General features: G+C 44.2%; 2 protein-coding genes and 1 long non-coding RNA gene across 5 annotated transcripts in view; 2 read left to right on the top strand and 1 right to left on the bottom strand.

Annotated features, from left to right (window-relative positions):
• The first annotated feature begins 23,476 nt into the window (after positions 1–23,476).
• Positions 23,477–84,508, top strand: LOC146074288 (sodium-coupled monocarboxylate transporter 1-like). The gene is made up of 15 exons (XM_083182217.1): positions 23,477–23,827; positions 26,162–26,227; positions 28,578–28,629; positions 33,252–33,319; positions 34,724–34,878; positions 36,328–36,468; positions 42,336–42,465; positions 51,684–51,772; positions 53,113–53,222; positions 62,275–62,342; positions 64,671–64,757; positions 70,607–70,815; positions 78,496–78,599; positions 81,772–81,860; positions 84,394–84,508. The coding sequence occupies exons 1-15, from the start codon at positions 23,477–23,479 to the stop codon at positions 84,499–84,501; spliced, it is 1,827 nt and encodes a 608-aa protein (XP_083038343.1). The 3' UTR covers positions 84,502–84,508.
• An 11,223-nt stretch (positions 84,509–95,731) lies between these two features.
• LOC146074287 (uncharacterized) overlaps positions 95,732–126,914 on the top strand; it is a 133,264-nt gene continuing 102,081 nt past the window's right edge. Inside the window, exon 1 of the long non-coding RNA XR_014473401.1 lies at positions 95,732–96,035. This is a non-coding gene — a long non-coding RNA (uncharacterized LOC146074287). The remainder of the gene's footprint in view (positions 96,036–126,914) is intronic.
• The window catches only part of ANO4 (anoctamin 4), a 231,490-nt gene continuing 204,854 nt past the window's right edge, over positions 100,279–126,914 (bottom strand). For all 3 annotated transcript variants that reach the window (XM_083182214.1, XM_083182215.1, XM_083182216.1), the window contains 6 exons: positions 119,972–120,124; positions 117,576–117,723; positions 111,176–111,295; positions 105,711–105,816; positions 102,704–102,926; positions 100,279–100,827 (listed from right to left, as the gene is read on the bottom strand). In XM_083182214.1, the coding sequence (XP_083038340.1) occupies positions 102,735–102,926; positions 105,711–105,816; positions 111,176–111,295; positions 117,576–117,723; positions 119,972–120,124 (719 nt within the window). In that variant the 3' untranslated portion in view covers positions 100,279–100,827; positions 102,704–102,734. The remainder of the gene's footprint in view (positions 100,828–102,703; positions 102,927–105,710; positions 105,817–111,175; positions 111,296–117,575; positions 117,724–119,971; positions 120,125–126,914) is intronic.

The raw sequence follows: 126,914 nt of genomic DNA, 5'->3' as shown, positions 1-126,914 counted from the left end.
TCTAAGCGATCTAATCAGATCGCTTAGAAAATGGCTAAAAATCACTATGTGTGTAGGCCCCATTACCCCAGCTTTATTATTTACAGAAATCTGATGCTCTTTTACAGAGGGAATATTCCAGATGCCCGGATGAATATATTGCATCATTTTTGGGTGATGAGGCTGTAATTATACTGCCAGCAGCGCTGAATACATGTTCAGTTTATACATTAGAAATCAGAACATGAACAGGAAAGAGTTTTAAGAGCAAATCTGGATATTTCTGGCTACTGCTTATTGTGCGTGTATTCCAGCAGATCACAGACAGGTCATATACTGCAGAACAATTATATACACTTACATCCTTGTGTATAAAGGATTCACTAGTGCTATTGGGCCCTTTTCAAATGATTTTAACTGGTCGGGACAATAAATCGTGTGAAATGTGTCAAATCATATGTCTTTTACTTCTGATCCAATGAGCAGCCCCATGCACATTGGATCGATTTGTATAATGTCATAGCTGCCACAAGGATTTGTCGTATCCTATAGCAATGAATGGGAAGGCATGCTATTACAGCTGCCGGTGAGCTTCCAGGGCATTGGATGCAATACCTTGCGCTAGTGTATGGGGGCGTTAACACTGCACGGGGGGGGGGCAGCAGAACATTTGGAAAATGGAAAGTTGATGGGGTTCCTACAGCGCAAGCCGCTCTAATGTATGGTGAATGTGGACCAAGAGGGAACACCTACCCTCTGAAAAGTGAATATAGGAAAGAACAAAGTGGCCCTTCACCAATCATACAGCGCTATAAATGGATATTACTTCCCTGGTTAAATTTAAAGACGCCAAATGTGGTCCTTTTGCAAGTATCTGTAAGAGAGAAAGAGCTTCCCCCTAGTGTGATATTGATATATCAATTGGAAGTTTTGTCATACGTATTGGGCTATGACAACAGAGAATTGGTAATATTAATGCATATATTCGGGGGGGGGGGGGGGGGTACCCCCTTTCTGGGCACTCACACTAATGGTGTGGAAATAGGCATATCACAGATCCTTTCATCTCCCCGAATACTTTTTCTTAAGACAATTTAGGTCTCCACTACAATTGAATTAAAAATTTATCATTTTTACAATGGGGTATATGTGCATAATAAAAAGGCAATTTAAGTACTCATCTCATAGGGTCAGGAAGTCCAGCAGTCAAGATGTTTATAGACAAAAATGGGGCCCTGTTTGAACGTCCCTGTGGTCTTCCTTCCCTCCTACTTGATGAGGTAAAAAACTGCTGTGAGCCGAGTCCACCAACGCGTTTCAATCATAACATGATCTTTTTCAAGGTGCCTCAATACAGCTTTCAATAGGGTTTATATAGCCCTCCTAATAGGTTGATTCAATACCTGTGAGTATAATTAAGTTCCCTGTATAACCAATACAATCTGCCTCCTTCGATATGTGTTAGTATATAATATCCAGGTTCCCCGCCGGTTTCTCTGTGTATTCAATTTCGGCAGTGCGGCCATATTGTTTCCACCTCACTTCTGGCAGAAACAATATGGCCGTACCGCCGCAGTAGAACATTTCCATGATCTGCTGCATTGAGGCCTACTCTCTGTAAAGCCTGACAGTAAAGCCCGGGTGCTTCCAATATTTCTTGTCTATAGATTGCAGAATTGGGATTTTGTTTTTTATTCCTATGTGTACAGGTTTTCACCCAGGTCTTTGTGTTACATATTACAGGGAGTTCTTAAAGCGGTGGTGTGGACAGATGTATTCCAGGTTGGGATCATGGTTGCTGGATTTTCTTCTGTAATTATTCAAGCTGTGGTGGTCCAAGGCGGCATTGCCCCCATCTTGAATGACTCTTACTATGGAGATAAGCTGAATATTTAGGAGAAAGTAGGTTTTATGGGTTACTCTTTAAAGCCGTCATGTATTTGAATGTTTTAAAGTTGTTTCCACATACATGTCACTCATTTTGCAAATAATTACTTACTGTGACTGCAGTGACATTGTGGCGCATGCACAGTGCAACTTATGTCAGGGGGGGATCCTGGTGGGGGCAGAGGGGCCCGTGCCCGTGTCATTGCTGACACTTTTTTTTTCTAACACAGCAGCCGCTGTTACTGAAGGTTTGGCGGTGCAGCCAGTGCCCTGCTTTGGAGCCCACCATGATAAAGCAAGTACTAGCGCAGCAGCAGTTGTTATTACTGTACGCTGCTGTAAGGAAGCCATCAACCACCAATGTTTCACAATCATCGATGGTTTATAGCTGGTGTTGAATACTTTTGACATTAGTGGGGGAGAACCAGATGGTTTCCCTCCATTGATGGCACAGCAAAACCAATGTTTTTTTTTTTCAAAGTGCCAAGAAAAGGAGCATAGCCCCACCCCCATGTTTTCATTGGCCCACAGGCTGACCATTGATAGGTAAAAATATCAATGATCATCCATTGCAGAGTTTAACACTATCGATGGCCTGTTGCACTATTGCCATCGATGGTAACCATTGATGGCAATAGCAAAGATGGCCATCCCTACAGTGTGGCTGGCCAGGTGGCAGCAGCAAAGCAGGAAAACTTGGAGGAGAAGAGAGGCTCTAACCTCTCCTCCCTGGTACCGCACCTAAAATGGCCCATGCGATGCGATGCGATTTCACTACGCAGAATAGCCCACTAAGCAAATTGTTTAGTGGGTGCCCAACTAACATATAAGTACCAAAATATAAAATTTGATAAATACTGGCCTGGCTTCAGTTGTCTCCTACCCCTTGATGAAGTCACATTGACGAAACGCGTTGGGTGATCTTTCCTCCTACCATTATCTAAGATAAGCACCTTTATTGATTTTATCTAGTCTTTTATTATAAGTTTATTTTATACAAAATTGTTTTTATCTTATGTTCTCATAACTTTATGTTCTTTTAATACCAATTTGTCATCCAATAAACTTATATTTTTTATATATATATATTTTATATATTTTATATATATAGTCGCATTTTACAATAATTAGTTGCCGACATCTTTATACATCGCTTTTTATGTTTGTTTAAGTAACATACCATTACTTTTATTTAAAGATTGGCTGACACCCTATACAACTAAGGGAATATTATTGTTTATAATACTATTTAAGCACAAGTGGTGCCGTTCATCCAAAATATATAGTATATATTTATCTTTTTACATAGGCATTCCCTTTGAGGCCATGGCCCTTGTTCTAAACCCCACCAACTTTTCAGGAAGCACACACGCCAAGATACCCCCAGCGCCTCTTCTGCTGTCATTGTGCCCCCCCTGTCATTTTTTTCTGACTTATATACACACACAGTGGCAAAAATTTGCTTTACCGTGTACAACAGTGACATTGGGTGACATTCTATGGGATGAGATAAATGCGCATGTTTTTTAGCGCACCACATCGCCGCAATTCGCCATTTTTGAAATCGCATTTTTCAGTCATAATTCGCATATTTAATGTGATGCGATTTGGAGGCTGAAAAGTGCGAAGTGGTGCGATTTGCGGCGAAGTGGTGCGATGTCTTTAGTCCTGAAAATGTGCGATTTTCATGTCTGAAAATCGCACGTTTGCAGGAAAGCGCAAATTAAAAAAAAAAAACGAGCGCGGGGTCCCCCGCCAGAGCATAACCAGCCCCGGGCTCATTGAGCCGGTTTCTGGTGACATAAAATCAGGGTCCCCGACAAATAGGGGTCCCCTTGATTTAATGAAACCAGCACCAGGCTCAAGGTCCGGCGCTGGTTCCCAAAATACGGGGGACAAAATGACTAGGGGTCCCCCGTATTTTAAGAACCAGCACCGGACCCAACCAGCCAGCAGGGTAATGCCACAGCCGGGGGACACTTATTATATAAGATCCCGCGGCCAAAGCATTAACCCCCTGGCTGGTCAGCATGGGTAGGGGTCCTGGGGAAGTGGGGACCCCCCCAATGAAGGGGTCCCCCCCCTCCAGGACTTACCAGCCCATGCTGATAGTCCGGGGCTGTCCCCGATGCCCCTGGTCGGTGGGCATCGGGCTGATGGATTGTGTAAAAAAAAGAAGAAAAACTATTGTTTTCTACTGGCGAACTATGAGTCCCAGCAAGCCTACCCCGCATGCTGGGACTTGGAGAACCACAAGTCCCAGCATGCGGGGCATTAAAGGGCCCGCTGGCACTTGTAGTTCTACAGTACAAAAAATAGTTAAAGAAAACACACTGACACCCTGAAAAATAAAAGTTTAATACACATATAACACACACACACTGATCACACACACACCTACCTTCAGCCCGTAGGTCGGTCCCTGGATCCTGGGTCCAGGCTCCGGGGCTCCAGGGCAGAAGAGTCCGGTTCCGGGGCCTTGGTCCTGGTTCCGGGGCTGGTCCGGGGTTCCGGAGCTCCTGGGCTGAAGAATCCGGGGTCCAGGATCCGAGGTAGTCCCCAGGGGTACCTAAGGAAGGAAATCCTACTCACCTGGTCCCCGGCGACGACCTCGGCATCCTCTCCGGCAGAAGCGCTGCTCCCATCTGGTACCCGGCTCACAGGACTTTCACAGGCGCAGAGATGTTTCTTCCTCGGCGTCTCTAGTCAGAATGATTTCTGGCCAATCAGGAGCCGAGGGGGATGCTTTGTCCGCGGGACCTTATATAATAAGTGTCCCCCGGCTGTGGCATTACCCTGCTGGCTGGTTGGGTCCGGTGCTGGTTCTTAAAATATGGGGGACCCCTAGTCATTTTGTCCCCCGTATTTTGGGAACCAGCGCCGGACCTTGAGCCTGGTGCTGGTTTCATTAAATCAAGGGGACCCCTATTTGTCGGGGACCCTGATTTTATGTCACCAGCCCGGGGCTGGTTATGCTCTGGCGGGGGACCCCGCGCTCGTTTTTTTTTATTTTAACCGTTTTTTGTTTTTTTTACACCAGAACCCTGCACAGAACATTGCGATCTGTGCAGGGTTCTGGCTAATTCGCCAAACAGAACCTGGTCTGAAATAAGTGCGAATATTAGTCACCTTAAAAGTGCGATTTGCGAAAACGCATTGCATTAAATAAGCGATTTGTATACTTTTCTTTACGAAAACATCTGGATGCCATAAAAATGCGAATTTATCTCGCACTTTTGGTCAGCATGCATTAACGCACATAATATGCGATTTCTGTCCCTTAGCGCATCCTATTAAATATGCGATTTGAAGGAAAAATGCGATATCGCCATTTTTTTTTACTAATTAACGCCAAAAAACGCAAATCGCATCCCATAGAATGTCACCCTTAGTATCCATTCTGAATCAGGCTCTAGATCAGGGCTGGGCAACACCGGCCCTCCAGATGTTAATGAACTACACATCCCAGGATGCTTTGCATTAGTTTTGCTATGTGGCCATGCTGAAACTGATGCAAGGCATGCTGGGATGTGTAGTTCATTAACATCTGGAGGGCCGGTGTTGCCCAGCCCTGCTCTAGATTGAGGCACAAGTGTCAGGAAAATGTAGCAGCAGGTACTGTAAATCACACCAGGCTTCTTGTGCCTCATGGCAGACAAGCGAAGGGTGAATGAGGACTCATCTGTACTGTGCCTGCAAGTCTCTTCACAAATGTATTAGGTAAAACTTAGTATGGCCAAAGTAACCTTGTAGGAGCTGACACAGAGTGGATTGCATACATTACTATAGAAATGGGGATAACCAGCATTCCCGAAAATGGGGTCATGGTGCCCTCTTTTTCTGTCTTGAATTGTCCCTTCTGGTGCAGGTTTCCTGGTACTACTAAGTACAGAGCTGTGACAGGAAATCTGAGTAGGCTCAGACTTATGGTGTGTACACACGGCAGGATATGCCGTGAGATGCGAGTCCCGATACGATCAGATTGTATTGGGACTCGCATCTCACGGCATGCAGAGGGACAATTTGGACTATATAGAGCAGATCTGCACTATAGAGTCTTGGCTGCCCTCTCTATTTCACTGCCGATTTGCGCTCACACGGGAGCGTGCATCGGCAGCGCATCGGGCTCGCAAGCCCTAAAAAAGCATGTGATATGGCTTCCGATGTTCACTATATCGGCGACATCGGAAGCCATATCGCCCCGTGTGTACACACTGTTTGTTTTTTCATAGAGGGATCCTATGCTGCATCTAAGCCTGTAGGAGGCGTCTTTTAACACAAGTGGCATCCTGAAGTATTAGTATTTATTTTTACATGGCTGCATCCACCTCTGAATCAGATCTTATGTTTCCAGCTTCTTATTACTCACAAAATGCATGAGTGTTATAGAATGGTTGGTTTACATTTTCAGAGCAGCAGGAGTCATGCCAACAAACCAAGATAGAATGGGTTTGTGAAACTGCGCACTAGATACAAATGTGCGGGGTTAGCTGCTGGAAAGATGCAGATGATCAGTCTGCAGAGGTTAAGAATAAATACAGAAATTTCGGCGCTCTACCCCTAAATGAAGGATGAAACGAGATCTGGGCTTAATCTCAAAAGTGATTTTTATTGTGCAAAACACAGGTATAGTGGCGGTGAAATACACTGATAAATATCAGATGTATATGTGCATACAAGGTTAGCACGTTTTGAGATGAAAAAAGTGGGTGCTTGACAGTCTGTGTCAATGTGCTGTACCACTTGAGTCGGGTTCTGCACTGTCAGGGCTGGACTGTCCCGGTCTCCTGCTGAAAAATATCCCCTAGGGTTCTCCAGCTATGTCGCTAACGATGTTATGCTGATGGGGACAGTAGCTGGTCTACCTAATAGGGGTTAGGTCAGTAGGTCAGGGCGGTCAGAGCGTTCTGAACAGTGGGGGGGAATGAAAAACCAATACAGTTCCTGGAGAAGGCGGCTGAGATTGGTAAAAGTTAACCAGAGGCAAGTGTCACGGGAGAAACTGCAGTACGTTGGTGGGTGGTGAGCGTCTGTGCAAGGTGGCACCGGAGGACAGCGTCCCATACTTCGGGTGGTGCACCCGCACTGTCTGCGTCTCGATCCTCGTCGGCGGCTTGCTTCTGCTGCTGGGCGCTGTCGGTGCCGGGCTGCTCCTGCAGCTCCGGTTCCACGGTGCTTCAACGCCGGCTGGTATGACTTCCGGGTCGGGCGATCTCGCGAGATCTCGTCCGCCGGGAGCGTACCTGGCCAGACGGAGCTCCGTGTGCTCTACTCCGGGCTGTGGAGGAGACTTAGATGTAGGAGAGTGTCAAATGTGCTGTGCCTCCAACGCGTTTCGGCCCGGGGGCCTTCTTCTAGGGAGTTAATGCATGTAGTTGAATGCTGGCAGTAGTTAAGGATGGAGGGCGGGACAAGGCCCGGTGTAGGTCCTCCTGATTGGTTGATTTCTGGCACACTGATTGGGTCAGGTGTCAGTCAGTCTCTGTCATGTAAGCTGACGGTGGAATTAGCTAAATGACATGCTGGGAGTGAAATGGTTACGCTTGTAGTTATGATTATATTGGAGCAGTACAGTGGTCCCTTAGTGAGCTGATAGTACGCTCGATATTGTAGAGGGGTGCTGGGTTTGGGATTCCGTAAATGATAAACGGATTGCGTGGTAAAGTAGGAGTGCTAGAGTAAAGGGAAAAATAGAGGGAAAAAATAGTAAAAAATAGAGGGAAAAATAATGGAGGATATCTATTTTTTACCCACTATGGATTTGATCTCGTTGTCTATATTAAGGCCCCGAGGAGAAAAGGTTTTTATGGTATAAATCCATCTTAATTCTATTTTAATGATGCAGTGAATATAGTCTCCTCCCCTCCAGTTTTGCGGGACTTCTTGTATTCCTATGAAATTTAGGCCAGCTGGGTTGCTGTCATGGTGTTCTTGAAAGTGTTTGGATAAGTTATGGTCATCTGACCCAGTTTTTATTTTGCAGATGTGCTCTCCTATACGTATTCTGAGTTGTCTAATGGTGCGACCGATGTATTGCTTGTGGCATGGACATTCTAGTAGATAAATTATTCCTTTGCTGTTGCAAGTGATTTGGGTTTTTATTTTATAGCTGGTTTGTGTGCTTGTGGATGTAAACTCGGTGATGGGTTTGGTACTTCTTTTTTTCGCGTTAATGCAGCCTATGCATGTGCCGCAGTAGAAGGGGCCTCCTGTTTCGTTGTGTTTGTCAATTGTGGTTTGTATTGTACGTTGTGGGGGGATATGGTTGTTTATTAGTTTGCTTCTGATGTCTGGTGCTTTTCTGAATGTAATTCTGGGGTGTGTTGGGAGAAGGTCTGCTATTTGGTCGTCTTCTTTGAGTAGTGGCCAATGTTTGCGTAGTATATGCTGGAGTGCTTTGGAGTGTTGGGAATATTCTGTTATGAATCGTATTTCTTGGGGTTTGTCTTGTTTTTCTTTATATTTTAACAGGTCTTCCCTATTGTATTGGTGTACTTCTTGGTAGGCTGATTCTACTGAGTCTGGGTTGTACTTTTTGTCCGTAAATTGTGTAGTGAGTTGTGCGCTTTGTGTCTGGAAGTCTTTGATTTTTGAGCAGTTGCGTCTCAGTCTGATAAATTGTCCCTTGGGTATTGCCATCAGCCAGTTTGGGTGATGCCAGCTGGTGGAGTGTATAAAACTATTAACATCTACTGATTTCTTGTAGGTTTTTGTATGCAGTTGTTGGTTTTCTATGAATATGTTTAGATCAAGGAATTCTACCTCAGTTTTGCTGTACTTGTTGGTGAATTTTAAGTTGTTGTCATTTTTGTCCATGTTCGTCAGGAATTGCTGTAAAGTGTGTTCTGGACCGCGCCATATGAAAAAAACGTCATCTATATACCGCGACCAGAGCACGAGATTCGCCCCAATGTGTTCGCCCTGCCAGATGTGATTATCCTCCCACCAACTCATGAACAGATTGGCGTAACTTGGGGCGAATCTCGTGCCCATCACGGTCCCTGTGTGTTGGATGTAGAATTGATCCTCAAACCAGAGGTAGTTGTGTCTTAGGATGAATAATATGCTGTCAGTAATGAATTTGCGTTGTTCTGGTGTCATATTGGGGTCGTTCCTGAGGTGGTAGTCAATGCTATCTGTTCCCTGTTGGTGATCTATTACGGTGTATAATGAGGTGACGTCTGATGTTACCAACCACATGTCTTCCTCCCACTTGATGTCTTTTAGTTTGTTAAGGATTTGTGTGCTGTCTTTCAGGTGAGATTGTTGTGTTTGTACGTAGGGCTGCAGTAGTGTGTCTATGTATTCTGACAGATTAGTGGTGAGTGAATTAATGCCCGATATTATTGGTCTGCCTGGTGGGTGTATGGGGTCTTTATGGATTTTTGGCAAGTAATAGAATACTGGGATTACCGGGTGCTGTTTCTGGATGAATTTGTACTCCTGTTGGTTTAGAATTCCTGTGTGTAGTCCTGATCGTATGTGTTTTTCTAACTCTCTTTGAAATTGTTCTGTGGGGTCTCTTGTTAGTTTACTGTATGTCTGTTCGTCATTGAGGAGTCTGTGTGCTTCTGTGAGATAATCCTCTTTGTTCAGAACAACAATACCTCCGCCCTTACCTGCAGGTTTGATTATGATGGAATGTAAGTCTTGTAGATCTTTCAGGGCGGAGCATTCCTTATTGGTTAGGTTGTTCCTGGTATTATGGAGGTGTAATTGTTCTAGGTCTTTTTCGACCATTTTTGTGAATGCATTGATTTGTGGACCGTTCATGTGGCTAGGGTAGAAGGTGGATGGTGGTTTTAAGTTGGTGTGTTTGTATGTGTCTATTTCATTTCTTACTTGTGTCGGTATTGTTGAGGAAAAGTACTTTTTGAGAGCTAATTTGCGGGTGAAGTTGTGTAGGTCTAAGTAGGTTTGGAATTTATCTAGTTTGTTCGTGGGTGCAAATTTTAACCCTTTGTCCAATAAACGTAAATGATCAGATGTCAGTGTATGGTTACTGAGGTTGAAAATTCCTTTACCTAGTTGTGTCTCTGTGTCCTGACTCTGTTTCTTTTTGTTTTTTTCTCCTCCCCTGCACCCCCTCCTTGTTTTTTTGAAGCTGTTGTACGTTTCCCGGTCTTCCTTTGTGTTTGTGTTGCCCTGGGTGGCGGGTTTCCTAAAAAAACTGGGTGGTATTTTGCACATGTTTGTGGTGTAGTTTCTTTCCCAGGTGTGGTCGCTGCGGTGGTCTCAACTGGATGTCCAGTGGATGTTATCGTGGGGATATCAGTGTTTTCAGTCTCTAGACTATGATGTATTAAGAAACTTGTCAGTGAGTCTTGTTCTTTGTCTATGTCGGAGTCCCCTGTGTTTGTCCTGTCAGGTAATTGTGTTTGTGTGAGTATTTGTATGGACGGGCTGGTGGGGTTCTGTGTTTCTACTATGTGAGTTGAGATGTTTGAGATGTCACTGGTGTTCCACCCTAGGCCTAGAGAGAGTCTGGCTAATCTAGGGTAGTTGGGAATTTCTTCTGTCTCGTGGGTGGAGAAGGAGGTGTCTGAGTCTGTAGTGGTGTCTTCGTCATTAATTTCTGGGTTTTCAGTTGGATTAGGTGGGTCTTGGCTTGTTTCTATGTGTTTGTGAATTTTGGACATATATTGTTGGTAGGTCAAAGTCTTTTTATTGGTAAGTTTTTGAGGGTCTGTCTGTACTGGCAGAGGCAGTAGGTGTTTATGTTTCAAGGTGGTGTGTGGTCTTTTCTTGTTGTTTCTATCAATTGGTTTTTTATGTTAAATTTATCCCTGAGTATTTTGTTTCTCTTGCTCTCTATAATTGTGGTTTCGGTCTTTCTTAATTTTGAACTAGTGAGTTCTGCTAGATTTATAAAGTGTTCCTCTTTTTTGTAGGGATCTAAGGTCTTGTCTAGAGTCCAAACCACTGTGCACACACCTTCCTAGCTGCCAGCTATCTGGCATGTGTGTACGAAACTCCATAGCCAGATTTTATCACTAAGCAATGTTTAGTCATTTGACACAAGGGCACAGAAGTAGAAGAAATGTAATTGGTTGATGCTTAGACCAAGATTCATATGTTCTATCCTATTTTTTAATCCCTTCCCATTACTCTCAAAATTATAATGACCTTTTATGTTTTATGTACCAGGGAATAACATAGTTAATTTTTAATGGAACTAAAATGACCCAATCTGGGTGTTAGTACCTAAAATGATCTATTTGGAATGTTAGAACCTAAAAATACCTAATTCTTTTAATTAAGTTTAAACTACTGTATATACATTTACTGTGGAAATGTGTAGAATGAGTAGTTTTTATATGTAATTCATATATACAGATGTGTCCTGTTATAGCCTTGCTGTGTAGCGTACGCGGTAGGACTGCCAGCTCCTAATATTTGCTGGTGCGCGTGTATACTTGCTTCTATGGGAAGTCATGGCTGCCAATGGATCGCAGCTTTATGCACCATAGGAGCAAACGCTGCAAGGCAGTTGTAGGACCTATCTGCAGTGGCATCACAAGGGGGGTGGGGGCCATGCCTGGGTTGGTGACAGCAAAGTGGCTACTCCTGCTCAGTGACAGGAGACAGGTGCTGCACAGTAGCATTGTAACACTGAGTGCAGCACCCGGCTCCTGTAACAGTGTAGGAAGCCAACACTGCAGACAAGGCAGTCTCTGGGGGCAGCTCACATCTTCTGGACCCCTGGTGTGATGGAAATGGGAATCCAGCCACTTAGCCATGCCACCTTCCACAAAGCCATTTCCCCAACCCATAAAGCCATGGACCGTTTTTTGCGGGCCTCCAGTACGTCTTCATACGATGACTCATTATCTCTTCTAATCTAAAGTCAACAGCATTATAAGTTATATTACTTCTGAAGGTGTACATCAGGGGTCTGTTTGCAGTGGGGTAGATGTACTAAGATTTGGAGAGAGATAAAGTGATCAGCTCCTAACTGCCATGTTACAGACTGTCTAAAAAATCAGAGATAGTAGCTGATTGGCTTGTACTTTATTTCTCTTTACTTTATCTCTCCCTTAGTCTTAGTAAATAGACTCCTAAGTTTTGTGAATTTGAGCCTGGGGTCCTAAAAAATTCTAGTTATGTTACTGTTGTTGAACATAAATCGTCAATTTCCATAATTTCATCAATATTATCTACTGCAATAATGTGTGTAACATGGTTTATTATTTCTAATTATCACATTCCTTTTTTTCCTCTATTTGACTCTTCTGCACTCTTATTATTTGTATTTAGTTTTAATCCCAACCCACTCCAACGACACTCCTTTTGGACCATTCTCATTGGAGGAACCTTTACTTGGACTGGAATCTATGGTGTCAATCAGTCACAAGTGCAGCGATATATTGCTTGCAAAACCATATTTCAAGCTAAAATGTAAGTATGAAATGATGTACTATTATCAGTACCCCAATAATAAGGCAGCACTGTCACATCATTATGCTGTGAGGATAATGAGAAATAGCACAAGATGTAATAGAACATATGATACAACTACTGCCCCAAGTCTAACTGAGAGTAGCTCTTGAGACATCTCACTTGTGATTCATTTAATTAGTCTGCACCTGTAATAAGAGAAGGGAGATTTTGCAACAGAATACAAGATATGCCAAGGATAAGCAATTAAAGAGTCTTATGTTTACGTTATATATATGCACCTCAGTGACCTTTACATTAATATCTTACATAGATAAAGATACATGAATATTATTTCTCAATGATGTGTCCATTAAATTAGAACACATTGAACTACACACCTCTGTATTACTACATATCAGACTTGCTTTGTCATGTCTATATTATTGGAAAATATTGCTAAGAACTGGGTACTAATGGAATTAAGGGAGGAATTAGCTTCCCCTATACATTATATCTTCAATAATTCACTATCATCAGGAAAGGTACCAAAAGACTGGAGAATAGCAGAGGTAGTGCCATTATTCAAAAAAGGAAAAAAGTAGGATCCCGCTAATTACAGACCTGTTAGTTTAACATCAATAGTTGGTAAACTATTTGAAGGATTTTTAAGAGATGGGATCCAGGAATATTTAGACCTTCATAGTTTACTCAGTTATAACCAGCATGGGTTCGTGAAAAATCGTTCATGCCAAACTAATCGACTTGGTTTCTATGAAGAGGTTAGCAAAAACCTTGATAATGGAAATGCTGTAGATGTGATTTTCCTAGATTTTGCTAAAGCCTTCGACACCGTACCACACAAGAGGTTGATAAATAAAATGGAGGACATGGGATTATGGGAAAATATCTGCAGATGGGTAGGGAACTGGTTGTGTAATAGAGAACAAAGAGTGGTTGTGAACAGTGCAGTTTCAAATATGATACCAGTACTAAGTGGAGTGCCACAGGGTTCGGTTCTAGGGACCATTTTGTTTAACATTTTTATTAACGATATTGGGATAGGGTTACCCAGCAATGTATCCATCTTTGCGGACGATACAAAACTGAGCAGAGTTATTAAATCATCAGAAGATGTCACCACGCTTCAAAATGATCTCAACAATCTAGATGAGTGGGCAAAAAAGTGGAAGATGAGGTTCAATGTGGACAAATGCAAGGTCATGCACCTTGGGAGACATAACCAGTGTGCTAGTTATAACCTAAGTGGGAAAGAATTGGGTAATTCAGTACTTGAAAAGGATCTAGGAGTCCAAATAGACAACAAACTAGGGTGTAGTGCTCAATGTAATATAGCAACTAAAAAGGCCAATAAAACTCTAGCATGTATTAAAAGGGGCATGGAAACTAGGGATTCAAAAGTAATTATGCCTCTGTACAAATCATTGGTTAGACCGCACCTCGAATACGGAGTACAATTCTGGGCCCCACACTATAAAAAGGACATCATAGAATTAGAAAAAATCCAAAGAAGAGCAACTAAGCTTATTAGGGGAATGGAGACTTTAAGCTACAAAGAAAGATTAAGTAAGCTGAGACTATTTACACTAGAGAAGAGACGTTTAAGGGGGGACATGCTCAATATGTACAAATATATCAGGGGCCAAAATAAGGAACTGTCAAACACCCTTTTTTCTGCTAGACAGGAATCTAGGATGAGAGGGCATGAGTTTAGATTAGAAGAAAAAGATTTTGTTCATCTAGAAGAAAAAAATTTCTGTACAGTCAGAACAGTCAAACTTTGGAACTCTCTTCCTGAAGAAGTGGTGTCAGCAGACACTATAAATACGTTTAAAATAAGGCTGGATAAACATTTATTGGTTAAAAACATCCACGGGTATGAATAAGGAACAATCTGTCTTTAAAATATCAGAACATGCTATACAACAAGGGATTAGCTACTATAAACATAAGTTGAACTAGATAAACGCAAGTCTTTATTGAGCCTCACCTACTATGTAACTGAGAAGTTTGTGAAAAGTACCATTGTAAATAATAGAAAATATTAAGGGTGAAATGTAATAGGATGAGAGATTAAGAAAGTGAGAGATTTGATAAGAAATTTCCAGGTTTTTTTTAAAGCGGCAATCATTTACACTAAAATCAAACTGGTTTTGCAGTGTAAATGATTGCTGCTTTAAAAAAACTGGAGATTTCTTACCAAATCTCTCACTTTCTGATTCTCTCACCCTATTACATTTCCCCCTGGGTGTTTACCTAATATGCTAATGATAAATATTAAGCAAATGTTACCATCTATTTGCTAGCATACCGCTAATCCAGAATTTTTGACATCACATGTGACTTGAAGTCCAGTGTCACTGCTTTATCATTATAAGACCGTGAGTGCTGCCCACCTACCCGTTGCTACATTTATCTGGGAAGGCACCTGGCAAATACCACTACAAGATCACGAGTGCCGAGTGAAAAATCACTTCTAGTTATATATATATATATATATATATATATATATATATATATATATATATATATATATATATATTATTCAGTCGAGCAACCTCCAGATTGTCATTGGGAGCAGCCACCTCTCATTCAAATTGATCCAATGGGGGAAATTTACTAAAGGAAATTTGTAAAAAATAGGTGTATTTGTATCCAGAAATACACTTATTTTTGACATTTACTATCCCGAAAATACGGCAATTCGTATTCGTATTGATGTGCTATCAATACGAATACGAATTGCCGTATTTTCGGGATAGTAAATGTCAAAAATAAGTGTATTTCTGGATACAAATACACCTTTTTTTTTACAAATTACCTTTAGTAAATTTTCCCCAATCTGTCCAGTTAGAATAATTACTAGTTTACATAACATTGGTATTATATTGTTTAGTGTTGCGCCCGATTGTTTTGTGTGTATATAAATTCTTAAATGAGCAGCTAGCCCATAATGGAACTCATTTTGAGTAATACTTTTTTTTTTTTTTTTTAAATATGTATATTTTTCTAACACTTCATGTGTATCAAAAAGGCATGCACCCAGATATAAATATATATATAAATGTTTCCGTATTGCTGACTTTTTTCTCAGAGGCTGAATAGTGCAATTACAGCACAATTAGATTGCCCATAAAACATACATTTTCTAATGAAAACACATTGCTTCATATAAACCTGTGTGTTGTTGCCTTTGGGCTGCTCTTGGGGATTTGGTTTTGCCTGCTGGAGGCAGGTGAAACAAAATCTCTGATAAACCACAGCACGGCTTATTAGGGCTAATTGGATAGCACCCAGCAAGACAATTACTCGTGGCGTCATTGGATACCCCCTCTTAAGCTAAAGTAAATGGTAATTATGCACAGTGCACACTTGATATGCCTGATGTATGACTCGTAGCAATGCAACTGTTTTTAAGCTGTTTTTTATTTTGGCACAACTGCATTTCTCTCAAACCAGGTTTGCAAGGTGACCTTGCAAATGGCTAATGAATTAATTTTGCTACTTTTTTCCTTAGCTTGCTGACACGCATGTGCATTGCGGCCCATACGCATGCGCAGTTCATAGATAATCGGGCACTGTGCAAATTCGCTCAGCAGCAATCAGGTCTGAATCAGGCACATTGTTAATAGATAGTCAGAACATAAGTTATCAATATATGTACTCTGATAGACTTGGTAGGTTCAAACTAGTGATATAGAATTATTTAAACTATATAATAAATATAATGCAAAATTTGATACAGCAGAACTGACAATGTCTCTGATTACATATATCTTTATTCGAACCTGAAACCTTGTGCACTTTATATAATCTTTTTTAAATGATCCTACATGGGGTATGCACGCATGATTAACTCCATGGGTTGCAATTTATGTTTTATTAATAATACTTAGGAGGAAATGTAATAGGATGAGTGTTTTAGAAAGCTAGAGCTTTGGTAAGAAATCTCCATTTTTCTTAAAAGCGGCAATCATTTATACTGCAAAACCAGTTTGATTTTGCAGTGTAAATGAATGCCGCTTAAAAAAAAAAAAATTCTTATCAAATCTCTGACTTTCTAAATCTTTCATCCTATTACATTTTACCCTTGATTTCATATTTTAGCAGAAAGAGAAAGTTAAAGTATTGATATTGAATTTCAAGACGAAGGATCCTGATTTGGCTTCAGAACAAGGAACAGACAACCCGACTTTTAGTAATATGAAAATGTACAGCACACATAAGAAGATGAATGGGATTAATGTCTAATATTTCATGGAGCTCTGATGTACTGTAAAGTGTGTTTAATATGAACAAAAGGAATCAAAAACTGACTGATTGTTTATAACAGTGGTTGTCAACGTCAGTCCTCAAGGACCCCCAACATTGCACATTTTCCAGGTCTCCACACAGAATCGCAGTTGTAATAATTAGCTCCACATGTGATCTTTTAATATGTGTTAGTGAATAATAAGTGCACCTGTGCACCTGCCAGGTGACCTGGAAAACGTGCACTGTTGGGGGTCCTTGAGGACCGAGGTTGAGAACCGCTGGTCTATACCACAGCAGGTTCTCAAAGTCGGTCCTCAGGACCCCAAACAGTGCATGTTTTGCAGGTGTCCTCACAGAAGTGAAATAATTAGCTCCACCTGTGAATCTTTTCAAATGTGTCTGTGAGTAATGAGTGCACCTGATGGGTGACCTGGAAATGTGACCTGTGTGGGGTCCTGTGGACCGACTTTGATAACCCCTGGTCTATAATGATTGTTTTGGAAACAAGTTTGGGAAATCAACATGGTGCACTCTATAAACTCACCATCAGGTATCTTTCATGCATGACACTTCAAAATAACTTAACACTTTTAACCCTTAACCACTAAAAGAAGACACAGACACAAGTGCTGGCGTTTCAGTAATGTCAAATTTATTGATTGACAAATTGACTATTAGATCTGACTATGGGGGAGATTCTCTAAACTAAAAATGCAGTAAAAACCCTGTTATCTGAGTTGTTACTGCATTTTAAGATGCTCTAAACATCCCCCGCTGGGTAACCGCGATGGGGGGCATCGCCAGCATCTGTGTCCGGGCAGCACAGCGCTGTGCTGCCTGGACCTGTGATATCCTCCTCTCTGCACTGTAATCCTCTTCCGGGTGCAGGGAGGAGGAGGAGAGCCAGCCCCCGGCAGCAGCAGCGCCAGGTAAGGGAGGGAGAGGGGAGCCGCCAGGACCCGCTAGGACCCGCTGACTCACCACAAAGGACAGCTTTTAACGCAAGAGCTGTCCTTTGCCATAATTATAGCATATGTTAGAGCATATGCAATAATTATGTTGGCGAAGGGTGGCGGAGGGGGACTGCGGATGTTAGAACATCCCGCCCTATAAGTGGTGGAGGCACTAAAGAATGGTCATGGGTAACATTAACACACACATACCAAACAGCCACTGGTGAACAACTCTCCCACTGGCAACCCACCTATGCAGGTGGTCTAACCCATCTCCTGTTCAGAACGATTGTTTTAATGACATATAGCAATGTCTTGAGAGCGCACCCACTAGCTATTTAAAATGAATATATATAACAAGCGACCGTTCTTTACCGCCGCCCAACATAAAACATAGGGATATCCTATGTCAAGTTACAAGTGCCATCATAATATGTATAGATAAAAAATTCACAGTGTATTGACTTCTTGTGGGGAAAATGTAAAACAAAAGTCCTGATGTCACTGCTCAGGGAACTTGCTTACATATATCTCTCTCTCTCTCTCTCTCTCTCTCTCTCTCTCTCTCTCTCTCTCTCACTCATTTACTCTCTCTTTCCCTGACACCTCTCACTCCCTGTCTCCACCCTTTCTCTCCCTGACACCCTCTCACATTCCCCGTCTGTCCCACTTTATCTCCCTGAAATCTTCTCTTTCTCTCTCTCTCTCTCTCTCTTGTTCTCTCTCACTTTTTTCCTGACACCCCCTCTCTTCCAGTCTCCTTCTTTCTTTCCCTGATACCCTCTCTCCTTCTCTATCTACCCTGACACCTCTCACTCCGTCTCTCCCCCTTCCTCTCCCTGACACCTCTCACTACCTGTCTCTCTCCTTGACACCTTCTCTCATTCCCTGTATCTCCCCCTTTCTCTCATAGACACCCTCTCTCTGTCATTCTATCTCTTTTTTCCCATATAGCCCCTCTCCTTGCCTCTCCACCTTTCTCTCCCTGACACCCTCTCTCCTCTCTCCCTGACACCTTCACCCTCTTTTTTACTCTTCTCTGACATCTCTCACTGCCAGTCCACCCATCTTTCACTACCTGACACCTCTCACTCCCTATCTCTTACCCTTTCTCTCCCTGACACCCTCTCTCATTCCCTGTCTCTCCCCGTTTCTGACACCTTCTCTATATCTCTTGTTCTGTTTCTCCCCCTGTCTCTCCCTGCTTAATGGTAGAGTCGGCCCTGACTTTACTATATTGTTTGTATGCACCACATGCAGCATTAGTAACAAATATTTAGTGCTATTTCTACATTGATTGATTGTGACATTGAATGATATGCTTCCAATGAGCCTGATCCATAGCACACTTAACTACTTTCAAAAAGCATTTCAGGGAGATTGTGAAATCACTGCCTACAGGCAGTGATGTGTAATAAAGATGTGAGAGTTGTGTCACAAAAATATCTTACATTCAAATGTAGATTAGCCCAAAAGCAGCTAGTATGATCCACTGTTGATTTAAAGACAAGTTTCGCTACACCAGGTAGCTTTATCAAAGGAGTTCCTTTGATAAAGCTACCTGGTGTAGCAAAACGCATTAAGTGACTGGTGCCACAACGTTTATTCTCCCAACAACATGTACCTGACTATATACCTGGAGACCTTCATTGGGACATTTATTACATCTTCCCAACTTGGATACAATTCATACTATTGCAACACCAGGAGGTTGAGGACATCACTTTCCTTTGCCTTCAATAGCGGTGCGGAGGGAGCTGGTAATTTGAGCCAATTTGGGCCACTACTACAAGAACATCTGCATCAAAGTGGTTCTCCCCCTGGAATGTTGTTTGGGAAATAAGCTTTTCCCTATGGACTAAGTATCACGGGACTTGCCAGGACACTTGAATTACTGTTGGTGGGAGTTTCTGCTCCAATTTTATTGGCCGATATTGTTTTTACAACTTACAAGTTTTATATATATGCTGCTGGTTCAATTCCAGCCTCTTTAGTACTCACCTATTATTAAATACAGATGGGGCAGGCTTCTTCTTTGCTGGCGAATCGCCAGAACGTCAGCGATGGCGATCCGCCAGCAGCCTCGCGAACCATCTGACTGAGACGCGCGTGCGTCTCACGCGCACGTGCGTCTCACGCGCACGTGTGTCTCAATCTCCGTCGGCGGGGCGACGGGAACCCTGTCCGTCTCCGCTTCAGGGAGACGGACAGGGTTAAGGGGGGGGGTGCAGGCAGGCGGCGGGGACCCCGGGTGTCCGTCGAAAAGCCGGCGGTGACCCGGGGGAAGTGCTGGAAGCGCCGTCGTAAGGGGACGCGCGCGCCTCTCGTGCGCACGCGTTCCCTTCTCGCTATAGATATGGCGCTGGCAGGGGATGGCGGCTGGCGTCGCCATCGCCATCCCCTGCAAAGATGGGACCTGCCCCATCTGTATTGTGATAGACTCTTTTTTCACCACAGTGGGAGATGACCATTGAGGAGACAGTAATGAATGTAACACAGAAATATTGACAGCTGAGAGGACAGTAATGTATGTAACACAGGCGCCCAGATGTACTAAGGTTGAAAAGTGATAAAATGGAGTGAAAAACAAACAGCCAATCAGCTTCTAACTGTCATATTTTTCATACATACAAGGTGGAGCGCAGTTATTTTTCCCCACATATTTGGGAAACTAGGCCCGACTCATAAGTGCCCGGGGCTGGCTATGCTAGGGGGCTGGGATACTAACAAATCATTAAAAATCACAAGTGACTTCTGGCTTGTTTTAAAAAATCGCATCCTATTACATATTCAATTTTCGTCTAAAAATGCAATATGGTGCGTTTTTTTATGCTACAGTACTATAAAATCACACCTTATTAAGTTTCGCCTATGGGCTCTTTAAAACTTATTTGAACAGTACTAGCACTAGCATAGGCAGAGGTGTAACTAGATATCCCCCCCCCCATTGTCTTTTTTTATACTTATAGTAAATGCCCTTTACACAATATGCCACACACCGTAATGCTTATTTCACTTTATGCCTCACACCATCATGCCCATTACACCTTTATGCCTATTATATGTTATGCCAAACACAGTTATGCTGCTGACACCATTTTTTGTCCCACACACAAAAATGCCCTTTACAAATTATGCCCCACAGTAAGGCTTCTAATTACACATAATGCCCCACCTAGTGCCACTTACATATAATGCCCCCTGTAGTTTTTCACCTACATGCTCATTGCCAGAGGTTCTTTGCTCATTAACAAGGATTACATGCTTATTGCCAAGTATTACACCGTGTTGTATGCTCATTGCCACGGGGTAACATAATTGAAGCCAGCAGTAAGTGCACACAGAGTTACTGCATTCCTGGGGTCTGGCACTACCAGGTATCGCCGTACGTGCTGCACTCCTCTTACAATAGGACCTCTAGCATCTGTATCCTGCAAGGCAGCGGACCTTTTTGGACGGGTGCAAGGTCTCCCTCTGTGGCACCCCCTCTAACCTCCTTTGCTCCTAGAGTTCACGCTCCACCAGAGACGCCCTCCCTTCACCCCTAAGTATAGTCCACTACCTGACTGGTCTAGAAAAGAAAAGCATAATATAAAACTACTAACAAAACATGCTACCTGCAGGCAGGGCCGGTGCACCCTAGGCAAAACATCAACCTTCACCCGCATCCACCACAATGCCACCAATCCCCACTATGCTGCCCCTTAAGTGAAATTGTGGAGGTGGCATCTAAGTTCAACAGCCGCTAATTGCATTGAGCACATAGACGGCCTTCATTTTGTGATAAGCAGACCCCCCCCCCCACCCCCAGATCCCAGTACCCTAGGCAGCTACCTAATGCAGCATAATACTACCCTAGAGGGATTTAAATACACATTTGCTTTGATTTATTAATCAAACATACTAAGGATTAGTTATTATGAAAACTATACAACTGAATAAACGCAGCCACTCTTATAGGAAGCTATAAGATTATCAGACAGTAATCAATAAAAAGATGACAAATACAATTTTAAAAGTTTACATTAATGCAAACATGATTGTAATCTAATGTAGCTTTCACATCACACTTTTAAAACGGTATATTGCCGTTTTTTTGCCTTTTAAAACGTTTAAGGCTGCAGTGTGAACGTGTCTTAGTTGAAATAACATTTAAAGTTAACTGGTATTTCAACACGTTTAAAAAGCAGAGTCCTACCCGTTTTAAAGCCAATTCAGAGCCGTTTTTTGTGCTGTCTGAATGGCACTGAAATGGTATTTAGTAAAAAATAAAGGTTAGAGCACTGTGATAGGCTGTCCCTTGTCTTGTGTCCCTTCCCTGAACCAGGAAATAATGCTGCTTTCAGACCGCATATCTGGCTTTGACCCTGTATTTGGAAACGTTTCCAAAAACGGGTCTGCCAGATAAAACCCCTTTCACACCGCAGCACTTAAACGGTATATTACCGTTTAAGTGCCGATTTTTTGACACTGGCAGACCCATTTTTGGAAACTTTCCAAATACAGGGTCAAAGCCAGTGCAGCCTTCAGCCCTCCCCTCCGTGCAGCTCCCCCCCCCCTCGCGCGTGTCGACGCCCCCCGCGCATGTCGACGCCCCCCGCGCGTGTTGACGCCCCCCGCGCGTGTCGACGCCCCCGCGCATGTCGACCCCTACGCGTGTCGGCGCCCCCCCCCCCGTGTCGACTTACCCCGTGCCGGTACCTCCGTTGTGGATCCCGGCACTGCAGCTCAGTATGCTCGGAAAGCACTTATGAAAAAAGTGTCTTCCAGAAAATGGCTGCCCCATAGGAAACCCTGTTTAAAAAAACTGTCTTTCGTATGGGGGCAGCCATTTTCTGAAAGACACTTTTTTCATAAGTGCTTTCCGAGCATACTGAGCTGCAGTGCCGGGAACCACAACGGAGATACCGGCACGGGGTAAGTCGACACGGGGGGGCGCCGACACGCGCGGGGGGGGGGCTTCGACACGCGCGGGGGGGCATCGACACGCGCGCGGGGGGTGTCGACACGCGCGAGGGGGGGGGCTAAAGTGCTGTGAATACTTAATGAGCGCTCATTAAGTATTCACTGTGCTGAATTTAGGACCCAGCTCATTGGCTGGGTCCTAAATACCGTTTCAGAACCGATTTTGAGCCTAAAATACCGGTTCTGAAACGGGTAGGACCCTGCATTTTAACCGGTTAGAAAAAACTTTTTTTCTAACCGGTTAAGTGGTCCTGCACCTTTCAGACCGCACACATTACCGTTTTAAAACGGTAAAAAAACGGCAATATACCGTTTTTAAAGTGCGGTCTGAAAGGGGCATAAGCTGTGGGTAGAATCGTGTTCAGAGGTTAAACGGCTTGACTGGTGATGTGAATTGTACTTAAACGGTATTTTTAAATGGTAATCTGCTGCAATATGAACACTAGACCCGTTTAAAATACCATTTAAAATTACAGTTTTTCAAAACGTTTCAAAATGTTTTATGTGATGTGAAAGCTACATAATATACTAGTACTACTCCCAATCTAATTGCTACTACCAATTCAGGGTTTGACGTATTTCCACACCTTGCAGAGCAGTGCAGGTGCATTTAGTGAAGCAATAGCTGAATCATGTACAAAGTAATCTGGGCCAAGAATATTAGCCCCTGTTTAAGATATATAAGTACATTTTCAAGGATAAATTATAAGCCTGAAATCTGGCAGTTTCTCCGGAGCTTTGGCTGATCACAGTTAGAAGAAGTAGGAGTAGTAGAAGTATGAGTAGGAGGCGAATTACAAAGATTTGTTTATTTTAGAGCATAGAAATCATTGTTCCCTTATGCAAATATTTTTCACACCTCATAACAGTTAATAGGCAGAAGTTGATGGCAAATTCCCTCTGGCTATTGCGTCACAGTTGGCACCAGCAGAGATGTGACCCAGCCTACTCTCTCTACTGTGATTTATAAACCTGTTCTCCAGTATAGTTAAATCATACAGATTTAGGAAACCGTGCTAAGAAGTGCACCTGCAAAAGCTATGGCTGATTCCAAAGACATTGGTTTATTTTCCCCCTGGGACTATGTTGTGTTTGCTGTAGTGTTGGCTATCTCTGCAGCCATTGGACTGTATTATGCCTTTGCAGGACGGGGGAAGACCACAGCCAAGGAATTCCTGACGGGAGGAAGAACTATGACAGCACTGCCAGTGGCAATGTCCCTCACTGCCAGCTTTATGTCAGCAGTCACTATCCTAGGAACTCCAGCTGATGTATACCGCTTTGGGGCAATGTATAGCATCTTTGCTATATCCTACGCACTGGTAGTCATTATTTGCGCAGAACTCTTCCTCCCTGTTTTTTATAGACTTAATATTGCAAGCACATATGAGGTATGTTATAATGGGATTATTATTTACCAATTACTCTATGGGCCAAATCTAATAGGATGTGAGAATCAGAAAGTGAGAGATTTTGGAAGAGATTTCCCTTTTTTTTTTTTAAAGCGGCGACCAATAACATGGCAAAATCAACCTGGTATTTCTGTGTAAATGATTGCTGCCTTAAAACAATGGACAAAATCTCCCAAAATCTCTCACTTTCTCATCCTCACACCCTATTACATTTGGTCCTATATTGCTATTACATTTCCTTTGAATTACATGTATTTATTTATTCAATGAATATACTGAAAAATATACATCTTGCAAGCATGAATACAAGAGAACGGGTGCCCACAGGTAGAATATGGAACTGAGTTACTAAGGACAGAAACAGCAGGTGCACAGGTGCGGAGGGCAGAGGAAATGTATAGATAGTAACATAGAGAACAAATAAGAGCATCAATGGCAGACAAATTAAATAATGAGTAAAATATGCTCAAAGGAGAGAACGGACCTGTGAGAACAATGGACCGAATTCAGACATAATCACAAAGCAAGAAAAGTGTATTCTGCTACCTTGGTAGAGGAAAAATGGGCGCTGGTGTGGGATGTTTTTGCCAAGCAGCTACCGTAAGGAGAGACCAACTCCTTAAAAAGGTTATGGCAACAGAAAAAAGAAAAAGGTAGCTCTACTATACTAATGAGCCTTCAATAAAAAAACATTTATTGTACACTTATAAAATAAAGCATAAATGGAATATGCATATTGCAAAAACTTAGTTAAAAACAACAATAAGGGGCCACTGACATCTGCAATCAAATCACTGAATAGTCATCCGTTCCTAGTAGTATCGCCTGTAAAGGAAAGTTCCTAGTGATCCACAGTCATTGTGGATTTCTCTGATATGGGTCTAATTACCAAGCAAATTCATCCAGGGGAATTGATCCACTTTTAGGAAAGCATAGCAGCTGTATCCTCCTGGGTGATGTCGAGAAAGAGCAGAGTTCCACTTGGTGGAGAAAGGTGACTGTGGCTGGATCCCACAGGGAGACTGGTCCGGATGATAAAGTGCTGTGCAAATGAGGCAGTGGCAGAGTGTCTGGCCTGCAGCTACTAACGCGTTTGCCTGTCTGTAGGACAGCTTTTTCAAAGGTAGGCCTCATTTGCACAGCACTTTATCATCATTATTGAAAGCTCATTGGTATAGTAGCGCTACCTTTTTCTTTTTTCTCTAATCACAAAGCACATTTTTTCTCAACTGGACAAAACCATGCTGCACTGCAGGTGGGGCAAAGAGATTTGGATTTTGATGAGATGTGTTCAAACTGAATGCTAAATTGCAGTGTAATAACAAAGCAGCCGTATTTACCCTGCACAGAAATAAAAAAAACTCCACCAACTCTTAACCTGGGTACACACACACAAAGATTTATCTGTCCAATCTGTCTACTGGGATAAAAAATCTGGCAATCAATGGGATAAAATGACAATCGATCAATTGCTCGCAAACACTGGAAAACGGATAAAAAGGATTATTCATTTTAATATGATATATTAACCAATATATTTGAATGACTTTTGTTTGTTTTCCAGCATTTGGGAGCAAATGGTTGAGTCTCATATGCTCCCATACATTGCCAGATTTTTGTTCCCACCAGATGGATTGTACAGATAGATCTGTAGGTGTGTACCCAGCATAACTCTCTCTGCACATTCCATTAGCCCCACCTGCAGTGCAGTGCACATAGTTTTATGTTTTTTTCCCATTTGAGAAAAATGTGCTCAGTGATCAAGTCCCAAATAGGCCCAATGTTGGAACAGTGTTATGTACACAGCTTATTGCAACAAACTGAATTGATGTCACCAAGAGCACTCTGAAGATGAGAAAGATTAGTACCGTCACAAACTATATGAACATCACGGATTAATGGAATATGTGGAAAGGTTTTGTTGACCGAAAAATGAAAGACGTGTAATTGGCTAAGGAGTTTCCAGCCATAACGCGGCATGCAAGCATTCACTTGTTAAAACTGAACTCAAATACCATATTATCAGATACATGAGCCTGGTGAAAGAAGTGCTCAGCATAGTGAAAGTACAAAATATATGTATGATGCTACGAAATGTAAAATGAAAAAATCAGACAGTGTTATCAGACTACATTCATACTGATCCACTACTGGATGTGACTAGCGCTATATTGCATCATGTACAGTAAATTGTCTATAATATGCAGCTCCTGGCCTATTGTTTCTCTGTGATTTTATTATTATTAGCATTATTATTATTGTTATTATTATTATTGTTCTCATTTGCAGTGATTAATGCAAATTCTCTTACAGTATTTAGAACTTCGCTTTAACAAAGTTGTGCGGACACTTGGAACAGTCATTTTTCTAATAGAGATGGTGAGTAAATACATTATATTAAATGTACTGTTTATATATATATATATATATATATATATATATATATGTATAATATGTTCTATTGCTTGTATTGGTATAACTGGTTAATAGAACACAAGGGAAGCTTAACTGGTCCAATGGTGATGGAATCCACTGCTTGTACACAAGAATGGGACAACACTTGCTCAGTATAGGCACTAAAGACTGAAAACAATGCATAAAATAGACCAGACGTCCCAAACACTGACCTCACGGCACTCTAATGGTCCCAGTTTTCAGGATATCCATAGCTGGGCATGGGTTATTAAACCAAATTGGCTGGGGCTCTGTTGGGTAATTTAAAACTGCAGCACTTGGCTCCTGTCATTGCAGAAGAGCCGGCACTTTGGTATCTGCCACTGTTAATCATTACATTGAGGTCAAACAAGCAGAACACCAAAGGGAAAAACGAAAAGTTCAAATAAATTAGGTAAGGTTCATCATATACAGTGTAGTAGTAGTAGCTGTAGCTGTGTTTTCCTCTACAGCGCCTCACCGGGAAAGGTACAGGTTAATTAACATATCTAAACACTGCAACAATGTGTTTAGCCCAGCGGTTCCCAAACTTTCTTGAATCACGGCACCCTAGAGTATCAGAATTCTTTACACGGCACCCCTAGGCCAAAAGTTTCCAATCGAGAATTTTAGAAACAAATATTAAATTAAGTAAATTATGTTTATGCCATTTAGGGTATGTTGTTTGGGATTCACTTCTGTTTTGTCCATATAGCTTATGAGTGGAAGCCACAAGCACTGGCTTTGCCTAATACACCCTGCAGATGAAAGCCAAAGAATAAAATGAAGGTCTTATTTATTCCATGTGGTACTTGTGTAGTTTCATGGCGGCAGTTTATGCTACATTTGAAGCTACGCTATTAGCATAGCCCAACGGCTGCCTTACTTGTGTAGTTTCACGGTGGCAGCCTAATCTACGTTATGAACCTAGCCCAATAGCTGCCTTACTTGTGTAGTTTCATGGCGGCAGCCTAAGCTATGTTATCAGCGTAGGCTGCTGCCGTGAAACTACACAATATCTACCGTACTGTTGCCAGTGGAACTGCATCTCTGTCCCCGGTGTCCCTGGCAAGCCTACTCAGCGCCTCTCTCACACCGCTGGCGCCAGCATGATCCCCTCTGGCGGAGAGGGGATCATGCTGGCGCCGGCGGAGAGGCGGTGAGAGAGAGGCGCTGAGTAGGCTTGCCCGGGACACCGGGGACATAGATGCAGTTCCCGGCAACAGTATGGCAGTTACTTGTGTAGTTTCACGGTGACAGCTACTTCTGACTGACTACACTAACTATGCTGGCCGCCGGAACATGAAGCTGATGGCGTAACTGACGACGTAACTGCCGCTGTGAAACTACACAAGTACCTTCCATGCTTGCTAGCTATCACCCATCCTGATTTACTGTGGGGTGTAACTTACTGATGGAACCATTACTTTATGTACATTGTGCTACAGCGCCAGCTGGGCAGCCTAAAGCCAAAGTCTCCTTCAGACGCCACAAGCTTTAGATCCTACATGCCAGTTGTATAACCTTTGTTACATGCACATGGGCAGTATGTCTGGTGAGTCCCTAAGTGCCCATACACGTGTGTTTAGCATCATTACATGGGGAGCTACATGTGTATTAGCCCAGGGCACCTTAAACCTTTAATCAGTCCCTGGGCATGTGTTCCAAGAATTTGTAAGGATTTGGGAAATAAATTTGAGCGATATTTTATGTAAATTAATCAACTAACTAGGTTTGGTTATCAAACATTCATTTAATTAATCACATTTCATATTTTATTTTGCATAGTATTTAAGTAAAACTTGGGCTGGAATGCATACAAGGGTATGTGGCCATGTTACACATCACAGTATGCCATGTCCCTCAGGGGCATTCTGAAATATTGGGCCTCAATCCCTTGCCCTCTACTAAAAACTCCCCATAAATACCACATACACATACCAGTGCTATGCACAGGACTGACGTAACAAAATGTCCTGGAACTGGGGCGAAGGTCTTGATCCGCATATTTTAACATTGGTGAGTCATGAAAAAAATTTGTCATCTGTGTCAGTCAGTGTGTAACAGTACCGAGATAGTTGGATCACCGTCACAGTTAGAAGATAACTATCAATAAAAATGATAGTGATGGATCCATTTAATGTAGGCTCTCTGCAGTTGTGGACCCTGTGCTACCACCCCAACAGTAGGAGGCCAACGTCCTGACCACTGGGATTCTGACCACATCCAATTATTACAGTTCAACACTGATCACAATTTTTTTTAAATTTAATTTGCAATTTTGTTTGATTTCCAGGTTTTGTATACTGGCATTGTGATCTATGCACCTGCCCTGGCACTGAATCAAGGTTTGTAAATCAATATAAATCTTAATAACTAGAACAAAAATCCATGTTCTATTTCAAGGGACAGGGCAAGACGATTTCTCCTGGCACCAGGAAAATCAGACTCTAGGGGGGAAATGTAATAGAGTGAGAGAATCTGAAATGTACAGGAAAAAGGAGGGTTTTGTTGGCCAGTTGTACAGAAAAAATATCTCAGTGTATATTTTTGGGAGGCCCCTTATGAATGAGTATTTGTCTTCATGAAATCATGAAATACTAGGGGTGTGCTACCACTGGACACTGTTAGAATACAATTGGAGCAGAAAGAGAAAGAATGTCACTGTGTGGGGCACTTGACGATGTTTGTTAAAATGTTACTTTTATTCAAACACTTTATTAACATGAATGTTGGGAAATATAACACACAAATACATGTAAGACACGGACAGTGAATTAAAAAGGATAGTAAATCCTCACACTGTGGGGCCCCGAGATACGTTTCCCCTCTTGTATTTATATATGATTTCAGTAGTGGTGCGTTAATCGCTGGACTAACAATGTATAATCTATTATGTACTGTTTGAGACAATATTAATGAGTTTCTTCTCCCGTTTGGTCTTAACTTTTGGTGCATGGATTTCAGGGAGGTATTGTCTCCTTGACTGACATGCATGTATGATAGACGCTGAAGATCACAATTAGGTATCACAAATGCCCAGAGTGTTGGCTTTTAATACTTTTTCCACAATGTGAGGTCAGTCTAGGGAAGGCAGGTATATTCCCTAACTAGATATATTTGTGATCTTTAATAGAAGGATCAATCATGGGTCAGACAGATACATAAAGGGAGAAAAGACCAATAGGCAGACCGTATGCCTCTCGTTGTAGCCTGCAAAAGAGGTATATAGTCAGGCCATATTGGAGTGCCTGTTACTGCGGCGTGAGGTCAAGCGGCTGTGGGTAACTGCTCTGTACCCCCTTTGGCTGAGAACTGATATCGCCCAATCAGCCAGCTGGGAGGGCAGTGGTAAGCAGAAGCCGCAATTTGCCTGTATGGGGGTAGAGCGGGGTGTGCTGGCTGCAACACCAACAGAGGTCAGTCTGCCTGCGAGTCAGAGAAGCGCGGTGTTAGACGTCACACACCGCGTCTCTGGCTTCAGTAGGCTCAGATCCTGGAGACAAAGGAACGCACCACTTTTAAACTAATACAGATCAAAATGCATTTCATGAGGGAGGCCAGGGGGCACACATACGGTGTGTTTGGTGTGTGTACGCTTCACAGGAGGAGCTTCGTCAGGAACATCCTGGCTGACATCCGTAGGCTTCTTACTGTACACCCATCCTGTCCTGTGGCACCGTGGATTGCCAGTAGAGAAACTTCCATCACCCACCGTTACAGCAGGTGAAGAGGTGATTGCACCTGCAGCCAACTATCCTGATGCATACTTCCAGACTATGTATCCGGCAGCACCTAGAGAACTCCAGTGAGAAAGCTGAGAAGTGGCAGCATCAGTGAGAGATACGCCAACCACACGAATCCAACAGCGGCTTAGGCAAGGAGGGTGAGAGCAAGGACCAGCTAAAAACATCTATAGGTCTGCTCCCCACCTGCCTTTACACCGTAGGGACACTCTAGCATCTACCAACCCGGATAAGCAGCGCACGGAGGTGCAGGTGATAGACGCGGTGACCGCGCGTCTATAAACAACCTTGCACTGTATAATATACCAAACAGTGAAACGGCCCAGCTTTTATGGTGGAGACTGCCATTGAAACACAAGACTGTGATAATCAAATTGCTGACGGCCAGTGGCGTAAGTTCATACCAGGTGCCCGGAGGCGACAAAGATTGTAGTGCCCCCCTACACACACACACACACACACACTATACATACATGGTAAGTGATCCTCAGATCAACAGACCGTACCTGCCCCCCCCCCAAATACCACAGCTAAAATCAGTTACCCCCATACACTAACATACCTCCCAACATTATTAGCATGCACGCGTTGATGTCCAGCACCTGGATTTTGGGGGCTTGGTCTAGCAACCAGGAGGTGTAACCTCAAAATTTCCTCACTGCTGTGAAGACATGTTTTCACCCCTGAGGGGGCAAGGCCAGCACTCTTTGAGCTGCTGGCCATGCCCCCCAGCTCCTCTGTATCCAGAAATAGATGCTATGCACATCCGCACAGCATCTATTAACCACTAACATCGGGAAAGTAGGAAGTAGCTGAAACTCGGATCTCTGTCACACACCAGCACACATCCTCCCCTTAGTCCCCGTCAGCATGTGTGCAACTGTGTACACAATATACATAAAATCACACATATATAGTCACACACATGAATACATACACCTATGCATACATTCACTCATATATACATAGTCAAACACCAGTATGCATACATATACAGTCACACACCTATTCACAGATAGTAACACCCATGAACATATACATAGTTACACAGATAAATACATAGAGGGACATAGAGTGCACCTTGTCACACTCACCATTCATCCTGAGGTCCTGCCGTTTGGCCCCTCCCCCTTTTCGGACTGTCCAGCTCCTCCAGAGCCTGTTGACTGCTTCATAAAAACTTTGGAAAGGCTGGTGACTGGTGAGGGGTGTCAGGGGCTGAGAATACTAGCCCCATCTTCATCTGGCTGCCGGGTGCACAGACAGCACTACAGGGAAGAAACTGAAAGTATAGTTTACTTTCAGTTTCATGCCTGCAGTGAGTGCACACAGGACCCGGCTGCCGCAGCAGCAGTGACTGGAAACGGTGCTTTGATCTGGCTCCTGCGTCATGCCCCCCCCCTAGTTGTGGCACTGGCTCCTTCTCTCCTGCTGTGACTGAGCCTGAGGTGCGTTGCCGCTCAATGCAGAAGCCGAAGGACAGGGGATGCCTGGTTCTGGCTCCTCTGTGCCCCCCCTAGTGGCTAACGCCCGGCGGCAAATGTCTCCATTGCCTCCGGGAGTTACGCCACTGCTGACGGCTAAAAGTGAACTTTATATAAAATACAAGTTTCCGAATACTGGACCAGGTGCACTTTAAATTTGAAAAGGGAATACTTAATCCTTTAATTTTTTTAAATAATTATTTGTGGTTATATTGGGTGACATTTAATAGAGTCCGATTTTGTGTTTTTGGCGATAATTAAAAACAAAATGGCGTTATCACATTTTTTCCTCAAATCGTCCCGTAAATCGCATTTTTTCCCTCGAAAAATTGCACTTTCTCAATGTGCGGGAAAAATTTGCATTTTTATCGCATCCAGATGTTTCACACAGAAAAGTATACAAAACGCATATTTAATGAGATGCGCGAACGGAAATCGCACTTTTGAGGTGTCTATAAATAGCACTTTTTTCAGACCAGGTTCTGATGTGCGAATTGGTCAGAGACATGCACAGATCATTGTGATCTGTGCATGTTTCTGGTGTAAAAATAGAGTTAAATAAAAAATTGGAAAAAAAAAACGGCGTGGGGTCCTCCCTCCAGAGCATAACCAGCCCCGGGCTCAAAGAGCCGGTCCTAGTTTCATAAAATCACGGGGCAAAACAAATAGGGGTCCCCAGGATTTCATAAAACAAGCACCAGGCTCAAGGGCCGGTCCTGGTTCCCAAAATACGGGGGACAAAATGACTAGGGGTCCCCCGTATTTCAACAACCAGCACCAGGCCCAACCAGCCAGCAGGGTAATGCCACAGCCAGGGGGGAGACTTTTTATACAAGTCCTCTCGGCCAAAGCATTCATACCCCTGACCGGTCAGCATGGGGAAGTGGGGACCCCCCCCCCCAAAGAAGGGGTCCCCCCCTCCAGAACTTACCTGCCCATGCTGAAGCCCGGGGCTGTCCTCGATGGATCTATGAGTCCCAGCAAGCCTCCCCCCGCATGCTGGGACTTGGAGAACACCCCCCCCCCCCCCCCCCCGATGGCTGCACTGACACTGATCCTACAGCAAGCTAGCATACTAATTAGGCTGACCAGTGCCTAAACCAATCACAAACATGATCCAAGGCATCGTACTCCGATGTAAAACTTGGAACCAGCAGCACTTGGAACCAGAAAATGCAGGCAGGTGGTGTTTATCTACTACTGACACCTCCTGCTGCATTTAAATTGTAATGAAACGGAATTGCACTGCCGAATCCTTGCAGCTTTGCCATTCCATACAATCATGAAATAGGCAAATAGTACCTCGTAAATTTTCCTCAGTATCCTGACCTACTTTACAGTATGTATGGCTGCTTAAATAAAAGGGGGGAGAACAATCCTTCACTTGACTTCTATTGCAAATCTTGCACATAACACAAAACAAGAATCTACAGAAATGGATCACGAGGCTGTCATTTGAGGTGTGAACCTATTAGTGCTAAGTTAATATAAGTGTATTAATATAGGTGTATTTCTAGGTCATTAATGACTCCACTTTCTGGCTCTAGCATACCTCTAATAATTGCCATCATTGTGACGTCTAATGAGAGGCCTGGGGCTGTGACCCATAATACATTTAGATAAGAAGTTTAGATAACAAAGGTCGGGTATATGCTGTATATGGGCATTTTGCTATACTTTTTTGAATGGGCATATTATTTATTTTAATTATTATTTTGACTTTTGTTTTGTTCATTTCAGTCTCAGGATTTAATCTTTGGGGGGCAATGATTGCAACTGGACTAGTGTGCACGTTCTACTGTTCAATGGTATGTTGTCTTGTTACTTTTGGATTTGTTATTATATGCCATGATTTTGTGTTTCCTAAACAAATTTAGATTTCTGTCCTCATTTTAATTGTTGGTATTATTACAAAAATTCTCAACACTATAAAAACTGTGAACAATATTACAACAGTATTTGCCATTTTGATTGCTCTGCTTAATACATACGCAGCAACATTTTTTACTTAAAAAAAATGCGTATTATTTATTTATTTGTAATACTTTTCTAATTTCGTTATTTTGCTACCTGCTTTCCATTTCACCTGAATCTGGAGCAGACTGAGCAATTGTAGGCAACAATTTATGGGTTAAGGTTATAAAGTAAACTAGACCTTTGGTTCTCAAACTATTTTGCTCTGGGACCCTGTCAGACAATATTTATATTTTTACTGGACACCAGCGAATTGCCACAGAATGGCCACCACATGTGTGGTCAGCAGACGGCGCATGCACAGCAGCATTGCAGAGGTTCCAAACAAGTGAAGTGAACATTTTTGTGACAGGGAGGCAGTGGGTAATGGGGAATGGAAGAGGGAGACAGGAGGATGGAAAAATGATGCAGTGGGTGTTTACTTAAGGAGTTTTCTTTGTTCCCTGTCCACCCCCCACCACCACCACCACCAACACAGACACTGACATAAAGCCTGTGCTCAGCGCCAGTATCAAGGTCGTGGGAATTGACTAGTGTGTATGGGGCTTTATGCAGGAACGTCTGAAAACATGAAAGGGAAATGTGTTTCTTATTTTCTGGGATAATATGGGCAGGTGCTGTGGTTTCCCTATCTGAATTATGGACTGAGCAGCAGCCCAACCTATGGGGCCACCACTTGTCGGGACCCATTCTGAGCTTAGGACCCACAGTTTGAGAACCGCTGAACTAGACTATCTAATGGCAAAAGAAGATATTATTATTTAATATCAGTTTACACACTATATCCTGCTTTCATACTGCAGCTGTCACTATCCACTGATGTAAGTTATTGTAATGATCGGCTGCTATACATCTCAATTTTAAAGTATAAAATCTATAAATGAAATCATAAATAAAATATACAGAAGTCTCCATAGAAGCTGTTAAACATTTCAGCAAAAATGTAAAAACAGGTTCATGCATAAAAGCTGAACGCTCACTCCATGACCAATGTTTCCGGTTTGGTTTTGCTTTGTGAATAGATCTAGTACCTTTTATAGGGCATTTAGCACCATTGTTACACTGCTTCCATCACTCTACAAGCACTTACAGGATTGGTCAATGGGTACTCAGTCAGTATAAGGCTCTCTAATTTGGAGGAAAGCATAGCCCATTACATACAACCGATATTACCAATTTAATGTAGTAATACATTAAAAAAGTCTACAGTATAACATCTTGCCATGTCTTCCTCCTAGGGTGGTCTGAAAGCTGTAATCTGGACAGATGCATTCCAGATAGTAATTATGATAGCAGGTTTTGTAGCTGTCATCATAAGAGGTATAGTGGTGCAGGGAGGAATCCAGCGTATCCTCGATGATGCCTATTATGGAGAGAGATTGAATTTTTGGGAGTAAGTATGTAATGCCTAGTGTATTTTATAACTCACATTGTGTTCTATCATTGATCTGAGTCATGGGCAGTATCCAATTACCCGCATCATTGACCGTGGATAATTATTTCGGCAGTGGTTATCCAATTAGCAACGATAGGCTATTGACCAATAACCAATTCCTCAAAGTAGCCCTGTATTTGTGGGAACAGGGACCTGAGTCTGGTGAAAACACACAGGTTTCACTGGACCTGTGTGTTTTCTTGCAAAAATAAATATTTTTATGGCAATATAATTGGATTGCCTGTAAAATAATATCTTGAAAAATTAGAAAAACATGGAATAAACATCCCGATATTTTACCACGAGCCATTGGATATCTGCCTTTCTCTGGAAATCTATAAAGCCCCATACACACTAGGCGATATAGTAAAATATATCGTTCAGAAGGGCCCTTCTGAGCAATATCTTTTACAATATCGCCTAGTGCGTACACTGACTATTGTTAACTGTGCGCACTCCCATGCATCATTAAGGACCCTTTCCCTCTTCTTGCATGTTCAGATGATGGGGGTCCTCGTTAATGATGGCCATGTTGCGCCAATATCGGGGTCGTGGGAATTGACTAGTGTGTATGGGGCTTTACGCAGAAACATCTGAAAACATGAAAGCAAAATTTGTTTCTTCTTTTCTGGGATAACGTAATTTTTACATGCACAATAACTAAGTGCATTCTCCTACAGGGAAAGAAGTACTAAGCCTTGGAGACTCCAGAACTCCGGAATGGACATTCCTCATTTATCAAACTCTGACATTCTAAGGCTTGTAGTATCCCGTTCAGGGGGAGGGCGCTGTCCAGGTGGTGTCCTGTGACATCAGTCAACTGGGAAGATGGGAAGGAAAGATTGCAGCCTCCCCATATGGTCCGGACTGTTCCAGTGTTTACTACATCTATGGACCATACAAGGAGGCTGTAATCTATCCCTCCACATCTCCAGATGACAGATGTCATAGGCAGCCCTCGGATGGAGCACTGCAAGCTTCGTAGTCTGTTCCAGTACCGTTTTTACCCATTGCCATTAGTTATTTTGTCCATAAAAAGCCATAGGGTCCTTACTGTGAAAGTCCTGGAATTTACCCTCAATGAAGAGTAACATTTACACAAGCTTTTTCAATACTAAACTTATTTATTTACCTTTTAATAATCACTTTAACATAAAGGTGGGAATTCAATTAATGGGGGTAACAAGGGGAGGAAGCCTTGAGCTTTAACGCTCAGGGCTATTCAGTTACAGATACTTTTTCTCATCCAGTAAATTAATCATAGGATGTGGGATAAGTTCCCAGGACCTATGTGTTAACACTGGCAATGTGCCTGAACACCAGCTATTTACCAGGGATTTTATTTTCAGGTCTGTTCATGTGAAAAGAAATCCCCATTAATTACAATATCGTTTCTTTTTTCTGCAGCTTTGATCCCAATCCTCTTCGAAGACACACATTTTGGACAATTGTGATTGGTGGGACATTTTTATGGACGGGAATCTATGGGGTTAACCAGACTCAAGTGCAAAGATACATAGCTTGTAAGACCAGGTTTCAAGCAAAATTGTAAGTTGTTTTAGTTAAGTGGTTTAGTGGTTTTAGATTCCAAAACATTCTCATGCATTTGGAAAGCCAACTTCGCCCTCAAGTCATTTAATGAATTCCTTTGGACTACTTCATTTCATTAATGTTTCACAATAAGAAGAACAAGTTGGTTGAGTAGATTAAGCAAAAAAGACACCACAGATTTGCTAAACTGAAAGAATACTGACTAAAGAGGTTGTGGATATATTGAGCTTCATGATAATATAGAATAGTTCTAGGTACTTGTGTAGTATCACGGCGCCCGTTGCGTCGCATCGCATACCACTAATTAATGTATGCGATGATATGCAATGGCATGCGATGGACCTGATTTGAGGCTTTTCCCAGGATGAGTGTACAATTTAATATCGCTTCTCATCGCATGCCATTATAATGGCATGTGATGCGATGCGACGCGATTTCAATGTTAAATGCCCACCCAGACCCGATTTTTAATTGTATCCTCACCCTGATGGGTAATGACAATGTTAAATGCCCCCCCATTGTTAACGCCACCCCACTATCAACGCCAACCCGAAGTGTGGCGAGCGCAGAGAGCCCGCGAGGGGCAGCCGTACGCGTCCTCCAACCTTTTCATACCCCCACTATCCACGTCGGCGTGGAGTATATTTTATATAGTGTGGCGAGCGCAGCGAGCCACCGAGCCCGAAGCGTGGCGAGCGGACGCGCATTACTTCACAAGTATGACACGTCCCCTCGCGGGGCGCGATGCGCTCGCCGCGCTTCGGGCTCAGTGGCTCGCTGCGCTCGCCACACTATATAAAATAAACTCCATGCCGACGTGGATAGTGGGGGTATGAAAAGGTCGTAGGACGCATACCGCCGCCCCTCGCGGGCTCGCTGCGCTCGCCACGCTTCGGGTTGGCGTTGATAGTGGGATGCCGTTAACAATGGGGGAGGGATTTTACATTGTCATTACCCATCAGGGTGGGTGTACAATGTAAAATCGGGTCTGGGTGCCTGTACAATTAAAAATCGGGTATAATCGCGTCGCATCGCATGCGATCATATGGCATGGCATGCGATGCGACCCGATTTTGTGGTTGTACAATGCCCTGCGATGGAACTCGGGGGCGCCGTGATAATACACAAGTACCTAGTTCTATAGAGAGATAAAGTGTAGAGATACAAAGCACTAACCAATCAGCTTCTAACGGTCATTTTACAGACCGTTGGGCATATGTATTAAGCCGTAAAAATTCAGAATTATCGACCAGAACCTATTCAATCCAGGCCAGGACTCATCGCTGCAGATTCAACTGTTTTAACCCCTATGGTGTTTTTTTTTAAGGAGTGCTCCCCACTGGGTGAGTTTTTTCTGGGGACGCTCCCTAAAAAACTCAGCCTGGGCATTAAGGTATAGCCTGGAAAATTCTCAGGATTACCAGTGAAGGGGTTAATAGCGGAATCTGCATTGTTGGAAACAGCTGCTAAATTGTCAAATTAGCATCCGTTTCCGACTAAAAAGACGTGCATTCGCTGATCCATGTCTTTTCTGACTTCTGGAATGTTTTTGAAAGCTGGGAAAACAGTAAAAATATTCAGTAGATCAAATGTTAATTCGATCTTTGCCAGACAAAAACTGATATACTGTATTCCAAAGGGGTAAATATACTAAAACTGTGTGATGTTGCCCAATCAGATTCTGCCTTTCATTTGCTATGCTGCAACAGAGAAATGATGGACATAATCTGGTTCGTTCACATCACTTCTTTTCATTTTCGCAATCTTTAATAAATGTATGCCTGTCTGTACTGTATCTAAGTGAAGAATGGGCTTTTGCCCATAAATTGAAAAAATGGCGTGGGGTCGTCCCCCTATGTCTATGTAACCAGCATCAGGCTCAAAGTGCCGGGGCTAGTGTTAAAAAATCAGGAAACCACTGAGATAGGGCTCTGCTGACTTTTTAAAACCAGCCCCAGGCTCCAGGGCTGGGTCTGGTTCCCAAAATACGGAGGACAAAATGAATAGGGGTCCCCCATATTTTAAGAACCAGCCCCAGGCCCAACAAGCCAGCGAAGTAATGCCACAGCCCCCCCCCCCAAAGCCTTCATCCCTAATGACCAGTCAGCCTAGGCAGGGGTCCTGGGGGAGTGGGAACCCCCCAACAAAGGGGTCCCCCCCTCCAGAACTTACCTGCCCAGGCTGAAGCCTGGTGCTGTCCCCGGTACCCCTGGGCACTGGGTACCGGGCTGATCTTTGTGTAAAAAATAGAATGAAAAACCATTGTCTAATACTGTGGAACTATGAATCCCAGCAAGCCACTTCCACATGCTGGGACTTGGAGAACCACAAGTCCCAGCATGCGGGGCATTAAAGGGCCCCCTGGAACTTGTAGTTGCACAGTAATAGAAATAGTTAAAAAAACACACACTGACACACATGAAAAATAAAACTTTAATACATCCAAAGCCCACACATACTGATACTTACCTTTCTTGAGCCTGTAGGTAGCCCTGGGTCCTGTGATCCTGGGTCCGGTGATCCTGGGTCTGGGGTCCGGTGATCCTTGGTCCGGGGTCCGGTGATTCTGGGTCCAGGGTCCGTAGAAATCCTTTGGGGGACCTGAGGAAGTAAATTCTCTATACCAAGGTTCTCCGGCGAAGAGCGGTCCTCTTGGTTCCGCCATAGTCCCGGGAGCTTCAGGGAAAAAAAGCGCAAGTCCTGTACCATCGCACTGGAGAGGCGCTGAAGTTTCATCTTCAGCGCCTCTCCCCCGAATGATTCTATTAGCCGCCTAGCTGCCAATCAGGAGCCGAGGCTAGGCGGCCAATAGAATAATAAGATATTCATACAAATGGATACACCATCGGGGATTACAAAGCAGCCGTATTTGAATTTGCGAACGCGAATTTGCAAACAGTTAAACAGCGGAATGCATTCATATTCATTCCTATTAAGAATACGAAAAATCGTATTCATATTCTTAGTAAAATTCCCCCTGTATGTAGGACAATCATATCACTACTAATATTGCAATATTGACTCTGCAGTCCCAGTTTATACCTGTCTAAGACACAAAACACTTATAGTATTAAAGATTATAATTCAGAGCTTAACTTCAAATATTCATATTTAATCAAGTTTATTTTCATCCCTTTAATAAGATAATTGCAGCAATAACTTCTAGTGATGACCTGATGCAACATCTCACTGAATATTATTTTAGTAATGAGAGCTGGTTACACCTCTGTAGCAGTTGTTGCTTCTTGATAGGCCCTGGTGCACTATACACTGACTTCATTTCATATGCAGGCTCAGCATTCTCCTCTCATCAGAGCTGCCCTCTCTCCCCAGGTCCAGCGGTTATTGACTCACGCTATTGCTCCTGGCAAGTTTAACTAGCTTGCATGGCAGGTTACCCACTTCTGTTCCTGCTTCGCTCTAGTGGCTTGTGTCTCTGAGAACTAACTCACTGTTAGTGAAAATTGTTCCGTATATCATTTATTTGCTTATGACCTTGGCTACCCATTTGACTATGCTTGTTTGCTACCAGTCCCTGTCCTTGGATTGCTTGTGTTATTAGGTTGTCAACTGACTTTTGAAGGTATATTTTTTATGTATGTTACTGTGTTTCGCTGACAATGGAAGACAGTTTTACAGTTGATAGGTTCACAGTACTTTGGTTGAAAGTCAATAGGTCAACAGTCAATATGTCAACCACAATTGGTCGATAGGCAAAAGTTCAACATGGTCAAAAGGTCAATATTGAAAAAAGGTTGACACAAGCAATAGGTGAATATGGAAATGGGGATACAATTGGAAATATTAAAGTGCGGCGACTGAAACGAGTCATGCGAGGGTACGCGCTACAATAATTGGGGATCTAAGTTGACAGATGTTCACATAGACATTAAAAAAAAAACATAAAAAATTAAGTGAACCTACCATAGTGTCAACCTTTTTCAACCTTGTGATTGCCAACCAATAGTGTTCAACCTAATGTTTACCTAATTACTATCTAATAATCCACACCCATGGAACAACAATTTATACTAAGTTGCCATTTTTTCCTCAGCAGATGTTATTATATTATAATAAAGTCTAGTATTATTCCTTCAAGGCAGTGATCTTCAACCTTTTTACCTTTTTACACTAAATACGATTTTAAAATTGCCAAGGCACACCACAAGATCCCCACAGGGCAAAACACATTGGCCACCACAGAAAAAAAAAAAAAAACTATTGGACCCCATATAAAAAAAAAAAATCACACTGGTCCCCACATGTAACAAAAATAAAATGCATATGCCCTTTACATGAAGAGAAGAGACCAGTAAATAACAGTTGAACTGGTGGTGGCTGTAAACTGGTATCAAAATTCTAGACACTGTTTGCGACTACAGCCGCTTTTTGTGATTGGAACGCTACTCCAGTGCAAAAAAAAATGCCACCGATAACGTAGCTTACTACAGTTAAGGTGCCCACACACGCACCGTTCCCGGCGGTGCGATGCTATACGATGGAGTGCGCGCTCCCGCGGCACCCTATCGTACAGTACAAAAAGTATGTGCTGCACATACTTTTTGTACTAGCTTTTTCTAGCATAGCATCGCATCGCATGCACATCGTATGCACAGCTATGTGTGCTAGTTAAGCCCACAACGCACGCCAGGATCGGTGCGTCTGTGGGCACCTTTACACAGATTAAGCACAGAGTGAGCGTGCGCTAGCCTAGTACAGTGTAGGAGTCTGGAAAGCTGCCAAGTTTCACAGTAAAAGTAAACACAGACTCTGACAAGCTGCCAATTTTCAAATAAACAGTAAACATAGCTGGCTGGAATAATAAACACAGACTGGTGCAGTGAAACTACACAAGTACCGTAGCATGTTAACGCCCAGTCTCCGTCGTAGTGTTCCTAAATAAAAGTCAGTATTCACTGACTTATATTTGCGAAGGCAGGAGAAATCATTCAATGGTCGGCGACCATCAAATGATTTCCCCTTTTAGCAAAGGCATGCGAGGGGTTGTGTTCTTGTAGGGGGGGCATTCAGCAGGGCAGCATCTCAAGTGCTCAGTAAGCTAACCTAAATCAGGGCTGTGTGTACTGTTGGTGGGGCAGATGTAACATGTGCAGAGAGTAAGATTTGGGGGAGTTATTTTGTTTATGTGCAGAATTAATAATGGCTGCTTTTTTTGCATTTGGATTTCAATTTCAACACACTCCACCCAAATGTAACCCTCTCTACATGTTACATCTGCCCCACCTGCAGTGCAGCATGGTTTTGTCCGTTTGAGAACGATTTAGAATTTGTGATAAACTCTGAATCAGGCCCAAGGTTTTGATCCTTTTCTGTGTATCATTCGGTAATTTAAAGAAAAATGCTTGCACTGCTTGCTTGAGAATACTGTATATGTTTATTTGATACATTTGCAAATTGCTCCTATTTCTTTTAAGATGTAAACAAAACCTTTCCCAAGTTCCAAATAATATCTTAAAGCATTGTTGTTAATATACAATAATGTTGGATAGCTAATAAACAATAATACGTACATAGGTCGACAGAGTATGAATACACAATATTTCATATATTATGTAATAATATTTATTTAATACACAAAAGTATAAATTCTTGTATGTAATATGCGTATTTGCTGTGAGCACTGATATAATCACATTGTTTTGAAGAATAATGCAATCTATATTAAAAATGATTACAGACATTGAAAGGTACCTCGGCAATCTGTAGAATGCTCTTATATAGACAGGGACCATGATACTGCAGACATAAAGCAGGGGTAATATGTAAAATATATACTCAAAATTCCAAAGTTGTTATTGTGTCAGTAAATACTGTTTTATTTATTTCTCATTTGACATTTTTAGGTCTTTGTACATCAACCTGGTGGGATTATGGATTATCTTGACATGTGCTGTGCTATCAGGTCTCATACTTTTCTCTGTATATAAGAATTGCGACCCATGGACTGCAAAGAAAGTGTCTGCTCCTGACCAGGTACTTTATAAAACTCAAATCTACCAGAATATTACCAAGAAACATAGCTGCCAAGGGAATGGGAATGTAGCTGCAATTATATCATACAGGAACACTGAGAAGCTGCACCAATGGCTGTCAGAATGCCAATTTGCAGATGGTGTTGTGCTGCACTGCATTCATAAATATAAGCATTGAGTTAGTATGGATCACGATCAGTTGATAACAGAGCAGGAGCAGCAGCCAAGTACTAGTGCTATGGTTGTTGATAGGTATGATGATGTTACTATAACATCTACTAAAGGCGGTCCAGGGGGGCAGAAAATTTAGACAAGGGAACCTGAAATAAAAAATTTTCATAGTGTTAAAAAAAAGGTAGAGGTGTCACATTACAAACTTATAAATTTGTAGTGGAAGATTTTAGGGGTTTCCCCATTTTTTTAAAGCAGCAACCATTTACACTGCAAAACCAGGTGGATTTTGCCATGTAAATGATTGCTGCTTTAAAAAATTGGAAAACTCTCCCAAAATATCTCACTTTCTCATTCTCACACCCTATTACTGTACATTTGGCCCTAATGGCTGAAAAACAAACTGTATGTTCACAAATCCCTGGTGATAGTCTAGGGGTGTCCACTAGGGCGGAGTGAAAAACCTGCAATTGAGAAATTCAAAATCGGCTAGTGTGGGAAAGTGGTGACTTGACCTGAATAAGAAACGTGCAAAATCTTTTTGATCTGAGTCAACATCTTCTGTTCTGGCAAGAGGCCTGAAGTTTCAGTTTTTTGGTGAAAATGACAAAAACTGTAAAGATGCTCCGATCTAGTTACAATTATGTCATGATGTCTTAGAGTGGTGGGGGCAGATGTAACGGGTGACATTCTATGGGATGAGATCTGCGTTTTTTGGCGTTAATTAGACCACAAAACGGCGATATCGCATTTTTCCTTCAAATCGCCAATTTAATGGGATGCGCTAAGGGACTGAAATCGCATATTATGTGCGTTAAGGCATGCTGACCAAAAGTGCGAGATTAATTCGCATTTTTATCGCATCCAGATGTTTTCGTACAGAACAGTATACAACTCGCTTATTTAATGCTATGCGCATTTTCAAATCGCAATTTTTAGGTGTCTAATTATCGCACTTATTTCAGACCAGGGTCTGTTTGGCGAATTAGCCAGAACCCTGCACAGATCGCAATGTTCTGTGCAGGGTTCTGGTGTTAAAAAAAAAAAACACCAGCGACGACCTCGGCATCCTCTCCGGCTGAAGCGCTGCTCCCATCTGGTACCCGGCTCACAGGACTTCACCGGCGCAGAGATGTTTCTTCCTCGGCGTCTCTAGACAGAATGATTTCTGGCCAATCAGGAGCCGAGAAAGTCGGCTCCTGATTGGCCAGAAATCATTCTGAATACAGACTCCGAGGAAGAAAGATCTCTGCGCATCTAGAGCAGAGATGTTTCTTCCTCAGCGTCTCTAGTCAGAATGATTTCTGGCTAATCAGGAGCCGACTTTCTCGGCTCCTGATTGGCCAGAAATCATTCTGTCTAGAGACGCCGAGGAAGAAACATCTCTGCGCCGGTGAAGTCCTGTGAGCCGGGTACCAGATGGGAGCAGCGCTTCAGCCGGAGAGGATGCCGAGGTCGTCGCCGGGGACCAGGTGAGTAGAATTTCCTTCCTTAGGTACCCCTGGGGACTACCTCGGATCCCGGACCCCGGATTCTTCAGGCCAGGAGCCCCGGAACCCCGGACCAGCCCCGGAACCAGGACCAAGGCCCCGGAACCGGACTCTTCTGCCCTGGAGCCCCGGAGCCCGGACCCAGGATCCAGGGATCGACCTACGGGCTCAAGGTAGGTAAGTATCAGTGTGTGTGTGTTCTGTGTGTATTAAACTTTTATTTTTCAGGGTGTCAGTGTGTTTTCTTTAACTATTTTTTGTACTGTAGAACTACAAGTGCCAGCGGGCCCTTTAATGCCCCGCATGCTGGGACTTGGGGTTCTCCAAGTCCCAGCATGCGGGGTAGGCTTGCTGGGACTCATAGTTCGCCAGTAGAAAACAATAGTTTTACTTCTTTTTTTTACACAATTCATCAGCCCGATGCCCACCGCCCAGGGGCATCGGGGACAGCCCCGGACTATCAGCATGGGCTGGTAAGTCCTGGAGGGGGGGACCCCTTCATTGGGGGGGTCCCCACTTCCCCAGGACCCCTGCCCATGCTGACCAGCCAGGGGGTTAATGCTTTGGCCGCGGGACCTTATATAATAAGTGTCCCCCGGCTGTGGCATTACCCTGCTGGCTGGTTGGGTCCGGTGCTGGTTCTTAAAATACGGGGGACCCCTAGTCATTTTGTCCCCCGTATTTTGGGAACCAGCGCCGGACCTTGAGCCTGGTGCTGGTTTCATGAAATCAAGGGGACCCCGATTTGTCGGGGACCCTGATTTTATGTCACCAGCACCGGCTCAATGAGCCCGGGCCTGGTTATGCTCGATCGGGGGACCCCGCGCGCGTTTTTTTTTTTTACTTTGCGCTTTCCTGCAAACGTGCGATTTTCAGACATGAAAATCGCACATTTTCAGGACTAAAGACAGCGCACCAATTCGCCGCAAATCGCACCACTTCGCACTTTTCAGCCTCCAAAACGCATCACATTAAATATGCGAATTTTGACAGAAAAGTGCGATTTGAAAAAGTGCGATTTGCGGCGATGTGGTGCGCTAAAAAAACATGCACATTTATCTCATCCCATAGAATGTCACCCAACATGTGCAGAGTGAGTTAGATATGGGTGGGGTGTGTTGAAACTGAAATCTAAATTGCAGTGTAAAAATAAAGCAGCCAGAATTTACTCTGCACAGAAACAAAACAACTCACACAAATTTAACTCTCTGCCCCCCCTTCCTGCAGTGCAGCATTTTTTTGCCCATTTTGAGAATACATTTTTACTGCGATCAGGTTTGAATAAGGGTCAAAAGGCAGTGATACAACAGTTCACAGTAAAGCCTCGTTACCTTTTCACTAGTAATGATGCTGACCGTTCATACATTCGGCCTGCTATCATTTAGATAGCAGCACCAATATGGACAGGGGCACATAGCGCCCCTGTCCTTTACCGCACGCTGGCTCCATCATAAATGGGGGAGAAGCGGCATCAGTGCACATAACATGCGCTGATACCCCTTCTCCCCCATAACGATCTTTCATACATCTGCCCCATTGTGTCTTATCAATAAGAGTGTCTGGTTGTTAGATCTTGCTAATAAGAAATAACTGTTGCAGTCTGTTATTGAAAAACAGTAACTGTTACAATAAGTATTACAAGTAACAGTGTAAACTGTTTAATGTATCATTTTAAACATCACTAAACATCAGATGTATTTGTTTATTACATCATAATACACTTCAACGTATTTAACTGTTAATATATTGGCTTATGTTTGGCATAACTATATGCCGTAATGCAGCCCTTTCATGTTCCCAGCATAGGGGATGCAAACTGTTTTTCAGACTGTTTTTCAAACAAATAAACTGCCACAAGTAAAGACAATAAACAGAAGTGTTTTAAATCCTGCACCTAAAGAACAGAGTGTAATGCATTGTTACTGAACTAGAAAAACAGAATTGATCGGTGCGCTACTAGCTGCAGCTGGTACTGGGGTTGTCAGGTCCCCAAATGTGTACAGGTAAAAAACAAAGAATGGTGTACCAGCGCAGGCTGGAAAAAATTGTTGTAGTGAGAACGGTATCCTTTACAAAATATTTTATTGTGTTAAATAGCTGTAATTAGCTGTAATTATGGAATTCCATAAAACATGAAATAAATATTAAAATGGAAAATTAATACTGGACATTCAACATAAAACAATGTAGCGAAACATCACAATATAATTGACATTTGTGTTGGCATCATAGTTTAGTTGAATCCCAAGTATAGCAGGTGAGCACCAGGTAGCCAATAGGTCCCAATAGAAGAGTCCATAAATGAATTAGGTTCCTCTGGAGGGGAAGATGGTATGACCTGGATGACTTGATTAGTCTGTAGCTGCCTCGGATAGCTTTCCGGATGGGAATAGATGAATGTATGAGCAGTGTCCTTATTTCATGGGTTGCCGCAAGTGATATAGGTAGAGAATGTCCAGAATTTAAAAGAGCTCAACGCGTTTCTCTGGGATTAGCCTCCAAGCTTCTTTAGGAGCAGAGTGTTTTTTCACCCCCCCACCCCCCCCCCCAAAAAAAAAAAGTTCTGGAGAAAACACCATATTCACAATTGAAACCATGAAAATGGGTCATTTATCAGGGATTTTTTTATCTCGCCAAAGTCAGTCACTTTGCACTAGGACAAGCTTGTACTCTCTTTTACTAAGCTAAAGTATATTAATAAACCACTCTAAGACATTTTCACCAAAAAACTGAAACTTCAGGCCTCTTGCCGGAGCAGAAGATGTTGACTCAGATTAAAAAGCTTTTGCACGTTTCTTATTCAGGTCAAGTCATAACTTTCCCACACTAGCCGATTTTGAATTTCTCAATTTCAGCTTTTTTCACTCCGCCCTAGTGTCCACGTTAGCTATGTCTGAGTCTGACATTACTCACACTGTACTCATAGAAAAACTCCTTCACCTCCTTCCACCATCTGTGCACTTCCTAAAATGTGAGGATGAGTAGTACGAGAAAAGATGGTGGTGATGACATAACAGAAATTGAGGATGACTGCTGTTGAAGTGAAACAGGATAAGAGTACTGTTTGTGAACTATCTGACACTAATGAGGATGAGAATGTTGATGTCAGCCATTAGTGGCAGCATTTTTTCCCATGATATAAATAATGCCATTGTGATATCTGGGCTTAAGACCAAAAAAAACCTTTTGGGTGTGGGATTATATATACCGGTATATACCCAAATCCTGACATTTGTGAAGGCATCTGCTCTATATGTGAAGCCAAAGTTAATAGAGGTGGGGACATTAACTATTTAGGCATCTCATCCATGTCACATATTTATGTTTACAAAATTCGGTACTCTTTACCTAGATGGGCGCCAGCGATTGAAATCGCGGGCGTCGGGGGTAAAAATCGCGGTCATCGCGGGCATCGCGGGTAAATCGGGATGCCCACGATGACCGCGATGACCGCGATTTTCCCATAGGGAACAATGTTAAAAAGGCTGATTGACCGCGATTTTACTGTTAAATGCCTCAATGGACCCGATTTGGCCATAGGAATCAATGTTAAATGGGCCACAGAGCCCAAATAGGCACAATTAACCCTTAAATGTCCCCCCCCAATTTTTAACGCCACCCCACGATCCACGCCAACCCGAAGCGTGGCGAGCGCAGCAAGCCCGCGAGGGGCGGCGGTACGCGTCCTCCGACCTTTTCGTGCCCTACTATCCACTAGGGCGTGGAGTGAGAATAGAATAGTGTGGCGAGCGCAGCGAGCCACCGAGCCCGAAGCGTGGCGAGCGCAGCGCGCCCCGCGAGGGGACGCGGATACCTTCACAGGTAGACGCGTCCCCTCGCGGGCTTCACAGGTGTCCGCGTCGCCACGGACACCTGTGAAGCCCGCGAGGGGACGCGTATAACTGTGAAGGTATCCGCGTCCCCGCGCGGGGCTCGCTGCGCTCGCCACGCTTCGGGCTCGGTGGCTCGCTGCGCTCGCCACACTATTCTATTCTCACTCCACGCCCTAGTGGATAGTAGGGCATGAAAAGGTCGGAGGACGCGTACCGCCGCCCCTCGCGGGCTCGCTGCGCTCGCTGCGCTCGCCACGCTTCGGGTTGGCGTGGATCGTGGGGTGGCGTTAAAAATTTGGGGGGACATTTAAGGGTTAATTGTGCTTATTTGGGCTCTGTGGCCCATTTAACATTGATTCCTATGGCCAAATCGGGTCCATTGAGCCATTTAACAGTAAAATCGTGTCCATCGTGCCTTTTAACATTGATTCCTATGGCAAATCGGGAGCATCGCGTCGCGGGCATCGCGGGTACATTTATGGCCGGCCGCGACGCGACCGTCACGATTTCCATGTTTAACATGGGTTTCAATGGGAAATCGCGGGCATCGCGTCGGTCGCGTCGCGGCCAGACATAAATGTACCCGCGATGCCCGCGACGGGCGCCCAACTAAGTAAAGAGTACCCAAAATTCTAATAATTTGTAATTAACAGCTTCATTGTCAACCTCTCCATTAGTGATCAGAGGTTGTCCTTCCAAAAAATAGTTTTGCAGGGTGCCAAACAAACAAAGCACTTGAGTCACAATGGTGGCGTTCCCTGCTCTGTCACAATATTATGAGCTGTGAGGTGGTGAACATTGACTAGAAATGAATATTATTGAGGCTAATAATACTTTAGAAACAAAAACAGGCCCACAATGCATGATTTGAGCAATTTTTAGCATTTAAAAAAAAAAAAGATTCAAAAACAAGTCAGAGGGTGGTTTTGGCAAAAGAAAAACCCCATTTTATTAAACGTTTTGCAAAAAGATACAAATAAGTGAATTCAGTAAAGTTATGAAAATCATTTGAAGACTTGCCCAGAGCTGCTAAATATATTGTATCAGCTTGTAACTTTAAATTAATGTCAGAACCTTTCATTTCATAGATTTGAAGAGAATTGTCAAGTGTCAAAATCTGAACAAGGAAATATTATATTAGAATAATTCTAGTTTGTTTCCCATATCCAAAATGCTTTGGACCAGAAGTATTTTGGATATAGGATGTTTCCATATTTTTGAATATTTGCATACTATAATTATAATGCATTTATGCTTCATATACACCTTATACACATGACCTCAAGGCAATTTAATACAATATTTGCATGGAACAAAATTGTTGTACATACACAAAATTCAATTGCTTCATGTACACTTAGGCCCTTATTCTTGACCTTTCGTTTGAACCAGAATCTTAGATGGTGGGCGTATGCGTAGGGTCATTTCTGCGCATTCACATACGCAGGGTGCGTGCATCCACGGCGAACAGATTGTTCACCGGGCACACGCACCCAAGTGTGCCGGTGGGGGGCAGAGAGGGTCGTGAGGCAGCTGGGCTGCTCATTTGCATATGGGAACGCCCATCGTTTAATGGGCGTTCATCACCGGATGTCAGTTGCCCACCCGCTTCCTTCAGAAGTAACCTTAGATGTGCGTGTGGTCGGTGACCATCGAATGATGTGGGTGTTCCTCCGCAGGCTGCGAATGGATGTTTTTGTAAAACATCCATTCACAGCCAGTGAGTGTGGACACACGCTGCAAATGGGTGGCGGTCAGGCCACCATTCGCAAGATGGGGTTTGGTGGACTCGCAAGGCTGCAAATTTGCGAATCAACCAGAATAACTCCTTTAGCACCTTATTCTGATTCACACACAACACTGCAAATTTCACAGCATTGTGTGTGGATAAAACACCGCCTGCTGCTTGCACAGCCACGTGCCTCCCCCTCGCTCATCGAGTTCCCTGTACGGCTGCAAATGTATGTTTTACATAAACCTTGGGTGCGGGGGCCAAATCATTCGATGGTTGCCACCATCTAATGATTTGGAAGGAGCACGCAAAACTAAGACACTCTCGGGTGTCTTAGCTTTGCGTGCTCCCTGTACGGGAACAGAGCGGGCAGCTGACATCCCGTGATGTCAGCTGCCCGCCCCCGGCAGCCGTGTCACTGCCTAACTTCCATGGGAGCGCCCAGTGTTTTCATGGAAACACCCATGAAACGCTGGGTGTTCCCATTGGCGCAGCCCATTGCCACTGCCCCACGCCCACACTGGTGGGTGTGAATGGGATAGCGAACTAGCAGTTCCCCAGGCCCATTCGCACGAACATGCGTATGAACATGTGCAAAAATTTGCAGGCGCTAAACATCGCTCCCTCGTGCGAACACACAGGGGTGAGCAATGTAACCAGAATAAGGCCCTTCGTTACAGCCTGAAAGTAGTTTTAGTCTTTATTTTAACATGTGTATGCATTTAACGAAGTTTGTGTAACTGATCATCCAAATCAAAGATGTCATTATCTCAGTTCCTCTCCAAAAATTCTGTATTCTGGAATAATCAGTATTTCCGAATTTTGGATATGGGAGACTAAACCTGTATCGCACTTACTGTCCAAATAATTGTCTGTTTTAATAGTCATATGCATGGCTCATATTGTTAATGATTACTATATCATTCCCATAATATAATGAACTCTTTTTGGAGATTAGTTGGTTCATAATGTGATAAAGTTAATTTGAAATGTGTACACAATATACTGGATATCATTGAACAGTTTCACTTAAAACTACTGCAGACAAAGGCCCTTATTCTGATCGGTGCGGCCGGATCCGAATATGCGGCCAGGACCGTGCGTGCGAAACCCCGCCTTCCGTACGGATCGCTCACTCCGTCCGAATGCGGTAAGAAGCTGGCCGAACGGACCGCACGTGTATTTTTCATGAAATACGCCTCCTCCATCTCAGGGAACCTCCCCCATCATTCGATGGTCGCAGTTTATCGACTGCAGGACCGAATGGTCCACCAGCTTCCGCAACCTCAGACCACACGGACATTTTTCCGTGCAAAAGCAGGGATCTGGGCGGGCAGCTGACATCCGGCGATGTCATATGTCCGCCCCCTACACGTGCATCACGGCCGCATTACCTTGCGTACGCCCAGCGTTTGCAAGGGAACGCCCATGAAACGCGGGGCGTATGCATATGGTAATGAGCCCAAATAGCCCTTCACGCCCCTCTCCACCCCCTGTTCGGAGTGTTCACATTTCATGCGGGATTTGGCCGTACGCCCCGCTCGCACATGCGCAGAGACGCCTTTGCACATGCGCAGACACAAAACATCGGCGGCCCGAACGCACGTGGATATTACCGCACCAACCAGAATAAGGGCCAAAATGAGGACACAAGCAAAAGGTTAACATGGCAATTTTCTACACATGAGAAGGTCGACATAATTTTGGGGGGAGACTTATTGTTCTTTTTTTGGGACTTTTTCATACCATCCACATAGACTCTTATTGGAAATGGGACACTTTGTCAGAAGCATGGCAAGCAGGGACACAGTACACTACTTTGGAGTCCGCATGATGAAATTAACAAATTGACACCAAAGAAACATGAAAAACTCAGGCCGACCTTTTCATGTGTCAACCATTTCCATGTCAACCTTTTACTTGTCGATTCTTTGTCTATGTTGACCCTTTAGTTGTTAACCTACGGACTGTAACACTCTGCATATTATTACAGCTCATGCCATATTTAGTGCTGGATATTCTCAGAAACTATCCGGGAGTGCCTGGCCTGTTTGTAGCCTGTGCTTACAGCGGCACGTTAAGGTAAATCTTTTATATTTTAAGATATATGTATCTTACATTAATTACTACTCGTTATAGGAGGCTTATGGGGGATATTCATGGTCTGACAATATTTCCAACAGTGCAAATATCAGTTAAGGTTTTCAATCCCAGCCAAGACTCGCCTGATACAGACCCACCTCCCTATGGGGGCAAGTCTGTATTGTCGGACAGGGCCATGGATTGTCGAGTCTGCGGCCATTTTTCTACAAAACTGACACGTTTTCTTCAATCCACGGACTTTCCGACACTCAACAGCCGGAGCATTGAATTCTGCCTGCCGAGTTACTGTCGGAAGAACCGAAAACGGCACAGGATTCAAACTGTCAGGACGTTCCGACAGTCAGAATTCTGGATTGAATACCCCCTATATCTTTGTGTACTAAACTGACCAAGTAATTGTATGTGTGCAGTTACAGTATGGCAGTGTGTACAGCATATGTCACTCTTGCTCATTTAGCAATGGGAGTGAGCTCTGCGATATGACAGACAGGTTGACAAGTGAGGTACAGTACAATTGAATCACCTGCTTTGTACATTTGATGACTGTGTTGCTGAATATAATGTCTACCACTGGGCTTCAGGAACATGCAAAGTTAAAATAGTTATATACTATTTTGTGAGAAGAGTTTTTACTAAAATAATGGGATAAAGGGTGTTTTCACACCCTTTTCACACTATTTCAGTTTCACCTGAATGTATCAAAGGGGTTTTGGAGCAGTTTTTGGGGGAAACTGATCTAAACCCTTTCATTCTCATTTTCAAGCAGATTGTATTTCCCATACTTATAATGGTAAATACAATCTGGGCAAATTTACAAAAAATGTAAAAAAAAAAAAAATCACATTGGGCCATGTGATAATAATGCTAGTTTCCTGTTGGCAAATCACGGGGTTTGTACTATGTAATAGTACATAGGAAAATGCGGTAAAACTAGGCATTTTCCCCTTAGTACATCCCGCCCTTTGTCCCTATGCAGAGAAAGCTGTGCAGGGACAGGGCCAGTGTGGTCAGCTGATCACTGTGTAACAACATGTGTGTGTGTGTGTGTGTGTGTGTGTGGGGGGGGGGGGGGGGGGGTTGTTGTCACAATGGGGGGGCTCCTACATGCACACCTAAACAATTTTCGGCTCAATCAGCCAATATCAGGTGATAGACCCTAAAACTATATAGGTGTGTACCTATCTTGATTTCTAATGTACAATCTGCAGTATAATACATTTAAGATTTCATGTAGAATTACCAGATACTTTAATTCTCCCAATTTATATGAAATAGTTACATATATTTTCATGTAACCTATAAAATGTTTCTTTCATTAGCACAGTCTCCTCAAGTATCAATGCAATGGCTGCAGTAACCATGGAAGATCTTATAAAACCATACACAAATCTCACTGAAAAAAAGTTGACATGGCTCTCAAGGGGAATGAGTGAGTCAAATTAATATCATTCAGTTATTTCTTTCTTTCTTATTACCGTTCGGTGTGTTATAATGTGTAAATGTAGCAGATATCTGATACTTGTTTTAAAAAGAAAGCACAGATGCTCAAGGGTCCTCAACAGGGGTGTAAGTTCATACCAGGAGGCCTTCAGGCAAGTAAGTTGTTGGTTCCACCCACTGGCATGTACTATTAACTACCCAATCCCAGAAGCAAGATAGCCATAAACACCAGTCACACAACCCCTGCCTTCCCTGCCAATACCCCAGCAGCCCCCAGTCACACATCTGCCTGCTTTCACTACCAACATGCCAGCAGCTCCCAGTCACACATCCCCCTGCCAGCACCCCAAAAGCCCCCAGTCACACATCCCCTGCCTTCCCTGACAACACCCCAGCAGCCCCAGCCACACATCCCCCTGCCTGTGTGTGCGTGTGTATATATATATATATATATATATATATATATATACATATATATATATATATATATATATATATATATATGGAAAGATTGTTTGTTGCGTCTGTATTTTCTTTTCCCGCAATCAGTGTTTATTATGATAAGATAACAAACATGCATTGTAGTATAAACATTTTCATTTGGACGACAAAGAGTACAAAGAGTGTCAGATTACAATAGCATGCAGTCCATATTTTAGTTGTTGACAAATACATGTATTAACATTTTAAACTGAAGAAAATAATACATTTTAGTGTAAAAGCATTAAACAGGAAAATAATGTAGTGATAGAAGGAAGTAGAGAGAAAAAGAGAAGATAGGGAAGCGGGAATAGCAGAGAGAGGTAGATTCCAACCAGCGCCGTTTCATGGTTGTGGGGCAGGCGTCAGTGGAGGATTACTAGAGTATGATGCATAATCATGGCTTTCCTTAAAGTTTAGCCAGGGAGACCAGGTGGTGGTAAATGTTAATTAGAAGGAAGCTTGGAGGAAGAGGAAGATGTGAGGTCTTCCATAAGCATGTAGCGATCTATCCTTAGGAACCAGTGAGAGATTGGGGGCCGTGTTTGGGTTCTCCAGAAACAGGGGATAGTTGCTCTTGCAGCGTTCATTAAGTGTCGGAGAAGGGATTTCTTAAACATTGAGATAGGGATCTCCATGTAGGTGAGCAACCAAAATTCAGGGGTGTGTGGTAAGGGAGTACCAGTAATCTGTATGGATAGTCTCCTAATTGTCGTCCAAAAATCAGTTAGTTCGGGGAACTGCCACCAGATGTGTAATGGGGAGCCTTGGGATCGTTGACATCGCCAACATGTGTCAGGAATAGTAGGGAACATCCGATGTACATGTACCGGACATCTGTACCACCTTGAGAGGATCTTGTATTGGGTCTCAAGGATCTGAGTCGAGGATGAGCTGGCAAACGTATATTGGAATATGGTAGGCCACTGGTCGTCTGGTATGATAGTTGTTAACTCAGACTGCCATGCCTTAACAAAGGGGGGTAATTCAGGCAACAGAGCTTCTGAGCATATTTGGTAAAATTACAGATACGAGGTGTTTAGGTGGAGTGTCATCTAAGCATATTTGTTCAAATCTGGTTGGAGTCCCTCTAACTGAAGAGGTATGGGAAGATTGGATATAATGTCGGAATTGTAGGAATGCCCAGAACGATCTTGCAGGTATGGAATATGTCTGTTGGAGGTCGGTGAAGGAACGAAGGCCTGAATTGGACAATAAATGGGAAACGTGGGATATTCCAGCTACGGACCAGGTCATCAGGGAAGGGGAGGCGAGGCCGGTAGGGAAGTCAGGATTACCGAAAAGGGGTGTGGGAAGGGAACGTTCAGGACTAAATAGTGAATGGGGTTTAAGTTTTTGCCAGCACTTCAAGGTGGGGCTCAATGTGGGGTGTGGCGGTCAGGGCATGGTGTCGGGACAGGGAAGTATATGTGATGGTAGTACAGTTGCGTGGTTTAAGATGTGGATCCACTGTTTAGTAGAGGGGGTTCTAGACATCTCTACTATTCTTGCTCCGTGTATTGCATAGTAGTAATTTAAGAACTGAGGGAGTTGTAGTCCTCCTCTAGCTCTGCTATTAACTAAAGTCGCTTGGGAGAGATGGGCTTTACCGGTTCCCCAGAGAAATTTCCCTATTAGGCTCTGTAGGGATTTGAAGTAGGAGGTAGGAATTGAAATCTGTAGAGTCTGTAAAAGATATAACACTTTGGGAAGGATGTTCATTTTCACTGTGTTAATCCTACCAAACCAGGAGAGTCTCAGAGGGGACAATCTCTGGAGATCCACTTTTAGTTTAGTCATAAGGGGGAGAAAGTTAAGTTTGAAGAGGTCATTAATGTTGGGGGATAGTAAGACTCCCAGATATTTAATATGGGAGGGATGCCAGAGAAATTGGTAAGAACCCATAAGACCCTTTACACTGCTGGCAGGTGTAGAAATGTTAAGGGCAATTGATTTGGAGTAATTTATTTTAAAGTTGGATAATAGGCTAAATCTGTGAAATTCCCTCATAAGAGCAGGAAGGGTACTTACGGGCTCAGTGAGCGTGGCGAGGAGGGCATCGGCAAATAGTGCCAATTTGTATTCGCGGTCTCCCACCTGTACTCCCTTTATGTCCCTATTGGCCTGGATCGCCGGTGCCAGGGCTTCCATACATAAAACAAAAATAGTCGGTGAGAGGGGGCAACCTTGGCGTGTGCCATTACTTATCATAAAGGGGGAGGAGAGAGCCCCATTAATTCAGACCCTTGCAGACGGGGAGCGGTATAAGGCAGCGTCTGTATTTTTATGTGCAGCAGCTCTGTTAGGATTTTCAATGATAAAGAGGTTAATTACAAAGCGCTAAAGATTTTTTTGGAAAAGAAGAAAGAAAGAGTACAAACATAAGAAAGAAGGATTAAATAAGAAAAAAATAATAAAATACAATATCAAAAAATGTTTACACTCTTTTCTGTCAATTTGCTATGACCGAGAAACAGATTAACAATGTCCTTGCATAAGTTCATTTGCCGTATGCATGGTAGCAAAGTGCCAGACTTGGTGCCAAAGAGCAAAGTTTAGAAGCCACACTAACTGTCCCTTACTGTATTGTGGGTCAGCGGCTTCCTCCTTGCCGCTCAGATGTGACCGTGGCTTTCGTCCTGTGCATGCTTGGGGCGACTTCCAGTATACTGCTCCGTGCTTCTGGTCTCCATCCCTCGCTTCCTCCAACACGTTTCGAGCCTCAGCTCTTACTCATGGATACAGGATGTTGGTTGCTGGGTTGCATTTATATAAAATGCTTTCATCAAACTTTATTTAGACTGGTTAAAAACGGAGCTCTGTGTCCAGAAATGGAGACTGTTTTTGGCGGTTACTATATGTCTCAATGAGTATTGCATGGAAAAGGGAAAAAAGAAAGAGAAATAGGAAGGGAAGGGCGGAAAGATAAAAAAATAAAAAAATGAGGAAAAACATAATGTTTAAAATGTTATTAGTTTTAAAATGTATAAAAAACTTTTTAAGTCTATATCTAGATTTAATCCCAAGGGACATTATATCTTCAAATGATGAATCCATTTTGTGTCGATTTTTAGGAGGTTTTTTATCTGATCTCCTCCTCTCCAATTTTTTTCTACTTTTTGAATAGCAATGAATTCTAATGTGTTAAATCTTTATTATGGTGTGTTAAGAAATTATTTCAGACACTATGTGTTATGAGTCCATTTTTTATATTGTACATATGCTCTCTTATTTGTGTTTTTAATTTGCTTTTTGTTTGCCCAATGTACTGTAGACCACATGGGCATTTAAGTAGGTATATTATTCCCTCTGATTCACAGGTCAGATGATATTTTATCAGGTATTCTTTTTTTGTTTGGTTTGATGTGAATTTCATCATGGACTTAGATACAGGTATTATTTAGAATCTCTGTTATGATCTGGTAATTATTGCTGTATCGTGTGATGAATGACAGTTGATAGGTGTCTGTTTAATTTTCATTTTTTTTATATTTGATGAGTTCTTCTCTTTTCATTTCTCCCGTGATTCGGATTTGTTTATTTAATTCTTGTTCTGAGTATCCTCTTTTTGAAAATTTTTATTTCATATTGTCACTTTCTTTAAGGAATGTTTCTTTTTTTAACAGTTTCTCCGTAATCTCCTAAATTGTCCTGTCAGTATATTCTTTTGACACGTATGATTAGTACTCTTCTTGGACAATGCGTTATTGCCACTGACTGCTTTTGTGTGATTTTGGGTTTCAATTTTGCATTCCTCTATATAGATTTCAGGGTCCAGATAGATTACTATTGATCTGCTGTTTGTCGAGGTAAATTCTAGACTACACTCATTTTCATTCATGTATTCTAGGAACTCCTTTAGTTCTTGCTCTGGTCCATCCCAGATAAAGAGGAGATCGTCTATATAGCGTTTCCAACATGTTAGGTAATTTTTTAAACGATTGATTGTTATTCCATATGGTATGCTCCTCCCACCATCCTATAAAAAGATTTGCATAGCATGGTGCAAAAGATGTCCCCATTGTAGTACCCTTTACTTAATTGAAGAATTTGCCTCCATACCAAAAAGTTGTGGGTAAGAATGAAATCAATCCCATCCATTAGGAAATTAATTTGTACATTTTTCAAATCGGTCATTGTTGATAAGAAGTATCTTGTTGTTTCACATCCTTTCTCATGGCTTATGCAAGTATATAATGACTTTCTGTCACTCGTACACAAAATCATCGAAGCCTTCCATTCGATGGTCTCAATACATTGTAAAATATGCATCGTATCCTTCACGTAGCTCTTTTGTGACGAGACTAAATCTTGCAGAAAGGTGTCGATATATTTGGACAAATTTGATGAAATAGAGTCCACCCCAGACACTATTGGATGGATTTTTTTCATCCTTATAGAGTTTAGGCAAGTGGTAGAATGTGGGGACCTTTGGATTTTTATTGAAAAGAAAGTCAAATTATTTTCCTTAGGAATTCCCAATTCTTTTCCTTCTTTGAGTATCGTCAGTAGTTCTCGTTAATACTTCTCTGTTGGATCTGTTTTCAAAACAATATACGTTTATTTATCCTCAAAGAGATTTTCAGCTTCTGTTTGGTATTGTTCTATGTCCATTATTACCAATCCTCCGCCCTTATCGGCTGGTTTTATAATTCGTGATTTATCCTCTTTTAATTGTTTTGCTGCCACTTTTTCTCCTTTTGTTATTTAATATTTGATTTTATTTCTTTCTCTGGTATACAGTATATGTATATGTATATGTATATATATATATATATATATATATATATATATATATATATAAAACGCATGAAGGTGCGGCACTCGGTCGTCTGTAACTGTGCACGAATAAACACTCAGCAAACGAGTTGCAGGTCAACGTTTCAAATGTATTTCATTTGTCATCAGGATTATTCGTGCACAGTATCATGCATTGTATCATTTCTTTGTGAAGGCACCGGCCGCATGATATTCAAGTCACTGGGAGTGCCAAGCCTCTGCATACTATATATATATATATATATATACAGTATATACAATTCACACTCACCCAATCCACGTAGCAGTTAGCAGGCAGAAGAGGCAAAATGAGACCAGCACTCGTTTGTAGGTGAAAAAAGTACTCTGTATTAAAGGTAACGCATGGTTATACAGACAGTACAGGCAGCTGACCCAACAGCCGTTTCAACCAGGGTGTCCTGGTTTTATATATAGAGAGAGAGTAACAGGGGTGGAACAAAATGACGGGGGGCATCTAGTGCTCCTTGGGAATTGGGTGTGACTTCATAAGGGATGTAGCCTCAAAGGCATGCCATATCCACAAGACAGTGAAAGGAGAGGGTGATGTGGAGAGGCAGTGGGAGATGGGGAGAGGGTGATGCCTTAAAGAGGCAGAGAAAAGAGAGGGTGTTGGGGAGATAGTGCCACAGGGGAGAGGCAGAACATGAGGTACTGAGTGATGGGGAGAGATAGTGAGTTATGAAGAGGCAGAGGGTGACAGGAGAGGCAATGGAAGATGCCATGGAGAGGCAAAGGTTGACAGGAAGGTGACAGGAAAAGCAGTAAGTGACAAGGAGAGGGTAATGGGAAGTGGGTGATATATAGGGGCACTTAGCTGGATGAGAAGGGGGTAGTGGCATGGTGTTGGGGGGACACTTGACTGGAAAAGAGGGTACACTGGGCTGAGTAGGGGAAACACTGACTGTATTGGAGCAGAAGGGGGGTTAAGTTGAGTGTAATTTGGTTGGCTGAAAGAGCAAAAGGAGGATACACTGGGCTGGCAGGGTGCGAGACACTGGGATGTGAGGGTCAGTGAGATGAAGGGGGACACTTTGTGAATGGGGGCACTGGGCAACATGGAAAGAGAGCAGTGAGATAGAAGTGGGAGTGGGGAATTACTATGGCTAGACTGGCTGGGGTAAGGGGATCTAGACAGGGGAAGGGACCAGTGTGATAGAAGAAGTGGAATTAACCCCAGCCCACTGGTTTTACACCACCATAACCCCACACTACAGTGATGACTGTCACCTCACTGCTACTGCCGTGCCACTGGGACTGCAACCTGGTCCTGAATCAGGTGAGTGGGAAGGGTGGATGTTACTAGTCTTACAATGGGTAGCCAACACTTTACATGAGGAGATCTAAGCGAGAGCTCTGGTGGTCATGTGATAGGTCAGGTGGGGGTTGGTAAACAAGATCACACAGGGGTTTGCACACCCCCTCTCCCAACATACTTGCCAAGGTTATGTCCAGCTCCACTACATGGAGGAGGGGGTGCTGATGGCTACTTGGTCAGGGGCAGATCCGGGAGGAGGGAGCAATTAGTGCAATAAGTGCAGCAGCCTCTCACCCCAGTCCCCTTCTCTTTTTACCTTGTGCATGTGCTCCAGCAATGTCTGCACAGCCGATGGCTGCCTTTACTCAGTGCTGAGCCAGCCTGGGGCCCTGTCTGCTTGGAGCGGGCTGCTGACATCACATGATGTCAGCATCCGCCTCAAATTTGCCAGAAAGCGTCCTTCTGAAAACTAAGTCCAGGCTTACTTTTCACAACGAACAGAGGAACAATCATTCAATGGAGAGTGACCATTTAATGATTTTTCCTCTGTGCAGGTTCATGCGAGTGGATGTGTAAGCATACACATCCGCTTGCAGCGCTCCGAGAGGATGTGGCTGGTGGGGTGGGGCGTACGTAGTGAATAGGTCTGAATTGGGCTCACTGCTCACACACAGCCTACCAGTTCCAACTCTGCTCATGAAGGTGGGTAGGACTTGGCCATTGCCAAGGTCCTGATAGACAGCGCTCACTCACTGCCTCCCTCCTGTTCTTCCCCGGTGCTTCTGGTGCAGACGGGAGCAACAGGATGTCAGACAGGAGACCAGAGGAGATGCCAGACAGGAGATCTGAGGAGATCTCAGAGTGGGGTCTGAGAGGTCACTTCATATGTGCAGCATCTGTGTTTATTAATGTTTATTAATGTTTCATGTTCCCGCATATGTAGATGTACAGTATTAACTGCTTTATCAGCATTTCATCACTTTACCAGGCTTAATAATCTGCCCCTATGTTTGATAAATGGTTGCCTTTCTCTCTTTCTTTTGCTTTTTCTTTCTTTCTGTTGCTGTTGGTTTTTCTTTTTTTGTCATTTGATTTTTTGTTTATTTCTTTCTTTTGCTTTTTCTGTCTTTTCGCTTTCATTCTTTAGCTTTTTTCTTTCTTTATTTTGCTTTCTTTTTCTTTTTTCTTTACTTCTTTTTCTTTCTTTCTTAAATTTGTTTGCTTTCTTTTTCTGTTTCTTTCTTTTTTTCTTATTCTTTGTTTCTAGTGCCCCTGAGTAGGCAAGTAGGGTTTCTGTTACATGGTAGATGGTGTATAAGGAGCATGGTCAGTGTAAGGCTTTGAACCTACTGACTTCCATTGCCACCAATACCAACTTTTCATACCCTCAAGTGAAAGTGTACCGGTGGTGTCTCAGAAGTTCCACAGCCACCATCTGCATTAAGTACAACAAGGATGTCTATGACTTGGTGGCACCTCCAGAGGTTAGTGTTAGGCTGAGGGGGGAGGGTTAGGCTGCCGGTAGGTAGGGTTAGGGTTGGGGGGCAGGGAGAAGGTAAGTATACTTACTGGACCTGTGTTGGGATTCTCTTCATTACCATGGGGATTCTGCTGTAATTTTTCTCTGTCACTCATCCATATGTATTCTACTTAAATTGTAAATAGGGCTAATGTCTAATATCTGGGGTGATGAATAAGACTCATAGCATGACAAATAATGAGCAAAAATTATTCAAATCAGAAAAATGTGCCTACAGTACCTACTATCCTTAGGTTCGACATGGTTACAAAGACACATACTGTAGGCAATTGTATTTGCAGGCAGAGAGACCCACAGATGGTGAGAATTGGTACACAACAATATTGGAGAGTGTGAGCTATCTGCATACTAGGAAATCTACTGGGAAAGTCTATGCAACGGCCCTCCAGCTGTTGTGAAAATACAAGTCCCATCATGCCTTGCCACAGTTTTGCTATTAGGGAATGCTAAAACTATGGTAGGGCATGCTGGGATGTGTAGTTTCACAACAGCTGGAGGGCCATAGTTTGGACATGCCTGGTCTATGCAATTAGTCATCTTAATTTACGATAGAATGCTCCAATTATTTGGGGGCTTATTCTGGTTCACTCGCAAAGGCAAATTACTTCTCAAATGAACAGAGCCATGTGCAGTGCAGGTGGGGCAGATGTAACTTGTGCAAAGAGAATTAGATATGGGTGAGTTATTTTGTTTCCATTTTGTTGAGTAAATATTGTCTGCTTTATTATTACACTGCAATATAGATCTTACTTTGAAGTAAAACCCCACCCAAATCTAATTCTCTCTGCACATGTTACAAATGCTCCCCCCTGCAGTGCACATTGTTTTGCCCTTTTGAGAAGGAATTTGACTTTGCGAGTGAACCAGAATAAGGGCATTAGTGTGCTAAAATAGATGATTTGTTCAGGATTTCCAGAACATTTGCACCTGCTTTATTAAGAAATGTTTTTTTGTTTTTTTTTGCAGCCTGTACGTATGGCTTAGTGTGTATAGCAATGTCAGTACTCGCATCGCATATGGGAAGTGTGATCCAGGTAAATAATTTTACATTATGTCATCATGTTTATTGTTCTGTCATGTTTTTTCATGTCCTATATAAATAATATAAACTATTATAGCTGCGTAATGAGATTATTACTCACATACATTGCTTTTAGTGACACCTGCTAAGTTGCCCCTAACCATAACTGTTTCACTTCTGTTTCACCTGCAGACTCTTATTACAAAGGGGGGTCCAAGTTTGCCTCCGTTTTTTGCAATGAGTTTTGGGAGTGTGTTGGAGTATTTTCTAATTTGGCCACATGAGTAGACAAAATGGGGCAAACTTGGATCTGTCTGTTCTGAAAAGATGTATTTTATTGCTTATAATGGGCCAGATGCACTAAGCTTCAAAAGTGATAAAATGAAAAGTGATAAACAGCCAGCCAATCAGCTCCTAACTTCCATGTCACAGACTGTGTTTGAAAAATGTCAGGCAGGAGCTGATTGGTTGGTTATTTATCACTCTCAATTCTATCACTTTATCATGCTGCTAAAGCTCTTCATTCTTCTTGTATTGAAAGGAAGAAATATCAAAATCTCTGCCACTGGGGTGGTGGAGCTGGAGTCCAGTCAACCCTGCAAGTTCAGTAGTGCACCGGCCTAGTACTAATGCACGGTGTCTTACCAATGTGCATGAATTAGATTTAGCATTGTGAGATCTAATTCAGCAAGCACAGCCTGTTTGAGAGTACTGGAGCCACAATTCTGATTGGTAATGCTGGATACACTACATACTGTATAATGCTAAGTAATCCTACTGATATGTGAAAACACAATGAACAACAGACGTGTGCTTATTGTTTATAGTAATATAATTGATTAATTTCCATCACCAGAAAATAGTATGGTGATGGGGAAATTGTACCATTCTTGTAGATACAGAATGGTAACTGTTTTAATAGATATGGATGTTTATACTGGGAATGTGTGTGAAGTCATTGTGGTGAGTACTGTACACACCAGCAGAAGAGTTAGGTTGTGTGGCAGGTAAGTTAGGTTTAGGCGGCAGCGTGAGGGGTAGGGTTAGGCACTAGTGGGGGAGGGGTTAGGGACAGGTTGCACGGGGGTTAGGGTTAGGCTTCTAGATAGGAGGGATAGGGTTAGTGGGGGCAGGGGTAGGGTAAATATACCTACCTGACCTTGTTGGGATTCTCTCCTTCGGGATGCAGGCGTCGGATTCTGACGTCAGCCATATGTATCCTATGCAGAACACTCTGTTTTACCACGAAAATGTGGTAAAAACCCAGGTTTTTTACCGCATTTCCATATTCTCTAAACTTCCTCTGCCGGGTCAGCGCTGCAGAGGGTATTGACAGCTTTTTCTGATGTGACACTGTAGAAGCCTATGTTAGAACATCATGCCCAAAAGTATTTGTATAATCAGATTTATTACTCATTGACGGCTGAATGCTATAACATCCGTGGCCCCAGTACGCCGGCATCCGCCAGCCACCGCATCCATAATAATCGCATATGCACTAACATATGCGATCATTAATGGAATGGACATCTCTTGCGATAAGAGCTGTCCTTTGTTATGCGGCACCGTCTCTGGACTTCCAGCTGTGAAGGAGCCGGCTGCGGGGCATGCTGGGAGGGATCTTTGACAGATCCTTCACATACAGAGACATCGCTGCGGAGAGAAGCATATAGGCTTATATAGGGTATCGCGTTAGTGCATCCCGCCCGATGTCTGATGTTCTTATAATGCTCCATTTAATTTAATGAAGGATATCTTAGCAAGTCAGAAAGGAGTAATGTGTCATCAGCAGTACTTTCCTCTGCTACCATGGAGTCTATTGATCCGTCAGCATGTGTCACTCTGTTCCCCCTATTCTTGCATCTCAAAATTATTCCTTAAATACTGACATTGTATGCAGTATATACTGTATTGCGGTAGGATTCTTGATTATACATAACCATTAAAATTCATTTGTTTAAATAACAGTCATATGCACCTTCATTATGTGCTAATTATGTACCTTCATTGGGACAGCATGGAATGGTTAGCATTACTGCCTCACAGCGCTGAGGACATGGGTTCTATTCCCACCATGGCCCTAACTGTGCGGAGTTTGTATATTCTTTGTATAGTCTCCCCGTACTTGCGTGGGTTTACTCTGGGTACTCTGGTTTACTCCCACAATCCAAAAATATACTGATAGGTTAATTGTCTGTGTTTACATGTACATGTGTTAGGGAATATAGGGCCTGATTCTATTTGACTCTGTAATAATAGTGGTTGTAAGTTCTTTTACTTCTAACTAGGGTCAGTCTTAATAAAATGTTCATTATTGTAAATATACTGTTTTCTATTTAAGGCAGCATTATCTATATTTGCCATGGTCGGAGGTCCACTGCTTGGACTCTTTTCCCTTGGGATGTTTTTTCCTTTCGGCAATTCTTTGGTGAGTAATACATATATTATTTTGGCGCTTGTCACTTATATGTATTGGCAGCACTTAAAAGATGGACTCTCCCCACCACCCACTCAGTTATTTTACTTTCTTGATATAATGTTCTTTTATTACATCAGTATGGTCCACTGCCCGAGCATTATACCACAATTTTGGCACTATGGGCCTGATTCAACATGGCTTGCTAAGCAGCGCACAAGTACTGCTTAACCGGAGGGTTAATGCCCCCCAACAGGTGAGCGAATGCCCGCCCCCAGCTGCCGCGCAAAGGTCCCCGATGGCATGCGAATGAATGTGTTTGTGTACAATGCAGGCCTAAGTCGCTGACCATCAAATGATTTTTTTGCCAATAAAGATAAGTCAGTGTAGGCTGAGATCATGGCCGAGAACGGAGCATGAGCTGACATCATGTGACGTCAGGCGCCCACCCCCTGCGTTCGTATGGGGATGACATTTTGGGGGGGCACCCACTGTTTTTGTGGGCACACCTAGGAAACACTGGGCATCCCCATGCGCCAGCCCCCTGTCCACCACTGTCCGCCCCTCATGTGCAAAAGCTTTGGCAACTGTGACAGTTGCCGAAGGCATTTGCATGGCGGCCCTGTACATGCATATATTTGCCGAGCCACACGAGTGAACTCACTGCGGACCGATCCAAGCCGAATCAGGCCCTATGACATCACACAACAAGCAGGAAAGCAGAAAGATGGGCATCACCATTTTTCTTTGCAGCATGGTGCTTACATATCCCTTGTGCCCTGGGTAACAGCACCCATGGTTGTACACCTCCCACTATGGCCTTGCATGTGTCACTGTTTGCACATTATCCAGCATACGATTCTCAAAGAACTTTTTCTGGCTCTGATTGCAGGCCTCCCAGTGTAGTGACAGATGTACTATACTGAATATGCGGTAAAAACACTGTTATCGCGCTTTTACTGCATTTTCATATTCAGTAAAGCCCCACTGCTGGGCTTCACTGCGGGGGGGGGTTACAGGGAGTTTCCTCTGCCTTCCCCGCTAGCCCCCCCCCCCCCCCTTCTCCCTGCACCTCTTCCGGACACAGCAGGAGGGGGGAGAGCTGCAGAGACCAGCTCACCCCCCCCCCCCCCCCCGCCTGCTGCTTCACAAAGGGAAGCTCTTATCACAAGAGCTACCCTTTGCGATGCTAACCACATATGTTAATACATATGCCATTAGTATGATTGTTATGTGTGGCGGGATGCACTGCAACTGCTTGGTACAATTCAGCCCAAAGACAAATAAGGTTATAGCAGTTCTTGCTGCATAAAATGGACGGTTTGTATTATAACAATATATATAGAAAATAATTTAAACAATAAAATGAAAACACATTATATGCCACAGATATTCATATAAAAGCAGAAGTTCGAAATGCCACTGGTTGAGATCCTGTATTATTACCATAACCTGGTTTAGGCCCCTTTCCAAATAATGTACAATAGTGCCAACAAGAAGCAGCAGGGTTTACCAGCATTTATTAAAGCAGTCCCAGTAGTCTCTCTCTTAGTAATTACATTTGCGGATGTGTGGGTTGGAGGGATGATCCATAAGGTAACCAATTGCTGCAGGTTTTAATCTAAGGGAGGAAGCAACAGTCTAAAGTAAATCAAGAATAAAATAGTCGCCGGCCAGCAATTGATTTCGGTACTCTTTACCTAGAAGGGCGCCCATCGCGGGCATCGCATGCACTAAAAAATCGCATGCGATGCGACCGACGCGATGCCCGCGATTTCCCATAGGGAACAATGTTAAATGTCCCAATTGACCCGATTTTCCTGTTCAATGTCTCAATTGACCCGATTTTTCCATAGGAAACAATGTTAAATGGCCCACAGAGGCCAAATAGGCACCCTGAAGTGTGAAATGGCCCCCACAATTGTTAACGCCACCCCACGATCAACGTCACCCCGAAGCGTGGCGAGCGCAGCGAGCCCGCGAGGGGCACCGGTACGCGTCCTACGACCTTTTCATACCCCCACTATCCACGTCGGCGTGGAGTTGAGAATAGAAAGTGTGGCGAGCGCAGCGAGCCCCGCGAGGGGACGCGGACACCTTCACAGGTATACGCGTCCCCTTGCCGGCTTCACAGCTGTCCGCGTCCCCTCGCGGGGCTCGCTGCGCTCGCCACGCTTCGGGCTCGGTGGCGGATTCAAAGCCCAAACTGGTCACATGATCATCTAGCCTCTGAGGATTTTTATATCAGTATAATGACAGGGACTGTAAATAGTTTCAAATCAACAGAGTCTGACAGTGGGTTTTATATATAAAAAAAATAATTGAAGTGAGCTTAGATAAATTAGTTCTACGATGCCATAATATAAATAATTAGGAGTGACAACCCTTTCGTTCACAAACACTTCTATAACTATATAATTCTTTCTTACTGTCTACTTACTAGGATTTAGTTACTAACAATAATTTATATTATATTTTATATTATATCCTTCCTTCACTGCATTGATGACTCTTTAATCTTACATACCTAATCAGTTCCTGATTAACCAATAGGCTAATTAGGCTACAGCCTAGGGTGCCATTACTTGGGGGGGGGGGGGGGGGTTGCTTTGCAATATTCTTTGTATTTTTGACATACTTTATCATACTTTTTTTGACATATACGCTAGTATGACAGGAAAGGCTGTGCCTCACCCCACCGCACGCCGCTGGTATAAGGGTCCTATTTATTTGTGGGATATTTCCCCTAAAACAGCCTTTTTTGGATGGCACATGCAAATATTTAGTATACCCCAAACATACTACAGTATGTAGAGATTGCAGTAGATTTCTCCAATGTTTCCTGCAATCTCTCAATTTTCGGTACTTGTGGAGTATCACGGCTCCCACGACCTGCATCGTATGCAGATCGTATGCTAAAAATCGCATCGCATCGCATGTGGCATACGATGGCATACGATGCGATACGATGTTTTACCGATTTTTGACCATTTTTGCTCAAAAATCGTATGCCATCGAATGGCATCGTATGCCATATGTAGTGGCATACGATGGCATACGATGCGATACGATGTTTTACCGATTTTTGACCATTTTTGCTCAAAAATCGTATGCCATATGTAGTGGCATACGATGGCATACGATGCGATACGATGGTTTTCCGATTTTTGCTCAAAAATCGTATGCCATCGAATGGCATCGTATGCCATATGTAGTGGCATACGATGGCATACGATGCGATACGATGTTTGGTACTTGTTTCCTAGCACGGCCACAAATCTTATGGATCGTGTACCTTTAGTTAAGGTACATGATCCATAAGATGGACCCGATTTCCTTTGAAATCAGGTCCATTTGGCCGGCTAGGATAAAATATCGGGGGCATCGCGTCGGTCGGGACGTTAACAATGGTCCCGACGCGACCGACGCGATGCCCGCGATTTCCCCATAGGCTTCAATGTTAAAAAATATTTTAACATTGAAATCGTGTCGGGAAAGGTAAAATATCGGGGGCATCGCGTCGGTCGGGACCATTAACAATGGTCACGACGCGATGCCCCCGATTTTTCCATCGTGTTCAATGTTAAAATATTTTTTGACATTGAAATAGTGAAAAAATGTGAAAAATGTGAAATGGGCCAATATGACCCATTTCACATTATAGATGTCCCCGTCGTCACCCCACGATAGACGCCAACCCGAAGCGTGGCGAGCGCAGCGAGCCCGCGAGGGGCGGCGGTGCGCGTCCTCCGACCTTTTCATTCCCCTACTATCCACGTCGGCGTGGAGTTGAGAATAGAATAGTGTGGCGAGCGCAGCGAGCCACCGAGCCCGAAGCGTGGCGAGCGCAGCGAGTCCCGCGAGGGGACGCGGATACCTTCACAGTTATACGCGTCCCCTCGCGGGCTTCACAGGTGTCCGTGGCGACGCGGACACCTGTGAAGTCCGCGAAGGGACGCGTTTACCTGTGAAGGTATCCGCGTCCCCTCGCGGGGCTCGCTGCGCTCGCCACGCTTCGGGCTCGCCACACTATTCTATTCTCAACTCCACGCCGACGTGGATAGTAGGGGAATGAAAAGGTCGGAGGACGCGCACCGCCGCCCCTCGCGGGCTCGCTGCGCTCGCCACGCTTCGGGTTGGCGTCTATCGTGGGGTGCGGTGTACGCCGTTAAATTTGGGGGGGTTGGGAATATTTTTACATTGAATACAATGTAAAATCGGGTCCCAGGGACCCGATTTACATTTCATTAAAAAAAAAAATCGGGTCCAAAATCGGTCGGTCGCGACGATTGCATCGCATGCGACCAAATCGCATGCGATGCGATCGACCCGATTTTTCCGACACGACCACCCCGATGTAAATCGGTGTGGCCGTGCTAGGAAACAAGTACCCGATGTTTTACCGATTTTTGACCATTTTTGCTCAAAAATCGTATGCCATCGAATGGCATCGTATGCCATATGTAGTGGCATACGATGCGATACGATGTTTTACCGATTTTTGAGCATTTTAGCTCAAAAATCGTATGCGATCGCATCGGATGCCATATTTTCATAGTGCACCACCCCCACTATCAACGTCACCCGAAGCGTGGCGAGCGGCGGCGGTACGCGTCCTACGACCTTTTCATACCCCCACTATCCACGTGGGCGTGGAGTTGAGAATAGAATAGTGTGGCGAGCGCAGCGAGCCACCGAGCCCGAAGCGTGGCGAGCGCAGCGAGCCCCGCGAGGGGACGCGGATACCTTCACAGCTATACGCGTCCCCTCGCGGGCTTCACAGGTATCCGCATCCCCTCGCGGGGCTCGCTGCGCTCGCCACGCTTCGGGCTCGGTGGCTCGCTGCGCTCGCCACACTATTCTATTCTCAACTCCACGGCGACGTGGATAGTGGGGGTATGAAAAGGTCGTAGGACGCGTACCGCCGCCCCTCGCGGGCTCGCTGCGCTCGCCACGCTTCGGGTGACGTTGATAGTGGGGGTGGTGCACTATGAAAATATGGCATCCGATGAGATTGCATACAATTTTTGAGCTAAAATGCTCAAAAATCGGTAAAACATCGTATCGCATCGTATGCCACTACGTATGGCATACGATGCCATTCGATGGCATACGATTTTTGAGCCAAAATGGTCAAAAATCGGTAAAACATCGTATTGCATCGTATGCCATCGTATGCCACTACATATGGCATACGATGCCATTCGATGGCATCTGATTTTTGAGCAAAAATGGTCAAAAATCCGTAAAACATCGTATCGCATCGTATGCCACTACATATGGCATACGATGCCATTCGATGGCATACGATTTTTGAGCAAAAATGGTCAAAAATCGGTAAAACATCGTATCGAAATATATGCCATCGTATGCCACTACATATGGCATACGATGTTATGCGATGGCATACGATTTTTGAGCAAAAATGGTCAAAAATCGGTAAAACATCGTATCGCATCGTATGCCATCGTATGCCACTACATATGGCATACAATGCCATACGATGGGAGCCGTGATACTCCACAAGTACCCAATTTTCAACACTGGCTGCAGCCCCCAAGTTTATTTGAGGGCTTTGAGGCTGTACCTTGCTCTTCCAACAGGATAAAGCCATCTCCTTAGGTTGTTACCCTATAATATACTTTGGACTACTAATTTGCTTATTTTTAAGGAGAGGGAGCCTCAACATCTCTATCTCTGTAACACAGAGGCTGTCTAGTCCTATGGAGGCATCGGTCCTTGGGGAGGTTGTCAATCACCATGACACCTGCAGATGAGTGGAGTAGAGTCTTTACCCAGCAACTGGCACAAGCTGTAATCAAAAATGATTATTTCATTTATCATCCTATTTCCTTGAACAGGGCGCTATTGTAGGTCTGATTGTTGGATTTACTATAACACTATGGGCTGGAATAGGAGGCCAAATCTATCCTCCACTGCCTGAAAGAAGTAGACCTCTTCCACTGTCTACTCTAGGATGTAATTTCACTGTTGCTAATGAAACCTTTTGGAATTCAACTACGGAAATACCAATGCTAACAACAATTCTGCAACCTGAAATCAGTACGAGGTAAGTGGTTCATTCTTGCTATAAATAATATGGGACAACTATTTAATTTTTTCTTTGATATGCCAGATATTAGCTTTGAACTTAACCTAGACAGTGGGTAGATTATTAACCACGTATGCTGGTCTTGACTGCCCCATGTCTGTCCCTCACACATATCATCAACAAATACATGAGCCACGAGTGTTGGGTGAAAATCTGGGCATAGTTTTTTTTTTTTTTTTTTTAACAATAATTTTTATTAGGGTTTTAAAACATGGGGGGGGGGGGGGTACAGAAAGGGAAAAAAAGGGTGGGTTCACATGGCAATGTCACAAACAAAACTACAAGGGGTTTACAACTGACATTAGGAGATGCATGAATACAATTATGAAAAGCAAATTGGTAAGGCAGAACACCAAAAGGGTAAGTACAGAGAGTAGTCCACCTACCCAGGTGGTGAGTTTTGTGGACTCACAGAGAGGAACTCCCACTAGTCAGACCATTTCTGTAGGATTGAGGAATAGGGGGGGGATTAACGGCTATATAGGGTTTCCATAGTACAATTTTGGGTAAGCTTAGCTATGATTAGGTCCTCTGGGGGTGGGAGAGGGTGCTTTCAGAACTGTGCTATCGCGGTTTTGGTGGCGATAAATATATGAGTGATAAGGTATCTATTATGAATAGGAATACATTCTGGAAAGATATGTAGGAGTGCTACTGGTGGGGACAAGGAGATACGGAGGCCCGTTACCTTCAGTATGAGGTCTTCAACCCAGCCCCATAGGGAGCGGATACGAGGGCAAGACCAAAAAATGTGGATAATATCCCCCACCGATCCACATCCTCGCCAGCACAGGTTAGACTGAGCTGGCCAGAATTTGTGTAGCTTAGCGGGGGTTAGGTATATACGGTAGAATAGTTTCATATACATTTCGACATGGGAAATACATTTGGACATTTTAAAGACAGATGCGAACAGGTTAGACCATTCTTTAGCTTCTAAGCAAAAGTTTAAATCCCGTTCCCAGTTTAAGTGCGACTGTGTTTTATAAGGTTGCGTAGAGGTTACTAACAGGGAGTACCAAAAGGAGATGCCTCCCTTTCGATAAGGAGATGAAAGGCGTGAAAGGATATGGGGGGGCACTCTGCTAGAGGGGTCAAACAGGAGAGGGTGTGACTGTAACCAGTGTCTAACTTGTAAAAACTTGTAAAAATCAGCAGCGGGGAGGGAGAAGGAAGCTTGTAATTGAGAGAAGGACATAAGAACATTGCCAGAATGAAGGTCGCTGATCCTTTTAATGCCCTTGTCGTACCATGGGGACAGGTTCAGGTTGGGGATCAAAGAGGAGAGGCCTAATAAAGACAAATTGGGTGATGGCTGATTTAACAGCATAAGTCTAGAGAATTTGTCCCATACTTTAAGAGTGTCCAATGAAGCTCTAGCAGCCTGTGCAATAACAGGTCTAGCATTAGGTGGGGACCATATTAGATCCAACATGGAGAGGGAGTTCAGCTTGCTCAATTCGAGAGTCACCCACGGTTTAAGGCTAGAGGGGCCAGACCAATTGCTTATTTGATTTATCAAGCATGCCAACTGATACAGTTCTAGATTAGGGTATGATAGACCCCCTACTTCCCTAGACATCATAAGGTATTTTTTTGCAAGTTTGGGTTTTGCATTGTTCCATACATATTTGTTGAGAGCTGCCTGTAATTTATTGAGCCAGAAGGGCGGGAGAAGCCTGGGTATAGACCTAAATAGATACAGGATTTTAGGGAGGATCGTCATTTTAACCGTAGCCATCCTACCTAACCAGGAGATCTCATGGGACAGCCCGTCTTTAGTGGAGGCTATTATTTGTTTCAGAAGGGGGCCATAGTTAATCTCAAGGAGAGTCTCTTCAGAAGCTGATAAGCAGATACCTAAGTATCATAGGGAACCGGTTTGACAGCTATACTTATATTTGGATTGCAGGGGGAGCAGGGTTTCAGGTAGGATATTCAGCGGTAGCACTTCTGTTTTGGAAGTGTTTAATTTATATAGGGAAGCCCTTGAGTAGTTCGCAAGGATAGTGTGTAACTCTGGGAGGGATGTCTCCGGGTCCGTAAGAAAGAGCAGGATATCATCCGCAAACAGACTATGGTGGGAACCATTAATAATTGGGCCCGAGAGGAGGGGTGAGGTGCGTATACGCTCAGCAAGGGGTTCTGTTGCTAAGACAAACACTAACGGGGATAAGGGGCAGCCTTGTCTGGTGCCATTACTAATTTGGAAAGGGGAGGATAAGAAGCCGTTACTAAAGACCCGGGCACTTGGGGATGAATAAAGTGAAAGGATAGCTTGTAAGAAACGTCCTGAAAAACCATACTTAAGTAGCACTGCCTTCATGTAGCCCCAATAAATTCTGTCAAAGAATTTTTCCGCATCTAAAGAAAGTGCTATCAGGGAGGAGCTGGAACGTATATAGTGTTCTAGAATAACTAGGGCTCTCCGGGTGTTGTCCGGGCCTTGGCGACCAGAGACAAAGCCTACTTGGTCCGGGTGGACCAAATTAGGGAGCAGTGGGTTCAATCTGTTCACAATTAACTTGGCGTATACTTTAATGTCTGTGTTCAGTAGGACTATGGGCCTGTAGTTTTGGGGGTAAGTTGGGTCATTACCAGGTTTTAGTATGGTGATAATACGGGCCCCAAGCATTTCTGGCGGGAAGGATCCTAATGTAGCACCTGAGTCGTATACCTGTGAGAGGACTGGGATGAGGGTAGATTGGAAGGTAGTGTAGAAATTATTGGAGAAGCCGTCTGGTCCTGGGGCCTTATCTTTTTTTAATAATCTAATGGCAAGACGGATTTCTTCCTCTGACCAGGGGTTGTTAAGGGAGTTAAGGGATTGGGCTGAGAGGGTAGGAAGGGATATTCCAGAAAGAAAGTCCGATATTGATTCGGGGGAAGGCTGGGGGATAGAAGTGTCATTAGCTAAATTATAGAGACGAGCATAGTAGTCTGCAAAGGCGTTGGAGATGTCCAACGGGTTAGTAAGTTTGGCACCGGCGTCATTATAAAGGGCTTTCGTGGAAGCCCGTATTTCTTTGCCTTTCAGTTTTCTAGCCAGAAGTCGATATTTCCTATTACCTATTACCTTCTACATAAAATCTTTGGTTCATTCTAGCAATATTTGCATTAACTTTACGCAGGGTATAGGTTTCTAATTCTGCTCTAAGTTTTAATATTTCCTGGAAAAGGGAGGAGTTATTGGGATCAGATTTGTGTTTAGTCTCCAGTAGGAGAATTCTAGCCTCTAAGGATTTTTGTGTTGCTAGTTCTTGTCGTTTAAGTCTGGAGGCTATCTGAATGATTGTACCTCGGATTACCGCCTTAAGGGCGCACCAAAAATTGATGGGGGATGTATCTTCAGGTTTATTATTTTGGAGGAAGTCACATAGGGAGGATTGGATGGCTTGAGTGGTTTCTACCGAGGATAGTAAGAAATTGTTAAATCTCCAAGGTCTAGGGGCTTGAATAGTATGGGTAAGGTCCCATGTAGCGACTAGAGGGGCATGATCTGACCATGTTATAGGAAGGATGTTAATTTTATGAACTTGTTGTAAGGACCATTTATCAAGAAACATGTAGTCTATTCTGGAGTAGGAGTGGTGAACACGGGAATGGAAGGTGTAGTCTCTCATTGTGGGGTGCATGGCTCTCCAGGTATCATACATGCCAAATTCTAGCATCAGAAGCCCAAAAGCCTTGGAGATGTGTAGAGCGGGTGAGGGGGGAGCTAAACCGGTAGGGTCAGATCTATCCATTTTGGGATCTAATACTAGATTGAAGTCACCAAGGATTATAACCTGGCCGACAGATATTTTTTGAACAGCGTGGAGAAATTTTCTAAGGAAACGTAGTTGGCCTGTATTGGGGGCATATACGGAGGCTAATGTGATTAGCTTGCCCTCTAGGACTCCAGTCAAAATGACATACCTGCCTAACGGATCAACAGCTTGGGACGATAATGTAAAATCGCAGTGACGGTTTATAAGAATGGCAACACCTCCTTTTTTAGTAGGGCCATTAGCAAAGAAACCTGTTGGGTAGTGATGGTCAGAGAAGGACGGGGGAGCGAAGGAGGCAAAGTGGGTTTCTTGAATAGCTGCAATGTCTATTCTATGGGAGTGGAAATAGCGGAGGGCAGTCTTTCGTTTCCGGGGAGAGTTCAACCCCTTGGCATTAATAGACATAAACTGCGGCATAGTTATGTGGTAGGAGAGAGATTGTGTAAATAGGTCCTAACATAAACAGAAAGCAAACAATTAGATAAAACATGCCCTGTGGAGAAAGGGGACAGCGAGGGGAATAAAAGAAAAATGGAAGGGGGAGAAAATTTGAACAAACAAAAACGACTCTACGATGAGAGTCGCACAGGCCACAAAATAGTGTGGCGAAAATTTTGGGGGTAGCAACAAGTTCCCCACCACCGGGAACATGGTAAGGTGAGAAAAAAAAACAGCAAAATTTTAACGTAAATACACTCTCACAAAATGTGACATTGAGACATAGATTCCTAAATTTACTCAGTAGTATTGGTTTAAGGGGGGAGATAATACCTGAAAGAGAAACAAGACCAATAGGCAGACATTAATTAGTGATATAAAACAGCATAGTTACGTAGACCAGGCTCATCTCAGAGAAGGAGTGTCTGTAGCTGGACCAAGACAAGAGAGGGCAAACGTGAGTCCTGTGGTCCGCAGCAGTACCCAGGAGGCCAGTGTAGAGTCCAGGTATCACTTATTAGAGGGTATGGACCAATCTTGTCTTAATAGCGGAGTGGTTGTTGGTGGTCCAGAAGAGTAAGGGATTTGCCATAAGTCCAATAACTTTAGGCCTTCATCTTGAGAGCGAATCACGACTGTTGAGTCATCTCTGGATATTATCAGCTTGAAAGGTAAGCCCCATCTGTACGGGATGGAGGCTTGGCGTAATGCTGAGGTGAGGTTTGAGAAGGATTTCCGTTTTTGCAGAGTGGCCGAAGAGAGATCTCCGTAAAGCTGTAAGGGGTCCAGTATCGAAGATTGTAGCTCCGGGTCACGTGAGGCTCTAAGAAGGAGTTCTTTGGTCTGGAAATAGTGGAGTCTCAAGATGGTGTCTCTCAGGGAGCCTTCTGGGGAATTGCGAGGTTTCGGCAGACGATGAATTCGATCAATGAGGAGTTGTGGAGTTGGGAGATCTGGAAGCAATTTTTTGAACAGGTTTTTGGCAAAGTTTTCCAGCTCAGACGGGCGGGTAGATTCCGGGATCCCCCGGATCTTTAGGTTATTACGTCTGTCCCTGTCTTCAAAATCTGCCAGTTTATCTCGGAGCATAGACAGTTGAGCTTGTGTCATGGGCTGATATCAGTTCGTTGTGGGAAGCCACTACCTCTCCCATCTTCCCCTCAAGATGATCCGTATGCTCTCCCAAGTCATGCACGTCATGCTTTAGCTCGCGGATAGACGTTGTTAAATCAGCCGTTATGTCCTTCTTGAAGTCTCCTAATAGTTGCAGCATCTTTCGAACTGTGATAGGCTCGTCCAGGGAAGCATCGTTAGATGTTTCGGGAGCTGACAGTGCTGTAGTAGGGGTACTATGTTGAGGCGGGGTGGGGGGGGGGGGGGGCACGGTGACCGACCATATTGGGAGACTTAGAGGCAGTTTTAAACAAGCTCACTGGGGGTACTCCTTTAGGGGGTTTGAGACGTTTAGGCGGCATCAGGCTGACGGCGTACCCCGATGTATAGGCGGGCTGAAATTTAGAAGGAGAAAGGCTGGAGTGTATTAGCTTAGGTGGTGGGGAAGCAGGATTGACTCATTTATGAATCAAACATCATGGAAACAGGAGCAGGTTCTCTGAGCTCCAGTAGGGGTATAGGACAGAGGGTGCTGTATGCAGATTCATCAAGCATACCTGTCTCCCTTCATGCTGCCTTGTCATCCAAGGTGGATCTTAGCTGATCTTTTCCCAGCTTCTGCTGCTGCCCACTTGATGGAAGGCTTGTGGGGTGGGGAGGGCTGTAGGGCTGCTTTAGAGGGTATAGCTTCCTCTTTTCTGGGCAGGCCATGGTCCTCCGCGCCGGTCGCCGTGTGGGTCCGGGGTCCCTGTATTAATTTAGGCCGCGGCTTCGGCCCTAGAGGTAGGCCGCGGACCGACTGATGCCACAGAGAGGCCTGCTACTCTGTGGGTGACAGTCCGCAGCTCAGCGGGGACCCGGAGAGAGTGGAGGGGGTCGGGGCAGCCGTCAGGGGTTGGCGGTATGTGCGGGAGATGCCGCGAACCGCTCCGCGACGGGCCGCAAATCGAGGCCGCGGCTCCGACAGTGGAGTAGGCCCCGATGGACGGAGTGTGCGGCAGGCGTCAGGGAGGCAGCCGCGGTCCCCGAATGCTCCCAGCAGCAAAGTCGGCTACTCGGGACGGGGGATGTGGGCAGCAGGGGGCAGAAGGTAGGGAGGAAAGGGCTTTAAGGGAGATTGCCGGGCAGGAGCTCAGGGAAGCCACGTCCGTCCTGTTTGTTAGCGAAGCCATGCCCCCCGGCATAGTATTATTTAAACATAACCTGGGTATGCATCCTTGCTATATCATAATTAATAAAAACATTAGCACAAATACAGTTGGCTTGATGTGACCAATGGGACCGACACACATAGCGATATGCGGGCATTTTCTGAGCGATTTTACTTAATTTAACTGCATCACTCAGAAAATGCCCCTAAATTGCTGTGTGTGTAGGGGCCATAGCGATAGCGATGAACATCGATATCTCCTGGCGATTAGCCAGCCACTAGCCCTGACAGATCGCCCAGCACACAGCACTGGCACACCACATCACACCCACAGATTACAAGCAAACAGATCACAGGTGAGGATGGTTACATATAGTAGCCATTCAAACCTGTTTGTGTCAACTTGTGTGCATGTTATCAGGCCAACATATCCAGTGCATGAAAACTGTTGATCAGGGTCATTTGGGTAGTTTCTGTTGTCATAATGATTTAAAAAGAGTAAACACAGTTGTTTGACAATAAATGGCTTCACCCAACCACTAACCGTGAGTGAAAGAAAAGTTTGTGAGTTATCATTCATATTTTCTGACAAATGGCCACAAAATCACAAATTCTGCTAGGGTATGTAAACTTATGAGCACAACTGTACCCCCATACATACATTTACTCTAAAAGGCCAGTCATACCTCACATTTTTCCTAAAACACGTACTAAAGCAGGATGAAATTGATACCCCTTTTTGACGTTGCAAAGCTGAGTTGGACCCAGTATTCGGGGTCGTTACCTGGCTCTAACCCGGGTCCGTCACTTTCACATATACACAGGACAACCCGGATTTAACTCTTCTTATAACTCAGATCGAATAGCCGGGTTGGTCGACCCAGGTTACAAGTTGTGAAAGGGGTATAAGGGTTGCAGACAACAACTAGGGAGACCCCTAAATTCCCTTTACAAATGTAGGTGATGGTGGTAGATAGGGGGAATGTCCATGGGCCACATTAAGAGTAACTTGTCTGTATGTAATTAATGAATCATTGTACAATGCTTTAACTTATTGCAAACAGATGTTGCTGTGCGTTCTGTATTTAGATCTGGCAAAGCCTTTTTCCCCATGTCTACTCATGTGATAACTACATGACTACACTTATTTCTTGTCTTGTGTCTTAGGCCAGAACTTGCTGATTATTGGTATTCTCTATCGTACTTATACTTCAGCATTCTGGGGACACTCGTGACCCTTATTGTGGGGATCATTGCTAGTCTTTTATCAGGTATGTATTGAAATGATGGGTATATGTTATGGAGATCATAGAACTGATTAGCCAATGTGTATTTCCATCAAGTTTCTTAATCAACAATATGTAAGCTAACAATAAATCAGTTAATAAGAGATACTATACTTGCTAAAGTGCTGGGAAATGGTGCTGATGATTCAATGTAAATGTATCTATCTCTCATTCCTTTTTCCCCAAAAAATGTAACAGTGTAATGTGGGCTAGGTGACATGAGGGAGATTGCTACACTAATGAGGGAGAGAGGGAGATTGCTGCTATTTCAGGGAGTCTCCTGCAGAATCCAGGAGGGTAGACAACGATGGGGTAAATGTATGAAGCTTGGAGAAGTGCTATCGATCCCCATAAAGAATGTTATGTGCAATGTGATAATGCACCAGCCAATCAGCTCCAATATGTAAACTGAGTTAGGAGCTGATTGGCTGGTGTTTTATCACCTTGCACATAAAGTTCTTTAGGGGATAGATAGCACTTCTCCAAGCTTCATACATTTACCCCTCAGGACCCATGCTGCACATGCATATACTGGAGCTATGCATGCACAGTGTACTGGACATCAGTATATTGTGTGCTACAGATGGGGCAGGCTTCTTCTTTGCTGGCGAATCACCAGAACGTCAGCGCTGGCGATCCGCCAGCAGCCTCGTTAACCATCTGACTGAGACGTGCGTGCGTCTCACGCGCACGCGCATCTCAATCTCCGTCGGCGGGGCGACGAGAACCCTGTCCGTCTCCGCTTCAGGGAGACGGACAGGGTTAGGGGGGGTGCGGGCAGGCGGCGGGGACCCCGGTTGTCCGCCGACAAGCCGGCGGTGACCCGGGGGAAGTGCTGGAAGCACAGTCGGAAGGGGACGTGCGCGTCCCCTTCTCGCTATAGATATGGTGCTGGCGGGAGATGGCAGCTGGCGTCGCCATCGCCATCCCCTGCAAAGATGGGACCTGCCCCATCTGTATATGCTACTACTAGTGCACCTGAATGAGGCTCACAGTGTGAAACACTAATACCGCTTTCACATCGCAAAATGCAGGGTCGCACTAGGACTTTGATACGGTTCAGTCCCGGTGCGACCATGCATTTTGCTTTCTCAGGCATTTTTGCTGGTTCGCTGACGTCATGCGGGGCAGAGCGCCATTGGGGGCGTCGGAGGAGGCAGCGCTCTGAGCTGGCTCTGCTCCAAGCACTGCTTCCTCCATCAGTGTGAACAGGAACCGGGCCGCTCCACCCAATTAACTTGTTCACACTGTACAGCAACCAGGCAATGAACCGGTACGAACCCTGCTTTTTTGCCGGTTCATAATGCTGGGTTGCTGGACCATGTATGCCCTTTCAGATCGCACCTATTACTGGCATGAACCTGGTAATTAGGTGCATTCTGAAAGGGGTATAAGCTGTGCGAGGCTCAGTAAGCTGCGATCTGATCAAACCACAGGGTTTCTTGCACTTTGATGCACAGTGTGCAAACTTTGCAGTTGGCTAAAAGCCAAACTGCTCACGGAAGCACATTGAGCAAAACAGCCTGATCTGAGCCGCTGATCCGGACTCTTTGAAATGTAGTGCATTCAGATGGAGCAAGGTATGCATTGACAGCTTTACAAACCGCATAGCAAACTAACACCTAAAGTAAAAGAAAAAAGAAGACAGTTCATTCAGGCAAAGACTCATCATTTTTGTGCTGTATTAAAAAAAAAAAGCAAACAAAATAAAACCCTCTCCCAGATGTTTAATCATCATGCAGTTTGGCCTGAAATGCATACACTATAGGCACTCCAGTCCTCCCAACATGATCCATTCACCTATGCTTTATGGGATTGCAAGTCACAACACAGTACAGTAGCTCCATGCACATGCAGTAGAGCTTAGCTGAAATGAAGCTGAGACATTCACAGGTGACAGGGTGTTAGCATGCAGTCAGTCTGGTTGGCTACTTGTGTAATTAAAATAGTACTAGAACTGGTTCAACAGGCAATTATTTGAAACAATAAAACACTGTTTAGATAGCGAAATACTTTCGCTGCCAGTTTAAGATAGAAGGAATAAATTGGAGCGGATTATATCAACTTTAAAGTATCTTTAGTTTTGTTTAACTATGAATAATAGGGTTGAGCATTTTGTATGTGATTAGTGAATAGTTACGAGATTGTGGCGTGATTCATTTTGTAATGTATTACACTACTGTTACTTTGATGTCTGCCAATGGAAATTGGCATACAGTTGTGTTCTCATGCTAGCAGGTTTGAGGGCGGGGCACCACATTTTTAGGCTCCACCCCATCATAGCAAAATAACGTAATTCACGGGTCCATGCTGAGTGGGCAGAGCTAAAATGAAGGGATTAGCATAATTTTAGCCCCACCCCCTCTATACGGACCTGAGATTCCCTGTCCTGCCCATTTCAGTAGGAATGGGGTGAGATGTGGGAGATCCACCTACTCTTCCGGGAGTGCAGCGGATTACCCCGAAAATTGTGTCACTCACAGCTTTCAGCGGAGTATGCCTCATGCAAGGGCATTATATGAGAGTAGAAGGCCAGTGTACAGGCTCTTTCTGTGTGGGGCCCCTCCTCTCTGGCAGTGCTGTAGACTCTGGCTTTATGCCAGAGACTTTGGCTCATGCGCAGAAAAGTAACCAAAGCACACAGACCCAACAGTGTCATAAGGCAGGGGCGGGGCCTGCAGCCTGCACCCAGATGTCACCCTCAGAGGTGTTGACACCAAAATGCCATCTCTTCTGCTGTGACAGGAGCCTTATGCTGCATTGTGATATTCTCCTGCAGCACCAGATTGCTGGGCACACCCAAGGGGGCAGAACAGAGATTCATGCCCATTTATATTAGGCCACACCCCCTTTCTGGGTGGGGGAAGTAATGCACAGTGTGCACTGGGTGTTATCACACATGGTAATGCCTCTGAGCAGACCTTACCTACTTCAAAATAAAGTTGGTTTGATGGGGATTACATATTTATCCTCATACCCCCAGACTTTCACTCTGGACCTTCTACTGCAGGAAAGAAGCCGCAAAACTGAACTCTATATAAATCAGGCTCTCAGCAAATGTAAATAAAGTAACTTTAAAGTTTGTCATTGTGGTTTAAACAATGTTGAATATGTCTCTATAGTCACCTGTCATCAACCATATTCATATATTCTACAGGGGGACTGAAACAACAAATAAATCACGACTTTGTCTTTGGAAGACAGGATTGTGCATTTGACATGTTTTGCTGCCTTAAATCTCAGAAGGTAAGGAAATAAAAGCGAATGGATTATACTGTACATCTTTTGGAAAAAGGCCCCCGGGGGGCGAGTTGTAATGGGGTGTGATTTTTTTTTAGACAGCTAAAAAATCGCACATCATGTGCAATTTTTCAGTAAAAGTTCTAAAAACCCCCCTAGGTGCTACTTATTTTTATTCTGGGCCGTTCGCAAGTTAAATGCGATTTTCTGGGAGTGTCAGGAAAAACGCCTATGTGCCTAAGTGTTTGGAGGGAGTGTGTGTGATGTAATCTTCGGCCTTGATCAAGCTGATTCTATCGCACTGGGCAAGTACATTTAGGGCTACTCAAAGACTGCACATAGTGGGGAGATCATTTGATGGTGTTAGCAAATGTTAGAACAGCCACTGCGGACACAAATGCAGACATTGTGCTGCCGCGCCCATCTCTGATACAGGCCCATAGCTCTAAAACCACTGAATGCAACATTTTCCGATTCCCGTACAGATGGTGTGACCAGGGTGTAAGGACAAAACTGCAGTAGGGTTACATCCATTTAGTTTTCAGATTTCTAGCCACTTTCCTACTTACCCTTATGCCCCTTTGTATGCTCTTGGGCATCTCATATGCCCCAAAGCCCCATCATGTACCTTTATATGCCTCGGAGAACGATTTATATAAATCCAATCCTTCTCATGACCCTATATGCCAGCCTAGAGCCCCTCATTCATCTTTGTATGACTTGTAGCCACATTCATGCCCCTTATTATGCCTCAGAGCCCTTTCCTGCCCTTATATGCCAACCTGGAGTCTTTAATGCCTGTTGATATGCCTCAGTGTTCCCACCTGCTCTTATATGCCATCCATTATACAATTTGTATGCATCAGAGTCAAGGGCCGTTTTAACATTTCCCCGGGTCCCTGGGCAAAATAATTCAGTGGGCCCCCGCTCTCCCTCCTCACCTAATCTACGTGCAGGCAGCGGCGCCTCGACAGCGGGGGCTGGCTGGGAGCTGCAGTGCCTTATAGTGCTATTTGCCGGGCAGCGGGCTGAAAGCGTTGCTGAATTTGAAAAGACTGGCCGGACACTGATTGGCTGAATTCTCTCAGCCAATCAGCATCCGGTCAGTCTTTTAAACTCAGCAGCACTTCACGCCCCCGCTACCCGCCACCGCAGCCTCAGCAGCTCCCCGGGGCAGTGCCTAGGACCTATGTTAAATGGATTAAATCCACAAAACCTGATGCAGGACAGTCAGCCAAAGAAGAGAAGAGCATGACTGTACAGAGCTATAATAGGAAGCTACTGACCACCACTATATGGGATGCGGTCATTCGTCAGACTGCATTTAGGTCTACAGTCATTAGGTCGACCCCACTAGGTCGACTGGCAGGAAGGTCGACCTGACTTAAGGTCGACATGGGCCAAGGTCGACATGACTTAAGGTCGAATTTGCATAAAGGTCGACATGAGGAAGGTCGACTGGTCATAAGGTCGACATGGGTTTTTCACTGTTTTTTGAGCCGACATGTGCCGACAGGCGGTATTTCATGCCCTACCATCCACTAGGGCGTGGTGGGAGAATAAAATAGTGTGCCGAGCGCAGCGAGGCACCGTGCCCGAAGCATCGCGAGCGAAGCGAGCGATGCGAGGGTCCGATTCTCATTGCCAACTGTGTCCATGTCGACTGTGTCGACATTCGGATAAAAAAACAGTGAAAAACTCATGTCGACCTTATGACCAGTCGACCTTCCTCATGTCGACCTTTATGCAAATTCGACCTTAAGTCATGTCGACCTTGGCCCATGTCGACCTTAGGTCAGGTCGACCTTCCTGCCAGTCGACCTAGTGGGGTCGACCTAATGACTGTAGACCTAAATGCAGTCTGACGAATGATCCCATTCCGTATGTTCGCAGCCTAGCGAACAGGTAAATGCCCCCCGCCAGACACCACTACTTGATCGAATCCCCTGTCTAAAATGCGAGGGTATTTGTACTCTAACACCCCTCGTATGGGGCCGCATGGGAAAAAAAAATTATTCGATGGTCACTCACAATCGAATGATTTTTTTTACCCGTTTCGCTAATAAAAGTCAGTCTAGATTGATATTTCATCATGGCTGTAGATTGCCGAATTTGGGGTGGGAGCTGATGCCATGTGACATCTGTCGCCTGCCCCAAGCAGACATAGACACGCCAGGGGTACACCCAGCATTTTCATGGGCATGACCATAGAACGTTGGGCGTTTTTTAGCTACTGCCCCCTGCCCGCCGCTCCTGTAGCGAACTGCCCGCCGAGTGTGAAACTCTCCCAGGGTTTGCACATGCGCATATTCATGCCTGCGCAAACCTGGACCATTAGGGATGGGGCCAACTTCAGCCCGTTATGAATGGGTCCGAATCGGGCCCTTTGTTCCCAGTTGGAGCCCCTGTGTGTGGGAGGCAGGGGAATAAGTGCATTTTTCTAATTATTTTGTAGAAAGCTAAATGATTCTTTAAAAGTAATACATGATTGACTGTTACTAGGATCTAATATATTACTGTACTATCATTATTTTTTTAGGATGACAAAACTGAAGACTTGAAATCACATGTAAGAAACGGACACGACAACCCAGCATTCACACAGGACGATTTTAATCTTTCACAGCTGAAAACTCACGATGAATAAAGACCCCTTTGTACAGTATATAGACATGTCAAATTGTTTTACTTTTATCTTAGGTATCATGCATATACTAAATCGGAATCGGGACATCTGTCAGAATGAACTTAGGTCTACAGTCATTAGGTCGACCCCACTAGGTCGACCTGACTTAAGGTCGACATGGGCCAAGGTCGACATAACGTAAGGTCGAATTTGCATAAAGGTCGACATGAGAAAGGTCGACTGGTAATAAGGTTGACATGGGTTTTTCACTGTTTTTTTATCCGAATGTCGACACAGTCGACATGGACACAGTTGGCAATGAGAATCGGACCCTCGCAACGCTCGCTTCGCTCGCGATGCTTCGGGCACGGTGCCTCGCTGCGCTCGGCACACTATTTTATTCTCCCACCACGCCCTAGTGGATGGTAGGGCATGAAATACCGCCTGTCGGCACATGTCGGCTCAAAAAACAGTGAAAAACCCATGTCGACCTTATGACCAGTCGACCTTCCTCATGTCGACCTTTATGCAAATTGGACCTTAAGTCATGTCGACCTTGGCCCATGTCGACCTTAAGTCAGGTCGACCTTCCTGCCAGTCGACCTAGTGGGGTCGACCTAATGACTGTAGACCTAAGTGCATTCTAATAGATGACCGCATCCCACTAAATCTAGGGTGAGATGTAATAGGGTGCAATTAGTAGAGACAATGCAATGTTTTGGTCAAAAACTGACATAATCGCACGTTTACTGCAAGTCGCACATTGTGTGTGATTTGCCGTAAAAATAGCATATTTTGCCGTGACCCCCAAAAAATCGCACTTTAAAATTCGCATCCAGATATTTTCTTATTGAAAACATCAAAATCGCAAATGTAATAGGGGGTGATTTTTCAAAAGCTGCAAAACTTGCTGAGAAAATAATGGCATTAGCGCTAAAGCCCCATACACTCAGAAAGGGCTTTCTGATTGATATTGTTCACAATATTGTCTAGTGTGTACACTGAATATCATTGACGATGCGCGATCCTGTGTACCAGTGATACAATGGAGAGTGGTAACCTACTAGCCAACCAGCTCCCAGCTGTCATTTTTCAAACACAGTCTGTAGCATGGTAGGAGATGTTAATGGCTGGTAGTTGATCACTCTCCATTTTGTCACTTTTTGAAGCTTAAAACATCTGGCCAATCAGTGAGAAGCTTTTCTGAGATGACCATGTCAGATACACTATACATGGCACAATAGGTTTTGTCCGCACCCTCTGCAAAGCACACACACAGCAGGATACTACAGGGTGTATACTGTATATTATCTAATGGTGCGTACACACGGTGCGATATATCGCCTGGCGATATATCACCAAGCGATATATCGCTCAATGCCCCCTTTTCATCGGTGACCAGAGATGGTCGCTGATGAAAAGAAAACGGTGCCGCAGAGGTAATCAGCTGGTCGCAGGAGCACACTCCCATCATTGGCTATATGGTCGCCAGCGACCATACTGCCCGCGATATTATCAAACATCGCTGCCGTGTGTACACAGCTTTACACACAGCTTAGAGACACAGCCCATTTGTTCTCTGCTGGACACACTGCAAAGATGGATCTCAAATCTCCTAGTCACAGGAACACATCAACCTACTGACGGGTTGGGATCATTTGGTCTACAGAATCTTGGTCGACACCATTAGGTCGAAATGGGGAAAGGTCAACATGGGTCTAGGACGACAGGTCATTAGGTCGCACACAAGCATTAGGTCGACAGTGTCTAGGTCGACAGTCAAAAGGTCGACATGGGTTTTTTTCACCTTTTTTTTTTAGCCGAATGTTGACACAGTCAATACAGTTTAAAGAGCACCACATCCCCTAGCTTTGCTCGTGATGCTTCAGGCACTATTTTATTCTCCCACCACACCCTAGTGGATGCTAGGGCATAAAATAACAAAAAACAGTGAAAAACCCCATGTCGATCTTTTGACTGTCGACCTAGACACTGTCGATCTAATGACCTGTTGACCTAGACCCATGTTGTCCTAGACCCATGTTGATCTAGAACCATGTCGACCTATCCACATGTCGACCTAATGGTGTCGACCCAATGCTTGTCGACCAAGATGCTGTAGACCAAATGACCGTATCCCCTACTGCCCCCCCCCCACCCACACTGCCACCAATAGCCCGGGGCTAGCCTACCCTTCCTGGAATGGCCGGGAGTGTCCCGGAAATCGGGTCCCCCTCCCGGCCCCCCGGAAAGGATGGCAACCCTCCCGCATTGTCCATTGTCCTGCATCTTCAACGGAGGGTGTTGTCCTTGGGACAAATGACGCGATCGCGTCACTTAAACCCCACTCCCCGCAGTGTAATGCATAAAATACCCACATTGCACGTGGGGGGGGGGGGGCATGGCGTGGCTAAAATAACGCGCCCCCTGCCATACTGAGCTGGCTGCCCTCTCCTGGAGAAGGCAGCCAGAAAGCTGGCAACCATGCAATAGCCACTTTTCAGCCCTTTGAGTGAAGTGTGAAGGTGACATCTTAGAGGTTCCTCAGCTGTACAGCTAAACATAACAGTAACTGGAAAACTAAAACCAAGCACAGGTAACAAATAGCAGCACACTTACAGTACACAATACAGCTGAGATGTACAGAAGCAAAGGAGTTGTCATGGGGCTGGTTGTTGCTGGAAGAGATCAATGACTGCAAGTGGGAAGTGATGTGGTAGGGAGAGAAGTCTAATACCAGGTAATGTAGGAGGGTACACTTTGATGGAACTGAAATAAAGCAGCCAGTATTTACCCTGCACAGAAACAAAATAAGTCACCCAAATCTAAAGCCCCGTACACACGGGGGAGATATATTACTCAGCCATATATGGCTGAGCAATATATGGCTGAGCAATATATCGCTCAGTGTCTCCTTTTCATCAGCGACCAGAGATGGTCGCTGATGAAAAAGAAACTGCCGGGGGAGCCGCAGAGGTAATTAGCTGGTCTCAGGAGCATGTTCCTGCGACCAGCGATCACCACAGGGGCAAAAATGTGAGCGCGCACCCGGCGATATATCGCCGGTGCACACTCCCATCGCGGGCAATATGGTCGCTTACCGACCATATTTCCTGCGATATTGTACAAAATCGCCCCCGTGTGTACGCAGCTTAACTCTCACATTTTGAGTATGAGTCATAGGGTCAAGACTACGAAGGTCGACCACAGAAGGTCAACAGGGCTTAGGACAACACAAGCATAAGGTCAAACATGGGAAGGTTCACAGTCAAAAGGTTTGACATGAGTTTTCACGTTTTTTGTCCCAAATTTTGACGTAAGTCGACATGGACACAGTATCAGTGTACTGTGTCCCCTCACATGGCTCGCTGCGCTTGCAATGGTTTGGGCACGGTGCCTCACTGCGCTCGGCGTACTATTATAGTCTCCCTCCACGCCCTAGTGGATGGTAGGGTATGAAAAACCACCTGTTTTGGTAACTCATGTCGACTTTTTGACTGTAGACCTTCCCATTGACCTTCTGACCCTGTCAACCTTAGCTATGTCAACCTGTTTCATGTGTCGACTTAAGCCCTGAGGACCTTTAGTGGTCGACCTAATGTATGTCGACCTTCATAGTGTCAACCTAGCTACTGTTTCCCGCTCAGTCAGGCCCTATAAGCATACATCATCTTCCACACACATCGCACCCCATGCTTTTTGTCCCCTACTTAACTCTTTGTTCTATTTTAAAGCTGATCACACTTGTGTCTCACACATTTCTCGCATATACAGATGGAATAGAATCGCCAATCCCCACCCCGCACCAACCAATGGAAGGGGGCGGAGGCGCCCTGTTCCGTCTGAGCCCTCTGCTGCCCTCCGGCAGCCCCCGCACCTCCCCACTCCCTGCCCCCACTCCCTGCCCGACTCCCTGAAGCAGGGAAGACACTCCCCGCCACCTTGCTGACGGGGACACACAAGCGTGTGAGAAGCTTGCGCGTCCCCGTCAGATGGAGCTCCTTTGGGTGGCGATACCCTATAGAAGCCTATGGGCTTCTTTTCTCCGCCCGACGCCTCCGCCGAAAAACCCACCGACCCCCCTCTCCCCCTCCCTCTCTTACCTGGTCCAGGTCCTCCTGGACCCGGAAGGTAACACCTTCCTCCCCCTAGTGAGGCAGCCGGACGTCCTTCTGGCTGCAGGGGGGAGGAGGAGGCGCCGGGGACAGCCTGCTTAGCTGTCCCCGGCATGAGGGATGCAGGAGGGAGCAGGGAGGTGACGGAGACCCCCGCACACCACATTCCAGGTATCGCGGGGGGCCTCCATCACTGCATCACGATGCCAGCCGCATATGTTAGTACATATGCGGCGGCCAGGCAGCGAAGTATATCAATACATCCAGCCCTTGGTGTGTAATATGCCTTGAATAGAATTATCTTAATTATTTTAATGATATATATTCCCTGGTATAACCTTGCAAGAAAGTTATTAAAAGGAACATAATTAGTTGTTTACTATAAGAAGTTATTAAATGAAAAAAACTGATATTTGCTTACAAATATGATGTTAATATCAGAACGGAAAAAAAGAATAACACATCAATTCTCATCAATACGGTCTGCCATTTAAAAACTACGATCGGTGGACATCGATGATCAGCAATTTGTCTGGAATTTACCAAATCCAGCATGTTAAAAATCCCAGACTTGCTAATCGCAATAATTTTGGTGCAGGATGGCAAATTGAGTATACTGTATTTAACAACTTGGATTTTCCAGATCCTCCAAACCAGGCATCAGGAGATAAAGGGATCACCCCAATATTCTGGTAACATAGGTGCCCCTTAAAAATAGGGCCGCTATTTTCATGTAACACACAATCTCCATAGCATTTACTTCTCAGAGGATCCCAACTCATTTCAGTGTTTGCTAATCAATATTATATTCTAGAAAATAATATGAACAGATAACTATATATATAGCAGGTTTACATTGAAACCAACATATAAGGTCATTTCCTTTTTTATTTTACAATATAAATATGTGAGGATTCAGGATGAATGTTTTGCTCTTTTGTCATGACTCCTGATACCGTACGGATTTTCCCCGAAGAAACTGTGTTTTCCTGGCACACCCAGTTCCTATAGACTAGAATCTCTTAGGCAAACAAGTATAAGAACAAATGCACTTTATTGCACACTGCACGCTCAGCAAACACAGCACTTCCAGTAAAAGCACAAATACCTGGCGCCAAATGTAACAGGGTGTGAGAATAAGAAAGTGAGAGATTTTGGGAGAGTTTTCCCTTTTTTTTTTTTTTTTTTTTAAGCAGCAATCATTTACACTGAATACCAGGTTTATTTACCATGCAATTGATTGACGCTTTAAATAAATGGGAAAACTCTCCCAAAATCCCACCGAAGTTTAGTGTTGAAGAAAGCTATAGTATTCACAGTAACTTTTTCTATATGTTTTATTAGTGACGCTACTGGCAGGGTTACTATTTTACTGCTTAATTGGATTGCTTATAACTAACTTTGGTTGATTAGCGCTTATCTGGTCTTCCTATATCTTTATAGGACCATGTGGTTTTGCAAATTCTTTTAGGAGTTCAAGTTCTGAATTCCATGTAGTCACTGCAATTACTGTGAAGCTCCTCCACACACCTGGTCATTTTAGCCTTATCATTTTGGGTATTTAGACATCATGGTAAACCCTCTACCTTCCTCTTTGCCCACTACTAATATCTTATGTATACATTTTAAACAGGACAAGCACATTAGAAAACCTCACAACCTTGTCAGATAAAATGCTGGTGCCAGATGCTAAGAAACATGTCTCTTCTCCATCTTTTAAAAACTGATGGTTCAGATTTACACAGTGCCTCATAAAAGGTTATTAATGAAACTAGATAATTTAGAGTTAGGAGATAAAATTTGTAATTGGATTAAAAACTGGTTGCACAATCAGGGACAGAGAGTTGTGGTAAATGGCATACATTCCAGCTGGGGTAAGGTCCAAAGTGGAGTCCCGCAAGTTTCAATATTGGGACCCACCTTGTTTAATATATTCATTAATGTGACATAGTGCGTAAAATTGCAATATTTGCTGACGGCACGAAATGGAGTAAGGAAATTAACTTAGGAGAGAATGTGGAAACACTACAAAGTGACTTAAATAAACTGGAAAGGTGGGAAATGCAGTTTAATGTTGAAAAATGTAAAGTAATTCATTTGCTTAATAAAAATGAACAAGCTAATTATAGGCTAAATTGAGTTAATATAGGAAATTCTGCTGTAGAGAAGGACTTGGGGGTCAACATAGATGCGAAATTGGGTAATAGTGCACACTGCTCAAGTGCAGCAGCAAAAGCAAACCGGACACTAGCATACATTGTGCAGTATTCAATGCACATTTACTAAATGTGCAGCGAATCCTGTTTAGGATTCGCTGCACATTCACAGGGTTCCGGGGGGCTGGAGCATTCGCTGCCAGCCCTCGGTGTCACCCTATTCAACTCGTCAGGGGCAGCGAGCCCCTGGCGGGGAATTTTAACCCCTGCGGCGAATGCCGCAGTGAGCTGGGGGAAGGCTGCAGGCAGGAAGATGGAAGTCTCCCTGCCTGCGCCTGACACTGAGGCGGGCTGCCAGGACACTGGCAGAACCCCCCCGGAGCTAGCAGGGGGCTGGGATCATCAGCCGCTGTACTCCCTGGTCCCGATTTGCTTTCGGCGAACAGTGAACATTGAATAGGGTGAATAACATTTTCAGTGAAACAGATTCACTGCAAGGAGTGAAAACAGCCCGATTCGCCGAAAAAACCCCGGAGCATTGAGTACTGGCCATTAAAAGGGGTATGGATGCAGATGTGATAGTGCCGTGCCTCTTTACAAGGCATTGGTGAGACCACACTTGGAATATTGTGTTCAGTTCTGGGCACCGCACCCTAAAAAGGACATTAATTAATTGGAACAGGTACAGAGAAGGGTGACTAAGCTAGTAAAAGGTCTTGAATCACTAGAATACAAAGGTAGTTTAACCAGACTGAATATGTTTTCACTGGAGAAACGGAGGTTGAGAGGTGATATGAGTAGTATGTTCAAATACTACCTTTTTCTTTAAAAGCACCAAACTCCACCTTGCCTCCGGGCGTCTGGAATAAACTTATGCCCTGGACAATGGGCCTGATTCTGGTTCACTTGCAAAAGCAAACTCATTCTTTAATGGACAAAACCATGTGCACTGCAGAGGGAGGGGGGGGGGGGAGCAGATGTAACATGTGCAGAGAGAGCTACATTTGGGTGGGGTTTGTACTTCATACTAATATATTGCAGTGTAAATCGAACTTCGAACTCTCTCTGCACATGTTACATCTCCCCCTCCCTGCAGTGCACATGGTTTTGTCCATTAAAGGAGTTTGCTTTTGTGAGTGAACCAGGATCAGGCCCAATATGTTAAAAGGGCCTGTTCCTTTTGAAGCTATTCTAAACAGCAAGCACCAGTATGGCACAATATATAACATTTTGGGGGAAATTTACTAAGCAGGCCGATCCCCGTACGAACTGGTACGAGCGGGTTCGACCGTATACGACCCGAAAATATGAATGGAGAATATGAAAAATTTACGAGGCTGTCGTATTCTCCTGATTCGTATTTTCACATTCATATCCATTGGTATTTGTTATGAATACGTAGGATGCGGCAGCATCGCACGGATCTGTGAGATCTGTGCAATTATGCCCTGTGTAAAAAAAAAGTAAAAAAAAGCAGCGTGTGTTCCCCCCCATGGCTATAACCAGCACCCCCAAGGATAACCCCTGCCCAGGTTGAAGCCCAGAGCTGTCCCCAGTGCCCTTGGTGGGCACCAGGCTGATTTGTTTTCTGTAAAAATAAAAGGGAATATTGTTTTGTTGTGAAACTACAAGTCCGAGCAAGCCTGCTCCGCATGAAGGGATTTGGATAACCACAAGTCCCAGTATGAGGGACATTAATGGGTCTGCTGGTACTCACCTGAGGATTACAACGTAGGCCTGTCCTTTTGTCCAGTAGAATCCAATATGGTTACCTGTGGAAGGAAATTATACTCCCCAACTAATCCTGCATAGATAGCATCCTCTTCTATCTTCCAAGATATATAGTAATTGTAATTATTCCCGGAACAGCCCGCCCACCTGGGTGTGCCCTCCTTCATTATTGGCACATGCCTACACATGCAGGAGCTGAACAGCAGCAGGACACAAATCAAGTACAAATCAAGTACAGACTTCCATATGCCGGACTTGCCCACCTCCTAGAGATGGCCATCATTACCTTTGTCGTCGATGGTTGCCATCGATGGAAAAAGTGCAACTAGCCATCGATAGTGTATTACTATGCAATGGCTGACCATCAATGTTTTTACATATCGATGGTCATTCGTTGTGGAAAAAATAAAAACTTAACTATCCTTTTAAGCTTGACATTGATGGTGGGAAACCATCTGGTTCTTCCCCATCGATAGCAAAAGTATTGGACATCAGCCACAAGCCATCGATTATTTCTAATCATGGCCATACCTACCGCCTCCTTCACTGCGTCCCGCTTCATGGAGGTGCATGAGTGGGACGCTGCTGCATGCTGAAGGGTGAGTCGTGTGTGTTGCCACTCCATCACCGACACTGACACCTGCGGGCTCCATGGTTGATGGCAACCAAGGAGCCTGCAGGTATCAGTGTCACTGATGGAGTGGCAGCACATGTGACAGCTGCCTGGAGCAGGAGACCGGCTATTGTAGGATCATGCAGCAGATGTGTGTGGGAGGGAGGGGGGGGGGGGGTCTCTCCAAGAAACAGAGCCCAGCCATCTGCCCCAACATGGTGTGCATTTAGTACAGGATTGGATTTGTGGGGGATAAACTGGGGGTGATAGGGACCAATGTTGGTAAAGGCATTAGCTGCACTACAGAGCGCTCCCTTCTCTACCTACACAGTGCAAAGATAAGGGGCTGTGTAATGTGGCCACTCCCCTAGTGTCATGTGGCCATGCCCCCTCATGGTACATGCCATGCCCATTTGCTCTGTGTGCCACAATCAGAACCACTAAGAACACTGAGCTATGTAACATGTGTGTGTGTGCAGGCTACATGGCTCACCATGCTATGTTAGAGGGGCACTGGGGGGCAGTAATCCCCCGACTTCTGCCTGCCACACTGCCCGCTGCTGTGGCCCAGATGGCTGCTGTATTCTGCACGCCCAAAGCTTAGGAGAGTTTTGTTAAGAATTTTTTATGTTTTTAAGTGCAAGGCTGATGGGGATGACTGAGAAGTACAGGGGGGAGGGAGAAGTGCGGATGAGGGAGGTGGAGAGGTGTAGGGGTGATAGAGAGGCACGGCGGGGGGGTACAGATGTGCAAGGGGGATGGAGAGATGCGGTGGGGACGGAGTTGCGCAAAGGTTTCAGGAGGAGTTGATGGAGCACAGCAACAGCCTGGTGGAACGCAAAGCACTGGTCTAACTGGGCGCTTCCGCTATGACACTGGTGGAAGGAGTCATACTGTGTCACCATGTCACCATGATGTGTTATGAGGGATTTGGGGGGGGAACGTTTAACTGCTCGGTAAGCAAAACATTTACGCAGTTCACGGAGCCAAACTGAATCACCCCCTAAATGTGGGATTCCTAAACCTACAAAACATTTTTTAAATTGAATTACTATTTTTTTTTTTTTTTACACTGCGAAACCTGCAGGCTTCAGTCAAATGCAAATGAAAAAGATTTTATACTGTACTTGACATTTGTATTTATTGGTGAATTCGTATTCACCAATAGGAATGATAGTGTATTTGCTGATACCATTGAAATGATTGAGAACTTACGGACGTATTCTATCGATGGTGTATTCATTTGTGTTTTTTACATACGGAAAGAATATGTACTGTACGTAAAAAAAAAAAATCTAATTTGTATAGATCAAATTTCAGCGTTAGTAAATTGGGTGCCGTATAACTGCCCGTCAGAGGGATCACGACAGTCAGTATCCCGACATCGGAATCCTGACTGCCGGTGCTCCGACAGGGGGGATCCCGACTCACATGGGCTATTCTCCCTTGTGGGGGTCCACAACCCCCCCATAGAGGGAGAATAGAACCTGTGGCGATCCCGCAAGGGGCTTCTTTGCGCTCTCCCCCTTGGCGAAGCACTGGCAGTCGGGATTCTGATGTCGAGATACTGACCGTCGGGATCCCCCTTGTCAGAGCACCATACCACAGTAAATTATCTGATGTGTGAAATCCATATGTATTTCCCTTTGAATAGATACAAATAGGACCATTCGTACCCATTCGAGAATAGTAAATTTACCACTATGGGCGGTATTCAATGACCTGAATCGTTGGTCACAGCGATTCAGATTTTACATTCGCCAGCCATTCACCGTTTTTTTACGTCGATTCGCCAAGCGTCGGGAGTCGCCGGGACTAGCTGTGTCACCCTATTCAACGTGGCTGAGAATCGCCGCCCCCAACGGCGATTCTCAGCCAATCCGGCGTTTCCCTAAACAGCTTCAGTACTGTAAGAAATTGCAGTGAAATGCAAGAAAAATGCAAATTACCCTGAAAAAACGATTCCAATACAGCAGACTGCAAAAGCTGTGTAATCTCCTCAAAGGCCAAACGAAGGAGTGAGGTGGGGAGGAGAATCATGGGTAAGTGAGGTGCACCATGGGTAAGAACAGTGCGTTGTGGGAGAAAAAAAAAATACCAGAAAAAATTAAATATATATTTGTATAGCACTTCTACGACCATCACATCACACAAGGGCAGCAAATAATAATACATTACACTTGCAGAGTTAAATTGAACACTTAAAACCAATTATTTCACAGGTTCCTATAAAAGTTCACCACAAAAAGATGACGAGGGACACTCGGTGAGGAACGGCGATATGAAACAAGAAATAAGAATCGCCAACTTCTCATTGAATACACTTTTGGCGATTCATGGTGATTCCCGTCGACTACCGGCGAATCCCCATGAAAATTCCTATAGACAAAAAACGGCGATTTGTAGAGAATAACATTTGGCGATTGGGGCTTCATTCACCGGTCGTCATCGGCGAATAGAGGTCGTTGAATAGGGTGATTCGCTTTTTCAGCTCCAAAAATCGCCGGCACACACGAAAAAAACACAGAATCGCCATAAAACTTGGCGATTCTGCCTCATTGAATACCGCCCTATATGTCCAAGGATTCTTGGTTTGAAAAAGCCGCCCAGCGTGCAGCGAAACGAGTTCTAAAGGAGTGCTCCTGTGACCCGATAATTCCTTCTCCACATAGCAGGAGCAAGTTTGTGTCTCCCAGCGGCTTTGTACAGCAGTACGGCAGACGCTGTGGCAGAGCGTCATACCGAACGTACAGAAACATCACGCCGCGGTGAGGAGACGGCTCACGCTGAAGCAACATAGGTACAGAATGGAGCGGGCACCACAGCACATCTCCACTTTGGAAATCGGATCTAACCGCGTGTTCCTAAAAGAGGGACAGGAGATACCTGCATTTACAAGGCGGACACTTATAAAGTTAACATCACTCTGCTTAAAAGGAGGTAATTCTCTTTCTTTTCAACGTGTATTTATCCACATTCATTTGCACAGAGACATTGTGGTGCTGCCCAAGTTTGGCAGTGTGTACACTGATTGAGAAATCGGATGGTTTATGGTATTTAAAGAAACCTGGGGCGAAATGTAATAGGGTGCGATTTTTTAGACATGTGCGATTTTTGGTCAAAAACGGCCGAAATCGCACATTTTCCGAAAATCGCACATTTAATAGGTTAAAAATCGCGGTAAAAAGCGCACTTTTTACCGCGAAATCGCACATTTTAAAGATGCGATTTTCAGTCACACTGAAAATCGCATCCAGATGTTTTCCCATAGGAAACTATAGAACTCGCATATGTAATAGGATGCGAGTTCTAAAGTCGCATATGGGACCTTACCAAAAAACGCAAAAAAAATAGACCAGCTTCTTGCTGGCGATTTTTACAGAACCATGCACAAATCTGTGTGATCTGTGCATGGTTCTGTCCAAAAAAAGGCTAAAAGTTAAAGTAAAAAAAAAAAACGGCGTGGGGTCCCCCCTCCAGAGCATAACCAGCCCCGGGCTGAAAGAGCCGGTCCTGGTTTCATAAAATCACAGGAACAAACAAGTTGGGGTTCCGTGCATTTTATAAAACCAGCACCAGGCTCAAGGGCCGGTCCTGGTTCCCAAAATACGGGGGACAAAATGACTAGGGGTCCCCCGTATTTCAAGAACCAGCACCGGGCCCAACCAGCCAGCAGGGTAATGCCACAGCCGGGGGGAGACTTTTTATACAAGTCCCCCCGGCCAAAGCATTTAGCCCTCTGACCGGTCAGCATGGGCAGGGGTCCTGGGGGAGTGGGGACCCCCCCAAAGAAGGGGTCCCCCCCCTCCAGAACTTACCAGCCCATGCTGAAGCCCGGGGCTGTCCTCGATGCCCCTGGGCGGTGGGCATCGAGCTGATATTTGGTGTAAAAAAATAGATAAACTATTGTTTTTTACTGTGGCACTACAAGTGCCAGCAAGCCTCCCCAGCAAGCTGGGACTTGGAGAACCACAAGTCCCAGCCTGCTGGGCATTAAAGGGCCCGCTGGCACTTGTAGTTCCACAGTTAAAAAAATAGTGCACAAAACACACTGACACACATTTTAAATAAAACTTTAATACACACATTACACACATACTAATACTTACCTATCTTCTTCCCGTAGGTAGCCCTGGTCCTGATGTCCTCCGGTCCTGTGTCGGCGTTCCTCTTCATGTCGACGTCCTTCTTGAAGTCGACGTCCCTGTCGGCGATGGCGTCCGGTGTCCGGGTCCGACGAAATCCATGGAGGAAGCTGTGGAAGGAAACCATACTCACCTGTCCCAGCGCGACGTAGTCCAGGTAAGGGTCTTGGAAAAAAAACAAACCGACACCCGAATCCAAGCGGACACGACGGAGACGCACGTGTGTTTGTTTACATCGTGCGGCTCCGCCTCCCGAATGCCGCTATTGGCCGCCTTGCGGCCTAGCGGCCAATCAGGAGCCGCTAGGCCGCAAGGCGGCCAATAGCGGCATTCGGGAGGCGGAGCCGCACGATGTAAACACCGTGCGTCTCCGTCGTGTCCGCTTGGATTCGGGTGTCGGTTTGTTTTTTTTCCAAGACCCTTACCTGGACTACGTCGCGCTGGGACAGGTGAGTATGGTTTCCTTCCACAGCTTCCTCCATGGATTTCGTCGGACCCGGACACCGGACGCCATCGCCGACAGGGACGTCGACTTCAAGAAGGACGTCGACATGAAGAGGAACGCCGACACAGGACCGGAGGACATCAGGACCAGGGCTACCTACGGGAAGAAGATAGGTAAGTATTAGTATGTGTGTAATGTGTGTATTAAAGTTTTATTTAAAATGTGTGTCAGTGTGTTTTGTGCACTATTTTTTTAACTGTGGAACTACAAGTGCCAGCGGGCCCTTTAATGCCCAGCAGGCTGGGACTTGTGGTTCTCCAAGTCCCAGCTTGCTGGGGAGGCTTGCTGGCACTTGTAGTGCCACAGTAAAAAACAATAGTTTATCTATTTTTTTACACCAAATATCAGCTCGATGCCCACCGCCCAGGGGCATCGAGGACAGCCCCGGGCTTCAGCATGGGCTGGTAAGTTCTGGAGGGGGGGGACCCCTTCTTTGGGGGGGTCCCCACTCCCCCAGGACCCCTGCCCATGCTGACCGGTCAGAGAACCAGGACCGGCCCTTGAGCCTGGTGCTGGTTTTTTAAAATGCACGGAACCCCAACTTGTTTGTTCCTGTGATTTTATGAAACCAGGACCGGCTCTTTCAGCCCGGGGCTGGTTATGCTCTGGAGGGGGGACCCCACGCCGTTTTTTTTTTAATTTTATTTTTTTACCCAAAATCGCATATATGAAAATGCGCACATTTTCATGACTGAAAATGCGCACATTTTCATGACTGGAAATCGCGGCAAATCGCATTTTTTGCCGCTAATTCGCATCTCATTACATATGCGAATTCGCGGCAAAAAACGCGATTTTTAAAGGTGCGATTTGGTGCGATTTTTTTTTAGTCTAAAAAAACGCACCCTATTACATTTCGCCCCTGATTTACAACCAAATATCAATTGAGCTCAAACCAGCCTCTCAGTCGATAATCCACTACAGCCTTAAAAGGAGTTAAGGTTATTAACTAAAAGGGTACCACCTAACAAACGTCAACTGTGTATGTGTACATATCAACTGTATATGAATTCAATTTTATTCATGCAATGTTTTGTTTAAATGTGTCTTTTTGTGTTTTTAATAAATTATTCATTTATCTTGTGCATCCTTAAGCGCCCCACGCTTTCTTGTGCTTTTTGTGGAGGCTAGCAATCCTCCAACGTGGTGGCTGCAGGGTGACAAGTTACACCACCATAGCCTCTAGCGCCAAAGACATACCTCCGTTTACCCCTCCCATCCATCCCTCTGTCTATGGTTCTTTTGTCATTCCGCCTCTCTATGGCCCCTCCTGCCCCATCCACCTTTCTATGTCCCCTCTAATTTGTCCATCTATGTTCCCTCCCATCCATCCTTCTATGCTCCTTCCTTCCATCCGTCTGTGTATGCCCCCTCCTCACTGTCAGTCTGTCTATGCCCCTCCAGTCTGTCCATCTATGCCCCATATGGTACTCTGTTCATCTATATATCCTTCCATGCCCCTCTTGTCTGTCCATCTATGCCTCTACCCCCTGCTCGCTGTTGTGCCTCTAATTCTTTCTCCCTAACTCTTTCTATCATTCCCTCTTTTTCCATGAAAACAGTCTGTCTTGTACTCTATATCTTTTTTACCCGGTCCTCTCTCTCTTTCTCTTGTAGTGATAAAGGTTGGGGGGCCCCTTTTAAAATTTTGCTATGGGGCCCACAAAGTTCTAGTTATGCCCCTGGCTCCATCGTGCATACATCCAGCTGTGTCATAGTACATATTCAGTATAATAGAAACTTGTTGGGCCTAGATGTAACGTAGTATGGATGTGTTACTGGAGGGACTTGGGCAGGTTGCTGGAAGTGGTTGCATATAGAGATGCTGAATCACTCACATTGGAGGCCATACAAAGACATGTTGGGGCAGAAGTACTACGCCTTGGAAAATGATAAAGTGGAGAGTGAGAAAGTCCTAGCCAATCATCTCCTAACTACCATATTACAGGCTGTTTAAAAAAAAAAAAGTGCTGATTGGCTGGTACTTTATCTCTCTCCACTTTTTCAGGCTTTGTACATCTATGACCTGCACCTAGCATAGGGCTGGTGGAAGTTAAAATGACGGAGCAGTTGGTGGCATCTAAAGATGGACAAAGCATGATTATAGGGTCTGTAGACACTGAAAGTAGGCATTTAAGTCCTTGCACAGGTGTATACCAGGGAAAGGCATTGTAGCAGCATTAGTATAAAGTCTCAGATGCAGCTACAGAAGCAAGGAAGGCCGCAACTGTTTCCAACTCCGAATCAGACCTTATGAGAATGGGTCTCACCCTTGACAGACCCTGCCCCCATTGGGGCGTCTTTCAAAAATGTCCTGTGTTGGTTTCCATCCCATCTGCCCCTGTGCTAAGGCAAGGCCACACTGATGATGATGCAGACAGCTTACAGGCTGAGCGACAAGCAGACTCATCCCCGCCAGCCACTGAATCCTTCCAGGAGACAGCACTCCCATGGCTGGATTCCATGGGTCTCACCAGGCCCCTAGATGGGCACCTAGGCTGCCCTGACATAAATAAAAAATAAATGAAGACTCTTTATGTGCATAATTTACTTTATTGCATCACATTATACAAGCAGAAAATGTGGCTTTATGCCCAAGAACCTTTTTTGTTTGAAAATTTAACATTCTCTGTTTTAGTTTTGGCTATGTACAAACAATGAGGCTTCTTGAACTATGTACACATATTTACATTTATATAGGATGTACAACAATATAGAAACTTTCCTCAGAAATATCTGAAGTACAAAAACATATTGCACTGTAAACAGGTTTGCAGTTCCAAGTTTGAGATCGAATGGAAGATATCCTAGAAGTCATAGACTAGTCAGAATATTCACACAGGAAGCAAAATAGCAAAATAAACGGTACAAAAAGGCGGGAAAATGTCTGAATCCTGTATGCAGAGTTTACATAGCGGACGGTGTCTTTTAGTGATCACATGCTTGCTGTGTAACTAGAAACACTGCAATGTCACACTGCAAGATCATTTCACAGTAGATCAGTTGCTGGGTACAAATTGCTGTGCCGTGGCCTTGTATCTTGTTTCCATGCAATAAGTTGTAAGATACCGAATCTTGTTCTCTGTAAATTAAAGTAAGTCATGTAGTTAGATTACATCAATTTCTGGGGGATATTCAATGTCTGCCGTTATTGCCGTCAGTAGATATATTGTCAGTTAAGGTATTAAGGTATTCAATCCCAGCCAGGACTCACCTGCTACAGACCCGCCTACCTGTGGAGGAGAGTCTGTATTGTTGGAAACGGCCATGAATTGTCGAATCCAGAGTTTCTGACACTCGACAGCTGGCTGCCGAGTTACTGCTGTCGAAAGAACTGAAAATGGCCCGGATTCGACTGTTGGGACGTTCCAACAGTTGAAATCCCGGATTGAATACTCCCCTTTGTCTCTTTCCAAGAAATGTTTATAGATATGAGGCCAATCATTAAATAGTTGTGCCCTATTCCTGATAACAGCTGATTTGAGGGAATACCGGAAAATATTTATTGTCCACAGATGTACTATGGAGAGACTGCAGAAGATATCTCCGGAATCTGCTGCGGTTCCTCTATTTCCGACAGCATCCATAGCCCCCATAGGCATCTACGGCAGCTGCAAAGCTGGCAGACGTGCCAAGCTCTGGAATGTAAAGCGTCCATAGCTTAGCCCTGATAGGATAACACCATCTCCAAATGCTGTTACCCTATAGTAGGGTATGTATTTTAGAACAGCAATTTGGTAGTAATAGTTTACTATCAGGGCTGTAGAAAACAAACAAAAAAGCAATATGAGTGCACTCTAAACCGACATCAGGGTTCACGGCTAGTTTTAGAATTCATGTTAGGGCCCCTACATGGTAAGTGTTGGACAAGATATTTTGCATGCCTCAATGTCTGACATGTCCCACTACTGAAACAAGGAGGGATAAGAACCCACCCTAGGTATGGTAGGGATCTAACGGGGGGGGGGGCGCTTTTCTATATTTTGGGGATCTACTTGGGATAGAACATCCCGCGGGAAGGTTTATTGCACCAAATGGTGACATAGTTTATATTCTTCAGTATTAGGGATATGATAATTCTTGAAATATCCTCAATTAGGCATATACCAAAAAAAAAGGGTTGGTACCAAAATAATAATTTCCACAATATCTGGAAAATTATTATTTTGGTACCAACCCTTTTTTTTTGGTATATGCCTAATTATCATATTCCTATTGTCTTCAGTATAGATGTCATACTGTGATTACAGGAATACTGAAGAATATAAACTAGGTCACCATTTGGTGCAATAAACCTTCCCGCGGGATGCTTTATCCCAAGTAGATCCCCAAAATATAGAAAAGCCTTCCTATTATGTGGACAAGTTTTGTGTTTGAAACCGGCTAAATATTAGGACCTTCTATTATACCTTAAGATCTTTCAACTACATTTATATACCTAACTATGGGCAAGATGCCCTGATCCAACATGGCTATTACCCTGAAGCTAATTACTTGATGGTCGGACAAAAATGTTAAGCTACATATAAAGAATCAAGAATCCGCCGTCATTAGCATCAGTAATTACACCAGCTGAAATAGGCTGAAACAGACATCTGCATGCTGCAATTGAACATAGATGTTATTTACCATGCCCAGTGCAATTGCATATAAAAATCCATTTGATGGTCTGCTGACAGATGAACCAATAATTAAGCACTAGCAATCTCTGGAGGTTTTAACAGTCTCTCAGGACTAAAGATCCATGTGATCACTTGTATTACATCTCTCTGCGCTACAGACCCGATGTGATCACTTGTGGCAGTATTTAGACGATTATGTACTGTAACATGGTGAACAATGATATTGTGCTATACTGTTTATCTGTATTGCGGTCTCTCAGGCCTACGGCCCCACGGGATCACTTGTGGCAGTATTTAGATGATTAATGCACCCTGGCACCCCGGCAGTAATTTTACCTTGATAAACATTTTCTCCCTTTTTTGCCCATTAGGGCCACTCATTATGCTGATATTTCTCATTTTTCTTCCTCTCTTTCTTTTCCTTTTGTACTCTCTCCAGTTCTGCCTCATACATCATTTCTTGTATAAGGTATTTTTCTCTCCGCATTCGATCCCTCAAATCTTTAGGAAGGTCTGGTATCAGGTAGGAGATCAGATTCTTTATGCAAAACACCAGATGCTGTAACACAAAATGTGTAATATAATGTAATTACAAAACAGCAGACCTAGTCTACACAATACAGAGAAACCTACATAAGGTAACACACTCACACAGTACATTGTAAAAGTCCACTATTGTCTCATTGGTACTTGTTTCCTAGCACGGCCACACCGATTTACATCGGGGTGGTCGTGTCGGAAAAATCGGGTCGATCGCATCGCATGCGATTTGGTCGCATGCGATGCGATCGACGCGACCGACCGATTTTGGACCCGATTTTTTTTTTTTTATGAAATGTAAATCGGGTCCCTGGGACCCGATTTTACATTGGATTCAATGTAAAATATTCCCAACCCCCCCCCAAATGTCACGGCGTACACCCCACCCCACGATAGACGCCAACCCGAAGCGTGGCGAGCGCAGCGAGCCCGCGAGGGGCGGCGGTGCGCGTCCCCCGACCTTTTCATTCCCCTACTATCCACGTCGGAGTGGAGTTGAGAATAGAATAGTGTGGCGAGCGCAGCGAGCCACCGAGCCCGAAGCGTGGCGAGCGCAGCGAGCCCCGCGAGGGGAAGCGTATACCTGTGAAGTTATACGCGTCCCCTCGCGGGGCTCGCTGCGCTCGCCACGCTTCGGGCTCGGTGGCTCGCTGCGCTCGCCACACTATTCTATTCTCAACTCCACGCCGACGTGGATAGTAGGGGAATGAAAAGGTCGGAGGACGCGCACCGCCGCCCCTCGCGGGCTCGCTGCGCTCGCCACGCTTCGGGTTGGCGTCTATCGTGGGGTGACGACGGGGACATCTATAATGTGAAATGGCTCATATTGGCCCATTTCACATTTTTCACATTTTTTCAGGATTTCAATGTTAAAAAATCTTTTAACATTGAAGCCTATGGAAAAATCGGGGGCATCGCGTCGGGACCTATGTTAATGGTCCCGACCGACGCGATGCCCCCGATATTTTACCTTTCCCGACACGATTTCAATGTTAAAATATTTTTTAACATTGAAGCCTATGGGGAAATCGCGGGCATCGCGTCGGTCGCGTCGGGACCATTGTTAACGGTCCCGACCGACGCGATGCCCCCGATATTTTGTCCTAGCCGGCCAAATGGACCTGATTTCAAAGGAAATCGGGTCCATCGTATGGATCGTGTACCTTAACTTAAAGGTACACGATCCATATGATTGTGGCCGTGCTAGGAAACAAGTACCGTCTCATTCTCAAATTTCCTTAGTTAAGACTCATTCTCTTCTGTTACTTATATGCAGTTTGTATATATTCATTAACCAACTCCCAACCGACAATTATTTGTTACATAAATACTGAGGGGGGAAATTTACTAAGATGACAGTACTATTTCACATGGGATGTTGATATGGGCAACTAATCAGAATCTACTTCTCATTTATTTAGCACCTTCTAGAACAGTGGTTCCCAACCTTTTTTCTCTCCCGTACCCCTTTACTAGGCTTTTCATTTATAAGTACCCCTCCTCTCAATTTGACATTTCCACAGTACTTGAGTGGAAGTGAGTGGTATGCGTGTCCTAATATTAAGGAGTAGCCGTGGACTAGTATATGGTCAGGAATCAGGTCCGTCTTTGTCTGGCCGCTGGCTGTGTATTGTCTCCAGAGTTCCCGCTAACGCACCCATGTCAGTGCGGGGCAGATGTTCACAGGTAGCTCTCAGTGAATTGCTGGTTGGGCAAAAGCACGAGTAGACGCTGATGACGCTGCAGATGGAACTGAATTACACAACGTGGCTTGTTTCCATGTCAATGGTAAACTTTGCCATTGGGAGACTTTTTCTTCCGCCATTACTAATATTATTTCCAAGTACCCCCAACTGGTCTGCAGAGTAGCCCCAGGGGTACTGGTACCCCAGGTTGGGAACCACTGCTCTAGAAGATAATAGATAGTATCTATCTGATAGAACTTCCATCTTGGTAAATTTCCCCCTAACAATCTCTGGGCCAGATGCACTAAGCTTCAAAAGTGATAAAATGGAATAAAAAACAACCAATCACCTCCTACCTGAGATTTTTCAAACCCAGTCTGTGATATGGCAGGTACAGATGGAGCCGGCCTTAACTTTGCAGGGCTGGAGTTTCTATCGCCAGCCCCGCCAGCGGCCAGCTCCCGCCAGGGGCGCATGCACGAGACGCTTGCGCGCCCCGTGGCAACGGACCTTGTAGCGGGTCCCTGCCGCCTCCACGGTGCCCTTCGCCGCCCTGCCATCCCCCCTAACCCTGCCCGTCTCCCTGAAGCGTAGATGGGCAGGGACCCGCATCGCCACCGTCGAGAGACTGGGACACTTGTGCGTGTCAGACGCACGCGCGTCCCAGTCTCTGTCGCCGGCGATCGCCAGCGCAAGGGGTCTGGCGAGCGCCGGCCAAAGATAAGACATGCTCCATCTGTAGGAGCTGATTGGCTGGCTGTTTATCACTCTCCATTTTATCAATTTTGAAGCTTAGTGCATCTGACCCTCTGAATATATCCCATGTAAACCATTTTAATTCATTACAACCATATACTTATCTCTAACGTTATTATTCCTTATTCCGTAACCATTGCACCTGATACCTTCTTACCCATCACCAAATCAACTTCTATTATGAGCACCAATATAAATAAAACACAAAGGGCAGATGTGTTAAGCCTGATGAAGGTGATAACGTAACTAGAGGAAACTGGCATGAAGAAAAAACAACATACTTGGTGGTTGGCACCAAAGACTTTTCATAAAGTGGCAATCTGCCTATAGTGTCTTGAATCAGACATATCATCATATCTTACCTCAAACACGATGATGAAAGCTAAGCGTGCAGCAAGAACATGCCAAAACTGCAGAGTGTAAGCGTATGGCTCAGAGGCATGAGGTGGATCTCTGTAGTCTCGGTACCTTGAGAACATTGAGAACATTGATTAACAGAAGAAAATAGTTCAACACAATCAAAATTACAATTTGTACATGAAACCAGAACAAAAAACTGACCTGATTTTTTTTTTGTGTGGATGATTAGTAAAAGTGTGATTACAAAAGGTTCATATAGTATTTATTTATTTATTAACAATTTCTTATATAGTGCAAACATATTCTGCAGCGCTTTACAGAGTATAGTTGAACAGTCACATCAGTCCCTGCCCCAGTGGAGCTTACAATCTATATTCCCTACTACATGTAGACACAGACATTCTAGGGTTAATTTGTTGGGAGCCAATTAGCCTACCAGTATATTTTGGGATTGTGGGAGGAAACTGGAGTACCCGGAGGAAACTCACGCAAGTACGGGGGAGAATATACAAACTCTGCACAGTTAGGGCCATGGTGGGAATCAAACCCATGACCTCAGTGCTGATATTAGAAACAGCTGGAATATTTTCTACAATGTAATACTTCATGTATATACTGTATATTCTATTTAATAAAAGGCTAATACTGCAGGGGATAATTGAAGTGTTTTGTGAGTCAGTGGCCTAGATTGTGTAATGGTCCATAAAAACTGGGCGAGGGAAAGCTGCTCATTGCTTACACACTGAGTGACTTTCCCCCTGCCCAGCGCCGACGGAGGGGGGAGGACGGCTTTGCATAGCGCAGAGCTATGCAAAGCCGTCCTGAAAGCCGCTCATCTGCTGGTATAAGCAGCAGATGAACGGTTTCCCGACGATGATGAGGGAGCGCGCAGCTGCGCTCACCGCTCATCGCCAGGGCATACACAATGGGTGGCTTTGAGCTGATAGCCGCTTAAACTGGGTGTTTTGAGCGACTTTCAGCTCAAAGTCGCCCAGTGTCTATGGCCCTTAAGTGTTGCTCTGTCATTTTGACAGACTTTTGTCGTTTTTGGTAATTTGACCAAATATCTTCCCCAGCTCTCAAGGTACAATTGCCAAATCGTACATAGCAGTAGCGCACGCAGGGGGGTTTCTGAGGGCTCTACTCTGAAAGCTGAGGGTCCCCTCTTTCCATGGGTACAAGAATTTTAAAAATCGGCCCTTGGGAACCGGAGATATCTGACTTTAAAGCAGTGGTCCCCATCCAAGCCTATAAATTGCTCTTCCCAGTCAGTTATTTCAGTTTCTGTCTGACTTAGAGTTTTTCTGAGGGTATATTCCAAAAGCTGGGACTCTCCCCCTTTGATGGACACTAGTAGCTTGTCTCTACTGTTCCCAGAACCAGAGATATCAGCCTTCCAGCAGCTGGTTACTGCTCCAGCTCCACACACCTGGTATGTAGTTTTATATACTCGTTGGCAGATTGCTCTGCCTCCTGAACTCTGATCCACTAGTCCCCAATAACAATCTAAGAAATCTATTTCCGGGAACTGGAGATATCTGCAGTCAAGCAAGCTGTCCTCCCACCAGAAAATTATGAATAAGCCCACTCCACTATACACCCCTCCTCTGCATATTAAACATCCTCTACCACCCTGGAAGTCATGTATCAGGGCCCCTTCATTCAGCCCAATGCCCCCTTCTCCCACCCCATCTCCCACCATCTGTGCAGTAAAGGGGTAATTAGTGGAAATTACTGATCCAGGCCCTACATGCTGATCGGTTGATATAATACCCCTACCACCCGCAGGACATCAAAGCTTCCGCTCATAGCAACCCCACCCCTACCGCTGGAGGATCGGTAGGGGCCCCAATACATTGCTATGCCCAGGGGTCTACACTGCTGTTATGTATATATAATCAGTGCTATTTTCAGCAGGAATCAGCAGGAACTCAGTTCCTGAACCTCTAATTAAATATGATATCATCAGGAACTGAAAATGTACTTTTTATAAGATAAGTTTTATTTTAAAGTCACCTGTGAGTGCCTTTGTTTCTAAATACAATATATACATCTATCTCTCCCTCCCTCTCTCTATTATATATGTTTTTTTTTATTTAATTGATCCACTCTCAGACCTGGAGTTCCTGAACCTATTTTTCCAGAAAAATAGTACTGTATATAATTATATATTTATTATTATTTATATACATTTGGTCTATCTATAATACTTTAACTGACCCGGCATATACTGGGTCACCTAAGTGTCCATCTCCGTGCTTTGCTCCGCCCCTCTGGAAACCCCCTTCTGAAAATCCTGCGTTTGCCCCTGCATAGTTATTAAATATTGAAAAAGTAAGCTATTAGATCACATAGCGACAATGCAACAGTGAAAGACTATACTGTATCTTATATATGCATGCAGAAACTCCTGCACCGATTCGGATGAAACCAATGTAAGGATGTCTAGTTGGATCCTGGCCAAATTTTAAGGGGGAACGACACTGGGAGATACCTCATGGGTGTGCGGAAGAGTTGAGAAGCTTCTAAAAATTTCTTAAATTGTATACAGTTAAATCCAACTCATTGAGAACACTAACTTGAAGATTTAAACTCAGGTGTGAATACATATACATATATACAGGGCTATTTTTCAGCAGGCTCCAGCAGGAACTGTGGCCCTTATTCTAGTTCACTCTTTCTGACAAAATATTTCTTAGATGGACAAAACCATGTGCACTGCAGGTGAGGCAGGTGTAAAACCCCACCCAAATCTAATTATCTCTGCACAAGTAACACCTGCCTCACCTGCAGTGCACATGGTTTTGTCCATCTATGAAATATTTTGTCTGAAAGAGTGAACTAGAATAAGGGCCTCAGTTCCTGCTGGAGCCTGCACAAAAATAGCCCTGTATATATATATATATATATATATATATATATATATATATATATATATATATATATATATATATATATATATATATATAGAACGTAGAGACGAACCGGCACTCAGGTATCCAAAGGGTAAATTGCCCCGGGTGCCAACGAGAAGGAGTAAGATACGATGAAGAATAGACGTGTCACTCCAGGGGTCTTTTTCAAAGCTTTTATAGCATATAAGTAAATCAGTTACATGGCAAAGTCAACGTTTCGATACTCAGGGGTATCGTTGTCAAGACAGCATGCAACCTGTATCAAACATAAAGGTATATGCCCGCACGGCGTGGCGGGACCAGACATATATAACATAAAGAATCACTTACTGGCTCCATGTGATGCTGACCGGCCACCGGGTGCAGCGCGCACACCTCCTGTCACTGAGGCAGGAGCGCGCACCGCTGACGTCACCCCGCCTGCTGCATAGCAACGCAGACAGGTTGGGTGAGCGTCCCCAGCGACCAATCAGGATCCCCATAGCCAGGACAGACACATGAATGTAACAAGCCAAACACAACGTATTCATGTCAAATAACCAGCGCGGGGGATCAGCAGCGATGCGTGGGGATAGCACAGCAGTCAGAGAGGCAGACGAGCAATCCACGCGCCTGCAGGGTTCAGTGATAAAGTCAGCGCAGGCAAGGTTCAGTGATAAAGTCAGCGCCGACAAGTGCTGCCATGGTGTAAGCGTCAGTGTTGACAAAAGAGTCAATGTCGACCAAACAGTAGACAACCAGACAGCGCTGGTTATCTCCAGCAGTGCTACTTCTGCTGTCTGGTTGTCTACTGTTTGGTCGACATTGACTCTTTTGTCAACACTGACGCTTACACCATGGCAGCACTTGTCGGCGCTGACTTTATCACTGAACCTTGCCTATCCTGATTGGTCGCTGGGGATGCTCACCCAACCTGTCTGCGTTGCTATGCAGCAGGTGGGGTGACGTCAGCGGTGCGCGCTCCTGCCTCAGTGACAGGAGGTGTGCGCGCTGCACCCGGTGGCCGGTCAGCATCACATGGAGCCAGTAAGTGATTCTTTATGTTATATATGTCTGGTCCCACCGCCGTGCGGGCATATACCTTTATGTTTGATACAGGTTGCATGCTGTCTTGACAACGATACCCCTGAGTATCGAAACGTTGACTTTGCCATGTAACTGATTTACTTATATGCTATAAAAGCTTTGAAAAAGACCCCTGGAGTGACACGTCTATTCTTCATCATATATATATATATATATATATATATATATATATATATATATATATATATATATATATATATTCCAGTAATCCGGCACTCTTGTTCTTTAAACAGAATAATGTTAAGTGCTCCGGTGCCTTCCTTGAACCACGGGTGTTCGATATAAATTCAACAAATGAGGCAGCACTCGTCAGGCTTGGTATGCAAAAAGGTATTAAGGTATTCAATCCCGGCCAGGATTCACCTGCTACAGACCCGCCTACCTGTGGAGGAGAGTCTGTATTGTCAGCCATGAATTGTCGAATCCACAGAGTTTCTGACACTCGACAGCCGGCTGCCGAGTTCCTGTTGTCGAAAGAACTGAAAACGGCCCTGATTTGACTGTTGGGACGTTCTGACAGTTGAAATCCCGGATTGAATACTCCCCTATGTCTCTTTCCAAGAAATTTTTTATAGATGGCCCAAGATATGAGGCCTATTTATCATTAAATAGTTGTGCGCTATTCCTGATAACAGCTGATTTCGGGGGAATACCTGAAAATATTTAGTGTTCCCAGATGTACTATGGAGGGATTGAAGAAGATATCTCCGAAATTTGCTGCAGTTCCTCTATTTCTGACAGCATCCGTAGCCCCCATAGGCATCTACGGAAGCTGGCAGACGTGACAAGCTCCGGCGTTTGTATGTCGGAGCTCTCCTGGCGCCGCTGCCCCAGCCACCAGACCACAGACGGCAGGCTCGGGGATGTTCGCGTCGGCTCAGGAGGACTCCAGCGCTTGAACTCCTGAGTGCTCCCGAGTCCCCCAGAGCTGCCCCGAACATCCCAGAGCCTGTCGCCTTTGTCACTGCTGTAAAGTGTATGGTGGTTGGGGAAGCGGCAGGGGAGCTCCGGCGAACGATCGCCGCTGCGGAGGTGATGGGGGGCGACAGAAGGGGAGGAGCAATGGGGGGGGGGGGGGGGCACTGGTGTGCACCTACTACAGCATAGTGTTATGCCGGGAAATTTTCTGGGCATACCACCTAAAGGGTTAATGGGGCATGTTCACTGGAGGTCAGGCAAATGTAACACATGCGGAGAGAGAATTTGGTGAGTTATATTGTTTCTGTGAATGGTAAATGCTGTACTGGCTGCATTTGCACATGTTACATCTGCCACACCTGCAGTGCAGCATGGCTTTGCCTAGTTGAGAAAGCATTTAGCTTGTTTGATCAACTCTGAATCAGGCCCTAAGATTGAGAATTGAATTATTATTATTATATCATTAATATTATATGTCAAGTAAATGGTCATGGAGAACACAATAATTGTGACAAAATAATTTTTTTCGGAAGATGGATTGATCTTACCGGCAATATTTCACAGGAAATCCATTTAATCGTCTTGCATGAAATTCAGAGTCAGAGCGGTTTTCAAAATCATTGACCAGGAAGACGGAAAGGCTGGCATTTACATAGCCGACCATGCACCTTAGCAAATAAAAATGACAAATGAGTCCATGCTCAGTATATTCACAGTATATATGTTCCTGCACAAACAAAACTATTATAGTGTGGCACAAGTTATACCCCTTTTCCACTGCTTCTAGAATCTGGGTTGCAGCTCAGTGGAAACAGATCCAGAAGAAAGGAGACCGGGACCGGTGTAGCCCATGGGAACGCCCAGTGTTTATTTGCCTTCCTGACAGAGCCCTTTTTTTCAAATCTGACATGTATCACTTTATGTGGGGATAACTTTTTATTGCTTTTACTTATCCCAGTGATTTTGAGATTGTTTTCTCGTGACACATTGTACTTTAAGTTAGTGGTAAATGTTGGTCGATACAGTCTGTGTTTATTTGTGAAAAATACCAAAATGTCGTAAAAAAATTGAAAATTTTGTAATTTGCAAAATGTTAAATTTTCTGCTTGTGAGACAAATAATCATACCACTCAAAATAGTTAATAACTAACAAAGACCATATGTCTACTTTATGTTGCCATCATTATTTCAACCTCCTTTTAATTTTTTTGGACACTAGGAGGCTTAAAATATGAATAGCAAATTCTCATATTTTCAAGAAAATTTCAAACACTGATTTTTTTAGGGACCAGTTCAGTGGGTCTGGGACGGATATTAGACAGACCTTACATCGACAGTCATTACATCGACACCATTAGTTCGACAGCTCAATAGGTCGACATGGTTTTAGGTCGACATACCATTAGGTCGACATGTCATTAGGTCGACAGGTCGTTAGGTCGACAGCTCATTATGTCGACAGCTCATTAGGTCGACATGTTTTTAGGTCGACACTGCCATTAGGTCGACAGTGTCTATGTCGACAGTCAAAAGGTCGACATGGGTTTTTTCGCTGTTTTTTGGCCGAAATGTCGACACAGTCGACATGGACACAGTTTGAAGTGTACCGCAGCCCCTCGCATCGCTCGCTTCGCTCGCAATGCTTCGGGCACGGTGCCTCGCTGCGCTCGGCACACTATTTTATTCTCCCACCACGCCCTAGTGGATAGTAGGGCATGAAATACCGCCTGTCGGCACATGTCGGCTCAAAAAACAGTGAAAAAACCCATGTCGACCTTTTGACTGTCGACATAGACACTGTCGATCTAATGGCAGTGTCGACCTAAAAACATGTCGACCTAATGAGCTGTCGACATAATGAGCTGTCGACATAATGAGCTGTCGACCTAATGACATGTCGACCTAATGGTATGTCGACCTAAAACCATGTCGACCTATTGAGCTGTCGAACTAATGGTGTCGATGTAATGGCTGTCGATGTAAGGTCTGTCTAACAATAGTCCGGATACCAGTTCAGTTCTGATGTGACTTTGAGGGACTTGTATGTGAGACACCCCCATAAATGATGCCATTTCAAAAACTGCACCCCTCACAGTATTCAAAACAGCATTTTGGAAGTTTGTTAACCCTTTAGGTGTTTCACAGGAATTAAAACAAAGTGTAGGTGAAATTTCAAAATTTCATTTTTTTAGCAGATTTTCAATTTTAATACATTTTTCTAAGGAACACAGTAGATTTTACTAGAGAAATGTGACTAAAAATTGATTCCCCCAATTCTTTTGTTTTCATAAATATCCTATATGTGGCCCTAGTGTGCACGTTGACCAAACCACAGGCTTCATAATAGAAGGAGCACCTACTTGATTTTGGAGCCTCCTTTTTATGAGATTATTTTTTAGGCACCATGTAGGTTTCTAGGCACCATAAGATGCTAAAAGTTAGGAACCTCCCCCACAAGTGACCCCGTTTTGCAAACTACACCCCTCAGGGAATTCATCTAGGGGTATAGTGTACATTTCAAACCCCCAGGGGTTTCACCAATTTTGGTACAACTGGGCTGTGAAAATGAAAAATTACATTTTTTTACACAAAAATGCAGTTCTGGCTCAAAATTTTTCATTTTCACAAGGAATGAAGGAGACAAAGCACCCAAAAATCTGTGCCGCAATTTCTCCCGAGCACGGCAATGCCTCATATGTGACCAAAAAATACCATTTGGGTGCATGGCAGGACTCAGAAGGGAAGGAGTGATATTTGGATTTTGCAGCACAGATTCTGGTGGAATGAATGGTGGGTGCTATGTCGCATTAGCAAGACCCCCGAAGCACCAATACAGTGGAACCCCCCCACAAGTGACCCCATTTTGCAAACTACACCCCTCAGGGAATTCATCTAGGGGTATAGTGTACATTTCAAACCCCCAGGGGTTTCACCAATTTTGGTACAACTGGGCTGTGAAAATGAAAAATTACATTTTTTTACACAAAAATGCAGTTCTGGCTCAAAATTTTTCATTTTCACAAGGAATGAAGGAGACAAAGCACCCCAAAATCTGTGCCGCAATTTCTCCCGAGTACGGCAATGCCTCATATGTGACCAAAAAATACCATTTGGGTGCATGGCAGGACTCAGAAGGGAAGGAGTGATATTTGGATTTTGCAGCACAGATTCTGGTGGAATGAATGGTGGGTGCTATGTCGCATTAGCAAGACCCCCGAAGCACGGTGAAATGATGAACCTAATAATCCATAGATGTGTGGTATATTTTAAAACACTCCTTCATACATAGGCCGGGTTTGTCGGGGCAAGTTTCACAGTGGAAAATAGTTTGCTTTCTTATTCCCTTTTTATAGCAAACTTTGCACCTTTTTTGTGTCCTGCCCTTTTTTCCAGTGGAGGGGATTTCGTTAGGAAAATGCTGCCCTGATACAATACGGGGGCCAGTACTAGAAGTACTGGGGCCCTCTGCCTGCTGGTTCCCAAATATTAGGCCCTTTATGACTTCCTCTTGAAAGTGCATAAATGTCCCCGTCTGGCTGGTAGAACGGAATAGTACGTAAGCGTTATACAGTGCCATCTGGATCAGTGGTCGAAGTGGGGCGGTATACGGGGGTATGGCATACCCCCACTTTAATCTGAAGATCCCCCTCAGGATGCTCTCTGATCACTCAGCAGCACATATTATGCTTTTGTAATACCCCTGTACAACGGGGCAGTCTGGCAGGGGACATTGATGGACAGGGGGGTGTCCGAAGGTGCGCACTATATTCACTCTTTACTTTTCCATACCCCCACTTCAAAATTTCCATACCCCCACTTCAAAATTTCCACTTCGACCACTGATCTGGATGATATACACGGCCAGCTTCTTATACCATATTTTTGTTTTCCGCAGGGCACTGTACGGCTTCAGTACCTGATCTGAAAGATCCACTCCGCCCATGTACTTATTGTAATCTAGGATACAAATAGGTTTTGAGGTGTGGGTACTGGTACCTCGTACAGGGACGGAGGTGGTACTGTCTCCGTGAATTGTTGTCAGTATAAGGACATCCCTCTTGTCCTTATATTTGACCAACAACATGCTTTCACCCTTTCTCAGTAATTGGGCAACGTGCGTTTTTGGGAGGCCTCTTTGGTTCTTGCGCACAGTACCGCAAGCTGCTGTACCTCTTGAACCAAGGGCCTTAAACAGGGGGATGCTGGTGTAAAAGTTATCCACATAGAGGTGATAACCCTTATCCAGGAAGGGGTGCACTAAATCCCAGACAATCTTTCCACTAACACCTACGAGGGAGGGGGGACATTCTGGCGGTTCAATTCTTGTGTCCTTCCCTTCATATACCCTAAACCTGTGGGTGTACCCTGAGGTACTTTCTCACAGCTTATACATTTTTATGCCATACCTTGCCCTCTTACTGGGAAGGTACTGGCGGAATTTAACCCTTCCTTTAAAATGTATAAGTGACTCGTCTACACAAATGAATTTTTCGGGGATGTACATCTCAGCAAATTTGGCGCTGAAATGATCAATGACCGGCCTGACTTTGAATAGCCGGTCAAAGGTGGGATCATCTCTGGGTGGGCACTGTGCATTATCGTTGTAATGCAAAAATTTAAGGATCGTCTCATAACGAGTCCGGGTCATGGCCATACGATAAAGTGGGGTGCTGTACAGAACATCTGTACTCCAATATTGTCTAATTTCTGGCTTTTTAACTATGCCCATATGTAACACCAGACCCCAAAACGTCATCATCTCTACTGCATCTACAGGGGTCCACCTAGCAAATGATGACGTGGGGTTTTGGGCAATAAACTGCTGGGCATATAAATTACTTTGGTCCACCATTAAATTTATAAAATCATCAGAGAAAAAGTCTTTGAAAAAGTCAATTTCTTTGAGGCCTGTAGTATCAAATTGGATTCCTGGGTTGGCCAAAAACTCAGGAAACTGGGGCTCAAAATTGTCTGGTGGTGGGGTCCATACGGGATCAATCATTGGGGGGGGGTCTCAGCTGCTCTACGGGGGTGTCTTTGAGGGAGGTCCTTCATCACTAGAGGAGGAAGAGGAGGTTAAGACGAATGCGATAAATTCATCGCTTTCATCACTGGCTGTGTCAGTGTCAGAGGCAATAAGGGCATATGCCTCCTCCGCTGAAAACAGTCTTTGGGATGATTGGGACATTTTTATTATTTTTGTGTTTGTGTAAGTGTAGTGTTTCAACAAGTGTATAGTGTAGGGGGGGTACAAAACTTTATTTCAACACGGGGGGTATGTAGTGCGTATGTAGTGCTTTAACACGTGTAAGTGCACTTAAGGGGCAGCAGCTTCAAGGCAGCTTTTGGTACAACCTTGAAGGGGTTTAAAAGAAAAAAAAAACGCTCCTGCGCCAAAAATTGAGCACAGATGTTGGTCAGTAACGTCCGTCACTGATCAGCGCTCAAAGGCAACAGGAATTTGATCCCAAAAAAAATAATTAGATCAACCCTGTGCCAAAAATGCTGATCAGTGATGTACGTCACTGATCAGCGCTCAGCGGCCACAGGACACCCACAAAATCACCGTGGGTGTAAAAAAAATTTAAAAAAAAGACCCCACAGCACCCTCAAAAAAAAAAAAAAAAAAACAAAAAAAAACTGCTGATCAGTGATGCAACACTGATTAGCAGTGAGGGGCAGCAGGCGCGCAACTTTTGGCGCAACCTGACGGGGTATATATAAAAAAAAAAAACCTGCACCCCAAAAAAGTTGCTGATCAGTTAATTTATACCGATCAGCACAAAAGGGGGGCAGGAAAAAAAGCAGTGCAGAGGGTTTAAGCCCATCTGCACTGCAATCAGCCACAGGGGGCAGCAGAGACAAAATTATATTTTACTACGATGCTGCAGCAGCAGCAGCAGAAGCAGGCAGCAGGCAGCACGGATGCCACCACACCACCAACGCTGATCGAGGTCAGATAGGGGGACAGATGGGCACGGAGACCGCTCTGCACGCTGTTCCTGACCGGAATGGCAGCAGCAGGGCGGTCTCCGTTACTTTCACTGAGGTGCAATGGCTGTGATTGGTCCATCCCGACCATGACGTAAATGTATGCCAAATGTCGGGAAGGGGTTAATGGGAGTCCCCATGAAGACGCTGAGCTTTCCTATCTGAATGCAGGCGGGCGGAGGTGTGCCGGGGGCAGGCAGCTGCCGTCACATCATGTCTGTCTGCACTGTCTTATATTTGCGAGCCCCGGAGGAATCATTTGATGGTCGGCGAACATCAAATGAATTTTCCAGCTGCGGGCACATGCGAGGGGATGTGTCTTCGTGACACATCCCCTTGCATGGTTGTGAGGGGATAACAGGATGGGCAGCTGACATTCGTGACGTCAGCTGCCCGCTCCCGGAAGGCATGAAGCCATGGGGACGCCAAGTGGTTTCCTGGGTGCACTTAGTGTTCTCGTGGGTACGCCCAGGGCAGGCGACAGGGGGGGTCAAGGAGGACAAGTGTGACAGGCCCCAGAGATCTGAAGGGATCCAGCTTACAGCACATGAATAAAAATAGCATGCCCCTCCTCAGAATAAAAATCCTGATTTTTTGACACCAAATGTAAAAAACAAAACACTTTATTTTAAAAGTTCACATTCCACTTCTCCATAAAAAGATAGCGATTGCTACTCGGTGAATCATGGCGAAAAAAACCTTCAAATGTATTCGCCATGTGGTCATTGAATAGGGTGATTCACCGTTTTTGTCAAAAATTCGCCAAACAGCTCAAATTCGCCATAAAAACATGGCGAATCAGGCTCATTGAATACCGCCCAATGTGTGGCCCAAGTCTAATATAGCCACTTGATGACATTTTCTGGTTGCAGGAAATGTAGCAGCATTATGCTGCAATAAATGAATACATACAAATATACAGCAAAACAGCAAAATATGAGAAATATATTACTATACTTTTCTCCCGCTTGTCCTTGGCCTGCACAAGGTCCATATTTATATGCATAGACTAGTCGAGGAATGAAGTCCGAGGTAATTGCTATGACAAACGCATTGGTGATAACTGACAGAATACCGATGCCTTCCAGAATCCCGTACCAAATACCTGTTAAAGTAATAATCTGTCAGCCCAGATGGTATTTAAAAGTTCATCAAACAGAAACATTAGTCATAATTTGCCATTTTGTTTCTGTATCTTACTGCGTTCTTATTTTCCAGACATTTTGGGTGAGATTTAATAGGATGAGAGATTCAGAAAGTGAGAGATTTGGTGAGAAATCTCTAGTTTTTTTTAAAGCGGCAATCATTTATACTGCAAAATCATACTGGTTTTGTAGTGTAAATGATTGCCGCTTTAAAAAACCTGGAGATTTCTCACCAAATCTCTCACTTTCTGAATCTCTCATCCTATTAAATCTCACCCTTTATTTTCAAATACCAGTTTTGTCCAACCTATAACATGCACCCTTTATCTGCTAGCCTATCACTGCTACTGTATATCCACTGCTGCTCTTATTATTGCTGAGTGAGTGGTCACCTCTGATCCAGTGAGGTGCAGTGAGGTCAGTGGCTGGGGAGACACTGGCTAGTATCAGAACCAAAATTATACACACACATTCATGACACGGTTGTCAGTTTTGACTATACAATTAATGCAAAGATAAAATATATAGGTTATAACTATCTTCTTGGTATTATTCTAATAATTTGGAGTTTATATTAAAGTCACTTCTGATAAATCCAAAGGTCTACATTCACAGATATGTCTTCTACCTTTGATAATGTGCACCCCTTCCTTCAATTGTATACCTGTGTTCTGATGACAAACATATCTACCTGTCTTTCCCTGAACTTTTCCCCTCCATCCTTTCTCATAGCTATAACCATCTTTATGCGGTCTTCTCCTAAATGTTCCAGTGCTTTCACAAACTCAACATGACCAAAACCAAACTGTTTGTATCCCTCACATTTTGGACCCCCTCCCCTCCTGCTATGTCTATCTGTTGCCAGAAACATCCTTTCCTGTGTTCCCTAATTCATCCTTGACTCCTCTCTCTCCTTTACTCCCACATACAGATTATATCACAATCTTGTGTTTAAAAGATACCTTTATATGTATATCCGGCATTTACTTAAAGTAAGCTTCATGTAATCCTCCATTGTTAAAATCTATGCACCAAATGTGAGTCCATAGAAGCTACACATCACGAATCCATAGACCATAGGGGATTCCATCTTTAAGAACTTTTCATGTAATATTGGACTTTACAGTAAGTTAAATATTAGACCTACTACACTATAAGGTCCTTCTGTATATTTATTTATTTTCATGTATGAGAAATCTGCATTACGCCATTAAAAGACCGTCAATTTTTGGATTCTGAAATTGCAATATACTTGATGCATGTACCTACATAGTCGGTGTCAGGTAGTTTTACTCTTTTGGTTTTCTGTATTCATTTGATGTGTTTGGTGGCACATCTTGTATTTCCACCATAGTTGCCGCCCACAGTGCAGTATTTTCTGTTCTATTCTTTATTGTATCTCACAATCTTGCCTCTTCCAATGTCACAGTATATCTAGAATAAGATCCTTACTCACCATAGGTACCATGAACAAACTATCATTCATGCTGTTATCGGGTGTGGTGCAGGGGTCCGAAAGTCGGGATACCGACAGTCATTAGCCCGACGTCGGGATCCCGACTGGCCGGACCCAGACAGGTAAATGCTTGTCGGGATCCCAGCTGTCGGGACCCCGTCCGGCACCCGCTGTTATCATGTCCCACTTAGATTATTGCAACCTACTCTGCCCTGGTCTTCTTCTATGCTGCCTCTTCCCAATGAAATCTATACTTCATGCTAATGTCTATCCCATTTACCTGTCCTGTCGCTATGTATCGGCCTCAACCTATCTTCCATAACAGTATTTCCCAAACTCAGTCCTCAATTCACAATAACAGACAAGGTATAAGTGATATCCATGCATGAGTACAGGTGGTTAAATTAAAACAACTGATGCACAAATTTAGTCGCCCATGTTCAAGTACACCTATCTGGACTGTTTGGTTTAGGAACCCCTGCTCGACAGGTTGGGTCACGAGTGTGTGTTGTTTGTTATGGATTATGGATTACCATGAGAGGTAGGGTCAGAGAATGTTTGGTTTACTTATTGAGCCCTGGCTTTAAATCCAGATACCTTCTTACATGGCATTTGCCCTCAGGTGTCTCTAGATTGTAAATATGTACATCAATAGAACAATCTGTGTACTGAACCTTCTCCAAGGAGCTGTATTTGATAGGATTTGACATGACAGTTTAGCACATTGATACTTCCTTAGATTATGCACTCACCTATGTCCTTGGCTCGTGAAGCTAACGGCCTCCTCCACTGAGTGATGAATTTGTAAGCATCGAGCCGGATTTCTATAATATTGTTGAGTAAGGCAAGAAGCGGTGCAAGTGGAAATGCAGCCACAAATATCGTAGTAAAACCAAATTGAAGAACTGTGCAGAGAGAATGCAAATATTACCTAACAATGCTCTATGCTATTATTCCCCTCTCTAGTCTAGAACACATGCAACATATGCAAGCCTTATTACCAGGGTATATATCAAACACCTATGAATGCCTGTTCTCTAATCAAGTGGCTCACAAACTCTGTCCTCAAGGAGCACTAGCCCAGGTTTTAAAAATCCATGGCTAAGCATAGACAGTTAAATTATACTGACTGAGGTACTAGTTAAGTTACCTGTGGCCAAGTATGATATACTTAAACCTGGACCTTTAGTTCGCATTGAGGACTGACTTTTGGAACCACTGCTTTAACCTCAGCAATATGTAAACGAGATAAAGACTGAATTCATAAGTCTGACTAATCAAGGTACCAGGGAATCCCTAAGCATTCTGGCATCAGTAAAACATAACAAAGGTATACCTTATGCAATGAAAACTCCCCAATCATACTGTATTCATAGTAGATTCTATATTCCTACTCTCCAGGAATGTCTGGTATATTTACAAATTTCAGGGTTTCTACAAGGCTTCTGGGAGAGTAAATCACTTCTACATTCACCCATTTCTGCAGTGAAGTGGGTGGGGTCTGTGATAATTGTGCCATATGGCCAAACTCCCATTATACGTATATATCCCACAGGATCTCCTGGATGAAAAAGTGACAAAGTAAATATATGACAATTATGTAGGTACTTGTGTACAATCACGGCTCCCACGATGTCCATCGTATAGTAAAAAATCGCATCGCATGCGATTTTTAACAGAAATACATCCAAATGCATTGAAATTAGTATCAAACATGTTCAATGGCCCCCAAATGTCATTTTTGAGGCTGTACCACCCCCACTATCAACGCGAACCCGAAGCGTGGCGAGCACAGCGAGCCCGCGAGGGGGCGGCGGTACGCGTCCTACGACCTTTTCATACCCCCACTATCCACGTCGGCGTGGAGCTGAGAATAGAAAGTGTGGCGATCGCAGCGAGCCACCGAGCCCAAAGCGCGGCGAGCGTAGCGAGCCCCGCGAGGGGACACGGATACCTTCACAGGTATACGCGTCCCCTCGCGGGCTTCACAGGTCGCGATCGCATGCGATTTTTCTAAAAAATGCTTAAAAACTGCAAAAATCGCATCCCATCGCATGCCACTACATTTGGCATGCGATGGCATGCGATGGGAGCCGTGAAAGTACACAAGTACCATTATGTATAAGTACAGTAAGTATTCTGTAACTGTAAATTGGCTCATCATCAAAACTGAACCAAAGATGCCGTTCTAAAAATCACCAATTTTCCAATGCATTGGCAGTGGTGTTAAAACTGTATTGTGTATACTACTGAAATTGGTGCAGGGATTCTGTGGCTAGTATTCAATGTTTTTAAACGCGATGTGCAGCGAATCCTGTTTAGGACTTGCTGCACAATCGTTGGGTTCCGGATGGCTGGAGCATTTGCTGCCAGCCCTCCCTCTCACTTTATTCAATGCCGCAGGGGCTCGCTGTCCCTGACAGCGATTTTTAACCATTCAGACTTACGACCCCACCCTTGCGTCCCGCCTACCCATTCGTACTTATGACCCGCCCAGACTGTTTAGTGACCCGTGCTGCGCACTTTTTGCAGCGTCTCCGCGACATGTCAGAGAATAGGAGGAATATGACTTTTCTTTATTTAGAAGTGTACTGTACTTATATTATGTATTTTTATACACGTTCATTTAACGACCAATTTGATTAATGACCGAGTTGTAGGACCGGAACCCGCTCGTTAAGTGAGGAATGTCTGTACAGGCGCAGAATGCATCAGTAACGATGCACATGGCTGTGTCAGCTAGCAAGCTTGCGTATATGCAACAGAACTGAAAGCACAAATATGGACTTTTCAGTCCAGTATAGGGAAAAAGGAAAGAAAAAAAGTAAATAGTTAGAAATTAAAAAAAAAGTTAAAAGGGATAAATCTTTAAATATTCAAAAGAAGATGCTTAATAAATCTATCAAAAGATTTTCATATTTAAGTTTTCATCAAACCCTAGCCTGCTAAAACAGAATACAGGGACTTATGGCCTGCCCTGATTCACTCCTGCTCATTAAGCAGAGGTGATTTGCTCCTTAACGAGCGTTCATAGGATGAAAGTTTGGTACTTGTGTACTTTCACGGCTCCCATCGCATGCCATCGCATGCCAAATGTAGTGGCATGCGATGGCATTTTTGCAGTTTTTAAGCATTTTTGAAAAATCGCATGCGATCGCATTCGCATGCGATTTTTAACCCCTTCATGACAGAGCCAGTTTGTGCCTTCATGACAGAGCCCTTTTTTTCAAATCTGACATGTCTCACTTAAGTGGGGATAACTTTTTTTTGCTTTTACTTATCCCAGTGATTTTGAGATTGTTTTCTCGTGACACATTGTACTTCAAGTAAGTGGTAAATTTTGGTCGATACAGTCTGTGTTTTTTTGTGAAAAATACCAAAATATCGTGAAAAAATGGAAAATTTAGCAATATGCAAAATGTTAAATTTTCTGCTTGTGAGACAAATAATCATACCACTCAAAATAGTTAATAACTAACATAGACCATATGTCTACTTTATGTTGCCATCATTATTTCAACCCCCTTTTCATTTTTTTGGACACTAGGAGGCTTCAAATATGACTAGCAAATTCTCAAATTTTCAAGAAAATTTCAAACACTGATTTTTTTAGGGACCAGTTCAGTTCTGATGTGACTTTGAGGGACTTGTATGTGAGACACCCCCATAAATGATGCCATTTCAAAAACTGCACCCCTCACAGTATTCAAAACAGCATTTTGGAAGTTTGTTAACCCTTTAGGTGTTTCACAGGAATTAAAACAAAGTGTAGGTGAAATTTCAAAATTTCTTTTTTTTTGCAGAGTTTCAATTTTAATACATTTTTCTAACAAATACAGTAGATTTTACTAGAGAAATGTGACTAAAAATTGATTCCCCCAATTCTTGTGTTTTCAAAAATATCCTATATGTGGCCCTAGTGTGCACGTTGACCAAACCACAGGCTTCATAATAGAAGGAGCACCTACTTGATTTTGGAGCCTCCTTTTTATGAGATTTTTTTTTAGGCACCATGTAGGTTTCTAGGCACCATAAGTGCTAAAAGTTAGGAACCTTCCCCACAAGTCACCCCATTTTGCAATCTACACCCCTCAGGGAATTCATCTAGGGGTATAGTGTACATTTCAAACCCCCAGGGGTTTCACCAATTTTGGTACAACTGGGATGTGAAAATGGAAAATTACATTTTTTTACACAAACATGCAGTTCTGGCTCAAAATTTTTCATTTTCACAAGGAATGAAGGAGACAAAGCACCCCAAAATCTGTGCCCCAATTTCTCCCGAGTACGGCAATGCCTCACATGTGACCAAAAAATACCAGTGGGGCGCATAGCAGGACTCAGAAGGGAAGGAGTGATTTTTGGATTTGGCAGCACAGATTTTGGTGGAATGAATGGTGGGTGCCATGTTGCATTAGCAAGACTCCCAAAGCACCAATACAGTGGAACCCCCCCACAAGTCACCCCATTTTGCAAAGTACACCCCTCAGGGAATTCATCTAGGGGTATAGTGCACATTTCAAACCCCCAGGGGTTTCACCAATTTTGATACAACTGGGCAGTGAAAATGAAAAATTACATTTTTTTACACAAAAATGCAGTTCTGGCTCAAAATTTTTCATTTTCACAAGGAATGAAGGAGACAAAGCACCCCAAAATCTGTGCCCCAATTTCTCCCGAGTACGGCAATGCCTCACATGTGACCAAAAAATACCAGTGGGGCGCATAGCAGGACTCAGAAGGGAAGGAGTGATTTTTGGATTTGGCAGCACAGATTTTGGTGGAATGAATGGTGGGTGCCATGTTGCATTAGCAAGACTCCCAAAGCACCAATACAGTGGAACCCCCCCACAAGTCACCCCATTTTGCAAAGTACACCCCTCAGGGAATTCATCTAGGGGTATAGTGTACATTTCAAACCCCCAGGGTTTTCACCAATTTTGATACAACTGGGATGTGAAAATGGAAAATTACATTTTTTTACACAAACATGCAGTTCTGGCTCAAAATTTTTCATTTTCACAAGAAATGAAGGAGACAAAGCACCCCAAAATCTGTGCCCCAATTTCTCCCGAGTACGGCAATGCCTCACATGTGACCAAAAAATACCAGTTGGGCGCATGGCAGGACTCAGAAGGGAAGGAGTGATTTTTGGATTTGGCAGCACAGATTTTGGTGGAATGAATGGTGGGTGCCATGTTGCATTAGCAAGACTCCCAAAGCACCAATACAGTGGAACCCCCCCACAAGTCACCCCATTTTGCAAAGTACACCCCTCAGGGAATTCATCTAGGGGTATAGTGTACATTTCAAACCCCCAGGGGTTTCACCAATTTTGATACAACTGGGCAGTGAAAATGAAAAATTACATTTTTTTACACAAAAATGCAGTTCTGGCTCAAAATTTTTCATTTTCACAAGGAATGAAGGAGACAAAGCACCCCAAAATCTGTGCCCCAATTTCTCCTGAGTACGGCAATGCCTCACATGTGACCAAAAAATACCAGTTGGGTGCATGGCAGGACTCAGAAGGGAAGGAGTGATTTTTGGATTTTGCAGCACAGATTTTGGTGGAATGAATGGTGGGTGCTATGTTGCACCAATACAGTGGAACCCCCCCACAAGTCACCCCATTTTGCAAAGTACACCCCTCAGGGAATTCATCTAGGGGTATAGTGTACATTTCAAACCCCCAGGGGTTTCACCAATTTTGGTACAACTGGGATGTGAAAATGGAAAATTACATTTTTTTACACAAACATGCAGTTCTGGCTCAAAATTTTTCATTTTCACAAGGAATGAAGGAGACAAAGCACCCCAAAATCTGTGCCCCAATTTCTCCCGAGTACGGCAATGCCTCACATGTGACCAAAAAATACCAGTGGGGCGCATGGCAGGACTCAGAAGGGAAGGAGTGATTTTTGGATTTGGCAGCACAGATTTTGGTGGAATGAATGGTGGGTGCCATGTTGCATTAGCAAGACTCCCAAAGCACCAATACAGTGGAACCCCCCCACAAGTCACCCCATTTTGCAAAGTACACCCCTCAGGGAATTCATCTAGGGGTATAGTGTACATTTCAAACCCCCAGGGGTTTCACCAATTTTGATACAACTGGGCAGTGAAAATGAAAAATTACATTTTTTTACACAAAAATGCAGTTCTGGCTCAAAATTTTTCATTTTCACAAGGAATGAAGGAGACAAAGCACCCCAAAATCTGTGCCCCAATTTCTCCCGAGTACGGCAATGCCTCACATGTGACCAAAAAATACCAGTTGGGCGCATGGCAGGACTCAGAACGGAAGGAGTGATTTTTGGATTTGGCAGCACAGATTTTGGTGGAATGAATGGTGGGTGCCATGTTGCATTAGCAAGACTCCCAAAGCACCAATACAGTGGAACCCCCCCACAAGTCACCCCATTTTGCAAAGTACACCCCTCAGGGAATTCATCTAGGGGTATAGTGCACATTTCAAACCCCCAGGGGTTTCACCAATTTTGATACAACTGGGCAGTGAAAATGAAAAATTACATTTTTTTACACAAAAATGCAGTTCTGGCTCAAAATTTTTCATTTTCACAAGGAATGAAGGAGACAAAGCACCCCAAAATCTGTGCCCCAATTTCTCCCGAGTACGGCAATGCCTCACATGTGACCAAAAAATACCAGTTGGGCGCATGGCAGGACTCAGAAGGGAAGGAGTGATTTTTGGATTTGGCAGCACAGATTTTGGTGGAATGAATGGTGGGTGCTATGTTGCATTACCAATACAGTGGAACCCCCCCACAAGTGACCCCATTTTGCAAACTACACCCCTCAGGGAATTCATCTAGGGGTATAGTGTACATTTCAAACCCCCAGGGGTTTCACCAATTTTGGTACAACTGGGCTGTGAAAATGAAAAATTAAATTTTTTTACACAAAAATGTACTTCTGGCTCAAAATTTTTCATTTTCACAAGGAATGAAGGAGACAAAGCACCCCAAAATCTGTGCCCCCATTTCTCCCGAGTACGGCAATGCCTCACATGTGACCAAAAAATACCAGTGGGGCGCATAGCAGGACTCAGAAGGGAAGGAGTGATTTTTGGATTTGGCAGCACAGATTTTGGTGGAATGAATGGTGGGTGCTATGTTGCATTGCCAATACAGTGGAACCCCCCCACAAGTGACCCCATTTTGCAAACTACACCCCTCAGGGAATTCATCTAGGGGTATAGTGTACATTTCAAACCCCCAGGGGTTTCACCAATTTTGGTACAACTGGGCTGTGAAAATGAAAAATTACATTTTTTTACACAAAAATGTACTTCTGGCTCAAAATTTTTCATTTTCACAAGGAATGAAGGAGACAAAGCACCCCAAAATCTGTGCCCCCATTTCTCCAGAGTACGGCAATGCCTCACATGTGACCAAAAAATACCAGTTGGGTGCATGGCAGGACTCAGAAGGGAAGGAGTGATTTTTGGATTTTGCAGCTCAGATTCTGGTGGAATGAATGGTGGGTGCTATGTGGCATTAGCAAGACCCCCGATGCACGGTGAAATGATGAACCTAATAATCCATCGATGTGTGGTATATTTTGAAACACTCCTTTATACATAGGCCGGGTTTGTCGGGGCAAGTTTCACAGTGGAAAATAGTTTCCTTTCTTATTCCCTTTTTATAGCAAACTTTGCACCTTTTTTGTGTC

This window comes from Crinia signifera, chromosome 4 (genome assembly GCF_055691185.1).
Source record: "Crinia signifera chromosome 4, ASM5569118v1, whole genome shotgun sequence".
In the NCBI taxonomy this organism is placed as follows: domain Eukaryota; kingdom Metazoa; phylum Chordata; class Amphibia; order Anura; family Myobatrachidae; genus Crinia; species Crinia signifera.
Note: the sequence above shows the minus strand (reverse complement) of the source record. Positions and strands in the feature narration are given on the sequence as shown.

Excerpts from the sequence above, each read along its gene's own strand:
- LOC146074288 (XM_083182217.1), top strand. The coding sequence starts at position 23,477 with ATGGCTGATTCCAAAGACATTGGTTTATTTTCCCCCTGGGACTATGTT. Across the intron at positions 51,773-53,112 it reads GCTTACAGCGGCACGTTAAG|CACAGTCTCCTCAAGTATCA; the intron begins GTAAATCTTTTA and ends TTCTTTCATTAG. Across the intron at positions 64,758-70,606 it reads TTCCTTTCGGCAATTCTTTG|GGCGCTATTGTAGGTCTGAT; the intron begins GTGAGTAATACA and ends TTCCTTGAACAG.